The sequence below is a fragment of the Phodopus roborovskii genome, unplaced genomic scaffold, assembly GCF_943737965.1.
Source record: "Phodopus roborovskii unplaced genomic scaffold, PHOROB, whole genome shotgun sequence".
NCBI lineage: Eukaryota > Metazoa > Chordata > Mammalia > Rodentia > Cricetidae > Phodopus > Phodopus roborovskii.
Window position 1 is genome coordinate 15,730,202 of NW_026126413.1, and position 144,179 is coordinate 15,874,380.

Sequence of the window (144,179 nt, forward strand, 5' to 3'; positions counted from 1 at the left end):
CCTGGTTTGGTTTCCAGCACTCTCAGATGGCAGCTCATAACCTCCAGTTCAGGGAACCTCTCCCACCTCCACAGGTCCCTGGCACACACACTGTGAACACGTACACACCCAGGCACACAAACATAGAAAATAAATGAACATATAAATATTTTTAAAGCAAAAGAAAAAAACAGGGTCAGGTGACTCACGATTTCTGATTTCAAAATGACTACAAAACTACGTTAACTGAAAACACGGACAAACATATGGGTCTATGGAAAGCCTAGAATAAACTCTTAAACACTAGATCAAATTATTTTCAAAATGGGTAAATGGATGCTTTCAACAATGGTGCCTGGAAAACTTGAAATTCACATGCCAAAGAATAAAGTTGAAATCCTACCTCTAAACCACATACAAAAATGACCTCAAAACACATGAGAGGGTTGACAAAACATCTCAGAGTAACAGCAAGTGTTCTGTGGCCTGAACCGTGCGTGAGTCTAATTTCTGGAACCCATATACAAGTAGGAGGGAACTAATTTCATAAAGGTGTCCTTCAACTCCAACACACATGCTGTTATACATGCATGCCCTCTGTGTATATCACACATGAAACTCTCACACACGTGCTGTTATACATGCATGCCCTCCGTCTATATCACACATGGTGATTAACAAAGTTTCACAAACGAAAGTGATAAAAGCAGACAACAGTTCATCACCACAAGTCTTCAAGGTTAGTCTGGCCTTCTGGCATGTAAACACCAATGAAACCCAGAAATAGTCACTGACCACACAAATACACACAAGGGTATGTTATCCTTTGTGTGAACAGATACAAAGTTGACAAATACCCACTTGCCTAACTTTACAAACAGAAAGACAACAGCTGAAACAAAGGGGACTGGGAAGGAGCAGGAGGAAGACCGAGCACCTCACAGAGCCAGTCCAGCGCAAAGGGACATTCTCTCTCTCATCACATGGAGACATTTCTAATGTTAAGAGCGGCAGAAAAGCACAGCTCCTACCTATTTCACAACACTTTTGTGTCTAAGGAAAAAAAAAAATGTTCATTTTCGTCTTGTAACTACACAAAACTGGAAAATGGGGCAGGGAATTCCCATATGGATGGAGTAGATGACACATGGGTAGAAGCTGATGGTTTTAAACAATAAGATCTTGTATCAATTCTGAAGAATACAAATACATTAGCCATTCAAAAAACAAAACTTGAATACAGATTAAAGGACGAGTCCTTCTCCATGGCTGCCCTCTTTTGTTTCACCAGATGTGTCCACCTACCCCCTGGGGGATGGAGACCTGGAAGACTTTCTTTTCATGGTCTTTGATGTTCTTGGCGATCTGGAAGAACTCCTGCTCCTCCGACGCCGCCTTTCCCTGAAAGACAAAACATGTCATTTTCTAAAATCAGCATGTGAAATAAAGGGACCCCAATTCAGGACGAGCATCTCTCCAAGACTACTTTGAGTAGTTTATCCTTTTAATGTTTTTCAGACCGTGACAACAGCCTCAGGTTCCTTAGTGCTGACACTGTAGGCTGCATATACCACCAGCTTAGCTTATTTTTACTTTTATCAGGAGAGGGGTTAAAGGGATCCTGGGGATCAAATCTAGGCCCTCCCACATGACAGGCTTTGCCACTGAGCCACTCCCCAACCCCTTAAGAGCCCACTAAACTCTTTTTAAAAGCATGCTTTATAACCTGATTTTAGTGCAGGTCAAATTATGAACCATAAATTGTATCATCGACAAAACCATTATCTGAAATCTCCAAAGAAAATATAGGCCAACCTCCTTTTCATTTGACATACTTTAAATTCTTCAAGTTAGTAAACAAAGTGATGGTTTCACTAGATGGTTCAGACTCTTTCCCATCAGCTCCTCTTTTCCGCCCCACAGCAAAGATTTTCTAATAATGTCTGCCAAAACTGGAAGGCAAGGTATCTTGCTAAAGTAGAGATGTGTTAGAGTAATAAAAAGGCATTCAAAAAAATGTATTGAGAAGCCACTTTCCCCTCTAGCTTGCTATCATTACTATTATCCCAGTAATTGAAAACTAAATGCACAAATTTATACAAGTAAAGTCTGAAATTTAGATAAGGAAATAATTACCAAAAAGAGTAAGATTAGTGATGTTCAATAAAAAAAATTTAAGATCAATATAATACATATCTAAACTACAAGAGTAGTTAAACAAAAGAACTTCATCATCTCCAAGGGATGAGGTATCAGGATATATTTATCAAATGATCAATTAATATAACCAATGATCTTATGTAAGAAGTTCTGATAAGGGCTGAGAAGTTCTGATAAAGTGCTTGTTGCCTAAGCACCCAGGTAAAAGGCCAGGCAGGGTGGCACATACCTGTAATCCAGCACCAGAAGGCAGATACAGGAGGATCTGCGAGACTTGCCAGCCAGCCTGGGCATCAATGAATTTCAAATTCAGTAAGCCTGTGTCTCAAAAAATAAGCTGGAGAGTGACAGACGGAGACATTGACACTGACCTCTAATGGCAACACAAACACACATAGATGCATACACATTCCACAAACACAAAAGAGCAGCAGCTCTGATAACCACTGACCACACAATCAAAATAACAACCCTTCTGAAATGCAGGTTGTCCTTACTATTGCTTTTAGTTTTCTTTCATAAAATTTAAGCACAAAGATTATTAGTTGTATATGTGGTTGTCATTTTAAAGGGCCAAAAAAACCCAAAGACCTGGAGCAATACAAACACTTCTTAAACTGGGTCTACTTTTTCAATTGGAAACAAAGAAAAATCCACAAACAACTCAAGACTTACAGGACTATTTTGGGGCTAGAAGATAACGCCTGTAAAGCATCAGGAACAGAGCCTGGCACACAGCAGGCGCTTGACAGATTTTCTTGACTTGTGGGAAATGGAACACAATGTTGGGGAAATCAAACCCGAAACTACTCACACATAACAGAAAAGCCCTTCCGCCTTTCCTTCCCTTTCTTAACAGTAAATTTCAACATTTGGTTTTGGCTTGTTTTCGTTTGTTTGGGGTTTTTTGTTGTTGTTCTTTTGTTTGTTTGTTTTTTGAGATATGGTTTCTCTGTGTAGCCCCACCTGCTCTGGAACTCACTCTGTAGACCAGGATGACCTCAAACTCAGAGATGGACCCCTGCCTCTGCCTCCCGAGTGCTGGGATTAAAGAAGTGTACCACTATGGCCGGCTGCATCGAACATTATCTAAATAAAAACATTCTCTTTGAGAATACAGATTAGGAGAGAATGTTGACTATAAAAGCATGAATAGACTTTGGAGCAGTGAGAATGCTTCCCATCAATAAACAAACCAGAACATTAGAAAATACGGGACCTTTTAAAAGGTAAGAAACTGCACCTGCTGTTGAACACAGATATTATCACTTACCACAGTTACTAGAGCAACGTGTGCATGCATGCATGCATGCCTGCCTACATACAGCCATTTACTAACCAACTCCTCATAGCCCATCCTTGTCTTTTGGTTTCTAGGTCCCAGGGTTTAAGAGTATGTTCAGGGCTGAATAGGAATCTTTCAGACAGTGGGGGCGCACGGCTTCAATCCCAGCACTGGGGAAGCAGGGGCAAGTGATCTCTCTGAGTGTGAGGCTTGCTGGTCTACAGAGTGAGTTCCAGGACGGCCAGGGCTACATAAAGAGCCTAGCAAAAGGGATTCCCCCAGAAAACAAGCATATATTATTCATTACAAAGGATTCAAACCATGTGGTGCTGTGAAGCAGAGTGTCTGGATGGCAACGACATGAAGAGTGACATGAAGACACCCACAGCATCATCAACAAAATCACTTGCAAACAGGTGCAATCCCAGGCTAAGCTGATCCCCGGGGCAAAGGCCGTCTGTTCCAGTGTTTCTATGTTGAGCCCATTCCTACAGGTACTGCTGCTTTCAACTTCATGGCTCTGCGGCAGTTTTTCAAAAGCAGGTACAAATACTAATTACAAAATCTTCACACTTATTTTTGTTTTTCAAGACAAGGTTTTTCAAAACCAGTCCTGCTTGTCTTGGAACTCACTCTGTAGACCAGGCTGGCCTCAAACTCACAGAGATCTGCCTGCCTCTGCCTCCCAAGTGCTGGGATCAACCGGGAGCATCACCCTTTCTTAAAGGAAACAAGGTACGACACTTCTGCCAGCAGAACACGGGGCAAGGAAAGGCCTGTCTTTACCACGGTGTAATGGTCTCACGAGCTTGCTGGAAGGACTTAATAAGGTGAGACATCAAAGTCAGCGAACAACTAGAACTGGCCTGTTAAACACTGCAATTAGCTTTTATTATCTTTTAATAGGCTAGCATTAAAAAATAAGCTATAAGATAACAATTTTTTAGAAAGAACTTGTTTGCAATGAAAAGCCAACTTTAAAATCTGTTCAAACATTTATTTTTAAGTATTTTTAAAAGACTAAGCTCAATAGAATCAGCTGAAATAAGGGATAAGAGGGTTAAACAACCTTGAGGAAGATTCTCAGTCTGTAGTTGTTACTATAGCAACATGCTGCCACATGGTGGCAGTGTATCTATTAATAAGTGGAAACAACAGTCCTGGGAGGAGAAGCTCTAATCCTTAAAACCAACAAGGAGAATCAGATCTTAAACATCACACACAAAGCCTAATGGAAGTAAAAGTTAACTCACATGACAGAAAGGACTCACACTAGAACTTTAGAAATCACAGGGCATGCTAAGATTTACCAACCATTCTAGAGAAACACCAAAGCTTCAAAGGTCAACTATTACACACAGGAATTTTTAAACATCTTCCCCATTACATGCCATCCTCTAAGAAAAATAATAAGGAATAATTGACCAGACTTAAGTACTGCATGTCCAAATATCTCACCCAGGAGGTTCAATGATATAGGGACCCCATTAACAGTAATGGTTGGTAACAAGCAGAGACACACAGGCGCTCACTGGCCAGCCAGTTTAGCCTACTGTGTCCTGATCAATGAACCAGACCCAAGGTTGCCCTTTGAGCTCCACACACACCACCACAGGCATGGGAGACACACACAGACACACACACACACACAGACACAGACACACATACAGACACATACACACACACATACACACACACAGACATACACACACAGACACAGAGACACACACACACACAGACACACCCCTACCTGCTGGTACTACGGGATCTTCGTGAAGCATTGTAACTTCTGGGTGGTGTTCTGGACTTCTTGTCCTTCTTCCGCTTCTCATCAGCCTCCTTGGATTTGTCTTGTTCCTTCTCCTTGTCTTTGTCTCGCTCCTTTTCATGGTCCTTTTCCTTCTCTCGATCTTTGTCTTTGTTTTTACCCCGTTCCTTGTCTTTTTCACGATCCTTTTCCCTTTCTTTCTCCTTCTCCTTTTCCCTCTCTCTCTCCTTCACTCTTTCCTTTTCCTTCACCTTTTCTCGTGTATCTTTTCTCTTGTCCCTTGAAAAACAAACAGAAATAAATTCTTAGCTAAAATAATTTGATCTCAAAAGAGTCCTCAGTTTCTCTACAACTACCAATACAAAACCATCTGCAGTGACTACAGACATTAGAAATTTCTGTGTAACTTAGGTGTGTACCTCAGGCTGCTAAGTAGAAGAATTACCATGCTGAGCTGACTCACACTGATCATATTTGCATCAGAGGCAATCAGTATTAATCCTAGATACTAAAGCAACAAGAAAAAGAAAGCTTTATTTCTCATGATAAGCCTAAACCACAATTTCAAATGAGTGAAAACAGTGATAAAATCTACATTTTCCTGGTATCTCCAGAACTCACCGTGAACGGGAACGACTCCTTGACTTCCGCCTCTCCCTAGACTTAGAGCGTTTCTTATGTGGACTCTTGGATCTACGTCTATCTTTCTGTCTTGAACGTGACCTGTTATGAGATCTACTCCTAAAGAAAAACAAATTGTAAGGAGATCAAAATTTATTCTTAGAATTTTAACTGCACAAAGTTAGAAATTCTGTTTACCAATATTTTAAATGAGCCTTCTATAATGCTTTAGTTATATAACACAAAAAAATTAAGTTTACTGATTGGAAAATTTAATTATTATGTAATGCACTATAAACATGTGTAAAGTCGTCAAATACATAATACAAAGTATTTCAGCCTGGCAGTGATGGCACACACCTTTAATCGCAGCACTCAGGAGGCAGAGGCAGGTGAACCTCTGAGTTCAAGACCAGCCTGGTCTACAGAGCTAGTGCCAAGACAGGCTCCAAAGCCACACAGAGAAACCCTGTCTTGAAACTCCCCCCCCCGCAAGATTTTTTTAGACTCTATATGGAATATAGTAATGATGATAGTGACAGTGTAACAACAAAGTATGAGTGGTTAAAGCCAGATTCATTGTCTGATTTGTGATGTCTTGATCTTATAACTCTAATTATAATCAGCTATATTAAAAAAAAATTTATCACTCTATTATTCTCCAAGAAAAATAACTGTTATTTCAATTCAGAGGTGGCCCCATTGAAATAACTGGGTATGTTTCAATGTTATTATTCTTATTATTTTTTTTCATAATAAAATATCCCAGGCTTGGTATTGGTGGCTCATGCCTTTAATCCCAGCACTCAGGAGGCAGAGGCAGGCAGATCTCTGTGAGTTCAAGGTCTACAGAGCTAGTTCCAGGACAGGCTCCAAAGCAATACAGAGAAACCCTGTCTAGGAAAAATAAATTAATAATAATAATAATAATAATAATAATAATAATAATAATAATAAATATCCCAGGTACTGTTTTCTAAAATATAACAAAATAGAGCTGCCAATGTAGCTCAGTTTGTAGAATCTGTGATGTCCTGGGTTGGATTCCCTATACTAGAACAAAACAAAAGAATTATTTCCTATAAAGTGTAGCAAAATAGATGGACACTGCTTAAGTAAGGAAGCGATGAGACACAAAGGCTTTGACTCGGTGTGACACCGAAAGGCACCTCTGCCACAGTGGCTGTGAGCTCTGGCTAAGTCCCCGTTCCATACTAATGTCCATGTTTCTCTGCAGTCTGAATCCCATCTACAGAGCCCAAGAATATCATGAGGTCTCAACCAGATGATGCATGCAAAATGCCTTGTAGCTTCTAGCACAGAGTAAATGTTTACATTAGCATACAAGCAAACTTTCAACTTCATCTTTACTTAGTCCAAAAGGAGCCAAGAACAAGTGAACTTTCCACAGTGTGCTTTACAGAACCAAAATTCATCCACATGGTCATGGATGTGCACATGTATGTGAGTGCATAGCAATGTGTGGAGGTCAGATCTCGTCTCCCACCAACTGGGTCCCCAGGACTGAATTCGGGCTGCCCCACTTGGTGGGCATCACCTCTACTTGCTGAGCCATCACATCCGCCCCATTGATAGTCATGTGTTAACAAATCCGAACAAATCCTACAAAAAAAGGGATTAAAACAGAACAAACCATCCTTGAGGTATGCTTTGAGACCAGAAGCATCCCTAGACCTCCCTTCATGTGATGAAATTTATTACATTTCCACTTAGACAAAAGCTGTTTATGTGCAGCTAATTTTTAACTTTCTACTATTAGTAAAATTATTTTTAAATTACATGACAAATAGCAACTTACCATCACATTGCATCAAAGTTCAAGTGTACATCAATTTTTCCCATTAAAACCCTGTGTCACATAGTTCCTATTCTGTGCTGTGAAGTTTCTGTAACCTAAAATACAGCATCTAGAGAACTGCCCTCCTTTTCTAATACTACATCTGTGAACAAAACAAATAACAAACTGTAGACAAATAGAAATATATTCCCCATGTCCTAGCCAAGGGCAGTCACACCTTCCTTCCTCTTACCATCCATCACAAGGAGACTGGAGAGGAGAGAGAGGGATTGGTGGGCACAACTATTATCACCCCTTTTTTAATTAACACATAATAACTGTACCCATTTATGGGGTACAATATGATAACTGCACACATGAATATAGTGCAGTGATCAAAGTCAGTGTGACTCCACACCCTTCAAGCATGTGACATTTCTTTATTAACAGGAACTTTTGACTCTTGTAGTTCTTTCTAAAATATAATAAATTGTTGCAATCATGCTATGTGTTGTAGCACATGAGAACTTACTCTGCCTACTAATTGTCTTTTAGTATCCATTATCCAGCCTCTTCTGCTCCTGGGGAACTGACCAGAAGTCAACTCTCCTTTTAGGAGAGCAAGATTTGAAGCTCTTTCATGGGAACAGTTTTCTGACTGGGGAAAAAAGTCCTAGAAACATCTGACATTATAATCTACAAAATCCTGCTAAGTCAGCTGGGGAGCAAAGGAAACTGTAGGAAGATTCTTTCAAGTCAAAACCTCCAAGTCGTATGCCTTCTAACTAAAGACCCCAAGCCTCTGTTTCAGAGATAACTCATTTTCTTTTGTCTTTAGCCTATGTGTACTTCAACATGCCATGTATGCGGAAGAGCCACTTATTTCCAGTATTAGCCCCAGATATAGCTACAGAGAATTCATTCGTGAATAAAGAACAATTGCCAATTTTAATTTACACATAATAAACAGAACAGTGGTTCTCAACTTTTCTAATACTGTGACCCTTTATTTAATACAGTTCTACAAGTTGTGATGACTCTCAACCACGAAATTATTTCATTGCTATTTCCAAAAAAAAAAAAAAAAAAAAAAACCTGTAATTTTGCTACTATTATGAATTGTAATGTAATATGTGATCCAAGGGGTCAAAATCCACAGGTTGAGAACCACTATCCTAGAGGGAGAAAATAGTAAATTCAAAGACCTTAAAAGTAGCCCTAATTTGTAAAAGCATGTAAAGTTTCACAAATTACGGGAAACTGATGTTAATGAACAAGTTTTAGTTTCTCTCAGCCTAAGAGCTTGTTCTTTATAACCATTCAAAACAAGATTCAGGAAACTAGTTGTGGTTGTTTGGCCCTCATAATCTCAACGGGAATAGCACTATTAGAAGGTGTGGCCTTGTTGGACGAAGTGTGTCATGGTCGGGGTGGGCTTTCAGGTTTCTTATGTTTCAGCCCCCTCCTGTTGCCTGTAAGATGTCAGACTCTCAGCTCCTGCTCCAGCACCGTGTCTGCCTGCATGCTGCCATGTCCCACCATGGTAATAATGGACTGACCCTCTGAGCTGTAAGTAGACTTTCCCAATGAAATGTGTCCTTCCTAAGACTGCGGGGACACGGTGTCTCTTCACAGCAGCGGTCTTTCATTACTCTCCAGCAGCTTCTTACTTCCCCGATCTTTATCCCGTCAACACGAGGCAGTCCGCCATCCATCCTTGTCTCCACACAGCTGTATCTGTTCTTCTACTCTGTCACTTCAACTCTGGTTCTAACTGCACATATTTTCTGGGTGTTTCTGAGACAGTGTCTTGCTGAGCAGGTTTGGCAAATCTGGTATTCACTCACTATGTAGACCACACTGGCTTAGCTCTGAGGTACTTGATTTTGAGCTTGCCTCAATAAGAGCTTGGAGACAGTGAAATCCCCAAAAGAGATTTAGTAAACTTTGTATGTACCATACCATTAAAGGAGCTAGACAGAAGTACACTTTACCAAAGTCAAACAAAGAACACTCTAATTTCCCATCTCATCTTTGACTCAGCAGCAAAGAAGACTCACATTTCAGGCATTGTGGGAGTTTGAATGAAAATGGTCCACAGTCCCGTAAGAGAGCGCACTATATTAGGAGGTGTTGCAGGAAGTGTGTCACTAGGGGTGGGCTTCAGGGTTCAGAAGCTCAAGCCAGGCCTAGAGTCATTCATTCTCTCTTCCTGATGCCTGAGGATCCAGATGTAGAATCTGCTACCTCTCTAGCACCATGTCTGCCTGTATGTACACCACCACGCTTCCCACTCTGATGATGATGGACTAAACTTGTGACCCACATAAGTCAGCCTCAATTAAATGTTTTCCTATGTAAGAATTGCTATGGTCATGGTGTCTCTTCACAGCAACAGAAATCCTAATTAGGACAGGCATGAGTCTCAAACTTCCAATCAAAGTAGGACATGCTGTAATTTGCACTGAGGTACCCTTTGCACCCCACACAAAGCAGCGGGTACACCCCATAGCTACACCATTTTCAGTACAGCATTAGTAAACAGTAAGCACACTAGCAGGTAAGCAAGCACTAATACTCTGACATCTTAACAATTTGAGATACAAAACTGAAAAGCATTAAGCATTGATAATATAGTCTCACCTGTGCTTTGATTGTGATCTCTTCCTTCTAGAATGGGATTTTGAGCTAGACCTGGACTTTGAGCGAGTGTGGGAACGAGATCGACCGCCTTTCCTTTCATTGCTCTTTCCAGACTCTGGGAGGAAAAAACCACTTTGCAGCGTAAGCTCAGAACAATTAAAGATCCCAGTTAATAATTAGGCACAAGTGGAATATACCACATATAGTGCAAGGGGCCTACTCTCTGTACATCCTCCTCCTGTGCAATTATCCTTCAGAAACATCCAAGAAAGTCATTGCATAAACTCGTTGAGTGCAGCCACCCTGCAGCAGTACATATAAACCAGATGATTATAAACAGCTGTTCGTAGTATTTTGTTGCTGCCATAACGTACGATTAAAACATGTCTGCAATTCCTACGACAGTGAGGCTAAGTAAGACCTGCCTGCATTTATTTTGTTAGAATTGAAGCTAAATTCCAAGTGTTAACTCAGGAAACCTAATTAAAGCTAAACCACATAGACATTCTGAGTGGATTTTAAAGTATTTAGCAACACAAAAATTTGAGTAAGTTTTCCTTTAATCTTGCAAAAATGAGTGTGTTTTCTAAATCATGTGCCCTTTCTCTTGTCTTAAAATTAAAACTTTGAGGGAAAGTCAAGCTGCCTATTTTTAGCATTTTACACATGTACTCTTTCCTTTTGAGCCTCACAATAATAATCACACTCTGCTTCGAGCAAACCAACCTCAATACCGACTTGCTGAGCTAAAGTTCAGAATCAGGAAAAGTCGGTTTGTGCTGACTTGTTCTAAGAAATCCACTTACTCTTTCTTGAGTTTCAGTCTTCTTATTTGTACCATGAAGGAACTGAGCAGTGTAACCCTAGAATTCCTTCCAGTTCTAAGAGTCTATGGTCTTTAGGACTATACAACAGCCCCGTGGCCTTACCTGGTTCAATAGCTGCTGAGATAAATGACTGAGCCTCCCGGACTCGCTTCATTACTTCTTCTAACTCCTTAGCTGCAGCCTGAGGTGTCATCTCAGGAGGTTTTACTATTGCATTGTTGGAGTGATTTATTCTAAATTAAAAATATTAGTATATCACAAACACACACCAAAGTTTAGAAAACACGAAACAACTGTTAGTATGATATACACATTTATAAATCTGAGGGTATCTCAGCAGCAGATAAGGACTAAAATAGCTAAATACAGAACAGTCAACAGCAACCTGAGATAAACATGATTAATCTCTCATTCCTGCCTTCCATCATTTCTTGCGAAACAAAGGAAAAAGAAAAACTCAAAAGTCTACCTTACTTATTCAACAATTGAACAGACTATTACAACTGCTTTCTTTTTGAAGACATGGTTTCTCTGTGTACCCCTGGCTGTCCTAGAACTCACTCTGTCGACCAGGCTAGCCTCAATCTCACAGAGACCTGCCTGCCTCTACCTCCTGGGTGCTGGGATTAAAGGCATGCACCACTCTCCCCAGGCATGAACCACTTCTATTCATTAGATTCTGCTAATAATCTGCACACACAGACAGGATGCAGGGGAAGCACTGTCCCATGTCTGAGTCGGACATAGCTTCAGAAAAGCATCTGGTAGCCCTCCCCTAGTAGGGAGGTGGCTTCTGTGACACCCAGACACACCTGCTGTTGCTATCTTCCCCATCCCACACTGAGAAGACTAGGTACCAAATAACAGTGACTCATCATGTAAGAGTAAATCCCAGCAAACTATTAAGAGATCAACCTATAAACTAAAACCCATATTCGCCTTAATAATCTACATGAAATACAATTTCTGGTCTTGAGTATCTGAAAAGAGATGTAGTGTTTACAAACAAGGATGGACATAAGCAGATTAAGTCACAATGCCTGATTTAAATAAAACACTTCTAAGTACCCAACACTACTTTCTTCATAGGATTTGAAATTTACCAAAATTCTTATTACAAAGAGTTCTGTAGTTCAATTACAAGTTGCCCTTAATCTTCAATCATCACAAAACAAACCTGACTTACAGAACTATACAGAAAAATGGCTGAAGCCATTACGCATCATATACAAACAGTTAATGGCCAACTAGATAATAATCAGAAGAGACATCTTCAAAGATAACATGCCACAGTGTCATGCATTTCATTTATACTTAACAGTCTCTTCCTTTCCACAAATTGCCAATAACTTTTTTTAAAGCATTAATTAAATCAAACAGTTTATAACTTTTTCAAAACCATTAAAATTTCTTTGTTGAAGATTTCTTACTTCAGTGGCCTGTCTCCAAACATAACTCCATTAAAAGCAAGGGCCCTTGGTACAGAATTTTGGTCTGCAAATTCCACAAAAGCAAACCGAGTTGGCTGAGTCTCATCACCTGCCATCCGAACAAACTTCACTTCTCCAACTTGTTTAAAAAATTCAAGTAGTTGATCAGCTGTCGTTGTCTGAGGAAGTAGAGTGACACTTTAATACAGCATTTTTTTTTTCTTTTTAAAATTAGGTAAATAAAGCAGTTAATGTTTGCAGGGAGAAGGGAGTACATTTTCTTTAGTGACGGGGCCACTGCCAAGGTTCCCATGTTCCTAGCAATAGCCCCTTACCTATGTGCCTCTAAGATCCTGATTACACTTCCTGGGTCACAAGAAACGCATCAGAGTTCTATAGAAGGGGGACTAGCTGGGAGGAGAGAGGGGGTCATGGGGTGGGGAATCACAAGAGAGTAGTAGGGAAAATGAATACAATCAAAATAATATGCATGCATGAAAACATCATAATGAAACCCATTATATAAAATATGCTAATAAAAATAAATTTTAAAATTATCTAAGTAAATAATACTTTATCAACAGAACTTTTTAAGAAGAATAAGCGGCTACTGCCACTCGGTTTCTTCTTAGTTACCTGCGAATTCAAATTCCCAACATAGACTGTCCTCCTAATCTCATCAATTTTGGAAGGATCCACATTCCCCATAAGTGGTGGCTGTGGGATCTCTCCTAAGGTCGTAATATTGGGGTCGAGTGCTGCTGCTGGTATGGCTCCCAAACTGCTAAGTGAAACACCAAGCTACAAAAGACAAAAGTACGTACACCGTAAGGCACAGTTTTCATTAGGGTCCAATGCGCTGTACTTTAATACTGCTTCCAGTAGACCAACTCCACAAGAATGGGAGGAGTAAAAGGGCTCCTTACTTTAAGCTACATGTATCTGAGTTATTAAGAGTGAGATCACATTATTCTTTAATACCACAACGCTTTTTTAACTACCTTTAAACTGATACTAAAAATGAGTACTAATTTTCAATGTTCAAGATAGTTGCAATCTGTGATTTACATAAACAGTGTTATTAACACTGCAGGACAGAGGTACGGTCAGGTTTCTGAGAGCCTGTAGTCACAACACCCTGTCCATCAAGCATTCAGTACAGAACCACGTGCCTTTCTGTCTGGTGGTCCCTCAGTCAATACATGTTAACACTGCATACTTGGTCAACAAAACAATATGGAAGCTTTTCTACATTTTCATCACAGGAACTGAGCTTTTTAAAAAGTACTGTGTGTGGGGAACTATTTAAGGAGCAAAATCACATACTGAGAAACAAAAAGAACAAAATTTCAAACAATATGGCACTAAACAAATTGGATTAAACTCCTCTGCAGCGGGGGTACTGAAACAAAAGCCCAGTCACGGTTATAAGCATTCTTCTACTAAGAAATCACAAGATACTAATTACTGTTTAATTCTACAGAGAAAAAAAAATTCAGGTTTTTGGTCACAACTTATTTCATCTCCTCAGTCATGCAGGTAACTACTTCTCTGAAATACTTTTTCCCCTGGCTCATGCTCATCTCCCTTCTTAAATGATTCAGTCCTTCCGGTCCTCCTGACCTGGGAAGTGATTAAGCACCTCCAAGTCTGTGCTATCTATATCTAAAGCACCAAGTTTCCGTAACTGATTTTCCTGATAAGTGATCCTATATGGGTTCTGAAATTTGAACAAGTCCCCAACTATTTCAGAGTAATCCCCCAAACAAGCTCAAGTAAGATGACATGGGGTAAATTTTTAAGTATGGACTTTAGATGGTTGCCACCAAAACAAAGTGAAAATAACGTCTCCTCCTTCCTCACCACTTTGCACAGTTTAGCGCTCACCCATCAGGAGGACTTACACTACTCACTGCCGTCAGAGGGCTGGAGGTCGGGATGGGAAGCAATCCTGCACCAGGCACCAGGCTTGTCATGGGTGGGGCAGGAGCCAGCAAAGAAAGGGCTTTGGCCTCCTCTGGGATTTTACCTGCAGAGGCAAGGTCCAAATATTATGCAGAGCAGAGACACCACAGCAACTTTACACTATGATTTTACAATTACCCTTGCACTTAAAAAATAATAATAATAAATGAATCTATCTATCAGATCCATACAAAGAAACAAATAAGAACAAAAGTAGTCTTTCCTTTTATCCTGCTCTATTAGGAAAAATAAAAGTGAGCAAAACTTCAAAGACTAGCAATCTCATTAATGGAACATTATTTTAAAAACTGAATAATGTAGACAATTATTTAACACTTTGAGCTATGGGTCACCTGTACTGGAAACTTAATGTTCATGAACCAAACGATATCAAGCATGGACGCTTTCCCAGGACGCTGTTTTCGCGGTGATCGAAAGTTGTGTTACACATGACAACCGTTCGTGTTGGCTGCGTCACTAATAGCACACAGAACATCAGATACAGAAAAGAAGAACATTTTTTAAAGTTTAATCCCCAGAAATGGCAAATAACCAAATTAGTCAAAAAAAAAGAAAGAAAAAGAAAAAAAAAACCAAATATGTGCGAATTGAAATCTGTTCCATAATGCGTGCCTCTAGTCTGTCACTGAAGCTACCTACTATGTGCAGACAATTCTGACAACCCTCAAGACTCCGCTCAACTGCAGATAAACAGAAGAAAACAGAAAACTAGAACATGCATCAGCTTCAATTTAAAAAGGTCCATACCCATTCATCAATCAGGCACCTCACCAGCATCAGTAATGCCTAGAAAGAATCCAATCCCCAAAACTTCATGGGGCTCAACATTTCCCCAGTCTCAGGAAACTTAAAATACTAACTTTCAGACACAATGTATGTATACTTATGTGAATAATAGTAACTACTACTTAAAAATGCTTTTCTTATGAAGCCTGTAGTTTTCTAACAGGAGTAATACTAAAAATCACTTTAGAAGTGAAGAAAAATGCCTGCGACTTTAAAAAAAAAAAAAATGAAAAATTTACTTTTAAGTTCATGATCTGCCATAATTAGTTTCTGAATTGAAAGCTGACAGACTAAAACTCCTGTTCTCCCCTATCTTTTTGCAAAAAAAGGTATCTTTCTCAAAATTGATTGCATATATAGCCATCCTAGTATTAACTCAGAGAGTCTTAAAACTGTACTTTAAAAAGAAAAATTACAAAAACTGAAATATATGTGGCAAGTTTTCAAAAGCATTCTGCCTGATTTCAGAGGTAAAATCCTATTTAAATCAACCAGATATAAGAAAGAAATCTCCAAACAACTTCTGGAAAGATCTCTAAGCATGGATGAAACTCAAGTTGGAATTTAAAACTTTAAATAATGGTTATAGCTTATCTATTGAAAGAAAATTAGAATTACAGTTTAGTGGCTTTGGCAAATGCATACTTTCTAATTTTACAGCATCTAAATTTAACTAATTTCGAAAACAAAGTTATTACTTTAAATCTGGAGAACAAATTTCTTAACATGCAGAATGATAACAAGGTAGGCCTTAAAGAAGATAGCAAGTAACAATGAACTACTAGTTACCACTATTACTATGTATCTACATATGCCCACTTACATACTATACTATTTATATTAAGTATCACATTCATTTTATCTACTGGAAATATATAGTACTTTTTAAGGTTTAATTAAAACCTGAACAACTCTGATGAGTAACTGCAGTACTGAGATGTGCACTCTATGCTTCAGTACCCTAATTTATGTACCTAAAAGAGTTCCAATCTAGTAACGTGCCAAATTTAATATCGCTTGTCAATAACCAAAACCAGCTACCCATACAGTACAGAGGCTACACAGACAGTAAGGTATTCGACATGGGCCAAGCCCATTACTTAGTACTGTGAAGCCTCAGTTCTACCTTAAATATCATCAGGCTAGCAGATTCTCCCTGCTATTCATGACAATTAACTGTAAAAAAAAAAAAATCAGTAACTATAAGCTCAATATTATTTTGGTCTTATTCAATTAAAGATACCTTAAGAAGAAAGCTTCCATTGTTTTATCTCCAAAATAAAATTTATCATCTAAAACTCAGAGTATAGAAGTATAAAACAAGTAAGCATTTAGCATTTTCCCCAAACTACACTTCAAAGAAAAATGAGGCAAACATCTCTCACTTTGAGTCCTGACTTCAGAATCCACTTAAAAAGCTATTAACCTCTAAAGAATTCTCAACAAAAAAATTCAAGCAAACAAAAACATATGCATGCAAAATAAATAACCAACAGTTTTCTCCAGTATCCATTCCCCATAGAGGCAACAAAAGGCTCCGTAGGACCAAGCTAATGAAAGACAAAGACCTCCCCCTACCTTCAGACTGTCAAAAGAAATGCACTTAATTTTCCTTGATGGTTTTACATGCCTACAGTTTTAGGGGAAGGATAAAAATTAGAAGCCATCAGTTGGTTTTATGAGAGATGTAGACTTGGGGAAAAAAAATAATAAGCACTAAGCCTATCAGAAAATGTTCCTACAATTCTAGTGTTAAGTGTTTTAATGTTTGAAGATCCCGCAAACACCAATTAAAAGGCACTGAGCATCCTCCCAGCACTTCGCTCTAACTTACTGCATGGCAATTTAGTTCATCTCAAGGTTCAGAAGCTCTGTTAATCATTCCCCCATAAATTTGCAACATGTTAGGAATTCTTAATGGAATACCATTTACAAAGAACTGGAAAGCCAGCTCACAAGTTAAAAGTGAGAGATTTAACAAAACAAAAACAAAACAAAACAAAAAAAAAAGGGACAAAATAAAAAGAAATAAAATGAAAGTAAAACAATAAGAACAGAGACAGGGCGTCCATCTTCTGCGGCTCAGACTCCGATCTCATTTCCCCAATGAAGGTTTCACTTGGCGGCAGGTTTAGTGGCATGGCAAACAATGCCTGGCTCAGGCAAGTGTAACAGGTCTGCCTTGGCCAGTCTAGTCATCTAATAATGCACAAATATCACACAGAGAAAACATACAAAACCAAATTAATAGTCAAAATCCATCTACCACAAAATGTGGACATAAAGTTATGACTGATGATTAGGCTCACACCTGCTACGTTGATCTTATTTTTTCTAAGTGTTAACATTTATAAAAAGAAATCTGAAATGCACGCAACAACGAAAAGGGGTCATATTTAGACAAGCATAGTGATTTTAGTCAAAATGGCATGTTTGATTAACAATAGTTCATGCTTGACTGGTATCAACACCACTTTTCCACCCTCTTCTCACATAACTGTCTGAACTAAAACCCAGCAAACTCAAAGACACTGAAAAATCTGGTGAGAGGTTTCCCGTGGCCTCTCTCGTTTGCACCACACGCTGCGTCTCTGTGTGGAGGCACAGCGAGGCAGGTGCACAGGGCGCACAGCACACCTCCTCACTCTCTCCCGACTCCCTCCATTTGCCTCTCACTGCTCTTTCTGAATATAGAATGCAGTACTTCTTTGTTGGCAGTGCATAATCAGGCTTAACAGCTGTGAAGTTCATCAGCTGTCTTTGACAAAACTAATAAAAATGCTTATCAGTGTCTTCCTAATACCATTTATAAATGTGGAAGTACAAAAATGCAGTAAATGTAAGAGTTGCATGTCCAAAAATGGTAAAATTTTTTCACAAAATGATAGCATTAAAAATAACTAAGGAGTTCTAACTGACTGTTTTTTATAAGTTACTACCAAGTTAAAAAAAAAAAAAACTAAAAAAGAGATTTCCATATCGATTGTACGGGATTACAGCAAGGTTCCAATAATGATTTAAAACTTTCCATTCAAAAATCAGAACTGATAAAAGCCTACACTATAACTTTCTGATATCTCCAGGTAAGAAATCTACTGGAATATTTCCTGTGCAGTTTCAGGGCACGAAACTTGGTAGAATTAATACTGCCTCTTCTCCCACCTTACTCCCCAACTTGGGGCTCTCTGTACTTTTAACTGCAGAGTGTCAGGTAAGACTCTACTTGGCAAATTATTTACTTTAATCCATCTTCCCTCTCTACTGTCAACCCCTGGAACATGAGAAATATGCTTTCAAATTTAGCTGGGGGAGAAAAAAGAAACCAGAACTTCCTGTTCCAGGATTGCAAAATTACCAGTCTGGGAGGAGGTGTATCTTATAGCTCTTAACATTTCAAAACTGGAATTCTGAAACAAGCATAAAATTCCCAAAGTGCAACAAATTCCTGATGCACTAGGTAATTTTAATGTTAACCTACTAACTACGAGTTTTTTAAATTACATATAAAAAGCCCATTGAATTGTTTCTAGCATACTTTTATGCTACAAAATAGTTATCAGCTAGCAAAAGAAAAATGTTCATTTCTAAGGACATGTAAATCTAGAAAATAATCAAATTTTAAAATCTACGCGCACACACACACACACACACACACACACACACACACACACACACATATATGTACAAGCCAGTCAGTACTCTAAGTTAATTGCACTCTGAAACAGTCAAAATGACTCTGGAAAAACATAATTTTTAAAAAAATAATAATTAGCTCTTAAAACAATTCAAGACATAAAATGTAACAGATATTGGGACGGCCTTTGGCCTGCTCCCACCTTCGACATCACTCCTTGATGGACGCTTTAAAAGCTTCGCTCCAGTTACCCTCCCCAATAAAAGCCAATCAAAAAAGTTCTAGTGGTATAGCAAAAATTATACTATAAATCCATAGTCTTGCAACAATTGAGAGAAACTACCGTAAGAGGATATTTGAAAGAATAAACTGAGTATTTTTCAAATGAATATAAAAATATCATAACCAATTTGGCTGAATGTGTTTTACTTGGGAAACTCTTAACTGTCCCATGAGTATATATATTTACATATGCATTTTAAATACTTTCCCATTACAACTTAAGTTTTTAAATTTCAAAAGGTTCTTACAATCTGCCAAAAAAAACTATAAACTTCCTAAATGTTCAGTTGTAAAATTTCAAATATCCGTAAAGTAATGAACTAACTATATCCATGTAATTTTCTATCAGGCGTTTTTCTTCTCCAAATTTTATTCTAATTTTCACACACACAAATGTGAGTGTGCACAAACAGACTCACACATAGAGTACTGGCCAATTTCTAGGAAAGCCAAACAGACAGGACAGAAACTAAAACAATAAGGAAAACCGTGAGATACTAACCTTCTGCACAAGGAACTACTATCAGAGCTCTGTCAATAAAAACCGTGTTAGTTAGATGCTGGGCCACACCAACACTCGATGGGTCACGAAACTTAATATAACATACTTTGGAGGAAAAAGCAAGTGGTGTATTGCTGCAAGATAAAAAAGAAAACAAATGGATTAATAAACATTTGCATGGTTTTATAATTTTCATTTGAAATTTCTTTCTTACACCAGACTTAGGTAATTTTCATTGCTAAAGATGATTAACACACAAAACAAACAACATATTGTAGTCATTCAATACTGACTTGTCTGACAAAGCAGAAGCCAATCTAGGGTTGTCTACAAAACCTGGGAAGTGAAATTTAAAATCAGTCAGTCCTGAGTGACATCCGAAAACCATGTTCTCAGGCAAAATTACTTTACAGAAGCTCCAGCTCTCAAGACTTTTCCCAACCCTAACTGAATGATTACCCAACATTTTATACCACTAAAAGCAAAGCGAAAACCATAGCTAGTGGTACCATGGGAAACCCTGGGTTCACTGCCAACAATGAAAAGGAAATCACTGAAAACTTCATAATAATAATACAACCTGTAATATGGAATTATACAAGAAGGTTTCTGCATATGCCAGATGGCTTCAGGGTACAAAGAAATGTGCTTTTTGGGACCAAAACAAAAGGTTTTTACAAACAAATGTTATATAATTTATTTTGCAAAAACATTAGACACTAGTCCATTTGATTCAACTCAATCTAGACAGATCTATGGTAAAAATGAACCAGCATGGAAAAGGTTGTGTCCAATATGATCGTACCTCATTATATTAAAAAACAAAACACACTACCTTCATGGCCACTATGTTATTATCTATACTATTTATCATTAAAACACTGAATAACTGTTTAACTAGTAATTACAAAGTCACCTTTTAAAAAAGATGTATTTATTTTAAGTGTGTGTACACATACGAAAGCTGGTGGCCATCAAGTCCAGAAGAAGGCTGGAATTGGATCACAAGTGAGCCACCCTAGAGGGTGCTGGGAACCCAACACTACTGAGCCATCTTTCCAACCCCATCTACAGTCACTTATTACTAAATTTGTTCTCTGTAATCCTTCACATGTAGCAACAAATCCATCTTTAAAACAATGCTGATAACATTAAACGGTTAAAGTTACAGTTACACTATCAATCTGTGATGGTTAATGCTTCTAGTCAAACTCACTGGATCCACAATCTCAAAAGAGACAGTTCTATGCAATATTACCTACATTAGAGTTGAAGTGGTAACATTCCTTGGGCTAAGGTCCTATAAAACAAAAAGGAGTACTGAGGACCTGCTTCCTTACAGTGGACCTAATGTGACCAGCTGCCTCCCGCTCCTGCTGTCTTATCTTCTCCTCCATGACAGACTGCAATCCTGGAACTATAAGCCGAGCAAGCCCTTCCTTTAAGCAGCCTTGGTCACGGCAAAAAGATATAGATCGACAGACAGACAGACAGCCAAATACTGTAATCAAATTCATTTGGGTTTAGAACTTTAGCCAATGTTATAAATATGTGTTGGGGCCACTTGAGTTGTTCTTTAAAATACTAATTCTTTCCTATTTGACTCAGTTTATTCCCCCACCACACCCCTGCCTAAGGTCACCAATTCAGTAGCCCTCACCAAAAACCCCTCTTCAGCAACTGTCTAAACCAAAGCCTTCTATAGTGTCACATAAGTAAATATAGCCCCACTCAGATTTAAGTCACCACCTTACATTACCAAATATCTAACAACCAGATCTGAGAGCCTGCCTGGTGAATATTAATGTCACTTTGAAGAACCCTTACCTCAGGAAGCTCACACTACCTTCCCTTCTTCCTAGCCCCGCCCTGTAGCCTGTATTTTCTATTTAGTTAAAAGTAACAGTCAATTTCTCTGGTCTGCTGGCTGGCAGTAACTGATACTATTCACCAAAATTTCCAATGTTCCTTCTAAGTGCACAGTAAAATTCCACTTTTCTGCTTCATGAACTCAATTGCATCCAAATAATTTACTTTGGTGAATTAAATATCAACACAACTAACATCTCAATTCTGCAGGAGCTGTGAGAGCCAGTTTAGCCCTTTTCCTCTGCCACAACCACCAGCAACACTCAAGAGACAGAAAGCTGATTGTCAACTTCATCTCAGAGCGTCTGAGTGAGAACTTCCCAGGCGGGTTAAGAAATGATCTCTCTTGTCAAACTAGGACTTGGGTTGCCAACCCTGAGTCACTCCTGATCCCTTGCTCTACCTTCCCTACTTCCTCATCCAAACCATCAATAAACCCTGGGACCATCTCCTAAACACACGGTACACTAAGTATTTCCTCATTCTCACTATTGATGCCTTAGTCCAGGACCTCAGCAATGCTTACCCAGATTATCTTACAGTTTCCTAATCAATCACTCTTTGTCTAACTTTAATCCCTTATTAATGGTCTTCCACAAAAGTGCCAGTGTGATCCTTAAACCCTAAATGCATCACATTCCTTAAGATTAAATTCCCTTTGTGTTCCGGCTTCATTTTATATATACATATGTATATATAAAACCTCCAAAACTCCAGACATACATGTGATTCCTAGAACACATCCTGAAAAAGCATTCTGAACATGCTGCTACCCTCTCTCTCCTTTAAACTAACTCCATTTTCCTTCAAGACTCAGTTTCAAGTCCTCCGTACAACATCCAAAGATCCCACAGGCCACAGGCACAATTTACATGAACCTTCCAACACATCCTCTAAGTTTATCCAGCGACAAATGCTTAGTTACTTGCCACAAGAGTTTATTTCACTGGCAGACCAACACTGCCTAATTTGGGTGGCAGGCTTGACCAAACAAATGAACTCAAAACAATCAGACTCTTTCTGGAAAGTAGCTTGTGTATCCAATAGGCCCACCAAGAAACAAAGAAAACACACAAAAACAAACACAGCCTCTAGAGAGAAAGGGCAGGGTCACTCTGATTGCTGCTACCTTTCTGAGTCCCAGTCCCAGGACCCAGGAGGCCTCAATGCTCTGTGGTCATTACAGCCTTTATTCGTCAACTTAGCAAAGATCTTCATAAATAATGTCAGCACTTGGGTGCGACTGATAACACACTGTCCTTCCCAGCTAAAGCAAGGAATGTCAAGAGGAATAGTTTAGCCCTCTCTCTAATCAAGAGTCTGACAAGATTTCACTAGAGCTACACTTCCTAAGTTGCCAGACCCTTCTGTGAGAAAAATGCAAACCTAAATAGTCACTACTGAAAATAAAAAATACATCCTAGATATCTCTAGTTAAAATCCACTTCTCTTTAAATTTAATATTCATGGACATAATAAACCAATCAAATTTATAAAGAAACTACATGGGAAACGGGAAAACTGATTTATAAATGGTCTATTCTGAAAAGCACTATTATGGTACAAAAATGTAAGGTATGGTTCTTACTCTTCCTAATGCTGAGACCCTTGAGTACAGTTCCTCATGTTGTGCTGACCCCCAACCATTAAATTATTTTTGTTGCTACTTTATAGCTATAATTTTGCTACTGTTATGAGTCATAATGTAAATATCTGTTTTCCAATGGTCTTAAGCAATCCCTGTGAAAATATCATGTGACTCCCTGAAGGGGTAATGACCCACAGGTTGAGAACTACTTATTTAGAGGTTCTATCAAAATCGCAAAATCTAAAGCATTAACAGAGTTTTACGCATGAAATTATTAACCACCACAACATTTATCTAAGGACCCCAATAGTACTCTGAAGGGCACAATTCTAAGCCTTTGCTTATTAACTGCTGACACTGCCTACAGACCTACCTACCACTCACTGCTGACAATCAAACACTTCCAAATGCACAGAGCTGAAGCTCATTCATTTTAATTAAATATTAAAACGAAGACCAACATATGACAGAATTAAAAAAAACACTCAACACAGCATGTGTCTTTAAATGTTACTTTAAAGCCCAGCAATATGCAAAATGCTTACTACAGATTAAGTAAAAGAAGCTTATAATCATAGTGGATGAATCCTTTGATTACACTGTATTCTAATAAGCACATACAGGGAACCAAAAGAGAAAGCATGCTAATGAAGGAGTCTGATGGGGAGATGTTAAGAGCACAGACTTTATTTCTTGTTCTCCATTCTATATAAAATGGTTGCTATGGTTAGGTTATGATGACGCTCCAAAAAGGGCCCCGGTGTGCTAAAGGCTGGGTCCTCAGGTGCTGGTTTTGGTGTTACTGGGTTACACAGGTGAATGAATGCACTATTAGGAGGCCAGGGCTGCCCAGAGCCCCAGGCTGCAGCCTTAAGGAGTTTTATCTTTTCCCTGGCCTTCCTGGGTCTGTCTCCATTTCCTAGCCTCCACCGCTTCTGTGCAGCCATAGGCTAAATCCTCAGAGCCAGCCAGCTGACTGAGACCTCTGAGATCCCCAGCCAAAGTAAAAGTAACTCCTGGCTTGGGGACCTCAGGAGTTTAGCCATGGCAGCAAAAACAACAGACTCAGCACATGTTATTTCTTTAAATTAACTATGTTACTTTAAGTAGTTATAGACTTTTACTTTGGTTCTTTGAACTTTGAAAACCAGAGAAGTAGGAACAAAAGTAAGCAAGAAAAACTGCAGGTGAAAATCTCCCAGGCCAAAAGAATGAACCCTGGGGGGGGGGGTGAGTTTGGGGGTGGGGAGGGGTGAGGTTGGGGGTGGGGAGGGGTGGGGTGTGGTCAACTGAGGGAGGGCAGGGTGGTGGAACTTCCGTGTGCTTGCTACATTGTTGTCTAAACTCTGTAAAACTTCACTGAGCTCATCATGACATTCATTTTTCTGAATGACTATTGTATCACAATGAAAAGTTTACTAGAAAAAGCAATTTGTACAAATAGGTTTTCATGGACTATGAAATTCAACCATTGTGAAAAAAAACTTATACAGTAATTCTGGGTATTTAATTATCTGGCAACACACACATACACACAAATGGACAAAGGATTCTTTACATGAGTATCTGTGCAAGTGGAGCTGTAGAGAGGTCTGAGGACAACTTCCAGGGGCTGAACTCTCTCCTTCCACAGTGGGTCTAAAACTGAACTCAAGTATCAGACTTCAGATGCAGGCTTTTTTACCTGGTGAACTATGTTACTGGCATGTTTACACAAATGTTTAGTGTTTAAAAATTAAAATGAAACTGGCCTGAGGAGGCAGCTCAGTGATGCACTTGCCACACAAGCAAGTGGGATCCTTAAGCTCTGCACTTGCATTAAAGGCAGGGTGTGGTGCTATGCATCTTCCGCCCAGGGAATGGAGACAGCAGATCCCTAGGGTGAGCCAGCTAAGAGCTTCAGGATTAGTGACAGACTATTTTCAAAAATAAGGTGGAGAGCAAAAGAAAAAGAAGATGCCCAAAGTGGACCCATTTTCACATTTCACTGAAAAAACGTTTCTCTAATTTTAAAGCAAATAACTACTCAACTGAGCATTAATCACAAAAATGCGTATATGATGATCAAAACAACTATCATTATCTTTTGACACACATACTAACTGACTGCAATTTACTTCAGCACATCCTTAAGGAGCAGCTAGGGTAACTGTATTATGGAGAGGAAAACCTGCAATAAAGTTTATCAGTATCACTGTAAAACCAGAACTCCTGCACTCAGGTAAAAGTATTTGTCTGGCAACAACTTTGCCAAAGGAATTACATTGTGACATACTGACTTTATTTTAATACAAATTACAAAGTTTTTGTTCCCTTTGACCTTTAAACCCCAAATAACATTTCTCAAGCAGGAAGGAAAGTGGGTTTATTCAGGCCAGCCCTGAAAAAAAGAGAGTAGACTCTTCAAGATGCATCTCCCCAATTGTCAGTTAGTAAAAGGCAGTATCACCAACTAAACCCAAGTCTCAACCATACAAATGGTGTTTCACTGGGAATGAAGAATATTCTGATATGTTTCTTCAGATATTCTACTGTCCCAAAGTTAACTTGCAAGCATTCAAGGGCAGAGTATTTTACTGACTGGCTTCTGACCCTTCCAGAACATGACCCTCCTCTTAACACTAAGAGTGAGTACTTAAAGGACAGCTGAAATGCTAAAAATGCTATAAATATATATATGTATAGCACAAAATTTTAATGTCTTGGTTAAATCAAACCTTATGCTCATGGACTTATTCAGTATTCTTGTCAAAAATACACTGCTTGAATCTCAGCATGATGAAATAACCTGTATAAACCCAGACTACATGTAGTTCTACAAGATAAACCACCTCATAAAATGTCAACTTCATGAAATACTTTATTAAAGTGAGAGAGGGGCCTATCTAGCCTGGAAATAAACTAGTATGTGGTCCTGGAGATACACTATATAAAGTGGTGGAGGAGGACCCACAATTAGAACAAGTGAATTCGCTATTTTTTTGTTGTTGTTATTTGTTGTTTTGTTTTTCAAGACAAGGTTTCCCTGGCTGTCCTGGAACTCACCCTGTACATAAGCTGGCCTTGAACTCAAGAGATCCACCTGTCTCTTGCCTCCCGAGTGCTGAAATTAAGTGAGCCACCACGCCCAGGAAGAACAAATGAAATTTTATTAACTGGTCCAACAAAGCAATGAATGCAAGCAAAGAGAATATTGATGGGCATTCAGTGTATTGTTTCAACTTTTCTGAATGCACAAAATATTTCCAAGAAAGAAAATAGTTATTTTTAAATATCCAAACGCATAAACTACCAATATAAATTGGTTACAATACTTACAAATAGAAGAGAAAAAAATGTTCTACAAGCATCACTATAAGTTGAATTATTTCACTAAAAAAAATCGTGGGTAACAACTTCCCTGTTCCATCAAATGATTTTAGCATAAAGACTAAATTCTGTGATCTTTTTCATAAAGTTTATGCGTGTGAGAATGTTAAGAATCGGAAAACCGTCGAGGTGGTGGTGCACGCCTTTAATCCCAGCACTCGGGAGGTCGGGGCAGATGGATCTCTGTGAGTTCGAGGCCAGCCTGATTTACAGAGCGAGCTCCAGGACAAGCTCCAAAACAATGCAGATAAAGTGTCTCAAAAAAAAAAAAAGAAAAGAAAAGAAAGAAAGAAAGGAAGGAAGGAAGGAAGGAAGGAAGGAAGGGAAAACCATTTCGAATTATCTGATTAGTTAACACTGCATAAGGAAATTCACTTCAAGTACGCTACCTGGGAAGCGATCTCGACATAAAAATGGCGACAATTCTGCACTGACTTATACTTTTTTGAATGGTTTGAGACGGTGTGACCTTCTAGGATGAAAATTCAGGCTGCTGCCCAAAGGACGTATTAACGTGATCTTTAAAGATCGTAGGTATGTGCTCGACTAGAATTTTTTTTTTTTAATGTAGTTAATTTCTATGATCATCACCCCGGGGGACAAAAACAGCCCTGATTCTAAGCCTCTACACAACGAGCACCCCGAGGCTAAAACCTGGAGGTCCAGGCCGTTGCAGGCGTCCTCCACGATTTCTCCCAGTGCAAAAAAAAAAAAAGGACGTTACGAGCTTTTGCCATGAGGGCTGCTGCGGGCCCACCTGCGGCCATCTTAAGTTCGGGGGGTGGGGGAACCTAAGCGCTGGGGGCACCCGGTGCGATGCCCGGTACATCGGCCACAGCCCCGGAGGCTCGAGAGCGGAGGCCACTCGTCAGTCCTCCGCAGGCACCGCGCCTGGAGGTTCATCAACGAAAATACCCCAACCGGGAGAGCCGGGTAACGCGCCCGGTGCCCTCATCAAACATGGCGGCGCGGGCGGCAGGGGCGCGGTCACGTGACGCCCGCGCTCGCCCCAGGCCCGGATGGCGGCGCGCCCCTCCCCCGCACTCACTCTGGGGGGTAGAGCCGCAGCTCCTCGATTTCTCCTAGGAAGGAAAAGAGCGTCCGCATCTGCTCGCTGGTCACCGCCGACGACAGGTTCGTCACCTGAATCACGGCCGTGGGGAAGAGGCCGAAGCCTAAGCCCAGACCGAAGCCGCCGCCGCTGTTCATCCCGGCCCCGCTGCCGCCGCCGCCGCCGCCGCCGCCGCCTTCCCGCTCCCCAACGTCCACGACGCGTCAGCGACGGAGCCTGGGAAGCGCAGGCGCGCGGCCGTGAGCGCGCTCCCGCGGGCTAATTCGCCGCGCCCGGCACGTCTAGCCGCCCCTCCGCGCCACTCGCCTGCTCCGGGGGCTGCGCGCGCCGGCCGGAAGTGTCGCCGTGGCAACGCGGCGGCTCCCGCGGGGGCCCCCGGGCCGCCTCGGCAGTGGGGGCCGTGGGCGCCGAGGCTGCCGCCCGGCTCCGCCGCGTCCTCCGAGGTGTCGGCTGCTGCGGGCCGAGCGGCGGAGCCTGTGCCCTCGCGCTCCACCGCGTCCCTCTGTGATCGTAGGGAGCCCGGCTCTTCCTGGTCGGCTCGGAAAGCGGCAGCGGCGGATTCAAAGCTGCAGAGGGGAAAGGGCGGTAACGTCTGCACGGTGTAAATGAATACCTGACCCAAGTAACGCCTCATGAAACACAGCCTGCTGCTGCCCCTCTTCATCTGCTTTTTGGGTTGTTTGTTTGTTTGCTTTTTTGTGGCACGCATTCTGATTGTGAGAATTCTTGGAAATTTCCACAACGTGTATGGAGGTTCTGGTTGAATTAAAGTAAATGAGTAAATGAAAGGACCTGCTGTCATTGTTTATGACATGCAATTTACTCACTAGCAGGCCTTACTATTCATACTGTTACACAAAGGCACCTGCGGTCCACACAGAATTTGCACCTTAGTAAGACATAACAGTATTCAACCGGGGCAGCTGTATCCAAGGGGCGTGGTTCTGGAGTCATTCCTGTGGGCCCAAATATCAGAACATAAACTATTATTAAGACTTTGTTGCCCCTTGCATGCTAACATTTGTACCGATGGTCTAAAAGCAACAGAGGGCTGAGGGTGTACTTCCATGGGTAAATGATCAACTTGAAAGCCCAGTGTTGAGCCCATAAACTTGAAACTGCCATATATCTGTAATCTCAGCGCTGGGGAGGTGAAGGCAGGGTGTCATCCATCACTACAAAGCAAGTTAAGGCCACATGAGATTCTGCCAATGGATGGATGGATATAATGGTAGGTTAAAGGGCTGACAGCTAATCGGAAGCAAGGCAGTGTTTGTAAACTCAGAGTTCTGTATTTTATATTCCTCACCTCTATCTACTCACACTAATTGCAATTCACTCCCTCCTCCCCCCCAAAAAAAGGTTTCTCTGTGTAGCCTTGGCTGTCCTGGAACTCACTCTGTAGACCAGGCTGGCTTCAAACTCGAGAGACCCTCCTGCCTCTGCCTCCCAAGAGCTGGGATTAAAGGTGTGCACCACCACTGCCTGGCCTAAGTGTAAATTTACAGTAAATTTACACTCCCTTTAAAAGAGTGCAACATTGACTTTATTAAATGCACCATGTATCTTTTTGGTTCCTTTGTTTGTTTTGTTTTGTTTTGTGAGACAGGGTCTCGCTCTGTACTCTTTCTGGCCTAGAACACTATTTATACCAGACTGGCCTAGAATTCGTAGAGATCCACCTGTCTCCCAAGCCCCTGGGATTAAAGGTGTGTGACACCATGGACCTGGCCACACACTGTAATCTTTTTAAATTATCAATGTAAAACAAAGAAAAGCAAGAACTTGCAAATGCCTACAGGTAAAGTAGTTGTCTCCAGCAAAACACTCACTGCATTCCTATTTGTTTTCAAATGACACACAGGGCTACTTGTATAGCCCACTTGGACTTGCAGTTTGCCAGTGTTTACAAGACCAGTGCTCTAACCCCTGAGCTACGGAGCCCTCACTTAGTTTGCCTGTATTTAAACTCAGCAACAGCGACTCGGGTTTTCTGACTCCGCACAGGTCTTGTCACGAAGAAGGTTGTTTGTACCCTCCAGAAGAATGTGTATCCTGCAGTCAGAGTGTCAGGCCACCACCCTAGTTTGCTTTTCCATTGCTATGACAAACACCACGACCAAAAGTAACTTGGGGAGGAAACGGGTTTATTTGACTTGCATCCCTGAAGCAAGTCAGAGCCGGAGTTCAAGCAGGAGCAGACAGGAACCACGTGAACCTGGCTTGCACACAGGCTCATGGCTCAGCTACTTTTCTTACACACCCCAAGCACACCTGCCCAGGGATGGTACCACCCACAGTGGGCAGCAATAAAGAAAACACAGGCATGCCCATAGTTTCAATCTGAGTGCGGTAATTCCTCAATTAAGGCTCCCTCTTCCCAAGTGTGTCATGTTGAGAACCCAAACTAGCCATCCTGACACTTAGGACAAGCTGGTTGATAATATCACTCGGGGCTTGTTTCCTTGTGTGGCGTGCTCTAGACCCTAGACTAAAGACACCACCCATGCTGTTAAAGCGCGGTGGTGTATAACCATGTACACTGCAGCTTCTGTTGAAACCACACATTAAACAAGGAGGCCCAAGTAAGAGCCCACCAGGAGGGGGAGGGGGAGGGGGGTTCTTTCCTGATATATTGATTCTCTAGCACCCTCTATTGACAGTGTTTAATATTGCACCATCAAACATTCATTTTCACAGCGCTGAAAAATCAAGGGTGTGTCTCCCTTACAGTATGTGACCATTAATGTGTCTCTGTAGTTGTTTAAAACTCTTACTTTGGAGGCTGGAGAGATGGCTTAGCTCTTTCAGAAGATCTGAGTTAGATACATAGCACCCTTGTCAGGCACCTCACAACCCTCTTGTAACTCCAGCTGCAGGCCGTCCAACTCCTCAGGTCTCCGTGGGCCTTGGTCTCAGATGCACACACCTACACACATACATGCACTTAAAAATAGTGAATACAAATCTCAAAAAACAAAATTCAAATTTTAATGTGTTCGCTTGCTCCTTGGATTTGCCCCTCTGCCTTTGTGGTCTGGTAATGGACTGAGGAAAAGCGAACACACCTCGAAGCAAGCAGTCGTGTTATTAAGACTGGGGTTTTGGTCTGTTTGTCTGGTTGGTTGGTTGGTTTTGGTTTTTCAAGACAGGGTGTCTCTGTATTGCTTTGGAACTTGTCCTGGAACTCGATCTGTAGATCCGCCTGCCTCTGCCTCCCAAGGCTAAAGCCTTTTAGCTTCACGAAGTCTCATTTGTCAATTGTTGGTCTTAATTCTGGAGGGAACTGAGTCCTATTCAGAAAGTCCTTTCTCACACCTATGTCTTGTGGAGTTACTGCCTATGTTTTCTTCTTGCAGTTTTAGCATTTCACGGTTCAGAGATCTGTGATCCACTTGGAGCTAACGTTTGTGCAAGGTGATACAGATGCAGGACTATTTTCTTTCTTCTGCAAATGGATATGCAGTGTTCGTTCACGGTACCATTTGTGAAGGATGGTGTCTTTTCTCCTTTATATATATTTTTCCTTTTGTCAAATATTAGGTAATAAAACATAAAGAGAGAGCGGAATTGCAGATCCCAGCACTCGGGAGGCAGAGGCAGGTGGATCTCTGTGAGTTCCAGGCCAGCCTGGTCTACAGAGCGAGTGCCAGGACAGTCTCCAAAGCTACACAGAGAAACCCTGTCTCAACAAACAAATGAAAAGAATATTGATGCCAAGATGTCATATGTGGACATGTTTTCATTTTTCTTGTCTAAGTGCCTAGAAGCAGTATTCCTGGGTCATATGACTAACTGAAAATCATTATAACTGGGGGTATACATGAGTGGTAGAATACCCAGCTAGGGTGCACCAGGCCTTTGCCCCAATTCCAATAGCGCGGGAGCGGGGGAGAGGACATGGAGAAGGAATGGTACCGGATGTGGAAGCAGATGGATGGAGGTGAAGATGCCCTGGGCGCCCCTGTGTCTTCCCACTGTTGCTGCAACACAGCTTGACTTGGGAGCCACAGCACTGTTTGTGTATGCAGCTGCATGAACATCTCAAGAACTGTGTGTTCCAGGTTGCTAGGAAACAGGCACAGAGCCCCCTGCTGTTATCAGCATACGTGTAACAGCTGCAGAACGGCTCCACAAATTCTCTGGCAGCAGATTCCAATATGTCTATATACGCATGTATATGACTGTACGTGGGTAGAAGCATATGCATATGTAAATAATGTAACAGTGCCTGCCCATAGCAGCTCTGACATTGACTCACACATAAGACAATGTAATTCCTGAACCATAACCTACAGGGGCAACTTCCAAATCCAATAGCTTACTACCAGTCATGACAGAAACAAAATGTCCTTAAGTAGGTTAATTTTCTAAAAAATGATGTTTTGAGAGCCATTCCAGTGGATTTATCATCTGGCCTTACACAGGTTTTTGAATTTTTTAAAATTTTACTTCCCATGTAGGAGTGTTTTCTTGAATGTATATCTGTGCATCAGAGGCATGCCTGGTGCCCTTAGAAGCCAGAAGAAGGGTGTCAGATCCCCTGGGATGGGAGTTGCATTGTGAGCTGCTATGTGGGTGCTGGGAATTGAACCTGGGCCCTCTGGAGGAGCGGCCAGTGCTCTTAACTGCTGAGCCGCCTCTCCAGCCCCCGTTACTCTGATTTCACAAGCACCAGTGTCTTCTTGCTGAACTCTCTTGAAAACAACTTCAGTAATGCCTTTGTTTTGTGCAGAGTACAAGAGGCTTATTTAGTTCATGGTTTTGGAAGATCAAGAACATGGTACCAGCTCACGTTTCAGCTCTGATGAAGGCCTCATGCTGGTGACCACACATCTGGAACATATGTCAAATGGTAAGACGGAAATCAGGAGAGAAAACTGAGACAGCCCACTCACCTTATACCCACCTGCTCTCGTGTGACTCAATCCACTTCTCAATACTAGCGTTAGTTCCTTTGGGGAAGTGCATGCCCATGGCATAATTATTCTTAATTAGGTCTTCTGCCATCGCAATATTACCACAGCGGGGACCTTCTAGACCTTTAACTTTTGGGGGACACCCTTCACCCATATCCAAACCACGGCAAGTAGTTCATGATATCTAATAATAAACTTATACCGAATACATAATAAAGGTACAGATATCTAAAGGCAAGAGCTCACAGTAGAAAGCAAAGGCCAAGGTTTTTGCACAGGTCAAGGCTGAATTCAGAGCAAGAAGCAAGCAATGCTCTACTGCTCTGTTCTTTATGGACACTCCAGCTTCAAAAATCTTAGAAGATACAGCTTAGAATTTTTAATGTCATTCATTTCCCCCTTATTATTGGTTATTCTACTCTTTTTTCTTTAAAAATGCTGGCACACACCTTGTGCTTGTCATCAACTTAACTTTAAGGAGGGGCTGGTACTGGCTGTGATTTTAACCTATTGTATAAATGGTCCTATTTCTCCATGGGTCTCTCCCATACTTAAAAGTCTTCTAGAGTTCTTCACATGCAAAAGCTATCTTCCTGTAAGGTCACCAGTGTTGAAAAAGCAGTGAGCCAAGAGTCAGACTAAATGCCAGAAAGAGAAACCTCTTTGTTCCTGAAATAAATACATGGTTGCTGCTGTCACATATGGCCCAAGAGAGGGATGAGCAAGATCAATTAGTCACATACAGATCTTAGTTCATTTAAATCATAATGAGGTAACCTAACAGTGTGTTGTTTCCATGGCAATCGAGTTCAGTGCTGCAGGTGCAAACATTTGGTGTCTGTTGTGCATGGGTGAGGAGCCAATGGAGTGAAGCTGCCATCTGTGAAATTGTAAGGGAGTGCCTCTGAGTCAGGATCCCATCCAGGTGGGAAAATGGTTTTCACTGGCCAGATGTAGCAGGACACTGAATCCCAAGGGAATTTCACTTCTGGAGCTATCTATGTACCTGATTGTAGCAGCTGGCCAGAACTTGTTCCATGGACAGAGCCAGATGGGTGACTTTACACCTATAAAATAACGATGGAAAGATGAAGCACAGAAACCATAAAATTGGGTTGGGTTTTCGCAAATGGTTTTTCTAGAGCAAGCATGATTGTACTGCAGGAATGCAAGCGTGGTTTATGATTATTAACCTTTGACTATGCTGTCGGTTCTATTTGCTAGTATTTTTGTTGGCGCTTTTCACATCTGTGTTAATAATGATAGTGATCAATAGTTTTCCTATAATGCCTTTGTCTTTTTAGAATAGACACCAAAAGGTTTTGACAAATGAGGAGTTTCATGGAGCTACCATTCCAACAAGCATGCAAAGTATCTCCATCACCCAAAATATTCTGTCATGCACCCATCTGCAGTTAAACTCTACTTGCCTGTCTAGTCCTTGACATCTCTCATCAGGTTCCCATCTCTGCAGGTGCATCCTAGGGTGTCATGGGAATGGAACCATGTAGTGTGTAGCATGTTGATACTGCTTACAATCTGGTACAATGCATTTGAGACTCACCTATCCTGCTATACATAGCTCAAGTTTGTTTCTTGTGGCTCTGTGGGTTCTTATTTCTGTTTTGTGCCAGTCTTACTATGACGATAACTTTTTAAAAAGCAAGTTTTAGGATTTTTATCTTCAGCTTCAGCTTTTCTGAGTTTCGCTATGATGAGTTTACTTCTGAATTTCTTATTTCTTTTCCTCCATCAGAACTATTGATTTCCTAAATCTGGATATTGGCGTTAGAGCCTCCGAGGACTCAGCCTTTGAGACAAGCGCTCAGACAAATGCAATATGAGTCCCATCTCCTCTCCAACTTCAGGTTCCTGCTTTATTCCTAGACGTTGTTCGTTGTTACTTCCTCTCTCTCTCTCTCTCGTGTGTGTGTCTCTCTCTCTCGTGTGTGTGTGTGTGTGTGTGTGTGTGTGTGTGTGTTCTCTGTGTGTGTGTGTGTTCTCTCTCTCTCTCTTTGTGTGTGTGTGTGTGTAGGAGGGACGAAGGAACAGAGGGACGGAGGGTCTTAGTTATGCACTTATCATTTTTGACGTTTTGCATAGACTTTCCTGGTGTTTGTAACAGGCAGTTTTCAGTTTTCTCATAGTTCCCGGTATTTCCGGTATCTGGAGCCACTTTTCCCTCTTCCTTTACTGTTTGGCTTGCGCTTCCTCCATAACATCAGCCTTTCTCACTCGGCGGCGCCGGCAACTGTAATTGTTTCCTGCCCTCACAGTCTTAGCACTTGGCCGTCTCCCCGCCCGTCTTCCCTTTCCTTCTTTTCCTTTTTCTATCTGTCCCTGTGTTGGCCCACATTTTAGTTGCCCCCCCCCTTTTTTATAAAGATCCATTTATTATGTATACAGTGTTCTGCAGCCAGAAGAGGGCACCAGATCTCATTACAGATGGCTGTGAGCCACCATGTAGTTGCTGGGAATTGAACTCTGGACCTCTGGAAGAGCAGCCAGTGCTCTTAAGCTCTGAGCCATCTCCCCAGCCCTTCTTTTCCTTTTTACCTGCTCCTATTTGTCTTTAATTTTGGCATTTATACCAACACCCCATAATCAACCAGACCTGTACCCCAAGCCAGATTTCAGTACCTACTCACCCCCAAGTCATCTCCTCTAGAGAACCCGTGCTGTTAACACTTAAAACACCCCAAAGAGAGCTACTGTCATTTCCTGTTCCCCACGTGAAGCCTGCTGCCCTTTGCCCTCGCCAGTTCCCAGGTTGATTCTATATCCTTCAGCCCACATCTGCAGAACATTCTATTCTCCAGCCACGTCAGGCTGCTAGCTACTCCAGTGTGCCAGGCTATTAGTCACACTTCTTGTCCAGTGGTGTCTTACTACGTAAGTGTGATAGGAAATATTGTCAACTTGACAGGATCTATTAGACAAGATCCATTAGAAAGGCTTTGGGTCATACCTGAGAGGGATAGTCTAGACTAAACTCTAGAGGGATTTTTGCATCACATTTGCTGAAGGGAAGACTCACCCTGAATATGGGTGGCTCATTTCAGCAGCCTAGATAGCAGCAGGATCAATGGATTGGTTTTTCGTTGTTGTTTTCCTTCTTCTGATTTTGGCCTTCTTGCCTTTGCATCTTGCTGGCCAGCCCACCTACTCTGTTGCTCCCATAAATTGCTGCCACCTCCATTGCTGGTATTGTCCTCTAATGATATCAGATAACAGCTCCTGCCACCTTCTAAGTGCACTGAGGACCAGGGACTCCCCAGGTACCCTCTGGGCCTTCAGTGCCAGACTGGGACTGCTGGGCCATTCCCGGCAATGAGCAGCTACCAGGTACTCAATGTGAAGACAGTCACTATTAGAGCACCCAGACTGCATCCTGGAGGCCAGCCTAATAAATGCCCCTTTAGTATGTACATCCAAGCTATCAGGGTTGCTCCTCTAGAAAACCCTGACTAACACAGTATGAGACCGGAGGCCATCCAAAGCTCATTGTTCCTAACTTATTCCTAGGAGTTAAATTAATACCCGAAGCTATTCAACACAAAGGAAAAGTCTGATATTCCTTGCTTCTGAAGAGAAGGCTATCTGGGGCTGGCGAGTCTTCAATGATACGAATATGGCTTTCAGGCATGAGACATGGTGCTTCTTAGATGCTGGCTTGGTTCCTCGGGCCCTAATCTCTTCCGCTGCAGTGATAACAGGAGGGTGACGCTGGTCTGCTATCCTATCAGGAGGAACACTGTTCCGAGTGTAACTCCCATCCTGGCTTCTGCTCAGGAACTCTCTCCCCAAAAGCTGGCACATGAGAAATAATGCTCTTCTCACATTTTCTCCTATGTCTATGCATAGAACTGGGGAAGTTATTATTGATTTCAATATTTTATTCCAGGGAGACAAGTTTAGAAAATAAAAACTTTCATCTAATTGATTTAGGATGGCCAGGAAGCATTTATTCTTGATTTATGATAATTTTTTAAGACAAAAGCAGAATATTTTTCTGTTTCAATTGGCCTGTCCCCAACTCGTCTGTCAGCTTACAAATATTTGTTTAATTATGTCTGTGTATGCTTCTGCATGCTAGGGTATAATCCACGAAGCGCTTTAGCCTGACAGCTCCAGCTTTTGGTCTTAAGGCTAAGAACTATCTGTAAAGTAAATGTTGATACGCAGGCTGCGGTTCTCCTCGTTCTCTTTGCCGAGGAAGGCAATTATGAAAGGGGCTTCAGTACACAGCCGCTCCTTGTGCTTGGCTTTGCTTTCCCAGCGATGCTCTGTTGGTCTGGGATGCTGTGTATCGGGTTGCTGTAATGAAGGGCTATGAATCACGCAGTTTAAAGGACAGAAATTTGTTGTCTCACAGTTCTGGGGTGTAGAGTATCAGAGCCAAGTGCCAGCCACACCATGCTGCCTGTAATGGCACCAAAGAAGGAACCGTTTCAGGTCTCAAATCTCTCTTCTGGTAATGCCTTGACTTGTGGCAACCTCTGACAGAGCCTCCTATCTTCATACAACAATCTCTCTCTACATATGTGTGTGTGTGTGTGTGTGTGTGTGTATATATATATATATACATATATATGTATGTATGTATATATATATATGTGTGTGTGTATTTGTATGTGTGTACTTATATATGCACGTGTGCATGTTCCTAAATTTTCCCCCTTTTATGAGCTCAAGCAATTACCTGTTCAATGACTTTATTTCCAAATAAGGTCCCACTGTGATATAACAGGGATTAGGAATCCAACATGTAAATTAGGAGAGGCATATAATTTAATCCATTATTTGTTCATCTAGAAACGCCCACTCATTTTCTCCTGGTCCCTGATACCCCAGGATTCGTCATGTTCTCCTTATGGTCTTTGCTTTATGGCCATCGGCTCAGTGCACAGCTTCACGTCTACTGAATTTCCTTAGTAACCTTTTCCTGACAACTTGATGAAAGTTGCTTGCCAGAGAGGCCAGTCCATTTTCTGGGTCACTCATACCCATCAGCGTGTATACATAATTAAATAATAAGTATTTGTAGGTCAGATGTCTGAGTTGGCCACATGCCCATTTAAATATTCCTAAAAGCCCGTTTCAGAAAGAGACACGTGGCATGTTATAGCTATGCTTCGGTTGCTGTGAAGACACACCATGATCAAAGCAGCTTATAAAGAATGCATGTAATTGAGGCTTGCTTACAGTTCCAGAGGATGAGCCAGTGAACTTCATGGTGGGGGAACAGAGCAGAAGGCAGGCAGACATGGTCGCGGAGCCGCACACCTTGTGACAATGACCACCAGGCAGAAACAGATAACCAACTGGGAATGGCATGGGAGTTTGGGACCCCCAAGCCCACTGCCAGTGACACACCTCTGCCACACCTCCTAATCCTTTCCAAACAGTTCCACCAACTGCAGCCAAACATTCAAAAATATATGTGGTAATATGTTATATGTGATTTATTAAAGCTTGCCTGAGGATTCAGAAAGCAAAGCTAGCCTCAAGCTATACAGATCAGCCAGCGGTGATACACATCTTTAATCCCAGGACTCAGGATTAAGAGGTAGAAGGATCCTGTTAGTTCAAGGCCACACTGACTACACAAAATTGATCCAATCCTAAAAGGAACAGCTCACACAAAGGTGATCTCAGCACCTGGGATCACACACCTTTAATCTCAGCACTAGGGAGGTAGAGACGGAAGGAGAAAGGAATATAAGGAGGAAGAGAGAGGAATTCAGAGCCTTTTGGCTCTGAGGATTCACAGAGACAGGATTGCCATTTCAGCTGGGTAGAGGTAAAATCTAATGTCTTGGCTGCTTTGCTTTGTTACATATGAGGGCCATTCTCATTCAAACTAGCATACACCATTTTTCCAATCAGGCTCAGCATTTGGGAGAACTCACCTGGTGATGACATCTGTATCATCTAATATAGTTACTGCCATGCCTGCACGGCCTGGGACCGAGATTGGCGGAGGGTGTCGGGATTGAAACACTTAAAAGACCACCATGAGAAGTTAAGAAGAAGCTGCTGCCACCGTTTATTACGGAGAGTAATGGGCTTATATACCCAAGCCAGAGGATGGGCTAAGCATAGGAAGAAGTCATGCACTATCCACACCTGGGGTCAAGGCACACCTGCACTGCGCACCGGAAAGTTTTGAAATCAACCTTGTTTGCACAGAAGTTCTACCGCTGGGTGGGGAGAAGAGAGCTGTAAGGGACAAGTACTTAAATTTCCCAACAGTTACCACTAGCCACATGTGACTGTTTAAATTCAAACTAATTCTGAATGTAATTAAAATTAATACTGAATATAATTTTAAGTTGTAGTTTCTCACACTAGTCACATTTCCCTTTATTTTTTTTTTTTTTAGATTTATTTATTATGTATACAGTGTTCTGCCTGCAGGCCAGAAGAGGGCACCAGATCTCAGTACAGGTGGCTATGAGCCAACATGTGGTTGCTGGGAATTGAACTCAGGACCTCTGGAAGAGTTGGAAGTGCTCTTAATCTCTGAGCCATCTCTCCATCCTACACTAGTCATATATCAATGTTCAACTGTCACACGCAGCTGCCAGCTGTGGGATTATACAGCACAGACTGGGAACTTGTCCATAATTTCAGTAATTCCTATCAGAGGGTGTCAGGCTACATAGGAATATGCCTTCCAAACTTCTCTGTTCATGCACACATGTGTGTGTGTATCACTTGTGTGCAGGTGCTTAAGGAAGCCTGGATATTGTGTCACATCTCCTAGAGTTGGAGTTACAGCAGTTGTGGGCCACTGATACAGATGCTGGCAACAGAGGCTGGGTCCTCTGCAAGCCCTTAGCTGCGGAGCCATCTCTCCAGCCCCAGAGGCATGGTCTGTGAGGAGATAAACCTTGCTCTAAGACACACCACAACTTAACTATTGTTTAATCCTTTCAAGAATTAATTTGAGAATAGGTTAGTTCTCTGACCTCAAGGAACTCAAATATTAGTAATTTCCCCTTTCGTGCACGTATCTTAACCAATTTCAGTACATTTGTTGGAATATATTTTGTTAAGCAGAAGTTTGTTACATTTGAAGATCATCTACCACAGTGAAAGTAAGAAAAACCCAGAAAAAGCCTTCACAACTATTCCCCAGGAAGTGGTCTCTCTCTCTCTCTCTCTCTCTCTCTCTCTCTCTCTCTCTCTCTCTCTCTCTCTCTCTCTCTTATTCTTGACATGAAATGAAAGTAGGGTCCATGTTCTCTCCATACCTGTGAAGGTCGTGGTTACTGTGCCCAGATGCTGACCCCAGTGTCAACAGACAGAACAGTGCTGAATTTTACCATGACATGAGAGCTGTTAACTTGAGCCTTTCTGGGGTTTAGTACATAATTTGTTATCTGTCTGTGTTATAGATTCTTATGGAAACATGATTAAATCAAACTGAATTACCTTTTTCTATTTAGACGTTTCCCTATAGCATTTTACCCTCAACATCAGATCATTGGGTGTTGGATCTCATGGAAATCAAGGAAGAAACATTTCACACTGACATATGGCAAAACCCCTCAGGCTTCCAATTAGACTGAAGGTCATGTTATGCATCACAGAGTGTGTTTATGCACACATTCAAGATGATCATGTTAAATTCCAGAATAGATATGTGGATTGGCCTGCTAACAAAAGTAAAAACTAAGACTGGCAAAACCAACCGAAACTATTTAGTGTGAAAAATAACTTGCACGTGTAGTGAATTCAGAGGTGTACTTATCGAGTACTTCAATGTTTTCAATCTCATATTTGCTTTTGAGTTATACACAAGGTCTGCATCTAAACTTTCCTGCTGGGGCCAGCAAGATAGCTCAGTGGGTAGAGGCCCCAGCTGTCAGGCTCAACAACCATACTCACAAACCCTATGGTAGAAGGTTGGAAGGAGAGAAATTTCTCTGACCTTTACATGCATGCTGTGGAATGTGTATGTGGTTGCTGGGTGGTGATTATCTGTTATCATATTCAAGAATGGCTGACTTCAGATGACTTCTTTTCCTCAAAATTTAGAAAGCATGGCATTTAGGAAAGTCCCAGAGTCCAGCATGATGGTGCACACTTGTAATCCCAGCATTTAGGAGCCTGAAGCAGGAGGATTAGGAGTTTGAAGCTAGTCTGGAATCTTTAACAAGACCCTGTGGGTGGGTGGGGGGGAGAGGGGAGCAGGGGGAGAGAGCGGAGGAGAGGTGAGGGAAAGAATGAACCACACTGCCTGTGCTTGTATAAAATGATGTTTTTTTGGGCTGGTGAGATTCCTCTGTGGAGAAAGTGCTTGGGACCTGGGCTTGGATCTCCACAGCGCATAGAAAGCTGGCTCAGAAACATGCATCTACAATCCAGCAGCCACTCTGGTGACATGGGAGACAGAAACAAGAGAGTCCTGGGAAGCTAAAGGGCCAGCCAGCCTGAGGCACACAACAAGGAACAGCAAGAGGGGATCTGTCTCCACGGGCATGCTGTGCCATGTACATGCCAGCCCTGAACACAAGCAAAACACATGAAGAATAAACAAACAGAATGCTGTTTCCACTTGGCCTTGGGTGTGTCACAAGCATTGTTCTACACTGCCTTTTGCTTCCCTAATTTCCATTTAGAATTTTATGCATAGATCTCATATCTGGTTTATTTAATTAATTAATCCCATTTTCTATTTGTGAGGGTACCAGTTTGGGAGTTTTTAAAATATAGTACCACCACATAAGACTACAGAACAATTTTTTTTTCTTCTGGTTATCAATTCAAAAGTTCTAGGCTAGGTGTATAGATGGCAGATTGCTTGTTGAGCATATCCTAGGTTCGATCCCCAGACAGAACTGCAAAGTTCAAAAAGAAAACAAACCAAGCTGGCGCGTTGGTGGCGCACGCCGTTAGTCTTAGCACTCCGGAGGCAGAGGCAGGCGGATGTCTGTGAGTTTGAGACCAGGCTGGTTCCAGGACAGCTTCCAAAGCCACAGAGAAACCCTGTCTCAAAAAACAAAAACAAACAAACAAACAAAAAACAAAAGCCAAAATTCTAATGTGTATCTCACCTCATCTTTTTTATACTTAGACAACACTGGATTTAAAACTTGTCTAGTTTTAAATATAGAGAATATTATTTTATAAATCCTTATGATTTTTCAGAATGAAGAGCTCTCTGGTCATTAATGAGATCAAATAAGTACTTAATTTCCCTAATGCTCTAATTCAGTGGAATCCTTCTCTAAGAGTTTCAACAGAAACTGACTTTTCCCAATGTATGTGTGTACATGTGAATATGGAATCCAGGACAATTAGGTATCATTCCTTAGGCTTAGTCTATCTTTTGCAATTCGCCTTTGAGACAGTTTCTCACAGGTCTGCTCCATCCAGGCTACGTTGGCTGACCGGTGAGCCTGGGGGCCTGCCTGTCTCTCCTTCCCTCTTTTTAATTTTTGTTTTTCCCAGCACTGAGACCGGAGGTATCCACCCCTTTGGTAGTTTCAATGTACTTGGCCCCCATAAGCTCACAGGGAATGGCACTATAGGGAGGCGTGGCTTTGGTGAGGTAGCTAGGGCTTGTTGGAGGAAGTGAGTTACTGTGAAGGCAGGCTTTGAGGTCTCATATATGCTCAAGACACACCTACTGTCTCACTTCCTGTTTCCTGCCGATTGCGATGTAGAACTCAGCTCCAGCACCGTACCGTATCTGCTTGTAAGAAAGGATAATGGACTGAGCTTCTAAACTTTAAGTTACCCAATTCAATGTCTTCCTTTGTAAGAGTTGTTGTTATGGTCACGGTCTTCACAGCAATAGAAACCCCAAGCTAGAACCTGGTATCAGGGACTGGTGTATTGTTGTGATAGGCCTGACCATGCGTTTGTTGGAAGGAATTTGGGCTTTGGTACTTTGGGTTAGGAAAGCAGTGGAAGGCTTTAAGCACTGCCCAATGGGCCATACTAGTAGGAGCATGGAAGTCAATGGTGCTGAGAATGATTTGAACTGTGGGGCTGGCTCAAGAGGCTTCAGAGGAGACTCTCAGTATGCTGCCTAGAGACTGTTCTTGTGATACATTGGCAAATGCTTTTTGCCTTTGTCCAAGGAGTCTGCCTTAGGCTAACGTGAAGAGATCTGGATTAATTCCATGGATGGAGGAAATTTCCTAACAGCCAAGTATAGACTTTGTTGTGTGGTTACTGTGTTCATGCTTATGAAGATTTATAATGAAAAGGAGCAATCCAAGGACAAAGGGAACCCCAGGAAGTAGGGCTGAGCTAAACCCTATGTTCAAGGAGATAATCAGATTAAGAAATGGGCTTAATGGAGTGGTGAGCCCAGGGCAAGATCCCACCTGACTAAATTTCCAACTTGTAAAAAGGAATAAAAAAGAAGTTTAGAGACAGGTGTGGTGGTACACACCTTTAGTCTCAGCACTGGGAAGGCAGAGACTGGTAAGTCTGAGTTCAACACCAGTCTAGTCTAGAGCAAATTCCTGAACAACCAGGCTTCAGCAGTGTAGGAAACCATGGAAAATAGCAACATGGCGAAGATGTAATTGAGCAACAGGGCCATATTCCAGCCTCAACAAGCAGGACTTGGCAGCTTTTGCCATGTGGTTCCGGCACTTGAGTCAAGCATAGAAGAAAGGGGCTATAGAACCCCCTCCATGACTAAGTAAAGCCACTGAGGCTGGGCATGTGTCAGAGGTGTCCCCAAATGGAGGCCTAGGGAGGCCATTGTGTGAAGCTGTGAAGGTGAAGCCCGGATTGCCTTGGAGACCCCAAGATGTTGGGGATGCCAGAGCTGTGGGAAACCTGCTGAGGAGAGCTGCTGACAGGGAGAGGAACCAGCTCAAGGGAGAGAAGTGTGCTGCAGTCAACAACGCTGAAAGGAGCTGGAGACCTGAAGAGCGTTTTGACATCAGACATGGAGAGGTAGAGTCTGGAGTGTGCCCAGCTGGCGTTTGTCTTGCTTTGGTCCAGTGTCTCCTCACTACACTCCCTTCCCTGCATGTAATGTATATCCTGTGCCATTATATGTTGGAAGCACATGATTTTGTTTTTGTTTTTTTAAATGGGGGATTACATTTGGGAGATTGCATGAATTTCAGAGGAGACTTTGAATTTTAAAACATTGTTGAGACTGTGACATACTATTGGGACTTTTGAAGTTGGACTAAATCCATTTTGCATTATATGGTTACAAGCTTTTGGGGGCCAGGGTGTGGAATGTATTTGGTTCCCTGGAGTTCAAAGGGAGTGGCATTATTAGGAGGTGTGGCTTTGTTGGAGTAGATCACTCTGGAGATGGGCTTTGAGTTCTCATATATGCTCAAGCCACAACCAGGATCTCAGTTCACTTCCTGTTGCCTGCAAGATACAGAACTCTCAGCTACTTTCCAGCACTGTGTCTGCCTGAACACCAAAATATCTCACCTGAACACTCCATTAAATGTTTCCCTTTGAAAGAGTTACCATGGTCATGGTATCTCTTGACAGCAATAGAAACCCTAAGACAACCACCAATTTTTTTCTTCTTCTTTTTTTTTTTTTTTTGAGACAGGGTTTCTCTGTATTACAGTTCTGGCTGTTTTAAAACTCACTTTGTAGACCAGGCTGGCCTGGAAGTCACAGAGATCCATCTGCCCCTGCCTCCCAAGTACTGGGATTAAAGGCATTGGCTACCACCACCTGACCAATGTATTTTATAATACAAATAACTGCTTGATAAATGAAAGTTTTGGCTTGTTACCAACACATCCAAGGCATACTGCAAATAGTAAGTATAAAAGAGAAGAAATTATAGCTGCATACATTTCTCAGCGTAGGTACCAGGGGCATCAAAAATATTTAGACGGGGGAAGTTCTATGCCCTAACATTCGTGTGGCTGCCTCATTGAACAAACAATGCATGAAAACACAGCCAGTTGAATCCAATTCATTTTAAAATAAAAAGTAGTGTAATTAAAGCAGGGATAGTTTTGCCTTTGTTCCTAAAAATAATGCACATGGTACTGAGTTGTGAGGGAACTGAGGATGTGGAGCAGATGGGATTCTTGGCAGCCATTAGGCAAGCCTGACTGTTGGCAGCGGGAAGTACCTAGTGCTCTAGCATACGGTGCTCAAAATATCTCCAGCAATTAAAGAAGTGCCACCCAGAGCCTGCCAGTCAGGAGACATCTTAACTACTTTTTTTGAAGCCAAAAACAGCTCTTTTGTAACCCATGGGGCCATCCAGCCAGCTTAGGATTCACTCTGATTTGCTCATGCCAGTTTCCAATTTACAAGTTCCTGCCTAGAAATACCATGCTTGTGAGCACATTGCTGTTGCCTGATAGTGTGCTGCCAGCTGAAGAGCACATGCATAAATCATTCATTCATTCACAAATTGTACTGAACGCAGCAGTGAGTACTTTAGCATGTACAGAACAGAACTTGTCTTGAAAGCAACTTAGCATGGGGCGCTGTGAAAGCCCACAGCCCCCCTTTCTGCCCTTCTCCTATGTATCTCTTCCCTTTCCTATTCCAGCCATCCTTACAAGGGCCTAAAGGCCTCCGCTGTATGTCTGCGATGACCTCTCTCCCACCTCTGTCCCGTTCTTCGGCCCTGACTACAGAGGTGAAGTATAAAATCTCTTGGAGGGGAACAGGGTCCTTCAGAGAGCACCAAACACCTAATGCACACCCTGTGCCAGAGTAAACATAAAAGGACTCTAAACATAAAAGGACTCTCCGATACCCTTCTGAGACTAAACAATACACACAGCAATGTAACAATGACACTAGAGCGGTGGCAACTTTAAAAATTCTTACTATGCTTTTTCTCCATGTAACAGCCTGGAATCCATTCACCCTGTAGATTAGGCTGGCCCCAAACTCTGAAGTCTGCCTGCCTCTGCCTCTTGAGTGCTATGATTAACGGCATGCACCACCACTGTTCTGCATAGAATTTAAAAAGCAAAGAATGTGAAAGTTCAGGGTTAAGAAAATGTATGGTAAGAACTGTCTCCTCACATCCAGGTCACAGGCCTGTGACCTATTCTCTGCCCTGTTCCTTCCCGCACCCCCAAGTACCTGGTCAACATACCTACATGTTCCAAACTAAGCAAGCCCAACACACATTTCTTATTCCTGATTTCAATTCACAATACCTCAACCCACCCCTCCCTGCTTGTTTCCCATTACTGTGCACATCTTACCGGACTGGGCTGGGTACAGATCCCCTTCTCCGATCTCCCCATGCTGGTGCATTACCCTTAGATGAACTGCTGCAGCAGCCAAGTTAGGCTTTGTACCCCAGCCACTGGGCTTCCCATCACGTTACATACTGCAGAATCGTCTTTCTGAAGTTCAGCTTACTCACTGATTTACTCAAGAGAAAACAAACCCAAGCAAGAAACTCTTGAACTCTTTGCCTGCTGCCTCTGATCTCTGTTCATCACACACCCTTTCCAGGAGTGTTCTGGATGCAACAGAGTTGACACAGATGTAATTCAAAGGGGGCCTGTTTCCACCCTACCCAGGCAGCAGAACCTGGACACCTCGTTACATGGTTCTGGCTTCACAGTCATGAAGGACTCAGGAGTAAAGAGGTTCTGGAACCTTTCTCTGACGTTAAGGGAAGTGCGCTGCTGAGGCCAGGCATGTGGCAGGAAGTCCCTGAATGGAGGACCAGAGTGGTCATTGTGTGAAGGTGTGAAAATGAAACCTGGATTGTGTTACAGAGCCAGAGCTGTGGGGTATCTGCCAGGGAGAGCTGCACACAGGGAATGGAACCAGTCCTCTCAGCAAAGCTGGAAGAGTAGAGCCGTGCACGGCCTTTGACAGCAGACATGGAGCTACAGCTGGCTGGCTGAGTTTCAACTCCTGCTTTGGTCCAGTATTACCTCATTGTGCCAACTCTCCTCCCTTTTGAAAAGTAACATATATCCTGTGTCACTGTAGGTTGGGAATATGCTTAGAGCTCTTCAGAAGACTTTCTAAGTTGAACTTTTGAAGTTGGATTAAATGAAATGCATTTTAATACATACATACATACATACATACATACATACATCAGCTGCAATCCTATGGGGGTCAGGGGGTGGAACGTGGTGATTAGAGCGAGAATGGCCGGGTGGGCTCAGGTATTTGGGATATTCAGTTGGTAGAACTGTAGGACTGCTTGGGAAGGATTTAGAGGCTCTGGCCTTGTTGGAGGAGGTGTGTAACTAGGGGATGGGTTTTGAGATTTTGAGTATTAAAAGTCCATGCTATTCCAGATTGCCTGCCCCCTGCCCCCACCTTGTGGTAATTTCTAGATATGAAGCCTCGGATAATGCTCAGCACCACGCCTGCCTGCTGCCATGCCCCCAGTGATGGTCATGGCCTCTACCCTCGGAAACTGCGAGCCCCAGTATTTTCTTTCTGAAGTTGCCTTGAGCAGAGTGTTTTGTTATAGCAAGAGGAAAGTAACTGAGACAAACCAGCAGACCTGGGAAGCTTTTCCCCCATAACAGTTTTATCATTTTCACTTACATCAACAGCACACTGTGCTCCAAGGTCTCAAATCTCTTGCAGACGACATATAGTTATATCCCGTTTTAAAAATACAAATTCAACCAACATATGCATTTTACTGGTATTTGATCCATGAGTCAGAGAAGCAGGGAAGGGTGTATCATCAATGTGACATATTGTGAGCTGCCACAGTTTTGCTCTTTTCTGTCTCCTTTGTACTGTCTGTCTATGTGTGATATTGTCATTGCTTTCTTTGTAATTATCATCACGATTGCCTAAAGATCTTGAAATTATAGTAATCTACTTTGAATTAATAACTTCAACCACAAATCCTATCCCTGCACACCCCTGCACTTAAATGTTTTGCCTCAAATTACCTTCCTCAGTTATACGTTAACAATTACTTTAAAACTCTGCCTCACTGGGTGATGGTGGTGCACGCCTTTAACCACAGCACTCAGGAGGCAGGGACAGGCAGACCTCTGTGAGTTCAAGGACAGCCTCCAAAGCTACACAGAGAAACCCTGTCTCAAAAAAAAAAAAAAAATGCCTCTTTTACAAATGATTTACATGCCTATATTATGACACAATTCTGTATTTGCTGTACACTTACCTATACTGAGTTCAGTATTTTAATCTGGTTTTGTGTTGCTGTTTGATTCTTTTGCTCTAAGAACTCTTTTGAACTCTGTTGAACATTTCTTGGAGGATAGGTTTAGTAGTGATACACTTTTACCTTTTATCCGGGGAAATTTTAATTTCAGGGAAATTTTAATTTCTTCATTTTGAAGAGCAGTTTTCCACTGAGGAATCTGATTATTATCTAATAGCAGAAGTCTTGTACATAATGATGGCTTCCCCAGTGCTGAGATTAAGGGTGTGTACCACTGTGCCTGGCTACAATGCTTTATTTTCCTCACCATTATTGACAGAATGTTATATAACCCAGGATGGACTCCCAATCTGCTATGTGACAGAGAATGATGCTCAACTCTGACCCTCATGTGACACCATGCCCAGTACTGGGCACTGAACTCAGCCTCTGCATCCTAAGCAAGCAGTCTGCCAACTGACTTCATATAATTCTTTATTATGGCATGTTTTGGTGCTTTTAGTATTTTTTTTTTCTTTTTAGTTGGGAGTTATTTAGACTTCCTACATTCACATATATAAACTCTTATCCTAAGATTATGGGGAGTTAGTAACACTATTCAATCACTGGGTTATTTAATTAAACAAAATCTGTTAGATGCTGTGATAGATACCAAACTTGAACACTTCCGAGTTTTCTATTACTGATACTATCCACAGGTTTGTCGGCATATTTATAATTCCAGCACTCAGCAACCTAAGACAGGAAGGCTGCTATGAGTGTGAGGCCAGTCTAGGCATCACATTGAGTTCTAGAATGACCTGGGTTAAAAAGAGTCCTTCTCTAAAAAGCAGAATATAAAGTTATTTATAACCAATCACTTCTGTTCTTTCCTGAATGCATAAACCTTAAAAGGATTGTAATGAGTTCCACACTAGCCAGGGTTACACAGCAAGATGGTTTAAAATAACCAAAATAAATAAAGAGCTAATGTATCTTCTCTTTAAATGTTTTTAAGTGATGTCAACATTTTATAGTGGATATGTTTCTCTTATTGGTTGATGAATAAAGCTGTTTTGGACAATGGACAGGCAAGATGTAGCCAGGCAGAAGAATAGGCAGGACTATCAGACTAGGAGACTGTTGGGAAGAAGGGAGAGAGCCACAAGGGAGATGCCATGTAGCTGCAGAAGGAGTAATGTGTTAGAGGAGTATTATGGGTAAGCCACAGCCTCACGGCAATATATAGTTTAATGGAAATGGGTTAATAATTAAGAGAGAGAGCTATCCAATAGATTCCTGGGCTATCAGCCAAACAGTTTATAATTAATATGAGCCTCTGTGTGTTTATTTGGGACTAAAGGGTGGCAGGACAGATCAGGACAGAAAATTCCATCTACAGCGTAATTTAAGGAACTTTGAACATCTACCTCTAAGTTAAGCAACAATACCAAAGGAACTGCTAAGTCTGTCTCTACTCTCATATGGCAACCAAAAAGTGCAGGCATGCCAAAATGACATTTCTAAGATACAAAATAGGTAAAATTCTTAAAAGTTTATTTCAAAATAGTTCTTCCCAGGTTCTTCTTTTCTGTTCCACAACCTAAACATTTTCTCAAGGTAGTAATTTAGGGATAATCATAGGTCATCTGCTCTCTTCCTCCTCCTTAGCATCACTATTCTTTACTGTCTGTCCTATGTTCAGTACTGGAAAAGTCACTATTTTATATTTTGCCTGTCACTTTTAGAAGGATAAACTGGTCATGACTAGAAAAAGAAACATCACAAACTTACCAGGGAAGACAAGACAAAACAGCAAAAACAAGAGCAAAAACTCGTTATTACCCTTAAAGCAGTAAATCTGGCAGTCCCAGACTGTAGGCATCAGTGGCTCCCGAGAACTCACTAGAGATGTAAACTCCTGGGTCCTGTGTAGGTGACTCTGACAGATGCTAAAGCTTAAGGAGAAATGCTGGTATAAAATATTAAGATGCACGCAGGTTTTACATGATACATAAAAGCAAATAATAGAGTAAGTTATTTAGGGAATACAGATAGGTATTCATCATTACAAACTTTGCAACTTTTCTAGGACAATATAAGGCCGATGCTCAGAAAGTTCTGTACATACAGGAACTTGATAGGTGATAACATTTACTTTGAAGATGATAAGAAAAGTAGGCCTGGGGCTGGAGAGATGCGTCGGAGGTTATGAGCACTGGTTACTCTTCCATGGGGCCTGGGTTCAATTCCCAGCATTTACATGGTGGCTCACAGCCATCTCTAACTCTAGTGGCAGGAGCTCCAAAGCCCTGTTCTGTCTCCATGGTCACTGCATACATGTGGAACATAAACATATGTGCAGGAAAACATCAATACACATAAAATTAAATGTTTACAAGTACTCTTGTATAGTTGATGCAGAGAGACTGTGTGGATGCATGTCCTCCACCTGACCCAGTAAGATGGACTAAGGGTCTAGATGGTAAAGGAAACTCTATACCACTAGAAGAAGTAAATGTGGAAAAGAAATCTATGACTTGGGCATGAAGATTTTATTAAGAATAATGAAATCTAAGTACGATTTGATTATATGCATGTTAAATCTTTAAAAACTAAAGAAGCAAGGTACCATCAACAATGGTGACCATATTGCGGACTGGTAGATGTTTATGTCTAAAATAAGAAATTCAGGAATTGAGAGACAAGCCAGTAATGCCAGCACTAGAAAAGCTGAGGCAGGAGGATTCACAGCTCTAGCTACATTCTGATTTTGCAGACTTGCTGGGTTACATAGCAGAACTGTCTCAAGTACTCCCATGCTAAAAGTTAAGAAATCAATCTTTCAAACTTCAGATAGGAAAAAGTGAAAGAAAATGGCCAAAGAGAATAAGAAATTTCCAAAAGGTTAAACCTTAATGGGCGCTGTGACAGACAACTCCCTATTACCAACTTGGCTGGATTCAGAGTGACGAGGGAGGGAAGACACAACCCTAGGGGCGGGGCACCAGCACGGAACAGGGCTCTGTACTGAATAAAAGGTATAAAGTGAACTGAATGATGGCATTCAATTCTCTCTGCTTCGGGACTGCAGAAGCAACGTGATGACTGCCTCAAGCTCCAGCTAAGAATTCTGCAATGACCCTCAAACGTGGAGCAAAAACATGCCCTTATGCTGACTGTCACAACCAGAAGGTAACTAGTAAGGCATCTAGTATGGATACTTTCTAAACATCCCAGTAAGCAGAAGAACCAAGTTTAAATGAGTATCAGAATACAGTGCTGTGCATACATGTTTGAGTATGCTAGTCTGCCTGCACTGTGTGCATGTGTGCTCGAGTTTGCTGTTGGGTGTCTTCAACAGCTCTTCACCTTACATTCATTCATCTTTTATTTTTTGAAGTTCAGATTCTGCTAGACTAGCTGGTCAGGATGCTTCAGGGGGCTTCTGTCTTTGTCTCCTTGGTGCTGGAATTACAGGCATATGCTGCCACGCTTGGGCATTTTATGTGGGTCCGAGACCCACACCTAGGCTCTCATCTCATGTCGAAAGCATCTTTCAGACTAAGTGTCTCCCCAGCTCCTCAAAGATCATCCTGATTGGTACAATTCTCTAACTGGGGTATCGCATTTAAACAGCTACTACAAACAAAAGGTAGCTCTGCTGCCCAGTAGTGGCCAAAGTCAGTTTTGAGCATGACCGTTACTACGATTTAATAAACAGGCTTCTCATTTCTTCACAAGTCACGGATTATTATTCAAACTCTAATTCTCACAAAGAGTATAATTCTAAGTCTCACTCCACCCTCTATAGTCTTTAAGAAAACTTTGGGTATTAGTTTAAATGCAAAATTTTACTATTTTTTTTTAAACTTTTACTCTATACTACATGTTATTCCAAACCTTGACAACAAACTTTCTTATTCACCTTTCAAGAATACTCCAAAATTAAATGGAACGACAGTGGACTAAAACACTAGTACATATACATGTTGGACTCACAATATCTGAGTGAAATATGCACAGTGTATCAGAAGGAAGCCCTGGATCTGTAAAGCGTAATTCCTTTTGCAAAATTATAATCAACAATTCTGGGTTAAAGTAAGATCATTGAGAACTGTGCAATTATATCTACTTTAATTATGCTTAATAAAAGTGACTGAAAATGTGAGGTCAATGTCGACATAAAATAAAATAAAGGGACACTGAGACTTATATTAAAGAAGCTGTTTGTCATTCTTTGTTTTAGAGATTACAACACATACAAGTGAATTTTATCAAAATACAGCACATTTCTTCTACTATATTCATAAAAATCAATTCCTATGTAAATAGTACTGAAAAATCAACTAAAATGAGTTAAAATTTACAAAGAGTTGTTAAAGGGTTTCAATCAAGATTATTAAAACTATACAGTACAATACCCAATTTATAACAGCTTGAAAGAAGTGCAATATTTGAGTTCAAATATTTTTAAAAGTGCTGACTATTCTGACTAGGGATGGAAATGTTTCCAACTCATTTGTAAAAACAATGCAGGTGGTGATTTAGCTAGTCCTCTAAAAATCTCAACTAAGTCAAGGCTGAAGAAAAAAGTATAACATTAAAAATACCCAAATTATGCATCTCAAAAATTAAAAAATGAATTCAGGAACAAAAGTTTTCAGACTAGCCTCGACTAAAAACAGTTGCTGGTCTCCTATGGCACCTTCCTCTGGTCCAGATAACCAAGAATTACTTCTTTACTCCTGCATGTCATTCAAATTTTACTTGATTACATAAAACAAAAGCAAATAAAATTAATGGTTTGGATATAAACAAAATTAATAACCTCCATCATCAAATACTTGTTACAGTAACTGGAAACAAAGGCAATTGGTGGTAAAACACTATTACACCGACACATTTAGAAACCCTTTAACGACTCTGAAGTGTGGAGTTCACATTGAATGTATCTGTAGGAACAGCCCTTTATCTGAACACTTTACACACTAGTAGGCCCCGAGGGCCATCCCTTTGCTCTACAACTCCCCACAGCAATTCTCTGTCACTGTGCCAGTCTCACAGACTTGCTTTGGTTTCCTAGCTCCATGCCCACTCCACATTTCCTTTCACTTTACCAAGGCAATGCCAGGCCGAACAAAATCAAGAGTTTTTCCTGAACCTTCTGACACTTTGTATTATAGGCAACATACACCATCTTAAAACTGGCCTTTTAGTTTCATTTGCTTCTTAAAACAAAAATTATAAATTAGATCATGATGGAGTACTAATTATAAAAATTAGATTGCAAGTACCACCATTTGCTAAAGAAAAAAAAAAAATCAGGGAACTTTGTAGTAAGGGAAATGCATGGACATGCATCTACATTAGAGTTAAAAAACTTCAGTAACTAAAAAAATTAAAAATTGAATCACCAGTAGCAAATGTATATAGTCAACAGCAATGACAAGAATTAATCTTGTAGAGCTCATAAAATGCAATTATTGTCTTTTAAAAAGACACCATGTATTTTATTGCATTATTCTATTAATAAAAATACATTATCAGATAACTTTTTTTCACTGTTAGCCTCAGATTTTATAGGAAATAATGTTTTAAACTGGCCTTGGAAAGTGAACCCTCCAGCACCAACTTCATCTAGCCACTCTTCAGTATGCACATAGCAAAAGCCAACACTTCAAATCTCTTACCCACATGGAAAAAAAGTAGTTCGGCAGAAGAAACATTAATACCAGTTGGATAAAAATAAGGGCACAAAAGCTATGAGATAGATAGCTCTGCCATCTGTCTCTGAGCTACAATCAAGGCTAACTATTGCCTTGTGTACAGTCAGTCATGTGTATGAAATCCAAAAATAAACCTACAATCTATACAAAAACAACATAGTTTTGTTTTTGTAGCCTTGATTTGCTAAGTTTAAAAACCTAACAACAAATTTCATATGATATGAATTCAACAGTCTTTTATCTTCTGTACAGTGGTTCTTCCCTTCTAACCACAAGCTCCATTATTTCAGTAATGTACAAGTTCCAAGCCAACTGTCTGAGTTCTTCTTTATATATAAAAATAAGCAAAGCAAAATAGTCATTTCCCCCACAAGTGTCTTCCAATAAATCTTCCTCTTTTTTTTTTTTTGTCTATAGTGCTTATGAAGAAACTTCTCGTACAATGATGAGTTCTACTGTGTTCTGGAAAGTTTTTAACAAGGACACTGCTTGTCCGTGTTCAATGTTGATAAAACTGTAGCCGTTAGCCTAGAAGAAAGAGGAAAAAACTTTTAGGAAAAATCTTAGAAATACATTTGCATTTCTAGTTGTAAATTTCTGACAACCTGTAAGAAAAAACCAGTCTAGCAATTTAAAACAACACTGGCTGATGCGATGACTTGGAGAGTAAGGCCATTTGACTCCGTGTTGGAAGTCTGAGGACCAACATCACAGAAGGAAGAAACTGACAGCCTCAAGTTGTTCTCAGACCTCTACACTCGTGTGTGTGCATATACATACATAAAGTTAAAAACATACAGATTGATGGAACCTACATTCGTCTCCCTACAGAAATAACCCAGGAACTTGTATTTTGTTCTAGTTATTAGATGATTCTTCATGCTTTGACTGCATGTGTCTGTCTGCCTGGTACCCAAGGAGGCCAGAAGAGGGTGTTCAATGCCCTGGAACTGGAGTTACTGTTGTTTCTGGGAAGCCAGCTGGATCCTCTGGAAGAATAGAAAATACTCTTCATCACTGAACCATCTCTTCAACCCCTCAGGTAATTCTAACACAGTGGTCCAATGTTGGGGAGCACATGCCAAGACAGGATCAGATAGGGTGTTGTGTGTATGTGTCATGGTACACCCAGGCCTACCAAGCTACAAGGGTAACTGAAGGCAGCATCTAGACTTCCCTCACTGGAGCCATTGTTTCAAGGCCACCATATATATGGGCTAATTAGCAATTATGGAGTCCTTTCATTTTTAAAGAGAACACTAGAGATTAAAGACAACACTATAGATTCTTTATCTTATTTCAGAGGATTGAAAATCCAGGAATGTTGGGATAGAAATATAACTCCTTGTCACAAAACTGAAACCATAGATTCTGATATTATTCAGAAAAATATGTCTGTGAGTGTGGGGGATATTTACAGAGGGAAAATAATGTTGTGGAATATTTGTTTAACTAGGCAAAGGTTTGTTACATTTGTTTCCGTTGAGGAATATTACTTTACCTATGTAAAGATGTGTTACATTTTTATTTTGCACTTGTTTAATTATTTAAAGATGTGTTGCTGTTTCGCCTTGCCTGCCTAAGGTACCCTACTGGTGTGATAAAAAGCTGAATGGCCAATAGCCAGACAATAGAGGGATAGATAGGGCTGGTGGGCAGAGAAAATAAGAAGGAAGAGGAACCTAGGCTCCCGGGGAGGGGAAGAGAGAGAGAATGAGGGAAAGAGAGGGAGCCAGCCAGACACAGAGTATGACATACAGAAAGAAAGGTAAAAAGTCCTGAGGCAAAATGTACATGAAGAGAAATAGGTTAAACGAGCCTAAGCTAAATAAAACAGATCATAACTAGTAAGTCTTGGTGTCATGGGTTGGAAGCTGCTTGGCGGCCCAGAAGAAAGCCTGTTATAAAATAAAAGTGAATACTAAAGACAATGTGGCGAGTGTGATCACTTTTGCTGCACAGTTCCTGTGAGTTTTCTGAGTTTGAAATTATTTAAAAATCAAAGCCTTTAAAACTGTGTCATCGTGAATTTGCATGCTATCCTTTGAATCACTGCAATCTCACTGTAGGTACGGCGGCGGCAGGCACTGAGTTAACATTGAAAAGGGCTGAGCAAGGATTCCATCTGGGGTGGTCTGCACTTTCAGCTACTAAACGCTAAGGGCGCTATCATTTTTGGTTTGAAGGTTACTTCTTATTGTTATTTGAACTAACAAGAAAATAGGAAGAAGGAAGTAGACTATCCTTGTGTACAAAGAGAATGCCATACTGCAAGTACTTAAGTAAAGTAAGTTACTGAAGTAACACAGGGAGGGAGCGGAAATACAAAATGAGTTTCTCAGATTCTGAAATTTTACTATTTGATATATAATGACATCTCACCTCTAAATCAGTAAAAATGGAACATTCTGAAATTTAAAACAAAATGATCTATTAAACATATAAGCATGATTTTCAAAGTTTAAAGCAGAAACATAAAACTCTACAACATTACAAAGCACTGTAAAATAAAATTATTGTAAATTAAAAGAAAATTTTAAAAAGGTTGATTTAATTACCTGAATGATTTTATCCCCTGGTTGTAGTAACTTTGATGCTGGTCCTTCAGGCTGTACCCTTGTTACAAATATACCCTTTAATGAACAATCACAAAAAATAATTATTTAAGGCCAAACTACAAATCGATAGCATGACTCGGGAGCAAGGGAAACCTTTTTCAGTACTATGCAAATACTTGAACATGGTGGGAACCGTCTCCTGACTTTTTGGAGTACCACTCTGACAGGCCAATATACTTTCTGCCTCTAGTAATTCTGTCTTTAGCAATGCAATGAAATCACTTCTACAGACTTTTGGAGAAGCGGTACCAAAACTAAAAATCACCTGGTAATATCATCAATATTCACATTTTTTTGGTTAAATTCTTCCCTTCAAACAACATGGAGTAAGCAAAAAAAAAAAACAAAAAACAAAAAAAAAAAACCCAAAAGTAATAAAAGGGATGAGAGTCCTATATATTTACATTACATTTTCACCTAGTAAGTATGGGGTTAATAAATGAAACCTTATGAGTGTTGAAGGATATAAAAGACAAAAACTTACATCATCATCAGGCCTGAAAGGGTTTCCTCTACCCCCGACACCTCCTGATATGCTAAATCCAAGTTCTGGATCCTTCTCTATTCTTACTCGAATCTGATTTAATATAAAAATATAGGAAATATTACTATACCAGAGAAATTACAGAATATCATCCACATTTAAATACTGGTGAATTAATTAAGTTCAAGCAGAATATACAAAGCATCATCAAAACTAAACATTTAGGTAGGTGAGGTGACACAACACAGAACACCATGTTAATGAGTTAGTGAGTTAAATGCACGTGGGATTACACAGTGTGGCTCCCGACTTTACTCATCACTAGTCAATCAACCGACATTGGCCAGCACAGGTTTTAACAGCATTGTGCATACCTTCAGAACATGTACACACACTGCCATCCTTTTCATTTAATTTCCCTTAAATTACATGCAGTCTTTCCCTACTGTCTTGTGTCATAAGATACTTATGGCTTTGGGAAATCAGCCCTTCATTCCTTCTATCTGTGTATATGCTTCAGGGGAGTAAGGGTTTTAAGATCATACACTACTGTAAAATAAGAGACGCAGAAAAGTTTCTTTTCTTGAGACAGAGTCTCACCATGTAAGCCCTGACTGGCCTGGAAACTGCAATGTAGACCAGGCGGGCTTGAACTCAAAAGATCTTCCTGTCTTTAGCTCCTAAGTATTGGCTTGCTTTAAAAAAAAAAAAACAAAAACAAAAAAACAAAACACAGGCTATCACAACTGCCCAGGCTAGCCTGAATTGTCTAGTGCATCCAAGCCTGGCCTTGCATACACCACCCTCCAGACCCAGACTCAGACTTCAAGGTGCTGGCTCAGCAGGTTATAGAAGCTGAATTTCTGTTACAGGATGTTCCTGTTTACCACAGACTTGGTCAAAACAAAATGTGATCAACACTGAGGGCGTAAATGTTATCATTACATAAACATGTAGTGTAGAAATTATGACCTCTATGTCTTAAAGATCAAACTCTCAATGTGGCCTGGAGACTATTAGCTGAATTTCCCAATCTAAAAGCTGAGACCAATGTAGAACAGGACCACTTCATTTTAATGCTCTACTTTTCAGTCTAAAAAGAAAACCTGCTGGAACACTACCAATCCATTTTGGACAAGCAGCTGCCTTAGAATTTAAAAACACCACACCCCCAACACTAAATCCTATGTCACATGATCATAAAAACAAGTTAAAGACTACAAAGTCTTAATTAACACTTTATAGAAAACTAACCTTTATAAATTTAAAACAAAATGGTAAAAGCTACTGTTAAGATTCCATATGAATATATTGCTATTCACCTGTAAGAATATATGGAAAGTTTAGTTTCATATTTCACACAGTCTGATCACTCTTACCTCTTGCTTTGACAGCTCTTGGCCTTGTCTAGGAGAACAATGGGGATGTGTATATGGAGGCTGGTGGGCCACTTTCAGCATCAGATAATCAATGAGTTGTTCTCTAGAGGGATGCCTTGCCACAGATGCCTGAGGGGGGTGATGTATTTGACTATAATTTGCCTGAGGCCTGAGAGGCTGGCCCATCTGTCCATTACTCAAAGGCATCTAAGAAAAACATGAATTATCTTAAAAATGACCAGTAATAATGTCTTTTTATAAGTACCTGTATATTCATCTTGAAGCAATACAAATGCACTAGAGTTTTAATATACAACATTAAATACTGAGTTACTCACTATATTCTTCTAATTTTAAACCTTTCAAAAGAAACAAAGTTATTAATGTCTTAATTATAAACTTGTTTGAATGTTTACTGATTGAATCTATCAGCACCTTCGAATGAAGGGCTCATCTATATTATAATTAATTGCTTTTCTGTTAGATATTAATGTTACACTTACCAATGTTAAAAGTAGGAAACAAGTATATCGAAAAAGTTTAACTACTGGTATACAAAAACAAATTTTTTATGCTAAAAAAAAAAAAAATCAAGCTTATGTTAGCCTATTAGTAGGGTATACTATTCTCATACCAAATTGTAATATACATGCACAAAAGGCATATGTAATTATGTTTTACCTCGAGGGGGGAAAAAAAGGTAATTCAGGAAAGTAGTTTTTTCTAAAATTTAATGTTTTTTTTTAAATTTTATTTCTTCCTTTTCAGAAGTAACAAGTCAATTCAGTTATCTACATAGAAATTAAGTTATTTGTTCTTTATTATGTGTGCATTATCAGTAATTTTCAAGCTCTCTAAGCATTAATTCTATGGAATATTAAAAAATACAAGACTTAAAACAATGATGTTCTACTTCATTTCCCAAACAAACAAACAAACAAACAAACAAAAAAGATCCACTGCAAAGTTTTTGAGATTATTAGTTTGCTAGTAAGGAGCTACCTTTAATATCTCCCATCTATTAAGAAATGGAACCTGAATTTTAGACTCAGGATTAGTTTTGTAGTAAATAGCTTATTCTACTCTATAAAGACTCTAGCTAAAAAGAAGCTACATTCATATAAATGTTCACATATAAAAAGACTTTTATATAGAAGAGGGAATAAATGCTTCCATTATTCAATCATTTAAATTTTGTTATTGGTTAACAGAGAAGAATTTCTGTCCAAAAGGAAATTAGCAAAAAACAAAAATTTCCTTAAAAATTATCCAAAAATAGATGTTTGGCAAAGTTTCAGAACTGTATGCTATGAACTTGCATCTTGCTAAAGACACAATAAGGTTTGGTGTCTTAGGAAGAAAACTATTCTCTAAAAAGTAGGCGCATGCACACCATGACATATGTAAAGATCAGACAGCCACTTTCTGGAGTCTGTTCTCTTTCCACTGTGTAGGCTCCAAAGACTGACCTCATGTTGTCAGACTCAAGGACAACCGCCTTTACCCGCTGAACTATTGTTCTTGCTTCACCCTCCCTGACCTTGAAGCCCATGCTGGCTTCAAACTCTTGATCTTCCAGCTGTGGGTTTTAAGTGCTAGGACAGAGACATATGCTACCACACTGAGCACATCCTATTCTTAAAAGCTGCTGACACCTGTCTATTTGGTTATGTCTAAATCAGTATTAAACATAGAACTATATATATTATGTTATGTTTAGCTGATGCCTTGTGAAATAATAAAGAAGGGTTAAAAACTAAGCTGTAAGGTGCATGTTAAAAAGAAAAAGAAACTGAATGACAGCTTTGAATTGAAAGGAAAGGGATAAAATAAATAAGCATGTATGAGCGTACTTATTAGATGGCTAGATGCCTACCCTCAAGAGCAACTTAGAAGTTGTAGATAACAAATATGACTCATAATTACTATACCTCGTTACATTAGAGGCATGCAATTGGTTAAAACAAAAATAGCTGAGAGAGAGAGAGTAAGAATTACCTCTGGCACTGCCACAAATTAATCTATCTGTAAGTTTTTACCCACAAAATGCTAAAACATACATAGGTCACCTCTTCTACTATATACAAAGGTCTTTCAAAATGATTTCTAATTTTATATTTTCAAATATTTTTAATTAACAGTAAAATATTGTAGGATGTACAATTTAAAATGACAAAGTCATCACCTAACTCTCCAAATAGGTTTATTATGAAGAATGCCAAAAAGTCCTTGATTCAAATGCTAAAATAAGCAAGCAATGTAACTATAAATAGCTTCAATAGTGTGAAAAATCATGGAATAAACTGAGAAGCAGCAGAGTCAAATTCTATCTTGTATTTATGAGTCATTTAAAAATTATCCTAGATAATGAAAGCAAGAAAGGCCTTATAAAATACTTCCAAAGTACACATGAGATTTCAAATTCAATCACAGAAAACCATAGTAAGCTCAGAGACACTGCTTTGTTTACTGGCTGTGAGCACCTACTTTCATCAGGCTGTCTGGAAGATCTCTGTGACTAAGTGCACCTGGTGAGCAGTTCTGCTCTCCTGAAATCAATCTATCATCTTGGCAAGAATCTCCTGGGCTGGATGTCTGGGGATGCTTCAAATGAGGAAGGAAAAAAGTAAACAAATAATATATTTTAAGATGTGAAACAAAACGATGATGATGCACGAAAGAAGATTAAGAAAGAAATACTGCTAGTTGCAGAATGAGGAAGACTCAAGTCAGTTTCTTTAGCTTCCTTCAAAGGTACATGGCAGAACATTTGTTCCTGTAACGTGTAAAACAACTTATAAAGACAGACATTTTATGGGCTTTCCTCTTAGTTTTATTTACACTCATAATTTAATACCTTTAGTCCGTAACTGGAGACAGTGGTTAAAGCTAATTCTCTCCAATTTTAAAAGCAACTAGTATATTATTGTTAAGAACTAGAGAGAGTGGATTTTTTTTTTTTTTTTGATTAAAAGAAAATGAACTGGTATTACTTTGATTTCATACTACCCAGAACATCCCTTGATGACAATCAGACAATCATGTCAATACCAGTAAACCTACTGTATAAAACTAGATGTATTGTAATTCTGTCACATTAATATTGGCTCAATATTTCAAAGGCACTGTTTTAAAGAAACACTTTTAAAATTAACTAATTCAGATTTCCATATGCTAAGTATTTGCTCATTCAGTTTAACTTAATGATAACCTTAGAGGAAAAAGACTAAATGTCATTATTCCTGATTACTTATTATTATAAATATGATGGGAATAAAACATCTATAATTCACCATAAGTTTACTGAAAGCACACCTAATTTAGAAAATAAAGCATTGTGTTTTATTGTTACATTCAATCGGTCAAAACAGTATATGCTTAGCATTAAAACGTAAATTTTATACTGAAAATCAACTCAAAACACGCTCCATTTTAATATACCATGCAACACATACAATTGTAAGGATTTGTAATTTAATCTTAAAAAATAGTATTTGCAATAGAACTATCATGTGTAGTTAGTTGCTAGTTCAAAGTATGGCTTGGCAGTTTTTGGTGTGATTTGATCTAATTTTGTCTACTAACAGTATGTACTTCATTTTTCTTCTCTTCTTGTGATATACATTTAGAATATGTGGCCATCAACACAACTCAGAGCTAGAAACTTAAACTCAAGCCTGACCAGACAACTATGCTTATGCACACTTTAAAAACAGCGAGCATATCAGGAATGAAAAACTAAAATTCAAAGTCTGTATAGACTTTAAGTCTAAGAAAAATAAAGGCAAAATATTACTGTAAAATAAAATTGGGAAGAACAATTGATCTAGACGAGCATGTCAATAAGAGCCACCCATGGTCTGCTGAAAAGACAGGCTGGCTCAGCGGTCATTCTTTTCTTCTTCTAAACTAAGAAGCCCCGTGACATTGCTGCTACACAGCAAAGATACCAAACTAGGAGATAATGGAGAAGAGGCAGGGATGAAGGTAGAATGGGTCTGAGGAACAAATGAAGAGCGTAGGACAACCAAAGAATCAAAATGGAAATAAACTACCAGAAGGTTGTGGAGAAGAAAGGTCTTTTGGGGCAGAAGGGGACATTTATTTAGACCTGTGTGCTGCCACCCTAAGTCCTTCCTGAGCCACAACAGACTTGCTTTGTTCACTCTTAGCGTCCTTGTAACTTACTCTTAAACTTTTACTAGACAGTAAATCTTTCACCACCTATAACCATGATGGAATGTGTTTAACCAAGATTTGGATATTTCCTTTCTGCTGGTACTTTTACAACTTCTCCAGTGTCACATTTAGTCATATTCAGTAAAATATGATTAAACTTTGGTACACACAGTACTTTTTATTAGCTAATTCTTAATTACTGGACTTATAAATTATAACACCTGGCTAAATCATTAACCTGTGACCAAAGAAATTGGAGACAGAAGTTGTAGAACTAAGCCATAAAGAACCCAGAAAATACAGAGTTCTAACTTATAGAACCTTTCCCCCTAGAAATGTGAAAATGCTTAGTTTCTGAATGTTCTCATGTGTGTGCTAAAAGGACTAGCCTACTGAGGTACTCACTCGAAACATGTGCCCACCAGAGCCTCTTCCGTCTGCAACACTCAGGGCAAGGCTGCCCTGGCTGCCATGCAGATCCCTAGAGCTGCCATAGTGAGAGCTGCTTACAGCAGTGAGAGTGGAATTAAAGGACCTTGACAGCACACTCTGAATAAACAAACAGTAGATTGACAGCAGATTAGTGTAGCATGCAAATTCCACAAGACTTGTTATGCACACAGATTTACTTACAAGTAACCCCACCCATACCACGAACAAGCCTCATGCAACAGTGAATTCAGAGCCAGGAAGAAACTGATACATACAGCTACATAACAACATGCATACACATAAAGAACATGTATAATCATATCATAATGTTTAATCACATACTTAAGAACCAAAGAAGTACAGTAGGCATATGTTTATATAAAGGTGTATATAAGCAGATTTCTCGCCTTCAGGTGAATTTACCAACAACCAGTATCTTCAAGTCAAATGAATTTCTAAAGGAACTATTTAATTCAACAGGAATTCTCTTACTAAATAACATCGACATTTAAACATACATGCAAAATGTCTTTGGGATAAATACTTGGTTATCAGTCATTTTCATTCTGTCAAAAACTTATTTTCCACATTTTGAAAAATATCTTAAATTGTAGGATATAACTTTTAAAAACATTGTGTTAAGTTTTGTGTATGTACATGTGTCTGTGCACACCTGTATGAGTGCCCAGTGTGTGAGTGCCGATGGAGCCAGAAGAGGACATCAGGCCACCTGGAGTTATATAAAAGGTTGTGAGCCATTTGTCATGGCCCTGGGGACAAAGCCTGAATCCTCTGTAGAATGTCAGTCATTCTATAACTACCAAGCAATTCTACAAAAACCATGTATCAACAAAAAATTTCCACTCAAATAAATAGCTACTGCATTTTGGAGTGAGAGGTAGCCCAATGCTAGTATCTACTCTTCCACAGTAGGGGATTTCATGAAGACCCCTGTATTTCACCCAAGTACTAAAGATGCACAATGTGGGTTGGGCTTGATGGCTAAAATACAGAAACCACTTTTTAGGCATGGACTGTTACTAAAATAGAGAAATGAAATAACAAGCATTTATATATTACTCTTAGAAAACACATACCTTATCTAGATTTTGAAGTTGATAACTAGTATCAAGAAACAACACAGACTTCCAAGAGGAAAAAAGGTCTATAAAATTACTACTACTCCTTAGTTATTTTGTTGATCCTAAAGTAATGATTTTTAACATGTTAACTGGATTAAATACTAGGCACAATGTCCTAGGCACTGTTGTTCAATACTGCAGATGGTTTTCTACCAGCAAGAAAACAAGGATGAGAACATACTTCAGGGTTAGCCAGACCCTAGAAGACAGGTTCTCAATCCTCCTACTGTTGCGACCCTTTGATACAGGTCCTCATTATTGTGGTGACCCATAACCATAAAATTATTTTCATTGCTACTTCATAGCTGTACTTTTGCTACTGTTATGATTCAACTATGAAAGAAAAAGGGTTGGCTTGCCTTGAACTCACTGAGAGCCACATGCCTCTGCCTCCAGAGTGCTGGGACTAAAGGTGTGCACCACTAGCATTCAACTTAATTTCTTTTCAAATTTCCCTTGTTAGTTTAATTAAATCAGTGGTGAAGTCTTCAAAGTAAAATCTGTTTTATGTGTTTGAATTCCTAGTGCAGTTTTTTTTTTTTTTTTTTTTTTTGTGGATAAAGGGAGGGTTATAACTAAAAGGTCACAAACCCATATGCTTTGATAAACTATTATCTACTGTACAAAGCAGAAAATTCTAACATCTAATTTCCCAAGCTGCCTCCTCATGAACTATACATGTACGCATGTATGTGCACATGTACAAGTGTGTAAGGAAGGGACTGGGTCCTTTTCTAGCCTCCAACATCTTGAACTAATTCTTTTGAGTTTACAGACTAAATCTTGTTGCTACTAAACTAGCTAATTAACAGTGACATTACAAAGTACTTATATTGCCTATATGTATGCTACTATTCTTACATCTAATGAAAAACAGACTACAGCATAAAGTAGTTTCTACAAATAAAAAAGGCAACTTTCAGAATCTTATTTAATCCTTTTAGAACATTCCTGAACACAAGAAAATAAAGTACAACTTTGTTATTATAATAAAGGCTACAAATAATTGCATGCCCTATTATCACATCAAATTCAATTAACTCAAAGCAAAGTAAATTATAGCTTGCCAAACCTCTTTCTCTCTCCTTCCCTCCCTCTCTCTCTTTGTGACATTTAAACATTTTTTTTAAATTACATTAAAGTGTCTTTCAAGTTAATCTCTACAAAAACCCTATTAGGTAAAGGTATGAATCATCAATTCATGCTGAATACATTTGCCTGGTTAATCCTAAAATGCCTCTTTTATCATTATCAATTCATCACAAAAAAAAAAAAAATAGCTGCCTATAATTTACTATACCACACTGAAAATTTCCTCCTGGGCTTTACAAATTACTGCCACATAAAATAGACTATCCTGGGCCAGTTACTTCATTGTCCTGACCCTAAAATTCCTTCATAAATGTGGTGATATAAAGAACTGCAGGCAACTGAGGTGCTCTTCCCTAGGGAAGAGCACACAACTGGTTGTCCAGTACCAAATAGTCAGCCCTGAAAACACACTTACAAGTAACATTATTATGAACTGAGCGGGTTCTATTTAACGAACATGTGTACACATCTATGCTATAGTAACAAGTTAAAAAGGACATAGGTTTGGAAGAGTGGGAAGCGTATATGGGAGAGTTTGAAGGGAGGAACAGGAAGGGAAAATTATCATTGTATATATAATAATCTCAAAAAAAATGTTGTAATGTGGTAGGAGCATCTTAAGGTTGTGTGAAAGTTTAGAACTCTTTTACAGTGATAGCTATACTATGCCTCCAGTACTGTATAAGCAGTAGTAAACTTGTTGGGACATTCTGTTTCTGTAACTCAACCCTATCAGATTTTCTCAAAAATAAATCACTAATTCAGCCAAGGTGAAGGTTTTGTCTTTCCCTGTTCTCAGCCATTTCTACCTGAGAAAAATTGTTCGTTTTTGAGGCAGGGTATCACATAGCTCCAGGCAGACCTTGGAATACTACTGTCTCCACACCACCCTGTACCAGAGAGTACAGAGGGCCACAGCTGGTGAGAAAATTTTCACTATCTCTCCCCTTCCCTCCCTCCATTCAGCCATGGATTTGAATTCAGTCTTCCAGTCTCCTTTCTTACAAGTCTTCCATTTCATTAATCCACTGAATTAATTTCAGGATATAACTATAAAACAACTGCCATATAGTTTTTAAGACAGTGTGTATCAAATTTCTAAATACATATTTTATGCAATAGAAAACAAAAGCTAAAAGGCACCTTCAACAATAAGCTAGAAGCTACTTGCTTCATATTTATGGAAGTCCACACACATCTCTATCAAACAGAATAGTGGGAGAATAATCCACTTATGATATAAACTAAACCAATTAAAAAACCTTCCTCTGTACCAGCAACCCCTCCTTTATCTCCGGTAATAATGGAATTCCCAAGAGCCACTTATGCAAATCACAAACCCTCAAGTTTTGTCCCTTACCCACAGTAACTTGTTACAGGAAAACTCAATTAGAAACAAAATTTGTGGATATCTACTTCACAGGTCTCTTGAATTCATTCCTGTATCTCAGTCCTGTTGATAAACATTTCATTCATTCTCACCCAAGTGTTTGAAATGTCTTCTTTGACATAGCTTTTACTTCTAAGATACACAAGTTTATTATAGAGCCATGTTCCTCCTCATCTCAGCTTAAGAAATTTTCACATGGTTCCTCCTCCCTCTCTTCGAGTGGACTCTGGGAGCTCAGCCCAGTGCTTAGGTGTGGGTCTCTCCATCTGCCTCCATCAGTTACTGGGTGAAAGTTCTATGATGACAATCAGGGTGGTCATTAATCTGACCAGTGCAGGAGGAAGGCCAGTTCAGGTACCCTCTCTACTTTTGCTAGGAGTCTTAGCTGGAGGCATCCTTGTGGATTCCTGGGTATTTCCCTGCACCAGATTTCTCCCTAACCCCATAATGGCTCCCTCTATCAAGACTTCTTTGCTGCCCCTCCCCCAACTCAACCATACTGTTTACTCAAGCTCCTCCTCGTTTGTTATCTAGCTTCTCAAGGGTTATGAACTGTATCCACTTATGAGTGAGTACACAGAATGTTTCTCTTTCTGGGTCTGGGTCACCTCACTCAAGATGTTTTCTTCTAGTTTCATCCATTTGTCTGCAAATTTCAAGAGGTCACTGTATTTTTACCGTTGAGTAATTCTCCACTGTGTAAATGTACCATACTTTCTTTATCCTTTCTTCAGGTGAGGGGCATCTTGGTTGTTTCCAGGTAAACTCACAGACTCTAGACTGATAGCTGGGGAACCTGCAAAGGACCAAACTAGACACTCTGAATGTGGGTGACAGTTCTGTGGCTTGGGCAGTCTGTGGGGCCACTGCCAGTGGGACCAGGATTTATCCCTAGTGCCTGAACTGACTTTCTGGAGCCCATTCATTCCCTATGGACAGATAACTTGCTCAGCCTTGATACAGGGGGAGGGGCTTGGTCCTGCCTCAACTTGTTATGTCAGACTTTGCTGACTCCCCATGGGAGGCCCCACCCTTACTGAGGAGCAGATGGGGAGTTGTCTAGGGGGAAGGGTGGGGGAGAGGAGGAACTGGTTGGTATGTAAAACAAATTTTTAAATAAGTAAAAAAAGACTTGTCCAAATTCCCAACAATATGAACACAAATTCAAACAGTCTCGACAATGTGTTAGAGTTATAGCAAACAGAAAAGATGATGTAGCCACAGCTGACAGATGTTAGCTACAAAACTAACATTACAGGCTGAGATTTAATATACTGAAGAGAAGGTAGTAATCATACTTTGTGCAGTTTTTTTCTTAAAAAATTCAAGGAATTTAGAAACAATGGACTAGATATGTTCAGCTGTATTTAAGATACATTATGTATTTAATAAGGACAGAAATGGTAATTTTTAAAATAAAATCCAGAGAAATGTATGAAGTTGGGTCTTTGGACGGAAGTGGGAAGGGGAAACAAAGTCTTCCTATGTAGTCTAGGCTGGCTTCAAACTGGTGATCTCCTGCAGCCACCTAACTACTGCACTTACAGTTGTGTGACACCACACCTGGCTTAAAGATTCTATTTTATACATTTGGGCCACATTACAATGTACCCTTTCAAAAGACACAGATTTACATACAGGGTTATGAGATAAATACAAGCATTAGTTATTTCACCAAAATTTCCAAGTTGCACCATAGCCACAAAAACACTCACTGAGTTGTTCAAGTACATTAGAAATGCAATCCAGGAAAGTCAAGAGTAAATGCCATGCCAGAGTCATCTGTGTCAGTGACGATGTTAGTTCATTTAATATCGACTGCAGAAAAAGGTTTTTGATGAAATATCTACACTTAGAAATATATTTTGTTATTTTAGTAATTATACAGTAAACTGGTATTTTCCTACAATATTTACATAACCACCTGGTAATGATCCATTCAGAAAACACTGCACATGGCTGTGCATAAGTATTGTATATAGTATGGGTGCACAGGCTAACGAGACACACAGGCATAGAAACTACAGACCACCAGAGACTTCAAGGAGAAGGAAGCTTGCACAACCACTCTCTGTCCCGGCTGAAGTTTAAAATACAGAACTCTGTTTCCAGCAACAGGGAAAAATGCCTCAATTGTAAGTAGATAATAATTCAGACTGTCTTATGAATCATTTCAAAGGAAAATAAAATCATAAAGAATTTGAAACAGAAAAAAACTCACGTTCAATTACCTTTTCTAACTTTTTGGCCTCAATATGTCGAAGTACTTGTTCTCGCCAGTCATGAGGAACTTTACTTTTTCCTGGAGGATCTAATAAAGAATGTTCAGAACCAACCCTTGCATTTGGTCTTTTTGAAGGACTAGTCCGTGAGTAATTGAAATCACTAACTGACATAGTTCTCTCTGGTATTTCACTAACAGAGGGGCGGGCACTCTGAGGCCTGGAAGTATTTGGGCCATCGATGCTGTATGCCCGTGCAGAAAGAGGTCTCTGCGACCCTGACATCACTGGCGTTCTTCCCACTGAATGTAATTCTCTATATGATAAATAATCTCCTTCAGAAATCTGAGTACGCCTCGTGAGACCAGGATCACCAAGATTTATAGAAGCTGTTGAAGACACACTACTCTGTCGCTGAACGGCAGTCCGAGTTCCTGCTGGAACCAGCCGGTCACTCGGGGAGATAGCCCACATTTCTCCGTGTCTGGCTGGAGCAAGTCTCTGATGTAAATGGTATGCAGTATTGGCTCTGACATTGTTATGGTTAGAGAAATTCATGTTGGCAGAATGCTTCATGTAACTGTGATTCTCTGCGCTCTCTGATCTAGGAAGTCGCTGAGGAGGAAAACTGACAGGCTCTATTTGTGAATTCTGTTTAGGGTGCCACCAAGTGTCCTTGGCCCCAGCAGCGCCACTGTGTTGGATATTATATTGCGGAGGACCATATAGCTGAGGTGTGGACTGTGGCCCGGTTACTGTGGGGGCTCTCATTAAATCTGGATCTTCAGGGTTATGATTGGAATCAAACTTGAAAACGGCCTTTGTAGCTGACATTAAGTCAGAAGACGAGGAAGACGCCGGGAAGGCCTGCAGCGGCTGGTCATACAGCAGTGTGGCAGACTTGCTCCTCACTATGTTTTTCCCGTCCACGGCGGGTGCGATTTTAACTGCTGCACTTGGCGGCTGAGGGGCATCATCACCAAGGATGTCATAGATCTTTAAGCCTCCAGTCTCCATGTTAGTTATACTGTAAGATTTCACAACAGATCCGCCTGGACCACTTTTCTGAGGGGAGAGGTCTTCAATGCTTTTAGAAATACCCACGTCAGCAGAAGAACTGGAGTTCTGTGGTTCAATCCTACCAGAAGACTGTGGAAATTCCTCAGAAAGACCATTTATCTTGTTTATGGATTCCAAATTTGGATACTTATTTCCATTTTCTGTATGATGAGCTTCACTTTTAGGATGAATATTTAAAAAGCCTTTTCCAAGCACTATATCCTGTGCCTTTGATCTTTCCATTATTTCTGGCTGGAACATATTATTTGTCACAAGTTTATTAAGATTCATGTTGATATGGTCTAACTGGTGAGATTCATCAGATGTGGCTTTTGAGTCATCTTTTTCAATCAGAACTAATCGCTCTTCAATATTCAAATCATACTCAGGCAACTTAAAATCCTTTTTATCATTAACTTTGAATTTTTCTTCTGGTGAATTGTTTAAAATATCTCCATTTTGTAAAAGGCTGTTAAAATTTTCATCTTCTTGCCTAAAATACAAGAATTTTATGAGAATGTAATAAAGACAAGCTCTCTTGGTAACAGAGAGTCATTAATAACTATTTGATATGTAGCTAACACAAGTTAAAAGAATTGATGGGACTGTAGATGAAGGCCTTAATTATAATATACAAGTATCAAAACATACTATAACCTATTGATATGTACAAGTTTTGTGTTTTTACACCAAAACATCACTATAACCTATTGGTATGTAGAAGTTATCAATAATGTCAAGACCAATGCTGTGAAATAATCCTTTTGTAGAATGTAAAGATTTGTCATTCAAATTGGTCTAATAAAAAGCTGACTGGTCCATTCCCAGGCAGGAAGCACAGGCAGACAGCTAAGCTAAGGGTCCTGGGAGGAAGACGGGTGGTCAGAGGGGACATCAGTGAAAGCACAGGAAGCAGCACGGTTAGCTGAGGACAAGCCATGAGCCGCAGGGCAGAGGGCAGTGAGAGACGGGGTCCATTCAAAATGTAAGAACTAGCTAGAGACAAGCCTGAGTTATTGGTCAAGGATTTTATTAATCAGAATTAACACTGAGTCTTCATGTCGGCTGGAAGCAACTGCCAGGACACAGGAAAACCCTGCCTACAGATTAATTTACATCAATATGCTCAATCTAACTTGTTATAGAATGGGTTATTAGGGCTAAGCTAAGAACAAGAACAGAATAGTGTATCTTCTATGTCATTTCAAAATGTCCTAAAATTTAAATGCTTCAAGGTGGGTAAGTTACACTGAGATTCAGACAGTAACTTGAGTGACTTTATAAGTAAACAGCACAGGACAATTTGCAAGTAATTCTGAAGCTTTACATTAACGGCATCAATAATAGGCTACCATTCTTAATAAATAGTAATTAAATCCAAATATAAACAACTAAGTTAAATTAAAACAAATAACTGCACAAACATATAAGTTTACAAAGGGATCAAAGAGAAACTACATAATCATTACTCTGTGGTACAATGTATTTGGCAAATATTTCATAAATGTGTCATTCTAAAACTACAGAAAATATCTTATTTCTACTTGGTGGTACAGAACAAATATAGCTAGTCCTTGGCACTCACTACACAAAAAATTACAGTTTATTATTTTAAAAGTATATGAAAGGTACTGCTATACTCCTTCGTTCACACCCTTACTTTGTTATACAAAAGGATGATTTATACCACACTACTTTCCAACAATAACATTAGGAAAGTCTTATAATTCAACAAATTAAGCATTTTTAACATATAAGGAATTATAAAATTGGTATTTTACTAAGCCTATAGCATAAAATCAAGAAAACAGATTATGTAATAGCTGAACTTATACTCAGGCAGGAAATTAGTATTCTTTTTACAGTAACAATTTTTGCTTAAATATGTCTGCAACTATACAACGGTGTAACTCTAGTCCTGGGTTAAAATATATGTAAAACCAGCATGTGCTTCAGTCGTGGCCTAAATCCTACCCTCAAGCAGAACTTCTAGCCAACAGACTGAATCTACAGTGGAATGACACTGTCTTGTTTTAATCTTACTCTGACAACCAAGTTTCTTTCCTTCTTCTTTGTTCGTTTTTTTCCCCTTCAAGACAAGGTTTCTCTGTGTAGCTTAGCTCTGTAGACCAGACTGGCCTTGAACTCACAGAGATCCTCCTGGCTTTTAAACTTATATTAAAACCTAGGGTAAAAGACTTTAGTTTTCTCTCAAAAGAGCTTTCCTTCAAAACTGAGGCCAATATATAGTATCAAACAAGAGTATCTGAATGAACCCTCCAATGCCAGCTCTCTAGAATGACCCACCATTCAATGGTGGTCTGAATGAGAAATGCCCCCACAGGCTCATGTATGGGGACACTTGGTCTCTAGTTTATGATGCTTGGGGGGAAACTTTATGGCGTGGGGCTTTGCTGAAAGAAGTCCGTTACTGGGGACTAGCGTTAATAGTTGATGCCTCATTTCCAATGTCCTCTCTGCTTTCTAGCTATGGTTGGGGATACGATCTCTCAGTTGGCTGCTGCCATGACTCCCACCATTAAAATCTCTCCCTTAGAAACCATAAAAATACAAGCAAACTCTTTTTCCCATGCATCAAGTTTGGTCATGGTATTTTATCATAGCAACTGAAAGAAGCTAAGCTGGCACTATGGAGTAGGGTCACTGCTGTAAAGAACATGACCAGGTTGCTTTTGGAGGAATGTGGAGGACTGCTGAAGGTGGTAACTCAAGTGTAAGTAGTAGAAACCTGGAGACGCAGTGCTGACAGTACTGAGGATGGGAGAAGTCCTGCTCAAGAGGCTTGATGGAAGCAAAAACTATCTCAGCAACCGTGCTACAGGTCATTCGTTGAAATGCTGGCAAAGAATGTGGCTGCCTTCTCTGTTTTAAGAACTTGTCTGACGCTAAAGTATATAATACCCAGCTATGTGCACCCTTTATTCCAGTACATGGGAGGCTAGGCAAGTTCAAGGCTAACCAGGGCTATGTGGTGAGACTGTCTAAAAACAAGAAAAAGTAATGCTCTAATTTCTTTGGGGCATAAAATTTCAAGGCAGCATAATGTTGAGTCTTTGGTACAGTTACCATATATTACTCTTTATACAAGCCTATAATGAAAAATGGCAAATAGAACAAAAGATGAAAAATGTACAGTCTAGAGTGGACAGAACACTAAGAATCTTAATATTACAGCCAACACAAGTGCTAGAAAAGGTAATGTAACTAACTGTTCTATAGATGTCACTATTAGGGACAGATGCCACACTCAGGGCAAGGCCACACTCAGCTGATGCAAAGAGCTGATGAACAGAGCCTAGAATTTCCTGCTCTAAGAAAGCAATTGTGTATCCATATAAAAGAAGATGCTAATGTGGGGTGAGGCATCATCTTAAGCTGCAGTTTAACTTGCCAATGTTATCCATGGCATGAAAATGCAAAGATGAGGTGGCCATGGATTCCTCCTACATGGTTTCAGAGAGCCATCGAGGAAAGGCAAAGTCTGGCAAGCTGCTGTGAAAGGGCCTTGAGAGGCCACTGCATGAAACATTGAAAGCAAAGTCTGGGTTGCAGTAGAAACTACAAACTGTTAAGAGACACCAGAGTCATGAGACATCTGCCAAGAGCTGATTACAAAGAGATGTACACAGAGAGATGCATGCACAGGTCACAAACCTAAGTGGGCAGAACTTGACATTGGAGGTGGAGCTGTAGGATTTGGAGTTCGCTCTGCTGGGTGTTGGTCTTGCTTTGGTTCAGTACTCCCTCACTCTGTCCTCATTCCTCCCTTTTGGAATGGCATTATATATTCCATGCCACAGTATGCTGGAAGCATAGTTTTGTTTTTAATCTTGTATTTTGGGATGGTCTCAGAAGAGCCTTCACACTTTTGAACAGTGTTAAGATTGTTAAAGACCATGAGATATTTTAACACTATCTAAATGCTGTGGGCATGACCTATGGGGGGCAGGGAACGGAGCACTGCTCGAGGGAGTGGGCTGGAGAATCTATAGCCTTCACCCCGCTTTCAGTTTGCTTTCTCTGCTTTTTGCACGTGACATGTGGGAGGTGTGTGATCACTCAGCTTCCTCTTCCAGCTGCCTGCTGCCATGCCTTCTCACCATTAAAGACTCTCCCTCTGAAACTGTAAGCCAAATACACCATTTCTTCCATAAGCTTTTGGTCATGGAGTTTTATCAAAGCAACAGAATGTAATTTACATGATTTCTAAGGATAGATAAAAGTAACTCTTTCAATCTGAACTTCTCAAACTGGCTGTTTATATGTTATAACCCAGAAACATTTGTTTGTTCACTTTACCTAGAGATTAAGAATCTACTGTATTTGCTGTTTCTTTTTCAACTAAAAGAGGTATTTTAAAACAGAACTGTATAACCACTACTCAACCAATCAGTTTCAAAATGGAAAAAATATATTGCTTAAACCATTTGTATAGTATTTGTGAAACTGTTTATGTATAGTCCTGTATTTATTATTTGTATTATTATTTCTATTTATTATATAAGTAAAAAATCTTACTAGAATGTTCACAAACCTGATTTTGGAGTTACTATCAATAGGAGCTTGTTTCACTGGAGAACAGAGTGAGGTGTCTTGACTACTGTCAGTATTAAGAGAAACTGAATCAGACATCCGAGATGGAGAAGAGCAATTGCTGTTATTCTGATTGCTATTGTGTGTGACTTCATCTGATAAAGAATCTGTATCCTTCGCATCATCTGAAACAACAATAAATATTTAAGAGCAATAATAAACTCACTAAGAATTTATGCAAGCTTTTGTAATGATTCTATGTACAAGGTGATAGTAGATAAGATAATCAGAGGCATGTCTGAAAATTAAAACAAAAAATTAAAGAATTTTAAAGTTGTGGTATCATTTTTTAAAGCAATCAAAGATAAGGGTACCTAATATTTAATTTAGCTTACTGACAAAATGATGGACAGTTTTCAAAGGCTACCAATTCATTTTGGTGAATGTTCTTTCTATTTTAAAAACTTGTAATAAAAATACACTTAATTGTTCATATCCTTCCTATAGTTTTTCTAATTTAGAAATTATTTCATATACATTTGGAATTTTTTCAATCTATTTTGATAATAAAATTGATCAATGTAATAATACACAAATAAAATCAAGGATTTTCAAAGGTCAGCTCCCTTATTTCTTACAAATGTTTAAAGACTTATTTTTATATGTATGTCTATGTGTGTATGTGCATTTGAGTGAAATGTCTAGAGTGGTCAGAGGTATCATTTCCCTTGGAGCTGAAGTTACAAAGTGAGCCACCCAACGTGAGTACTGGGAACCAACCACGGGTCCTCTACATTTCTCCAATCTCAAAGAACTGCTTATAAAGTGGTAATCTCTTAATATGTGAGGTGGCTCCTTACCTAACAATGGAAAACAAAAACCTGTAGTTACACTCCATTAAAGCAGAAACGTAAAAATTAGTTTTGAATACAATCATAAAAAAAGGCTCTTTTTGAAAAATTCAATTCCAAGCAAATCAAGAAACTAGTATATCCAGACATAGCCATAGAGCAGCATATGGATTAAAGGCAGGTTTACTGTTCTTACTAGCATGGCTCAAATGTCTAGACATCCCAACCTCAAGGTACTTGAGTATTGGTTTCTTAATTAATAAAATTACCATTATATTGCCTCTGGAGTTCTTTTTATGGGCTATTAGGACACCCAACTCTTTAGCACAGTAGTACCTAAGTAACTAAAGTACTCAATAGTTTCTAAATACCATTATAAGCCACCATGGAGTTTCATTATTGTTACCCAGACGTCAACATTCTGGGTAAACATTTGGTAGCGATGATGCAAAGTCAGTCAAGCACTAGCTGTATGAGGTATGTGACAAGACTGGTGTTCGTTACAACTCCATTTCTAAGAATCTAACATTATCCTATGTGAAAATTAGTTGACAAAAACTGGGGAGGAGGGATCAATACCATTCTTTAAAAAAATGGAAATAAGAACAACATTTTGGACAGCAGTTTTAAATTTTGTTTTCAAAAATTTCAATAATGTGACATTCAATAAAATATACTCCCGCGGAACTGACACATGGATTTAGGTAATTTCTACTGTTAATGCTTTCCCCTTCAACATCTAACCTTTTTTGCTATTACTAAGTGCTACAACTTTGGGCTGGTTAATTGAGGATTCAATTAATGGGGGTCGCATCTCTGCCATTTTCATTTCTTCATCAGAAGAAAGTTCTTCAGATTCCTAGTTTAAAGAAAAAGAGGGAAATATGAAAGTTAAATTGTGGACTTTTTAAATGAATAAATATACTATAAAAACATCACAGGGAAAACAGTCTATTACTAAGAACATGTACAAATCTGCTTTATAATAGTTGACAAAATCTGCATGAGTTAACTTTTTCAGTTACAGCAATGAAACTACAGCAGTTACTAACAACATAATAAAATATGTAAATGGTATCATTTTTGGAGCTACATTAGTAGTTACTATGTGCCAGAGCTATACGAGGTTAGAGGTAAACAAAAATGATCAAAACATAGTCCTGTCTTTGAAAAATCCAATTTACAGAGTCTCTCACTAATTGTCAAGTTTAGTCTCTCAAGTAGACTAGGCTTCTAAAATATCTTCTAGAATGGACTGCTATCAATGTGAACTAAAACATGTATACTTATTTTGAAAGCAGGATTGTTACTGTCCATGTTTATTATAACCAATATGCCACAGATTACCTACTACTGAGTAGTGTCAGAAATGATAATGACTTGCCAACTACTATTAACAGGAAGATTTTAATATCACATGGTATGCATATAGTATCAGATTTCATTAGCTAAATCATTCCTAGGGACTAAGATAAAATTAAAGCAAATTCTTTACAAAACTTGTTCCCCTATAAAAGAAAAAATAATACTAAGGAATTTTATGTCTTCATAAATGTCATCATAAAGGTATGAACAATGGAGATGTCTCGGCAATTAAGAGCACTTGTTGCTCTTGCAGAGGACACTGGTTTGTTTCCCAGCACCTACATGGCAGCTCCTGCTGTTGGCACACAAAAATACTGTCTATTTTAATAAAACAGTTTGCCAATTTCTACACATCTTTAAATATGTATTTATTTTATTGTGTATTCTTATGGTGTTTTGGGTTTTTGCCTGTATGTATATCTGTGTACCATGTGTGTGCAATGCCAATGAAAGCCAGAAAAGGGTATTGGAGCTTCTAGAACAGGAGTTAAGAGAAAACCAGAGCCACTATGGAGTTCCAGCTAGGCAAGGTAATTCACACCCATTAATCCAGCATGCAGGAGGCTAATACAGGAGGGATTCCACAAGTTATATTGATGTGGGCTGCACAGTGAGCTCCAAACCATCTGGGGCAACAAACTGAGATCTAGTCTCAAAAAGTCTGGAGTTCCATATATGTTTAGCAATCTCATTTACACCTGAGACATACATTCAATAGATTATTATTCAGCCATAGGAATAATATGTAGTACTTGAGAGATATCAGATAATGAAACTCAAGACAATATGCTAAGTAAAAGAAACTATATAAGACCACATATTAGGCCAGTGAGATGGCTTAGTGGGCACTTGACAGTATTTTAAAAAACGTATTAAGTGTGTGATTTCATTTATACAAAATACCAAGAATAGGCAAACCTGTATAGACAAAGTTGGTATTAGTTGCTTAGAGTTGAGGGAACAAAAAGTATGAGATTACTTTTTCCTGCTGAGGTTATAAAAGTATTCTGCAATTAACTGTGGAATGGTGTTACAACTTTGTAATTGTATAAACTGCTGGATTATATACTTTGATACAGTAAACTGTGTAGGGTTTGAGATATCACTCAATAAAGCCTTTAAAAAAGATCTATAGTTTTTACTTACTCAATATGAGAAATTATAACTGTTCTCAGACACTGAACAAGAGTAACATAGCCAATGATAAATGCTTACATAAGCTAAATGACCGAGTGTAGCCAGCCATTTTCTGTTATTCTGTCTGTCTGTCTGTTTTCTAGGTCAGTGCTCTACCAATCACCTACATCTTTTCATTTGATGTTACAGAAATAAAAGCAAGGTCTGGGGATGCTGAGAGGTAGAACATGGGCCTGTTACCAACAATGAAGTTGAGTTTAATGCCCATCCCCACAAAAAATAAAAAGCAATTTTAATTACTGATTTTATAGAACACATCATAACATCATAATCCAAATTACCTACTAGTAATTTACTCACAAATACAAAAAAATTAAGTTTAAAGTGATGAGTGATATTTTAGCAGAGTGAAAAATTTCAAGGACTGCATATTTTCTGCAATCATACTATTAGACAACAATGAGATACCGAATTGGAAACTCTCATGACTGTCAGAATGAAGTCATACCTCAAAAACATCATCATGGTTAACAATATGCTTCAGGTCCCCAGACACTTTCCTATTCCCAATCACTGGTAAATTACCAGGGTTGGTCTCAGGTTCAGGTTCACTCATCTTCTGTACAGAATTCATGTATTTTTCTCTTTCATCGAGTTGGCTTTTCATTGTAGTACTTTCTGAAATCTAAATAAAAGATAAAGACCTCATATTATATGTTCTGTGTCTGTTTTTTTAATTAAGTATTACATAAAATTTAAGTAATACATCAGTTTTCAATTCTAAATTTCATTAAAGAGACTGTGGCCAAGTGGTGGTGGCACACACCTTTAGCCCCAGCAACCAGGAGGCAGAGGAGGCGGATCTCTGTGCGTTTGGGGCCAGTGAGGGCTGTTTCAGAAACCCTGTCTCGTCTCAAAAAACTAAAGGAAGGAAGGAAGGAAGGAAGGAAGGAAGGAAGGAAGGAAGGAAGGAAGGAAGGAAGGAGGAAGGAAGGAAGGAAGGAAGGAAGGAAGGAAGGAAGGAAGGGAGAAAAGAAACTGTGAACATGTAAAATTAGACTCAAATATAAAATGTTCATTTGGAGGGCAGATGGCCTATAGAAAGCCATGATTATATTAAAATACACAATTTAGGCAAAGTTACTTTCCCTCTAGAAGACTGGTGTCAAGTGAGTTAATAAATAATCATTTTTGCCTGCTATGAAATGCACTGTGACTCTAATGACTAATAAATAATCACTTTTGCCTGCTATGGAATGCACTATGACTCCAATGACACAACTTTTATCTGGTCACAGCAGCACTGAGAAAAGTTTTGAAACATTTCAAGGAAATGTCACATGTCTGCAATAGCAATTAATTGAAAATTAGAATAAAGTGGATCAGTATCATTAAAATAGGAGGGAAGGAGGGAAGAGTATTTTCAGAAGAACTCCCTCCCTGACAATCATTTTATCTTGTTATTTGTTCAGTTAATGACATTTTAAAGGCCATCTTAACACTATCCTGATAAACTGGACATTCTTTAGCCAGAGAACCAAGAGGCTAGCAGCTGGGGAATTCAAAATAAGCCACATGAGAACAAAACTACAAATTAAGTAATATATAATTAAAACCATCCCACTAATTGTCTCAATTTTTAGATAACTTCAAACCCTTTACGTCATTACTTGGAGTTGAGATTCTGACCTTCACACCCATATCCTTATTTACAACTTGCTGATCTTCATGTTTCGTGTCTCTCCCAGACTCCTCATTCCTCTCTTCATCTTTTAATCTATGTACAATGGTTTGAACAGTCTTGACCATATTCTTAAGCTCATCTGGGTATGGTGTTGGGTATCTCTTCAAGTTTCCCTCCTACAGAAATAAGAGAAACATGAAGTATTAGTATTTCTAACGTCAATCTCAGAACTTAATGTATAATCCATCTGAACTTCTGGACACCTGGTCATGTCCAGGTAAAGACAGATGATGGATTTATAAATTTCTGTTCTCTCATTCACACACACACACACACACTTCAAGTCCAGTTGTTTTACTTTTCCCTTTTTCCCAGTGCTGGAGACCAAACTCTGGGCTTTTACATGACAGGGAAGATTTCCACCAGTGAGTTATAGCTCTCCTCAAAATGTTCCTTTTAATGGCACTTTTATACTGCCCTGGAAATATTTTTCACGAGTGAAATAATTTGGTTCAGTAAGTGCTTTGAGGGTATGCAGTGAAGCCCGCGCTCCTGGAGTAAAGACGAGCACTCACCCTGGGGGGTGCCTCCCTCTCATCTTTGTCTTCGTCACATTCGAACGCCACCTGGGCCCGCTGTTTCCTCTGTTCTTCCCACAGTGCAGGGTTAAAGCTTTCATTATCTGATATGAACATAACTAGAAGAAAGTAAAAGGAAAATGACTATATTTTACAATAATCACAGAAAACTGTCAGTTACACCATAACCTGCATTATGTTTTTGGTTGTGAGCCTAGCCTTTAACGGCTGAGCCATCTCTCCAGCCCCCCCTGCATTATAGAATGTCTATGGCAGTGAAAAAGGCAAATGTAGGTGAGTCACTATGAGTTTGAAGAATTCTAGGTCAGCCATGACTACGTTTTGAAACCCTTTCTCCACAAAAAATAATTCCTCAACCTAGGCTGAAGCAAGTGGTTCTACTTAGCTCTAACAGCACCTGTTTCATAGATTGACAAAATCAGAGTAATAAGCACAATGTGAACAATGTGAACCATACTTTCAAATGGCATAAAACTAAAACTGAACAGTAATATTCACTGTCTGATTCATCTACTTCTTAGAAGTACTGGGAGTTTAAAAAAAAGGAGATATTTCCTTGAAGTTCAAAGGAAAGTCATCATCTTGATAATACTACTCTAGCTTTTTTTACACATAAAGGTTGGAGAACGTCTTGCAGAATCAGTTACCTCCTCCCATCGAGAGGATTACAGGGATCACATTTAAGTCATCAGACTTGGGGGCAAGCTCTTCCCTGCTGATTCCACTCTGCACCTCAACTTCCATAGTTTCTAATCTGAGATGTGAGTACATTATATTCATGTACACCTATGGTGAGATACTTTAAGGGCAAATGAACTCCAAGGAAACCCAAGAGTTTTTTGATTAATTCATGCACTACAAATTTCCAATAATATAGCCCTTTCTACCTACAAAAAAAAAAAAAAAAAAAAAAAAAAGGCAAAATAACACCAATCCTGGCATAATACTGCTACTTCTGCTCTTTCTGTCAGAATTTGAACAGCATTTCCTTATCTAGACAATTACCCTTTAAAAGAAGGAATCAGAATAGAAAGTAAGCTCAAACAGAGGCTGGATAAAGGCCAGGTGGATCTAAATCATGAAAATAGGAGACAGCAAAAAGAAGAGATCAAGGCATTTATACCTGTGGTTGCAAACACAGTTTAGACATCTTAGAAAAGGTGCTAGCAGGAACCCTTCAGAAAATGACCGGAGAGGAAATACTCTAAACTTTATGAGCCTGAAGCAAACTGATGACATAATGTGTATAGTGGAAGGCAGTTGTAAATATAAGAAGTTACAGGTATAAATTAACTTTATTCAAAGTCATTCAAACTGCCGATTTTAAGGACAGATTTAAAGAAAAGATTAGAAATAACTAAACAGATCAAAACTTTAACCCATTTAACTTGTATTTCTATAATGTGACAAACAGAACACTATCATCTTTGTAAGAAGTAAGACTTGCTTTGATAAGGTTATTGTTTCATAGGTATTTTTTGAAATACTTATTTACAAATAGCAAATGCTATTCAGGCTCTGTGTTGAAATCTAAGTTAGGTTTTTGATATGTCACATGCAAATAATTCCATTTAAAAGTCTGTAATTAAAGCTCTAAGAATAAACTAAAAAAATATATCTCTTTTCCATGTATTTAAATCTACTTCCAACCATATTATTTACCAAAATGATAAAATGTACAACTATATCCATAACAAAATAGTGTACTTATTTTTAAACTATCAGTACGGAATGAAATATTGTGCTGACTAGTTTTATGTCAACTTGCCACAAGATAGAGTCACTTGGGGAATTTAAAAAATGTCCCCACCAGATAGGATTATGGTGCATTTTTGTTTTTGGTTGATGACTGGTCCCACCCCTGGGCTGGTGGTACTAGATGTTATAAGAAAGCAGGATAAAGAAGCCATCAGGAGGCTAGCCAGTAAGCAACATCCTCCACCACCCCTGCTTTAGCTTCTGCCTCAAGCTCCTGGCCTGAATTTCCTCAGTAATGAAGGGTGAACTGCGTGTAAGCTGAAATAAACCCTTCCCTCATCAAGTTGGTTTTGGCTATCATGTTTTATTACAGCAGTAGAAACTCTACAACACAAGTATATAAAAATTCTGCATGTTAGAAATTAAGTTTAGCCAGGCAGTTGTGTCATAAGCCTTTAATTCCAGCACCGGGGAGGCAGAGGCAGGCAGATCTCTGAGTATGAATGAGGCCAGCCTGATCAACAGAGCTAGTTCCAAGATAGCCAGGGCTACACCGATAAATGGGCAAATACTACTTATAGTACCAAAAAAGCAGTATGGAGAATGATAGCAAATATTTGACTATGTCAACAAAGCATTTGTTTGTCTGCTCTTATTCATCAGAAGTCACCTCAATTGTTCATCTTTCCTTATCTCTGAAGATTTGTGAAAATATGAAATAGTACTAAGAATTGCTCTAAATATGAAATGTCTCCCACAGGCTCACATTCTGAGTAGTTGGTCTCTACGTGGTAGTGTTCTGGGAGTCTGTGAAAATTGTAGGGCTGGGCTTGTGCTGGGGAGAAGGGTATGCCTCTAAGGGTAACACCGGGTACCTAACCTCTTCCTCTGCTTCTGTGACTCCTTGAGGGGAACTGCTCTGGATCTATTCTACCCTCTTAAGATGAAATGAGACCACTAAAGCTATGAACTAAGATAAACCTTTCTTTTCTTTTTTCTCCTGTTCTGCAGTCGTGACAATGTAAAAAGAAGGTGTGATCTCATAACTAATATCAGCTACACAATATGATCAAGTTATAGTACTTAAAAACATTTGCAAGGAAAAACATGAAATGATGTTTTAGTTGAGAGAAGAGAATATTCTCATGTCCTATTCACAGATTGACATACTATTTCAGTATGTCAGGGCTACATAATAAAATATTCCTTTTACTAGCACTCAAGTATAGACTAGAAGTAGTCAGACAGTACTTAAGTAACTGACTGGTTCAAATGGAACTGCTAAAGTAATTTAAAGATGAGGAAATGGAAGCTTATCCACTTAATTTCCCATGGCATATTTGATTTTTATATGTATGTGTTTTCTACCTGCATGTATGTCTGGGTACTACATGTATGCTTGAGGCCCACCGAGTCCAGAAGAGGTTATCAGATACCCTAGAGCTGGAGTTACGGACAATTAAAAGCTGCCAATTGGCTGCTGAAAATAGAACCTGGGTCCTCTGGAAGAACAGAAAACGCTCTTACCCCTGTACACTTTTCCAGCCCCTCATGGAATATTTCATGTGTTAAGACTAACCATAGACTTAAACTTTTAACATTAATTCAGCAGTGACTATAGAGTATAGCTTCACAGATGGCCTTGATCGAGTGTATGGACTCCAAGGGTATCACATGCAATAGAACAAACCATTTCCTGGTGTAGTACTTGTAATCACACAATACTTCACAAGCATTCCTAACGTTTAGTTAAGGGTGATTTGAAGGAATGCTACAATTGACAACATTATCAATGTAACTGATATAGAAAACACAATACATTTTCACACCACTAAATTCAACTCATAGATGTTACTTATCCAACTATTTTCTGAAAACTTTCTGATCAATTTTCCAAACTCCCAATGAAGTAATAAAAAGTTCTGGAGCTAAATATCCTCTTGGCATTTAAATAAGGAGAAGGGGAGAAGTCTTCAATGCCTACCATCTTCTGTCCTGGGTTGCTGAGGGAACATGTAGTTAGTAAGCACCATTTTCTTAGTCTCTGAATCAGTTTCTTTTTGAAGAGGTATCAGGGGTTTGGACTAGGGAAAGAAAATAAATGGTTAATTTTCAATAAACCTAAAGGAAATAGCTATCTAACAACCCCTACAAATAACCACCCACTAATTTTACAAAATATCAAGATTCGGGTTACAAAAACAAAATTGTATATATACAAAATAGCATTTTGAGCATTCATTTGAAACCACACAGGCAAATTTAATATACACTAATTATCACTGAAACGTTTATAAAATATTTCAGTATGCCAAGAACAGCTATAACCTATAAATTATCAACTACACAATGATTTTACTAATAAGATTTTAAACATTTTCCCATTTTATGTTATTTTGATGTCTCTAGTATTTCCTTTAGCAAAAATGCTTTTTAAGGGAAAACCACTTAGAATGTTTAAACTAGTCATCCACATGTTCACTCTAGCAATGCATACGCTAAAACCGCTTCTCTACCATCTCCATCGATGGTGCCAACACAGTACCTGGACTTAATGCTGTCCTCTCCAGTGTCTTCCTTCTAACGGCTTACAAATAGTGTCAACCTCTTTCCTAGTACAACCGACTCTCATTTTCAGGACACTCACCTAAAACTATACCACCAAGAGCCTTAAGTGACTCAGGGTAGGTAGGGATGAACCAGTCTTCTCTACTATATAACCTTTCAGCTCACTCTTGTGAAAACCTAATTCCATCCTGAAATCTTACTCCCAAATATTTAAAAATTTTGTGACCTTCACCTGGTTAAAAACTAAACTGTCCTATACTTTTAAAATATTCTGACAATTTACTTGACTTCCTTAAATAATGGAATTGGTAACCCTACTCTTTCCTAAAGATCTGCTTCCTTGAACTCTCAAACACAGGTTGATTTTTCTTTCATACAGTTTTCTACAAGCAGGACAGAGATGACAGTATTTACAATGTTCTAAAAGCTCACCCTGGTCTATCTTCGAATGTAAATTTCCAAGCCTGCATATCATCCTGCTTTCTAAATTCAACCTCCTTATTTACCCACCAATCCCCTCCACCCCCCATAATGATTATCTCCAGGTGGAGCACAGTTAATTAAAAATTTCAAAATATTCCAGTATCTGAAAACACTGAGCACTGACATGATTGTCACAAGTAGAATAAGGCACATCTGACCTCAAAAGAAAGTTTATGCTAAAAATACAAAAAATTAATTTAAAATGCTACCTGAAATTACTTTCAGGATATGTAAGTAATATATGAAATGTTAATAAAGTTTATAATTAAATTTTGATTCCTAGTTCATTATTTGTGAATATTAAAAGAAAATTCTGGGAGGCAGAGGTAGGTGGATTTCTGTGAGTTTAAGGCCAGACAGATCTACAGAGATAGTTCCAGGACAGCCAGGGCTGTTAGACAGGGAAACCCTATCTTAAAAACCAAACAACAACAACAACAAAATCCAAAAATCTCCAAAATATCTTATCCCAAGTACATCAAATAAGGGATATTCAATCTGCATTCCTTCCTCTCTCATACCAAGTATTTCCACAGTCATAGGTAATCCAACAGATAGAAAATATAAATAGCATATACTTTTGTCCCAGTAGTTTCTTAGTGTGTAAAAAAGCAGCCTCCCTTTAAATGGCAATATCAAAATTATCTAGGACATTTTTAAAAACCAATTTTCTTGAAAGTATTCTGCTTTATCCTTTAAACAATCCACTCCATATGTCAAAACCAACATATTTTGAAATGGGTGAATTAAATGGCACATGAACTATACTTCATAAAAATTATCATCATTACTATTTATAGAGTACATGGACAGAGGAAAAAATAGTTTTTCAAGCTTTTCCCATACCTTGAATGCTTAACTACCGACCTTTAATCATATTTAATTTCAAATACTCATTCAGTTCTCTTGTTATAAGACTCAGGACATCACCTATTAGTATTATTCCTCTGAAATCTAAAATCACTCATTCATCAAATACTTACTAACATTTTATATGGAAGCTCTAAGCTCTGACAGAGCAAAAACCAAGTATCTACACTGACTTCTGGAGTCTGCAGTATGTAAGAGTGATGAAATGCCTAACAAAACCAGCCTCTACAATAAGCGCAATCACAGGCTGACGCATGCGGTGCAGGGTACTAGCGAGCATGCGTGCATTCAGTTACTGCTGCCTCGGACAGACAAGACAGCATTTCTGAGGTTTAAGATGAGGAAAGGAAAAGAAGAGGTAGGTAGGGCAAAGACTGTTATCAACGAGAACTCGTGTGGTGGAAAGAATGAATGTAAGAGGTAATGAGACCTCCAGGCCTGTGGCATGCAGAAAACCCACCAGCATTTCTTTCATGGAGGACAGTGCAGCTTAAGATTGAGAGCCCACGAGGTAACAGCATTGGAGTAATACAGGGCTAAAAGAGCAGGCAGTAACAGGAGGCAGAGACCCAGTACAAAGTTTGTCAACAATCTGAGTCAGCACCCCCAATTTCTCAATTTCTAATTGTGTAGTAGCTATACCTTTTCTTTTCTTTCTTTCTTTCTTTTTTTTTTCTTTTTCTTTTTCTTTTTAAGGCAAAAACAAGGTGTAGTGCTTGGCTAGTACACAGGAGGCTCTGGGTCTGAATCCTAGTATTGGGATGAGGGTTGAAGCTGAGTATGGTAATCGCAGCACTCTACAGACTCAGACGAGATGATTTTGAGTTCAAGGCCAGCCTGAGCTACATAGCAAAACTTTATCTCAGGAACAAAACTGGGGTGAATGGACCTCAAAAGAGATGAAAATAATTTCAATTTAATCTTACTTTAAAATCAAAAATTTTAGCATGAAATCCAAAATAAAAATTATGGATGCAAAATTCACAGTTTTTTTTCAATGATCACACTATGCATCTTTGGATTAACTACGTATGACACTATGGGGTTTTGTACTGTACAGAGCAGGTCTACATGAAACATGAAACACATACACTTGGTGATGTACAGGGTGTTAGAAGTTAGATTATACTCCTGTGTGTCTGTGACTTCATAAAACATTTCTCAGTGAGCTAAGGATCCCAGGAACCATTTGGAACAGAAGATTGTATGCTGTTTTAGAGATAGAGCTTATTATGAGATAGTCAATGTTAGACAGATACTGGGCCATAGGTACGATTCAGGCTAAAGACACTGTTAGAAATAATGAGGGTGTGGAAAGTAACTTGGAGGACAGTTAACAGAGAGTAAAAGTAGATCATCGTCATGTAAGCCACTGAGAGAAGAACCAGACCTGGAAAGCAGCCTGAGAGCCCTCAAGGAAGCACTGGGACCAGGCAGTGACAGCAGGCAACTCTCCAAATCTATCACCTACCCTTCTCCCATGCCTGCTAGTCACCTCAGAGCTGCTCACTTCTTCACATTCAATTCAATGGGCTCCTGTTCTGACTATGTGGTAACATTTAATTTCAAACCACCCTCTTCTCAGCAACCAAGATCTCCTTCCTGTGATATCCTCCTCTTACACCTGGGCATTCAAGGGTTGTATTCAAGGGTCAGGCATAAAGATGCACACCTTTAGTCCCTGCATGTACAAGGCAGAGGCAGAGGGAGGAGGAGCTCAACTAATTAGACATCAGCCTGGCGATATAGCAAGTTCCAGGCCAGCCAAGGCTACATAGTGACCCTTGACTCAAAACTCCAAGTAAAATACAATATTTGTATCAAAAAACTGAGCAAAGCAGTATCACTCCACTTATTTCCTTTTCCTACTACTATTTACTACACTCTTGCTGACTCCCATCACTATAAACTTATAACATTGTTCTCAATACTCCAGATAAGAAACCAGTCTAATGGGGCTGGAAAAACAGCTCAGAAGTTAACAGCTCTTGCACAAGACCTGGGTTTGGTTCCCAGCTCCCACACAGCAGCTTACGACCACCTGTAACTCTAATCCTAGGGGATCCTGAGCCCTCTTCTGACTTTCTCAGGCACCACACACACGTATACATGCAGGCAAAACACTTAAAGACACAAAATACATCAATCTTTAAGAAAGCAGAAATTATCTTGTGTCCACCAGTGAATGATTGGATGAGGATGGTGTAACACATAATGAAATACAAGTGAGCTTTTAAAGAAAAGGGTATCTTGTCATTTAAAACAACATAAATGAATCTGGAATACATTATGCTAACTGAAATAACCCCATACAGAAAGATAACTATCACATGATGTCATGGAAAGAGGAAAACTCTCGGAAAAGAGATTAAAACATTAATTAACTAGGGCTAGGGCTGGGAGTGAATTGGGATACACTGTTTCAAGTGCACAGAACTGATAGGAAGAATAAACTCAAGAGCTCTACTGTGGGCTACAGCATTTTTTAGACAGAAACATTGTAACATTCAAAATTGCCGAGAGAAAAGATTTTATGTGAACTCAAAATAGAAATGACAGTGGTAGTGATACAGTGAAGAAGCCGAGTGAATGGACTGGAGTCTGATTTCCTGATCTATGTATTTCAATGGGCTTGGAAACTTGCTGAAATACACAAAAGTTATTGCTTACTTATATCTGTGTTAAAAACTGCTTCTAAACATGTATTTCTTCATATATACAAAAATATATTTTTACATGCGAACCAAGGTATAACTGCTCTTAAGTGCTACTATAAAAATTAAGGGGTATAATTATACAACACAATTGGAATCCCAGCCAAATACACTAGGTCAGAATGCCTACCTGATTATCTGAGAGCCACATCGCTGTCAACTGTTGTAGCTTTGTAAAGCTAAAAGGCAAATTCTTTAACCTAAATGGAAAAAGACAAACAAAAATTATACTAAAAAATTAGAATATTCCAAATGACTAAAAGATTGCACAGAAGTGCAGCTCAGTGGTGTATAGCATGGACCCTGTCTTACTACCTCCTAGTATCACAAAAATAATGCTACATATTGGTATATGCAGGTAAGATAAAACAAAAAGCAAAGCCAAATGCATACTTTTATGTAGGAGAAAGAACAAAACCATTATCTAGTTTTAAAAACATAATTCTCTGATTTTATTCAGCAGATAAAAAAAGAATAACCTACTAAATAATGATAATTCAAAACAAAACAAAACAAAACAAAACATTATATGTACCAGCCCCAAAGGAGGTTGTATTTCCTGAGGATTCTAAACAATGAAAGACTTGAAAAGTAATCTCTGGGGCTGGAGAGATGGGTCAGAGTTTAAGAGCACTGGCTGCTCTTCCAGAGGTCCTGAGTTCAATTCCCACCACCCACATGGTGGCTGGCAACCACCTGTAATGAGATCTGGTGCCCTCTCCTGGCCTGCAAGGGTACATGCAGGAGTAAGGATGTATACTAATAAATGCATTAAAAAAAAAAAAAAAAAAAAAAAAAAGATATCTCCAATGTTAGTATAAAAACACTCCAGATGTATGACTACTTTATTCCAGGACAGGCACATTTAACCTGTCCAATATGAGTTTTTTACTATGCAGAAAAAGACAAATATGCTAAAAAAAATAAAAAGTGTCCATGCCATAAAGAAAGGCAAGGCCACATTGAGGACTCACAAAATTGTTTTGTTTCTGTATTTAGAGAGAACTAATACTACAGGAAGAGTTTATTTTAAAAATACTGCATTGCTCTGCATTTTAGTGAGCCATTACTATTTTAAGATAATATGTAAAAAAAAAATGGTATAAATGTTTATTAGAGTAGTAAATTAAAATAGGATCCTACTTAAAATAAAATTACTTTATCCTTGCTATCACAGGCCTCCCTTTGAAGACAGCATTTCAGCAATTAGTGCATTCCTTCAGAAAGGAAAAATATGAGAAGAAACACAGTTCTTAATAAAATGCAGCTGTTAGGACACTGTGAACAAGTCAGTCAGAGTACTGTACTTAAAGTCCTGCTTTAAAAACTATGTGAGCCTTGATGGGCCGTGGTGGCACATGCCTTTAATCCCAGCACTAGGCGAGGAAGAGGCAGAAGAAGGATCTCTGTGAGTTCGAGACCAGCCTGGTTTACAGAGCAAGTTCTAGGACAGCTTGCAAAGCCACAGAGAAACCCTGTCTCGAAAAAACAAAAAACAAACAAGCAAAAAAAAAAAAATTATTTGAGCCTCAAATTTCTCCTACTGTACTATTCCAAAGGGATGGTCTTCATATCTAGTACTTTTGTAAAGTACTAGAAAATAAAACATAAAACACCCCACAACTGTTGTTTAAACAGCCCTAGTCTTCCCACCCCAGAAGTCACTATCCCAGTCTAGCAATCCTAGAGGATAATCAATGTGCTCTGCAATTTGTTTTTTGCGGCCCAAGCTGTGTAACCGAATTTCTGCCCAGAAAAATACAAGCAAAGATTAGGTTAAAAAGTTGCAGCACTAAGATGAATTGGGGATGATAGGAATTGAAAGGTTATATAATAACAAGAGAATAAAGGTTGTATAGTTAATGTTGGTTCAAAATGAACCATTACAATCACAATAAGATAAGATCAGATAAAGTTTGTTCATTCTTTCAATTACAAAATTTAAATATGTATATAAAGAAAAATAAACACCAGCCAGCATAGTACATTTCATATCAAACTTTAACTTCATTCAATGTATTCTATAAGCCAAATGAAAATTACAAACCTATTGTCACTTAAATTAATGACTTTTAATTTCTGCATATCTCCCATTTCCTCTGGAAGTGTCTCTAGTTTATTAGAATGGAGAAACAGCACAGTTATATTTTTCCAGTTTCCAATCTGAAAGAGAAACAAACTGGAGATCATAAACCTGATCTATAGGTTAATAAACAAAATAATATTAATATATCTCAAAGTTTGGAAAAATATTCTTTGCATAATACTGTTGTAGAGTAACGTTAACTATTCTTTTTTTTTTTTTTTTTTTTTTTTTTGCTGTTTTGCTTTTCTGTAGACCAGGCTGGCGTTGAACTCAAGAGATCTGACTGCTTCTGCCTCCTGAGTGCTGGGATTAAAGGCATGTGCCGCCACAACCACCCAGCTTTAACTATTCTTTTTAAATTATTAACTTTCCTTTTGAAATAAAAGTGTTTAGGAACATCTTTAACGTTATATAGCCTGTTATAATTCAGATAATACATAAACTGATTAATAAACTTTTAGAAAGAAAAATAAAACCAACATACTTAAAGAATGAATGTTTTAAAAGCAGATAAAAATCTGCAATAAATGTAACATGCTGTACCTCTGGGGGTAACTGCTGTAAGTAATTGTGATCTGCAGCAAATGTTCTTATGTTTGTGAGCTGTCCAATCGATGAAGGCAAAGCTTCAATTTCATTGAAACTGCAATCCAGTTCTTCTATTGACCTTAGCCTATAATCAGAAATGGGAACACATGGTTTTAAAAATTTATACTACACCCAAAATTTAGGAATATAGCACCATGAACTTAAGCAAACAATGAAATTTAACAAAGTTAAATTTTATCAACAACAAATGAGTGTATTTTTATTATAATTATATGCAAATTACTTATTTTAAATGTCTGTGGAATCTGCTTTAGATGTTTTTATGTAAATATTTAAATGTATGTTGAGATCCATGTTGGGTTAAAACTAACATTTCCCTTGTCTGCACATTTACATACAACTCACCCTCCTATTGAGTCTGGTAGATACATTAACTGGTTTTCATCTATTTTAAGAGTTGTGACATTTTTCAACGAACCTATTGAGAAGAAATAATAAATCATTTTTCAGTTTAAATTAGAAAGCAAGTCCATCAATAATCAATGTGAAGCACATTAGAGTCAACATGAATTGGAAAACATTATCAATAACCCTACCTACAAGACACACTACACCCTAACATCATCTACTCTTACTCACCCAGCATGTCTATTTTCACCCACCTCACCTTTGTGCATGTATGTGTCTATGTGTGTGTGTGTGTGTGTGTGTGTGCATGAATGTGTTAGTGTGCAGCTATATGAATGTGCTTGTGGGAGCCCAAGGTAAAACATGGATGTCCTTCCACAGGAACCATCCTCAATTTTAGATGCAGGTCTCATACTAGGATCTGGGGCTCATCTTTTTTGTAGGTTAGGCTGACAGGCTAGGAAGCCCCAGGGACCTGCCTCCTCAAATGCTGGGAACAGAAGTGTACACACCATTAAAGCTGGCTTTTAATGTTAGTGTTTGGAATCAAACTCAAGTCCTTATACTTGGCAAACAAGTCTTCTACTGACTATCTCTCCCGCCCCCAATGCACTGTTTAACTTACCTGAATAATAACTAGTTTACTTCCCAAGTAAAATTTTATCTACATTGTTCCCTTCTGTAACCCTGTTCTTAAAAACAATGTCATGGCATAGAGAATTAACTACAATTTGTTTGTTACATTAATTTAAAAAAGAGCAGTATGAAGGCTGTCACTACATAACAAGATAGTGTATGTAAATAAATACATTTCAATTAAAATATTAAAAATACTGACTAAATTAGAATAGAATCCTAAAATGTAAAATGTACCTTAACTTTAAAACTGGTGTAATTCAATTGAGATGTAAAATAATTTAGTTTTTCTCTACCATCACCTTAGACTTTTCATGAAATTGACCTGTCTCACACTTTATCAAACAAGCAACTTGAAAACAGATTTAGCATGAATTGTAGATATGTCATAAATTTTTATAATTCCTTCTCTGCTTTCCTAACTATCAATCAATAGTGAAGTAACTAAAAACAGTTTCCAAATAAGGGCTAGGAATCTAAGAAAATTAATAGATTAGCTTCTTTGTAAGGAATTTATTAAAGCTATAAAAATAGAATTTCCTTAGGATAGATAAAAATAGTAACAATAGTAAAGTAGTAAATTGTACAATGGAGCACATTGGAAAACTCCAAGTAATTTTGTATGTGCTAGTATAATGAAACATTAATCAGAGGATTCTGAGTTTCTATGAAAGTCCTGGGTAAAAAGGAAGTCTTTAACAATGAAAAAGAACTGGTTTCGAAAGCAACACAGACCAATAGTCTCAGGTAGCTGCTGAAGGGAATTGCTTGATAAGAGGAAGTCTTGGAGGTTCTCACATGCTGAAATTCCTTCTTCAACCATTTCAATATTATTTTTGGAAACATCCAAATATGTGAGCTGTCTCAAGCTACCAATAAACTGTAAGTAAAAGACAGAAATACCATTATTATATCAAGAAATTTTATTTATTTCTCTGTGTAACCCTGGCTTTTCTGGAACTCACTCTGTAGATCAATCAAGCTGACCTTGAATTTAGACATCTGTCTGCTCTGCCTCCTGACCACTGGGATTGAAGGCATACACCATTATGCCCTGGCTCAAATAAATTTTAAAATTTACACAACAAGCATAATATCTAGTTTTAATTAATCAAATGTGAATGTTTTCTAAATGTCACCAGACATATTTAATAATAAAGATATGGATTACTTTTGTCAAGCAGAATGATAGTTTTCTTGGGGAAATATCCATCACTTCATATGTAATAGAGATACTCATGTCTTCTTTAGATATGGAAGCATATACTTTCTTAGTAGATAAAGCAGAAATCATTTTAGTGTAACTATTTCTGGAAAGACTGAATTTAGTACATATCTGATTGATACTACAGAATGCATATGTTCTTCAATAGTACAAAAACTATTTTTAATAAAATTTTATTATGGGAGTTTTCAGATTTCAATCAAGAATGTGTGCATGCTTTCTTTAAACATTGTTTCAAGCTGCTTAATAACAAATTAAGTAAAAATGCACTACTTAAATGATTAAAAATAACTTCTAAATTGCATGTCAAATGCTGAAAAGGAAAGGCAGTAATAAATAAAGAGCCACTGGAATGTTCACATACATACCCCTGGGATGAAAGTCAGTCTATTACCATCCATCCAAAATTCTTTCAATCCACTTAGCTGTTCAAGTACTTCAGGCTGTTTGGACAGAAGGGGAAAAATTCAAATAACTGACATGAATATCTGTATCTGGCTAACGAAGCCCAGGAATTTCCGTGGTACTCTTTAACAGGACATTATACTAGAGAGGTGAGGGACAGCCACCAGTGTGTGCCTTTCTATAAGACATCACTGTTAGCACCAAGAAAACCAAATCCCACAAGAGCAGATTATGCAAGACTTGTTAAAGCTATGGATTACCCAACTGTGTCACATATTTATATAATTATTAAAAAAATAAAATAGGACCCATTGTTTAAAAGTGTATAATAATAAAATATTCTTGTTCATTATCAATAGATACAGCCTTAGAAAATCTTAGAGAAAAGCAAAGGCAATATATGACCGTGTGTGTGTGTGTGTGTGTGTGTGTGTGTGTGTGAGAGAGAGAGAGAGACAGAGAGAGACAGAGAGAGAGAGACAGAGAGACAAAGAAGATGCAGTGAGCTGTCCAATGTAGGTGCTGGGAACCAAACACCAGCCCTCTTGACTGAAAGAGGGACACGACAGGAATATATTATTATGTACACTAGTAGAAAACTGGTATTATGTAATGGGATATTACATATGGTGCTGAAAAGTTAAACTCACTAGCCCCATTATGCTGCTATGAACTTTGGTATTTTGGGACACTTGCCATTGGGAGGGCACTGGGCTCTGGAGCCAAAGGCTAGAATGTCTCCTTGAAGTTGTTATTTCTCTCAGTCCAAAGAACCATGGCAATCAATAAGTACACAGTGGCAAAGAGTACTATCACACCCATCACCCCAAGTCAGACATTCAGATCTATTGTTAATCGGTAAAGGTAAGACTTGTAGGTTTATGGGAAGGGCTAATCCCAGCACTTGGGAAGCAGAGATAGGTGATCTCTGTGAGTTCGAGGCCAGCCTGGTCTACAGAGTGAGTTCCAGGACAGACTCCAAAGCTACACAGAAAATCCCTGTCTCAAAAGACTTCTAGGTGTAACTTGAATTAGGAAAAACTTCCTTTCATAGGTCTCTAGTACTGTAATTCTAGTAGTATAAGTTTTATGGGTTTGTTTGGCTGCTGCTTCATTTTGAGACAGACTGGAGTCCCTTTGTAACAGAGGATGACCTTAAACTGATCCTCCCAGATTTCCACCTCCCAAATGATGAGATTACAGGCATACATCACCTGTCCTGTCGTTTCATTATAGTTTTATTTATTTATTTTGTTTGTTTTGTGGGTTTTTTGTTTTTTTTTTTTTTGGTGCATTTTTTGGAGACAGGGTTTCTCTGTGTAGTTTTTGCCGTCCTAGATCTCTTACTGGAGACCAGGCTGGCCTCGAACTTAAGAGATTTTAACTGCCTCTGCTTCCTGAGTGTTGGGATTAAGGCGTGCACCACCACCACTTGGCCAAGTTTTATTTTTTTATTTTTCTATGTGTAATACTAATACAGAACAAAATGGGAAGAAAAAAGGGATGACTTTGAAAGCTAACATAATTCATAGAACTAGTAAAACACACTGTTATATTAAAGATAATATATTTACAAATAAAAGATAAGGTCTGAAAATAACTTAGGAAGCAAAGCATGTGCTTTTTCACAATAAGTAAAACTTGGCAAATACAGTGAACTTCATCAGAAATCATCTCAAACAAGAATATGAAAAAGGAGGCTGGAGAGATGGATCAGTGGTTAAGAGCACTGGCTGCTATCTCAGAGGACCGAGTTTGATGTCCAGAACGCGCTGGCTCACAACCCTCTGTAACAAATCCCAGGGGACCTTTCTTTCAGCCTTCTCAGCTGAGCACCAGGCACAAAAGTGGCAACCAGACACACATGAAGGCAAAACACCCACACATGTACAATTTAAAAATAAAATTTAAATAGGCAAAAGTACTTTAGAAAAGGTAAAATATCCTCAAATACTACACAATTCTACTGACTAAAGTTGAAATGATCACAACCCACAACAGAAATTCTTATTAACACACTATCATTTGAAAGCTGACACAATTTTGAACAACAGACTTGTAAACATAAATTTTAAATATGATGTTCAGTTAATGAATACCTTCTTTTAAAAATCTGGCTTATTTTCTGAGCTATTTTTGAAAATGTACTTAAATACAAAAACTGCATACTGACCCATTCCTTATAAATTTAGCAATACATTTCACTTAGAATACAGAGAACAAACTCAACTGGCAGGCCTCAATGCAAACTCAAGAATAACCTATTTTGTCAACCATTTGTCCGATTTCCTTTTGGTTAATTTTTCTACTGGGCTGGAAAGTTTAGGTTAAGAATTTTCTTTAAAAGCATGTGCAGTATCTCCTAATTTTTAAGAGAAATACTTCCATTTCCATATCATGTGTCTGAACAAACCAAGAGTAATGGTGTGTGAGGACTTACCACTTCTGTGAACTCATTACTTCCCAAATCCAGTCTTTCCAGCTGTATCAGTCTATTCATGGTTCTGTTGACAATGGAGTAATCAAGAATTTACTACACAAAAACATAAACTGCATGGAAGCTTTCAAATCTCACGGTTTATAACATACATAATGTGTGCAGTTCAGGGGGAGCTACTGCTCTTTTCTGACCTCTGAAGGCACCAAGCTAATACAGTCAAAACACAACACATACACACACACACACACACACACACACACACTAAATAAATACATCTAAAAACAAAATAAACTAGAAAAACACAGATTACACTGCATTTTTTCTTCTACAAGAAAATCTTTAAAAAAAATTGGAATTCATTCATATGTGTATTTATGCTCTTGAATTGCTTACAGACATCTTTTTATAGACAGAGGCACTATCAACTATCCAGAGAAGAAAAACCTCCTTTTCTTGCATATTAAGACTTCCTAGCATAAGACAAAAATAATACAATTTATATGAAGCTACCATATTAGTATAATATATTAAAATGTTATATTGGAAATTAAAGCTCAAAAAACAAAGGGATTTTAAAATTCAGTTAAAGATTATAGAATTTTATCTTTTCTGAATATTCAAATATGTAAAAATGAAAAGTAAAACTCAGCTAAAATGCTTTTCAGCTTTTCAGTAAAAAGATTCACATTATACTGAAAACAATGTTATGGGCCTAAATTGAATAAAGCAGTGTTTGCAATCCATACATCTTAAACTTAACATTCTTTAATTTAATAAACACAACACCTATCTTTATCAAAGTCACCTTAATGTAAGACTTACTGAGTGCCTATCCTCTGCCTTCAGCTCTACTTCCCTTACTCGCGTCTACCTTTGCCTATAAAGCCTGCAAGCTCTAGTTTCCTTTATAAATAGCACAAAGACTTTCCAGGGTCTTTATCAAATGTATAAAATCACATGCTCTGTTACCAAGTTGGTATCTTCAAACTACTACACAAGTGGGGGCTTGAGAAAAGTGAGGAGGGCTGTGAAGAGAGAAAACTGAAAGAACACAGGCATTCTTGTTCTGACACTGTGAAACTAGCAAGATGACAGAAAATCCTTTAGCATCGGGATACATGATAAACAGTAGGGTTGCTTGAAGAAAATGAACCTACTACTTTCAGTCCAGGGTACAAAAATAAAAGAGAGCACTGGAGAAGCTCAATTACAGACCCCGCCCTGGAAAAGGGTTAAAAAGCAGACTTGAGATGGCAAGTAATACAGATGTGTGGCAGAAGGAGGAACCCATTACAAGTAGTCTCCACGTAAATTCTGTTGCTATTACAAACTTTGATTCTATATGCACACTTCAGAAACATCAGGAAAAAGTGCATTAACTACATAAGAACATGCTTCCTAATTCAAGGAGAAATTAGACTGCCCCTCAAAACTTGCCAGTGCCCTTCAGAATCCTTTACACAATATTAAGTTTCACTTAACTGTACAGGAAAAACAAGTTTTCCCACTGTTTAGTCAAAAATAGTCTGGAGTCTGCAAGATGGCTCAGTGGGTAAAGACACTTGCTGCTAAGGGTGGCAGCCTTAGTTCTAGTCCCAGGTCCCAGCTGCCAACACACACCCACACTCACACACACTCACAGACACACACACACACACAGACACACACACTCTCACACACACACTTGCTGCTAAGGGTGACAACCTTAGTTCCAGTCCCAGGTCCCAGCTGCCAACACACACACCCACTCACAAACACTCACACACCCAGACACTCACCCCACACACCCACACTCACACACCCACACTCACGCACACACACACACTGTTTGCTTTCTTTTTCAAAATAGGGTTTCTCTGTGTAGCCCTGGCTGTCCTGGAACTCACTCTGTAGACCAGGCTAGCCTCAAAATCATAGAGCTCCACCTGCCTCTGCCTCTGGATGTTGAGATTAAAGGCACAAACCACCAGGTTCAGCATTTAAATTTTCAAGCCTGGTCACATAATCTAAATATACATCAATATCTTAATATTTAATACTATGTATTTACAGCTTATAAAGTTACAAAGACTTTAATCATATGGATTCAAAAATTAAAAAAAAAAAGAAATATATTTACAAACTCAGTTATATAACCTGACTGAATTACCTATGGAATCAGATGGTCCATAGACTACAGCTTGCATCTTCTATGTCCCCTACAGACCCCTATGTTGCAGGCTTGGTCCCTAGCATGTAGTATACTCAGAGTGGTGGAACCCTTAGACAAGGGGTCTAATGGAAGGAAGGTAGATGGGTGGGGAGCAAAGAAGTCGTCACAGGGACTCTGCCACTCGACTCCTGTTTTTCTCTTTACTTCCAAAGTGTCACAATGTAAGCACATTTTTTTCTACCTTGTACTCCTCACCAAAGTGTGCTGCTTTTCCACAAGACCCAAAGCCAGGGACCAATCAACTACAAGAAACGTAGGACACTATGGGGTAAATAAACCCTTCCTAAAAGTTTGTATCAGGGGAACAAGATGGTTCAGCAGGTGGACACTCGCCACCAAGCCTGACGATTGGAGATTGACTCCCAGGGCCCACATGGTAGGAGAAGAGAACAGGCTATGCTGAGTCATCCTCTGACTTCCACAGTCAAGCAATGGCATGAGTGAACACACCCCCCCCCCCCCCCGTGTGTATCCTCAGTCCAGAAAGAGAAAGAGAGAGGGAGGGGGAGAGAGAGGGAGGGACAGAGGGGGGAGAGAGGGAGGGGGGGGGGGGGGGGGGGGGGGGGGGGGGGGGGGGGGGGGGGGGGGGGGGGGGGGAATAATAAATAGAAACTGCACAACTGTTTTCTGTCAAAGTTTTTGGGAGGAAAGTGTCTATATTAGTTATTTTTTTTCATTATTGTGATAAAATACTTGAACGAAGAAAGTAACTTCTTATCAGGCATTTTGTCACAGTGACAAAATTACTTATTATACTTATTTATACTTATTTATAAGTATATATATATATATACTTATATAATAATATACTTATTATACTTATTTAGCCTTTTAACATTTCTTCATACCCAGTAAAGCTTTGAACTAAACCAGTAACAAACACTAATCCATACCTCATAAAATCATAATACGATTCTCTAATTTACACTTATTATCAACACCACAAACTTCATTCACATAATAAAACCAACCACTAGGCTTAACAGTCACTTGTAATGAAAATCAAATAGCCTCTCTGTCTTCACACATATAATCGTGTTTGTGTCTGTGTGTGTGTGGGGGGGGATACATGCATGATGTTTACATGTTAACCAGGGAAGGGTATAATAGAAAATAAGGACACATTAAAATTAGTTATTATCCACCATAAACCAGAGAAAATTTAATGATTGTGAATATGTTCCACTGAAATTTTACTTCTAAATATGGACACTAGATCACATTTAACCATAGGCTAACTACTAAACTATATAGTGATGCATTCATGGTTCTATATTTCTTCAGTAAACAACCAAAGACTACAGTCTATTTTGAATGAGAAGTTTTGTCTTCTAAATACTCTTAAATTACCATTTATTCCTAAGAAGCCATTTCTTCTTGGTGTTAGCTTATAGTAGAGAATAAATCACTCGTTTCTAGTTTTACAACAGACTATAAAGCCATACAATAATGTTCTGTAGTTATAAAAACATGAAGAGCTCACAGCCACCCTGAATGATGGGTATGAGCTCTGTCTCTCACATAGGATCTCTTCATCTGAGACTCAGAGTTACTTACCTCTGTGTCACATATAAGATGTGGTTCAAAGAAAAGATGAAACCAGTGTTATCATACAACCTTAATGAAAGCCAACAACAGATCCATACATTTTTATAATTAATACCTACCAAGAATTACATCAAAACATGTCTTTCAAAATAAGGTAAGCTCATATTTTAAATAAACTCAGTTTTAGGGACTAAGGATTACAATTCTAAACTGGGTTTAAAAAGAACAGCATACTGACTTACTTAGGCAACATTTTCAACTGGTTTTCTCTAAGTTCTAGTATCTGGAGTTTAGTTAATCTGTAAAACAAAGAACAAATCAAGACAAAAGAATCAAATATAAGGAACTGCATTAACTTTATCTACATAGTTACTACATGTAGAGTAATGTCAAATGTGAAAGAAGAAAAAGAATTTTAATTGAGCTAGGCATGGTAGTGCAGCCTTTCATTCCAGAACCCTGGAGATAGAGGCTGGATCTCTGTGAGTTAAAGGTCAGCCTTGTCTACATAGAAAGTTCCAGGGAAGCAGGGTTTATACAGTAGCATCTTGATTAAAACAAAACAAACAAACAAGAACAAATAAAATATACTTTGTTCCTCAAATCCAAGACAGAAAAAGATTAAGCACAATTTAAAAACAGTTTATTTATTACTTATGTACATTCTGTGTATGTGTGTTCATGTGCCTCAGCACACACGCAAAGGTCAAAGAACAACTTTATATAGTCAGTGCTTTCTGTTTACTTTATATAGGTTTCAGGGGTCCAGCACAGAATGCAGGGCTGAGCCTTCTCTCTGGTCCCCAAGTAAGCTACTTTAATACATTTTTAAAGGGACACAGTGATTATCCATGATTTTTCAATTCTGGAACAATTCTATGACTTTAATGAAAATACCTACAAAACTGCTTACGGCTCCAGGGTTATAGGTCAATAATGCATATGTATAAGAATAAATAAATAAATAAACACTAAAGACCATGAAAGAGAAACACTCTTGATACTTGAGGGTGGGCACAGTCCTCAGAAACAGATCCCCCCTTTTGCATCTACTGTTTATTTAGGACAATAAATCTAAGGGGAAACAATACAACAGAACTACAAGAATTGTAATGCATGGAAATAATTGCAAAAGAAAAGCTTATGAAATGTAATTAATAAGTATTACTAAAGTACTTTGCAGCTGTGTGAACTTTACAGAAGCTAACAATATAAATGTCTTTACAATAATCCATATTACCTGCCAAAATTAGCTGGTAAGAATTCAAGGAAAGCATCATTTAGATATAACTGGGTCAAGTTTAGCAGCTGAGAAAACCCATCAGGGAGTCTATATAAAATGTAAAAGAATTAAATTAAGTACATATTTAAAATTTCAGTCTCTTACCAAAAATTTCACTCAAGAATATGTATAATAAAGATAACTTCTCAACAAATAATAGTTACCTCTTAACTTTTATTAGTGATCTTTAATTAAGCCTTTGCCTGTTATAAAATTAGTAACTACATGTTTTTGTACAAAGGAAGATAAAATCTGTCTTAGTATCACAAAATGATACATTTAGAATGAGCCACCAACACAGAATTATATGTAGGATATAACTATGAATCTTCAAGGTACTTTTTAAATATATATTGTCCAACATAAACTAAAACAAAGATATAAAGAATTTCTAAGCACTAATAATGTAGCAAAATGAATGAATCTTTGTTGTGAGGATTGATCCTGTAGGTCATCATCAGGTACAGGTACACACACATATACACACTAACATGCCCATTGTGAAAACCATAATCTCCAAAAACGCCAACAGTTAAAGAGCCAGCAGTTAAAAACCACTGGGTTTATATTATTTTCAGTTCCAATTTTTGGTCCATAAATAATTAAGGATGTAGAGCTTTATAATAATCAAAGGTGAAACTGAACAGGTGAATGACAGATTAAGGCCAGATAAGAATTCATGTTCTTTACACTTCTATTCTCCTATGCTTACAAAACAAATTACCATGTACAACTTGATGCTAGAAAAAAAATATTTTCAAATGAGTATCTATTTCATCTTTAGCTATTTGTCCTGCATTGTTACAAGTATAAAATCCCACGTTGTAAGACATGTCAGACTTTGACGTGTTAATTCTTCCTTTACCTTACAACATCCCCCACCTTCAATACCAAGTATCTTTGGTAAAACTTGCCACGGAATAAGTGTTCTGGTTACACTTTCAACAGAATGGTTATTCTAAGCTGTGCTTCATTCTATTTACCTTTAGCAACACTAACATTTCACTTTTGCAAAATTAACAGCTTTGGTACAAGAAAACTTTGTTTCCAGACATTACTATTATAAAAGAACATATAATCAACTGTATTTTTCTTCAGTTTTCTTTTTGAAAGTTCTCCATCTGATTACATGCCATGAGCATATAGTAGTCTCACTTTTAACTTTGATTATGAGATCTAGAGCACTCATATTCTTTGAGATATCAAATTTATAGTGCATGGGTTAGAAAGATTATTAGAAGCTGTCTAAAACTGAATCTCCACGGGGCAGGAGAGATGACTTAAGAGTTTAAGAGCACTGTCTGCCCTTTCAGAGAATCCAGTTTTATTCCCAGAACCTAACAGTGGCTCACAACCATCTGTTAGTTCAGTTCCAGGGGATTCGAGGCCTCTTCTGGGCTCCTCAGGTGCCAGGCACACATGTGGTACATAGACCATGAAGGCAAAACACTCTTCCTCTCTGACACACACGTGGGACACAGACATACATTCAGGTAAAGCACACAATAAACAAACAAACAAACAAACCCTGAATCTCGGTATAACTAAGATTAATACATTTTTCTTAAAGTAGCCAAGTAAACAATCTCCACTCTAACATTGCTCTATAATTATTATAGACAAGGAGCACCTTCAAGGTCATCTGAAAGACTTACTTAGAAATAGGGTTTACACTGGCCTCCACAATTGTCAGAACTTTACAATTTTTAATATTTTCTGGAAATTCTTGGATTCCTAGAAAACAAACAACCAAATTAATAGCATATATTACAGATATGTCAGTCTTGGGGAAGAGGGCTATTACAAAGGCCAAAATAATAATAATAGTAGTAGCAGTAGCAGTAGTAGTAGTAGTAGCAGTAGTAGTAAAAACATTGTGGAGATTGAGAAACTAATTATCAACTAAGGAGCTCAGGAACTGACATGTAATGCTAATCAGGCCATTTCGACAACAATCTCTTTCCCCCTTTTAACTTTCTTCACCTGCCTCTTTATAACTGCCTTTTCCCAGCACTTCAACCAGTTAAGACCAAAGACAGAAGTGCAGAACGCTTGATGTTACGCTGCTTCTAGCATGGTGGGTTGCAGATTGGGCAGGTCCCTATGTATATAAAGGACACAGCTGCAAACAAGCCTGCAGGGGGAAGGGACAGAAAATAGGAATGAGTTGCCCCCTACAGTGAGACCTAAGGCAGCGCTGTCCACTCTTAAACACTTTCCCGTACCTTCCCATGCTTTTAGTCCCCTCTTTTTTCAGCCTTCTTACTTCACATAACCCAGTGATACACTTACACTATAACTAAGTGCTACGGTGATGTCTGGTTTCTACATGTTCTTCAGACCAAATGAAGTAAAAGATTTCTTTTTCATTTCCAATCTGTTATAGACCTCTATATTTGCAATAGACCTTTAAATTATCGTGATGATATCAAATTTTGCTAAAAGATTCAAAGCACATACTCATTTCCTAACTTATATAATTTGTGAACCTGCAGCAGGACCACAGACCAATTTTAAGTACTAGCATCACTGTACTCTAAATAAACACTAACTAGAAACTTTTGAAAAGCATCCCCTAAAGGAATGTTATATAGCCTCCTTTAGTAACATAATGATTATCCAATAGAGTTGTCACTTTAGGGTTATTTAAGATCATACCATTTCATCACAAGAAGATTCTATGTAAGGAAAAAACCTGAAACACTAAGTGCATAGTTCCACATGATAAAACGAATGATGAAAAATCCACAACTAGCATATTATTCTGGTCAAAACTCACCAGTGAACTGGGTGTGGTAGAATGTATGCAAGTTCCTGGGATTAATCTCCAGCATTATCAAAGAAAACACCACCCACAGATGACAAAATTAGTAGTTTAAAAAAGTATATTAGTGATATTGTGAAAGATTCCTCTTATAAGATACTTACAGAAGAACAAAGAATAACTAAATCTGATGTGTACCTCCTAAACGAAATGGTTTAGAATTGTTAGCAGTTACTAGTTAGCCTCATCATATGGCAACTGAGAAAAAAATGCAAAGACATACAACTTGAATTTAATGATGGGAAGCAACAAAACAAAACTCTCCTATTAAGGGAACTGTTAAAATGCTGGTGTGATAAAAATTATCAAGAAGGAAAGGAAGGGCCAGCAAATGGTGACACACGCCTTTAATCCCAGCACTTGGGAGGCAGAGTCAGGTAGATTCTGTGAGTTTGAAGCTTGCCTGGTCTACTGAATTCCAGGACAAGCTCCACAGCTACAGAGAAACCCTGTGTGTGTGTGTGTGTGTGTGTGTGTGTGTGTGTGTGTGAGAGAGAGAGAGAGAGAGAGAGAGAGAGAGAGAGAGAGAGAGAGAGAGAGAGAGAAGAAAGCCTGAAGAACAAGGAGGAGGAATCTATCTTGAGAGACCTGACTAAATGTAAGTAATAAATTCCTACGTGGATTCTGAGAATGTTTACTGCTGGTAAGAACACGTAACCAACTGTGGAATAATTTGGTGGTTCTTCAAAATGTTACATATAGAAATACAAATGACCCAGTAATTCCACTACTAAGTAAAACATAGGTTCAAAAAAATGTTGTGCATGAATACTCATATTATTTAGAAGAGCCCAGATGCCCACCAATAACAAATATATAAGCACAATGAACAGAATATATAGTATGTTCACACTATGAATATCAATATTTGGTACAATAAGGCTAAGTCCTGAAGATATGCTAACGGAAGGAAGCCAGACACAAAATATCATATAGTTTTATGTATTTGAAAAATTCACAATAAGCAAATCTTTGCAGAAACAAAGTAGGTATGAGGTTACCTGGTGTTGTGTAGCTATTTCCTCCAAACTGAAACTTTCAGCTGAACTTCATAGACTTAGAAGGCTCACCAAACTTTAGGAGAGTCATATAGCCTCTGCCCAAGATTACATATGAACGGTAAGCAGTCTTGGGAAGAGGAGACTGCAGTGGAGTGTCCCTACAAGCTGGGCAGGACACCAGCTGATGAGTCTTGCATGAGCCGGTACCAGATGCCCAAGAAGCACCCACACTTCCGTAAGCAACCCCAGTAAACTCATGGGCTCAGAATGCAAGGCCTTGGAATAATCTTTAGTTTGTCCTTGGCCATATCTCCATAGGAAAAAGTCACATAACACCAGAGCTTAGGAGATGCTAGGCAAGGGAACAGGAATTTTTATAGGATGATGAAAATATTCTATACAGGTACTGGTAATGCTGAAATAAAATAGAAAATGTGCCAAATTCTACCAAAATGTATAATGTAAGAGAGCTTTTAGTTTTTAAATTATAGTAGCTATTATTCCTACTCTTGTAAGAAATTTACCTAACACTTAAATACTTGATGGATTTTGGTCAGGCATCTCAAATTATCTTTATTTTATTATTCAGCAAATATGTTCCAAATACAAAGTGGAAGAAGATATGAACTACAAATACTAGGACTTTATCAAGAGTTAAGATGTAGTAAGTGGGCTGGGGAGATGGCTCAGTCAGTAACATGCTGGCAGTACAAGAATTTGGAAGTGAATCTGGATCTCAAGTTCTCATGTGTGAGAGCTGGGCATGGAACCACATGCCTGTAATCCCCGCTCTGGGAAGGTGAGACCAGGAAGAATCCAAGGGCTCGGTCAGTTCCAAGCTCAACCCAAGAGCTTGTCCCAAAAGAACTAAGGTGGTGAGCACTAAGAAGGATACCTGACTCCAACCTATGACCTCCACATGAGCACACGTGTACACAGACAAGACAGGACAGGCAGGCAGGCACTCACGTTTCCACACACACACACACACACACCAATGTAGTAAAGAAAATTATTTTATCATACTGCTTACTTCCTACCCTAGTAAAGTTCTTTCTCACTATCTTTTGTCCTTTTTCTACTCTTCCAGATCTCTTAAAGTTGTAAGGAATAACCAGTTCTTCAGGGATTTTTCCCTAGGCTAATAATGACCTTAGTAAATGCACCTAATCTTAGTCATTACATATCACTGATATGGTGACAACTTTCCAATGTATAGCTCTAGAACTGTTTTTATGACTTAATTCTATATTCTTACAAATAACTGCATGAAGCCAGTAGATGGTGGTGCACTTTTAATCCCAGCACTCAGGAGACAGAGGGAGGTGGATCTCTATGAGTTCAAGGCCAGCGTGGCCTACAAGAGCTAGTTCCAGGATAACTAGGCTACACAGAGAGACCCTGCCTTGAAAAACCAAAAACCAGAACTAACAAGTAACTGGATGAGACACTGGTGTCTCAAACAAGAAAGCAAGCAAGCCAGCAAACAAATAAACAAAAAGCCTGAGACTCCTAAGACAGCGGAGGAAAATCTTTGTCAGTCATACTTCAGACAAGGGTTTAATATCTAGAATACATAACAAATTGTAAAAATTAAACACATATACACAAACCTGAAATCAGAAAAGTCAATGAACTGAACAGACAGTTCTCAAAGGAAATACAAATAGCCACCAAAGAATGTAAAACTACCTTGAGAGTTGCCTCATTCCAATCAGAATGACTATAGTAAAGAAAAATAAGTGTGGGTGAGGATATGGGGAAAGAGGAATAATAAATTTATTCACTGCAGTCACTACAGAAATCAGTGTGGAGGCTTCTCCAGACACTGAACACAATTACCATACAACCTGGCTGCACACTCCACAGCATATACCCAAAGGGCTATATCACACTCAGAGATACTTGCATATCCATACTTACCACCGATCTTTTAACAATAGTTAGGAAACAGAATCAGCCCAGATGTCCACCAGCAAATGGATGAGTGGATAATGACAACATGAGATATAAACTCAAAAGAATTTTATTCAGACACAGACAGAGAGGCAGGCAGGCAGGAAGGCACGCGTGCACGCAGGCACATGCACACACGTGTACACACACACACACACACACACACGCACGCACGCACATGCACGTGAAGACGGCAGGGAATGGGAAGAATCAGATGTGATGTAACTCAGGCTCAGGAAGACAAGCACCATATTCAAGTGCCAGCTTTAATTGTCCTTATTTTACGTGTGTGTGTGTGTGTGTGTGTGTGTGTGTGTGTGTGTGTGTGTGTGTGTGTTGCTTTCTCCTGCGAGTATATCTGTATACCACATGCATGCCTAGTGTCTAGAGGCCAGAGGAGAGCATCAAATTCCCTGAGAAGGCAGTTAAAGTAGTTGTAAGCACTGGTCCAGGTCCTCTGGAAGAGCAGCCAATACTTTTAACCAGAGTCTCTCTCTCCGGCCCCAAATGGCCCAGGCTGCCCTCTAACTCATGAGCCTCCAGCTTCCTCCTCTTCAGCATATGTTAGCAGTATGAGCTGCTACCACCTGCCAAGTTCTACCTTCTAGCCGTTAACCCTGTGCACCTAGGGGAAGTAAATATGGCCGTAGGGCAAGAAACTAGAAAAGGGCCCTACAAAGGGAGAAGACAGTAGAAACATGGGGTATTAGTGTGGACAACAGAATACAAGCAGGGAAAAGGAGGGGCGAGGACATGGAAGGGTATCTCAGAAGCAGGGGGAATCAACCAAAACAAACCTGTTATTTCACTATTTAACTGAAAACAATTCCTGAGCTGCCCGCTGAAATCACAGTGCCTACAATTCCTCCATCTCAGCTGACAGCAATCGTCTTTCCAGTAGCATGATAAAAATCAATAAGGTCATTTGTAACTCATCTCACAATCACATACAATCACTGATTCTACCTTCAAGGCTATTCATAGTCTGCCCACACCTATCTCTACCACTATTATATCCAAGAACTAAAACCACATTTCAATTGGCTGTTTTTCCGCCTGTATACTCACAGACTCTTCATATACATAGCTAAGCCTAAATCTCAATGTCCATACAAATGCCGATAATGCCCTACGTTATCTGCTTCTCCAAATCCCAACCTCTGTCTTTATTCCTAATATAATCTGTTTTTACTGCCCTGTCCCTGTGTTTATCACACATGCTATGGATACTAGAACCTTATAAAAGTTAATGCTATTTCCCTTTCTGGTGCACTTGATTCAGATACCTACATGGCAAACTTCCGTGCTTTCTCAAGTCATAATCCCAAACAGACTTACCCTCAACGTACAAGTGTTATCTAGTCTGAGGCAGAAGAGAAAGACACGGAAAATTAAGCAAACCACGGAAAGGAACCCCAAACTACTCAAAATGCCAAACATCCCTTTCTCAATGATTTTATTTACCCTTTTCTCTACTTTTACTTTGCTGTAGTCTGGCATTCCTATCGACAAGACTTAGATAACCAGTCTAGAGTCAAACGCTCCAACAAAATTATGCTGTAATGGTTACCTACATAGTCAATATTCCTTTTATAAAGACATTTCAAGTAAGAATATTAAAATACCAATGTGCCGTGCCTAAGGCCCAAACATGTATATAAATAACCAAGTATGGCCTTTGTCCTTTCATAGCTATAATCCTAAAAAGAAACTTGTAATCACACAAGAAACTCCATTTACATAGTAAAAGATATGTCCTTTCTGTTGTGTGTTGTTTGTTTTTAAGTAATGGTCTCACTCTGTAGGCGAATCTGTCCTGGACTCGCTGTGCAGCCCAAACTGGCTTAGAAACCATGCAAACCATGCATGGCGGTGGTGGCCCACTTTTAATCCCAGCACTCGGGAGGCAGAGGCAGACGGGTCTCTGTGAGTTCGAGGCCAGCCTGATCTACAGGACAGCCTCCAAAGCCACAGAGAAACCCTGTCTCAAAAAACCAAAAGGAAAAGAAAAAGAAACCATGTGATCGATCCTCCCTCGTGTGACATCTTTCCAAATGCTGGGACTACAGGTACTAGAGACCATATCCACTTAAAAGACTGTCCCATAGTTTTATCTAGATTATTCTACCCAAAGCACTTCAGAAACCACCCAGAGATCTCACATACCAAAGGGGATGGGGTGGGGAAAGATGGGTCATTAGCCACCGAAGTATGAAGTCCTGAGTTCAGATCCTCAAAACATACATACATACATACATACATACATACATACACACACACACACACACACACATTCTGTACATTGCCAAGAGGTGGAGGCACATGCCTTTAATCCCAGAACTTGGGGGGCAGAGGCAGGCAGATCTCTCTGAGTTCAAGGCCAGTCTGGTCTACAGAGCAAGTTCTGGGATGGCCAGGGCTACACAGAGAAACCCTGTGTTGGGAAAAACAAAAGTACAAAGACTTCTAATACTATGCTGGGGAAGAGGAGATAAGAGGGTTGGCCAGCCAGTCTAGACAAATCAGTAACCTCCAGGTTCAGTTAGAAACGGTCTCTCAAAAAAGAAGAAAGACAGAGCCCAAGTGTGGTATGCATACCTTTACTCCCAAGAGGCAGAGGGCAGAGGGCAGAGGGCAGAGGCAGGCAGATCTTTGAGTTCCAGGCTAGCCTGGTCTACATAATGAATTCCAAGGTGGCCAAGGATCCTGTCTCAATAAAATAATCTGACATCTCTATTATACATGCACATGAACATACATACATACACAAATACACAAAAGAGTAAGGGGGGAAGTTTCCTTAGCAACCTTTTTGGGTAAAACTTGAGACGCCACTGAAATATATATGACAAAAGCTAATACAGTTAAGTGTGACTCTATTTGGAGAAGCCCATATCCATACTTGGGTCTATTCTATCCTGAGTGCTTCTCTTTCTATTAATCAGGATGCTTAAACCTGTGTTAAAAATCTATCTTAATGAACTCCGCTTTATTTTAGCTTGTTCTGAATGAAGTTCCTTTGTGGGGTACAATGAAGAACCGTGGTTTCACAAGAGCAGGGGTCTTGTGTAGAATTCCTGAGCTGCTCAGGCATGCCCCACTGCCAATGGCACACAGAGTCAGCTTACTCTGTTTTTATAAATGCAAAATAATTGAAATTTTGTTACAGCCTGTTTGATTCTGTGATAGTTTAGCCATCAACAGATGACTGGTCCTAATAAAACTAGTCAGGCATTCAGAAGGGGAAATTAATGTTCTGCTGAACTACTTCCCAGGACATCAGTATCACGCTGGATCACTCTGTAACCATGACATATCAAGACAGAAGTCAAAACAACAACAAATACAGACACACAAAAACAGGCAAAAAAAATGATTTTTCTCTAGTTAATACATGATTACTGTATCTTAGCTAATGACAGCTTTAGCCTTGTTACAGTCTGTCCTACAATAAGGTTTAAGACAAAGTTTAAGATAGCCAATCATAGAATTACTTCTGATAGCATTTCAATTGTAGAAACTCTCTTAAAAGTTTTGCAACACAAATTAATAAAAACACCCAGAGACTGATATTGGGGTTCAAATTTCAAGCTGAAGAACAGAAAAGCAAAGTATCTGGCCACTAGCTCTCACCACTACCTCAGGCTGAGTGGGCTGATCCTGCTGTCTCTCCCCAGTGTGGCTGGAAAATGGATGTCTAATACTGACTCTGTTCCTGTCTCAAATACCTCTCATGAGTCCTGGGATTAAAGGAATGAGCTCTGTTACTCTTTTAGACTGATTCAATCTCGTGTAAATCTGGGTGGCCTTGAACTCAGAGAGATCCATATGCCTTTGTCTCCTGAGTCCTGTAATTAAAGGTGTGTACGATCCACCGCCTGATCAGTATTGCTTGTTGCTGACTTTGCTTTCTGAATCCTCAGGCAAGCTTTATTAAATCATAAATAATATACCACTACAGAGTTTTGTCTCTTTTTTAAGTTTAAGAAAACTTAAACCTTCCCTAAAATTCCCAGGTAAACTGAAATCTAAAACCCAATTCCTGTAAGTCTTAATATACTGAGATTTGATTAAACTCTCAAGTACAGGGTTTTGCTTGCTGAAAGCCCAAGTGATTCCATTATGTGAGTTCCTACTAGTTTAAATGTGTTCTGTTCAAACTGACAGTTCTCCTGTGTGCAGAGCAAGCATTTTCCCAACCACACTCCCAAGTACCTTAAACATAAACCATGCTACCTGACTGACTGAAGACACAGAAGACCTACGTAAAAGATCGACAATTAAGACAATACATGTCCAATTCTTTTGGTTGAATGAGTTGAATGAATGAATAAATGAATGAATGACTGAAACTTGCTGGAGCTATTAGTAATAAAGTACCCAAAATGTTTCCTGAATCCTAAGAGCTAACAATCTCAAATTGGTACCTGATGTTAAGATATTCAAATATTAAGCTTAACTAATATAAAAGCCTAAAAGAACACTATATCTTAGATATAAAAGTTTAGAGCTTCTTACTCAAGATTAATGTAATCAAATGTTAACAGAAAAACTCTTTTCAGAACATAAAACATATCTATATCTACCATGGTGGTCAAGTAAACACTAAACAACATTTTAGTTGCTGTAAGATAAAATAATACCATATTCACTTCACCTGATAATGTATTTGTTAGTATTTATCAACTAAAGTCATCTGGGAAGAGGACCCTCACAACTGACATACTGCCTCCAATATTGACTGGCCTACTGGCACATCTGTGGGGCATTTCTTGATAATGACTGACATAAGAGGGCCTAACCTACTGTGGGAAGTGCCACCCCTGCACAGGTAGTCCTGGGTTGTGTAAGACAGCACGCTGAGTGAAGCTGAGTGAGTCATGGGGAGCAAGCCAATAAACAGCCATCTCCCCAGGCTTTGCTTCAACTCCTGTCTCCAGGTTCCCGAGTTCCTGCACTGGTTTCTTTCAATGATGGGCTCTAACTGTAAGCTAAAAGAAGCCACTTCCTCCCCAAGCTGCTGTTCCAAGCAAACAAACTAGGATACATACTAACCTTTCATTTACATACAATGTCATGCAATCAAAAATCCAAGGAACAAAATTCAAACGTCTCACCGCTAACCACATTAGTTTACCCCAAATGCATGTTTTATCATCTCTTTAATAAAGCGACTTATAAAGACATATACGTCAGGGTTAAACATTACAGGCTTATCAAAATCACCTCCACTCCCTGTATGTAAAATTGGTTAATTACAATGATAAGCACAAGAAATTAAAAAGACTAGAATTTATTAAGCAAGGTAACAACTCTGCCATTACCATCTTCTTCAGCTTTATTTACCAACAGTCAACTAGAGCTTCATTCAAGCATCAGTTAAAGATAAAAGGGAGAGGGCTGGGAATGGTGCCAGACACCTGTGACCCTGGCCTCATAAGGAAGAGGTAGGACTGCCACATGCTTGAAGTCATGTTGGTCTACATGGTCAGCTCCAGGTCAGTCTGGGCTATACAAGACCCTGACTCAAAATAAACACACAAATAAAAATACATTTTAAAACTGAAGTGAAAGAGAAAAATATAAAGAATGAGTAAAAGGCAAGGAAATTCAAGTCATCAAATAGAAAAGAAAGAAGGGGTCGATTAAGTATTTTTATTTAACATAACCTGTAGGAGTATTGTCAGTATTAATGTCAATTCTCAAGGAAAAAATTTTAAACACTTACCCTAATATTTTAATTACTTGAAATGTTTTTCTAAATCTTCAAAAATACTCATGGCTCTAAGAATTATTTAATCAAGTGTTTGCTTTTAGTAAAAAGAAACTCTACAACTGCTAAGACAGACTTTCTACAGGCTACATTACTATATCGGCCTTTGTGAAGTTGTATCAAAGTCGAGGACACTAGCTGAATGATGCTTCAGTGCCTAACACACCCACTGTATTGAGTGCTGAGGATCTAGCCCATGCTAAGGGAGTGCTCTGTAACTGAGCTGCATCCCCAGAGCAGCTGTGTGATGGAAGTACAGTTTGTGACTTACAAAAATCAAACTGTCCAATGGTTTGGTTTGAATTACCTACCAACATATGCTAAGATGTGACAGGGACAAATGAAGTTCATTTACTCTGGAACTTACCAAGCAATACTTGGCTTTATAAGAACCAGGAAACAAAAATTTCCCCATATCATTTTTTAAAAGTTTCACATACCAGTCATTTATTTAACCTAGATAAATAGGGGACCATCACAAATTAAAAACAAAACAAAACAAAAACCAAAAACAACTGTTCAGAGCTATTCAAAAGATTTTAAAAGACTAATGAGACACAGCTACTAAGTATTATGTGTGATCTTTAATTTGACAGAGAGGACAAAAAGAAAAGGGCTAAAGAAGTAAAAGGGGGCAATATGAAAAGTATGAGGTCAACTTTTTGACAGTGATGCTGATTTTATAGCTTGAGTATTTCTTCAAGAGCAGCAAGTGTTCTTAACTGTTGTACTATTGTTCCAGCCCCTGGGTATGAAATTTTAAAGCAAAGAAAAAAACAAAACAAAAACGACAAAAAAAAAAAAAAAAAGGCAAGGTATCCTATGAATGAATCCAACGAAAACTGTAAATCAATCAATGTAAGACACGATTTTTTAAAAGATGGAACATTAAGTTTGGGCAATAATGTTAAACAATTCTATTGCGAAAATTAAAATAGTCCCAACTCTGAGTGTGGATATAGCTGTGGGCTGTCTTTGTCTTCTTTTGCGTGTGTGTGTGTGTGTGTGTGTGTGTGTGTGTGTGTGTTTGCTCTTCTGGAACCTGGAGCTTGCCACTAGGTATGCTAGCCAGTGAGCACCATGACCCATGTCTCTACCTCTCCAGTGTTGAGACTGCATGCTCCCATCACAATGCCAGGTTTGTTTACAGAGGTGCTGGGGATGGAGTTCAGGTCTTCATGTTTGTGTAGCAAGCGCTTTACTGACTGAGCTATTCCTCAGCACAAAGCATTATCTTCACAGCCTGTAGTGGTTTGAATGCAAATGGCTCACATAGGCACATCATAAGTTTGAATGATTGGTCCCCAGTTAGTAGAAGGATTAGAAGGTGAGGTCTTTTTTGAGGAGTTGGGTCACTGCGGGTGGGCTTTGTGGTTTCAAACACACACCCCTTGCAGGCTCAGGGTTGCTCTCTCTGCCTGCTACCTGAAGAACAGGAGGTAAAATCTCAGCTCCTGCTCCAGAGCCCTGCCTGCCTACATGTCTCCAAGTCTACCACCATGATCATCATGGACTCACACTCTACTCTGTAAGGTAACCCCAATTAAAGGCTTTCTTTTGTAAGCCACTTTGGTCATGGTGTCTCGCACAGCAACACAACAGTGAGATAAGCTGAGATCTACTGGCTACACTGCAGGGTACTAACCACTAGAAACTCCACCTAACCCTAAGACAAATGAATAAATCAAAGCCTCTTTAAAACAATGTAACTGACAGCATCAAGGTAATCATTTTTGCTATAACATACAACCTAAATGCTTAATATGGACTGTCCATATAGACTGCTTTATACAGCTTACATTTACTAAACATATGCATTTTTTTTTTAACTTTAAGGGTTTTTTTTTGGGGGGGGGTTAGTTAAATACTTTGTTACTAATTTGACAAAGTTAACTGTAATTTGTAAATACAAATACAAATACCATGACTATTCTAATTCCTTCTAAAATGAGGCACAGTAAATTCTGAAATGTATGAGAATCAATACAAAGAAAGTCTACATTGACATGAACATATCAAAATATGCTCATCTTGGACCCAAGGCAATAGGATGTGATTACTGTCACTGTCTGAGGGTGATGCTGTACTGATTTGGTAGGATTTTTTTCTAAATTTCCCCCAAACATTGAAAAGAAGTATATTTAAAAACTATTTCTTATTTAGTGCTTATTGAAAGTTGTGTTTTAGGGTAGGGCACTAAAAAGTTATCCCCATGCTATTCATTCTTTTTGTAATTATAAAATGTATGTTCATTTAAAATTTTTAAAGAGTTCACTATTTCTTCTCTCCCTGTCTCTCTGAAAGATTTAAAATTCCAGATATCTTCTATGCTAGGTACAGCAAGCTAAGAAAATTCCTTATTTGTTAATAATTCATTATTCAGGAATCTATGTATACCTCAGTAGAATGCGGAAGGAAAATCTTTCAAATGCAAAAAAATTAACATCTTTTAATAACTTTTTAAAAAGTCACAAATTAGGAATAGTTTTATTTCTCCACATAATAAAGACCTAATACAAATTCACAAACATCATATTCAACAACTAAAAATTCAAAGCTTTCTGTCTATAGTCGGGAACAAGACAAAAATTCCCAGGGTCGCTATGTCTATTCATCACAGTGTAGTCATGCACCACAAAATGTTCCAGTCAACTATCAACCACACAAGCAACAGCTCTATTAAAATGCAGCTGAAAAATCTATACTGTCAAATGCTGCAATAGGCTCCAGTGTCCAAGTACAATATATTACTCATGAATGTGTGGTGATACTGGCATAAACAAACCTGTCCCGTCAGTCAGATAAAACCCTAGCCTGACAGTTGTAAACAGCCTATATAATGCCAGATTAACGTTACTGGCTTATACATTTACTGTTATAAACTATTCTTTTTTCATAATTTTAAAGATGCTTGTTATGATTTGGGTCTTAAATATTTCCAGAAGTTTTAGGACAGCCTCTGGGTTGTTAGAAGATAGTGGGGCCTTCAGCTAGGTAGTCAAGAGTGGGGGCACGGTTTGAAGGACATAAATACTCTTAACACCCGTCCTCCGTTCTGTTCCTGCTACGATGCACTGGGCCACCAGCTGAGAACAATGAAGCAATAAACCATGCACACCTCCAACTGCAGGGCTATCAGTCATGAAAGTCTTTACTCCTTACAACATTATTTTGTATATTCGGGTATCTTGTCAGAGCAATACAAGAACCCAGCCACATCCTTATGCACCCCATGCCTACCTGTCACTGCTTGATTAGATCGAGACCACGTAAGCAGCCAGCATGGCAGCTGACCCCAAGGGTCCAGAGGTACTGCAGTGGCCCTCGCATCTTGGTGGCATTGACGCTCACTGGATTTATAACCCACTCAACAGGAGGGAGATCATCCTGATAATGGGAAGCCAGCCACCTACCCACAGCTAGTCAAGTCATGGATCTCGAAGGAGAGCCTGTCACTTTAATAAACCAGCATGATCTCAAACCACATTCTAAATATCTGTCCTTATGCCCACAGATAAGTACAGTCCTCACCTCTCATAAAAGCAGCTTCTCTTTGCAACAGAGACCATTGCAGCAAAACACACCCAGTCAAAATACAGAGATGCCCGGTACTGACTGATACATCTACAACACAACTCCTGCACCTGAGGCTCATGGGACATTGCAGGAGAGGGGGCAGAGTGACTGTCAGGGCCAGAGGGACACTGAGTTTACTGTGAGATTCTGACTCCTACGAACGCCAGAGAAGCTACACACCCAGTCTCCTCAACATGGCTGCCTAAACAAGACCACCACCAACAGACCTCAGCCCAGACAAAGAACTACAGGGATATGGTGTGATAGACAGCACAGGCCTTTCATCCCACACTTGGGAGGCAGAGGCAGACAGACCTCTGTAAGTCTGGTCTCATAATAACCAGTCTGCTGTACATACTAAGTTCAGGACAATCAAGGCTATGTATGTAAAGTAAACCTTTCTCAACACTACCTCCCCTAACACTAACACACACACACACACACACACACACACACACACACACACACACACACACAAAGCCTATGGGCAACAAAGGAATATGGAGAGTGAGAGAGAGAGAGTCTTCCCCAGGGAAGAGCATCCCAAATTGGTTATCCAATACTAAATGATCAGCCCTGAAGTGATACACATACAAAAAACATGCAGGCTATATTTATAATTTGGTAAGAACAATTAAGAAAAAGAGGCCATGAATTTGAAGGGAGGGTTACATGGGAGGAAGCTGGAGGGGGAAGTATTCAAAACATAAAAGATGATTTTAAAAATCTATAATGTTTACCAAAACAAAACTATCTGTGATGTATTTCTCAGAGAAACTTGTAATATATGGTCATTAAGCTATGTATAGATGTATTAAGTCCTAACCAGAGCAATTAGGCAACAGAAAGAAATGACAAGGATCAACATTTAAATGGAACATATAGAAGTCAGTGTCATGTCTATATGCTAACAATAATCTATCCAAAATTTTTCTTTTAAAGCAAAAGTCATATTTATAATAGCTAACAATAGCAAAAAAAGGAACTTCACTGAAAACAAAGCTCTGATGAAACAAACTAGAACTGTAAGTAAATGGGAAGAAAGACATCTCACATTTCCAGATTAGAAGGCAAAGAACTGTTAAAATGTCAAAGCCACCCAGAGTCCTGTTGATCCAATGACCTATCAAAATTCTAATGACCTTTTTCACAAAAACAGAAGAAAATGACCCTAACAAAGAATCACAAAAGATTCTGAAGCAGAGGTACTCTTGAGTAAAAAGAACAAAGCTACGGGTCTTACATCAGTTAACTTCAAAATCCACCTACAAGCTCTAAAATGAAAGAATATGGTGCTGGTGTAACAGAAAAATGTCAATGGACCAGAACAGAGGGCCAGAAATAAATCACATGTGTATAGTCAATTGATTTCAACAAAAGTACTAAGAACACATCTATGGCAAAATATCTGATTACACTGCGTAAAGATATGTCACTGTGATTGGTTTAATAAAAAGCTGAATGGCCAATGATAGCTGAGCAGGAGGTATAGCAGGGACTTCTGGACAGAGAGCTCTGGGAAGAAGGAAGGTGGCGATGCCACCCAGACACAGAATAACCAGGCTATGTATAATGGAGAAGAGTGTGTGGAAGACCATGGGGGGGGGGGTTGGAAGAGCAGGAGAAGAAGGAGGGGGAACTGGGACTGGAATATTTTAAAAAATTAATTTTAAAAAATGGGTTAATTTAAGTAATAGGAGCTAATTAGAAACAAGCCTAAGCTAAGGCTGAGCTTTCATAATTATTAAGTTTCTGTGTCATTTTTTGTGAGCTGGCAACATAAGAGAAACCCACCTACAAGCATCACAGGAAAAGGAGGGTCTCTTCAGTGGGGCTTGGGAATGCAGAGGTCCCTGTGTAGAACGAAGGGGTCAAAGAACGACACCAGATACTGTAAAACTGCTTCTTAAGACGCAGCAGCAGTGGGGTGAGGGGATGGCCCAGAGATTAAGAGCACTGATTGCTCTTCCAGAGGACCTGGGTTCAATTCCCAGCACCCACATAGCAGCTCACAACTCTCCGTAACTCCAGCGACACTCTCACACAGACATACATGCAAGCCGAACACCAATGCACATAAAACAAAAACAAAAAATAAGAAGCCACCTACACAATGGTTTTCTAAAAGTATGATACCAAAAAGACAACAAACACAAAAATAAACCAGTTACATAAAACTAGAAAGTTGTGTACAAACAATAAGTCAGGGATACAATGAAAATACAACTTCTGAGGGACAAGAGAAGGGTCTAGGCTTCTACACTCACTCAAGTATTATTCCCAATAGCTAAGATGTGTACTCAACCTAAGCTTCCAGGAACAAATGACTCAATAAAGGAAACACTGTATGTATGTATGTATGTATGTATGTACAGTGAAACACTCTTTGGTCATTAAAAAGGGAGACCTAGTCGCTTGTAATAGGAAGTATGAACCTAAAGGACATGGTGTTAAGTAAATCAGGAATAAAAAGACAACCCATGATCTCCAACACTGGATATTAAAAGGGCAAGCTCACAGAAGCGGAGAGTCAGACGGCAGTTAGCAGACACAAAGCACGGAGAGGGGAGAAGGGGGATTAAGACGGTGACCTGAGTAAAAGCTTTCAGTTAGATGGCATACATTTGAGAGGCCCATTGTACAACACGGACTTCAAAATCTACTTATTTTCCAGCTGTTTTGAGGTATCATAGCTTTTTATATTTAAAAACAATTCTAGCCAAGATTATGACATTAAATTTTATTGCATTTGAGATAAAACAGGTTATACATTTTTTTGTTTTTATATTTATGTAAAATAGATTCTAGATGAAGCTAATATACTTTTAAACATTTAGAAAACAGAAATCCTAACAATGAAATGGAGAACTTACCATTTTTGCTGACATCCAGTTCCCTGAGATTAATGAGATTTGCAATGGATGCTGGTAATGTTGTTAAATCATTGTCAGGCAAACTTAGTTTATGTAGACACTGACAGTTAAAAAGTTGCTAGGGAAAAAAGAAAGGACTTTGATTATCTTTTACATTTCTTTAGGTATTCTATGAACTAATTTTTATATGATAAATATACATATTAAAGCTAACTGTGTTAGGCCTACATTATCACTAGGAAAGGCCTCACGTTGTTCTGTTATTATGGATCTGAATAAATCTGAATCACTTAGAATGACTTAAACTTCTAACCTGTACCCAGTGAGAACCAATATATAAAACATATATTGCTATAGTCTCTGTTGAAGCTGCCAGAGGGTGAGTGGCTGTTAACACATTTTAAGTCCTAGAGCTTGTCTTTCAATCAAGCTTATTCCAAAAAGAAAGCCACGCTGAAGACCATCCCTTGAAAACTGTCAAAGTGCTAGGTCTGGGGTGGGTACATGTTCAATTACTTGCTCTGTTACAGCCAGCATCTCTTTTGTATATGCCTCTGCATTGAGACTCTAATCTGTCACTAACCTAGGTTTTCCCCATTCTGTCAGAGAACGAGCCAAGGATAGGAATGGATCTGTTGGAGCACACAATAATGATGAACAATAAATTACAAAGGACACTACAATCACAGCATAGCTGTGATTCACAATTCACCTTTAACATTTTTTCACAGCTGTTAAAGACTTCTCCACAAAATTATCAAGGAAATATTGGGCTTAGTAGCTCAAGCCTATAATCCCCAGATCTGGGAAGCTGAGGCAGGAAGATTGCTGTGAAGTTTGAAGCTAGCCTAGACTACAAAGCCAGATTCCGTCTCAGTAAAACATTTTAAATGTTAATTACCTAGGATAGCATTGGCTTCCAAAAGCTTTTAATATTGGTCATCACAACGAAGAGCCTTTGTATACTGTCATCCAGGATGTTCACAAAACATACAAATAATATAAAACAACTACTTCATGAAACAAGGTCTATATGCAACATACTTTATTTTCTGTTATATTACAGTTAGGGTGGCTGGATTAAATTTCTGTAGTTATACTAAAATTTTAATTTTAGATAAATTATTTTAGTATAACTATATCCTACATACTGCATACTTACACTAATTATTTCTTGTTCATCAGAAATTCTTATTTAACTAAGTCACCGGTAATTTTATTTTCTAAATCTCAGTCCGAATTACAGTGTATTTTTCAGAATTCTGAGAACACATACTAAACTGCTTGGTTGCTGCGACTGGCTGGTTTGGAAACAAGGTCTCACTACACATATGATCCAGGCCAAGGCAGAGCTCACTCACTGTGTAGCTCAAACTGGCCTTGAACTGCAGGTCTTCCTCCCTAAGGCACCACCATGCTCAGGTCTAACCAGTTTTTAAGCCACCAACTTCAAGTCTCCATTCATAGGGAACTGGATGCACACCTTCAATACGGGCCTCGGAAAGTACGGGCAGGTAGGTCTCTGAGTTGAGGACAGTCTAGTCTACAAGGTGATAATGCAGCTTTTTTTTTTTTTTTAATAAAACATGAAAACAAATACAGCTAATAAAAGGAAAGTAAGAGTATACTAAAAAAAATTCAGTAAAGTGGTGATCTTAGAAAGAAATTCACAGCAATCTCCCCCTCCACTTGTTACTAGTTTCAGAGATGCATGTTGTCCAAATCAATTCCACACAAAATGCAGGTAAGCAGAATTCCACCTCAAAAATTTATAGAACCATAAAAGCATGATATGGTAGTTGAAATGACAATTAGTCCCAATTATAACGCTGCACGTAAAGGGCTTATAGAATTTATATAATACAGTAAAATTTAGTTCTTTGTCTAGTTAAATCTAATGGCTCCAGAATTTGAATAGATGCATTATCTATTTTGATGGTTGTAAAATGCTTCAAGTAAAAATAAAATTTTAAGTTATTCACACAAGTACATAAATAACTTGAACAGACGCTTAAAAATCTATATCATTTTGAATTGTGCTTACAGCAAGACTAAGCCAGTGAATGGAAAAACTTGTGTACAACAATATTAGGAATGTAAACGTCTATGAATAGACATGATCTAATGTAACTGGAAAGTATTAATGTACCTTGGGAAGCTCTTCAATCTGATTAGCATCTAAATAGAGCTCCTCTAAAGTTTTTTCAAAGGTGAAAATCTCTTTGGGAACTTGTTCCAAGCTGCAATGAGAATAATCTAGAGTAGTGACCGTTTCCTCTTCTCCTCGCAGACAGCGACATGGCACCAACCGCACAAACAAACTTCGCTTTGTAGTCATCTTTTAAACGCTGCAGCATGTAGATAAAAACAAGTCAAATTGTATACAATATAATAAACAACTTTCCCAACAAATTACCATCCATTTAGCATAACTCAATGCATCACAGGCAAAGTTCCTCCTCACCACCCCACACACACCCCATGGCACCTATTTAAGAGTGCTTTAAATCAAACTCAAGCCCTCCAGTACTTTACAAAATAATCTAAGTAACCATTCATGATTTTAAAACATCTATTAGTGACCAACCATCATTCAACTTTACTGTGTGGGGGTTTGAAAGAAAATGGCCCCCAAAGGGGTGGCTTATTAGGAGGTGTGGCCTTATTGGAGGAAGTGTGTCACTGTGGGGGCGGGCTTTGAGTTCTCTTTCGCTCAAGCTTCCCTCGGCATGACTGCCAGTTGACTTCCTGTTGCCTGGAAAATGTAGCTCTCTCAGCTCCAGCACCAGGTCTGCCTGCCCACTGTCGTGCTCCCAATCATGATCATCAGGGCCTGAACCTATGAAACTGTAAGTGAGCCATGAAAATAGTTTCTTTATAGAGTTGCCATGGCCATGACATCTCTTCACAGCAATGAAAACCCAAACTAAGACACTATGATTCTCCTACATGGAAATCCCCATCTACTGCAAGTATAATTTTGGGTCAATCAAATTCTAGCCTATAGTTTTTGAAAGAGCTTGAAAATTCTAAACTAGTTAAGATCATATGTGAGTCAACTCACTTAAAATACAGTCTTTCAGTTAACCGAGAGAAAAGGCCAGTTTTGAATTGGTAAAAATTCATAAGGCCAATTTTATTAAGAACTTGTGTATAAAGGCTAACATTAAACTAACAGAGTAATAATTTAATAAAATGAGGAGGACTACCAACTGGTAAGTAACTCATTGCCTTAGGCACAGAAACAAGTACCAAGATCTCAGGCACAAAAAAATATAAGTATAAAAACTCAGAAAGTACCTTAAATATTTTAATTGCTAAAAAATTACCTATCAATAAAACACCCACGTTTAAGTAAAGGCACAACCAGTCTCAGTGTGGCTCAGCAAGGCACCGCACTAACAGCGCTACTCCCACTCGTGGGACTTGAGTGTCTGACCACAGACGGGGCTAAGTATTCCCCTTGCAGTCATTCTCACTCTGACTCTACTCAGCCACCTGGCACATACTGACACTCTTTGGATAAAGTGTACAAATATTTTCTTTGTCGCCATTACAATTTTCTAGGGAATGTCCTATTGTTTCCATCAAGAAGCAGAATTTCTTGACTAGGAAACAGCCAGAAATTAAAGAAATATCTTTAACACAGTAGTTAGTGTTTCTTTGTTTAGAACTACACAGACTTGTAAAATAGACTTTTGTAAAAGCATGTAATATACATTTGAACTAGATCCTCAAAACCCACTATCAATAGTTCTGTTTACAAACGGCTTTAAAAGATTTTTGAGAAAACCCAGTAGGTCCAGCATCAGATTTTCACCTGCGGCTGAAGATGCAGTGCAATGATAAAGTGCTTGCACTGTATCAACTGTGCAAGGCTCACCCTGATTTAGAGCCCCAGCATCACACACCCAGAACGTTCACGTCTAAAATCTTTGTCTAAAAAGAAATAGACAAAAAAGAAGCATACTGAATTCTTACTAACAATTCTATGTTTATAGATATGTACATTTTACCAACAGGAACAACAATTCATTCAATAAAGAACTTAACTGCTAAGAGGGAATTAAACATACAGTTATAAACTAATAAGATAAATGTAAAATCCTGGCTGGTGGAAGTCTTCCACAGGCCAGCCTGGGCCCTCAAGGCCTAGGCTGGCTGAAGACATTTCCCGGCCCCCTGGCACCTTGTGGTACTGGGCAGGAGGGTACCATCATAAGCAGGCCTGTGGTGGGGAGACGGGAGGGAAAGTATGTGGAATGGTTCCTCTGTTGTGGAAAGAGGTAGAACGGTCCAAGCAAAGGTGGTGAGGAACAGGATGATATGGGTGGCCTGCTTGCTACCCAGGGCCATGTCTGGGCCATGGTCCTACTGCAGGCGGGGTCTGTGTTGACATCTGTGGCTCATGTTGCCATCAAAGGACGGCCAGTGGCCTACTACCTGTGGCCATGCAGGTGTCAAGGTGTTGTGCCACCACAGAGGCCTTACCAATCAGAGTGGCCTGCATTGCCACCATCCAGGGCCAAGTGGCCATGTCTAGGTTTATTGACTACTATAGCCAGCCAGGGTCTGGAGTGATGTCCTTGGCTCCTATTGCCACCAAAGTCTATGTGGATGCCCATGGGTCTGGGTCACCATCTGGGGCCATGTTGATGTCCAAGGACCATGTCTGGGTCTATGTCCCTATAGCAGCTAGAGTCTGTGTTGATATCTGTGACCTCTGTTACCACAGAGGGCCATTAACAATCATGTATGATGAAATCCTAGGGCCATGCTGAGCAAGCCCTACCCTTCGCTGGTCTGCCCCTCACAGAGGTCTAGAACCAGTGAACATCTGCAAGTAGAGCTGATAGAACAAAAAACACACTGAATGACACACTGCAGCTGTGATGCCACTAGGGTGAATAGAGGTGTTGGAGAGGTGGGAAAAACAGAGCAGCGAAGTGTGCGGGGCCCTGCATGGACCCCAGAGGCACCTTGAGCAAGCCTGAAGCTGTGAGCTGCAACTCCTTGCCCCAAAGCTGTTGTTGGTTCTCTTCCCATTTTGATAACACACACCTTGTAGGGAGCTAAGCTTAAAATTCCTGTAATTTTCCACTGTGCTGTAAGTCAGTATTTAAGCCCGTTCCATCTCCTCAATAAACGGCATTTGGCGTTCCAACATTGCCATTGAACGAATGACCCGCTGTCTTTATTTCAATCTCTAAGCCTTCGCCCAATTCGTGGAAGAGATCATAGTGTGGGTACTACAAAGTAAGTTTTTATTTGTTTTGAAATTTTTAAAAATTTTCTTGAGGGGGGGTAATGCTGCAAGTCTGAAGGGCAGATATGGAGAGACTAGGAAATGAGTGGAATTGGAGTACATGATGTGAAATTCCCAAAGAATTAACAAAGAAACAGATATAAAATACAAATGTAAAATACAAAATAGATATAAAATCTCTCACTTAAATTGATACTAAGGCCATTTAAGATCCTGCTGCTATCTGTTCTGTCCAGTATGGTAGCCAGTAGATACATGTGCCATTTAAATTTAATATTATATCAAATAAAATTGAAAAGGCCATCTCCTTATCCCACTCAACTGCCACATCATACTAAGGATACCAAAGTGGAATAAACAGTTACAAAAAGCTTCTACCAATACAGAAAGTTCAACTGCATATATCTACTTCATAGTAGTGACTCAAATTATGATTCTCACAAACCTTATATTAACAGATATATATGGACATATAATTTGACAGTGTGCAAGACCTTGAATGACATGACTTTTAAAAATTCATTTCCTACCAACCATTCTAGATTTAGGAATATAATGAATGAAGGGCATGGACTGTTATTATCTAATGAATATAATTTGAAAGACAGCATATTTATTTTGGATATGTTTTAGGGCACTTGAGGTACAAGGTAATTTAGAGTAAAGTAACTGTTAAACTGAAAAGTCCCCCTTACCAACTCTCATGGACTCATGTCACAGCATGGAATGAAAGCTACTAACTGATTTACAAGACTAAAGGGACCTTAATCCTTGAGAGGAGGGTATAAAGGGAAAGGAGGGGTAAAATTACCTAAAGATCTTCCCATACATAATAATGCAAGACAGTTACCCACAAGGAGACAACCAAGCCAGTCTGAACAGAAAGTGATACACAATCAAATTGCTAATTAGAATTTTAGGAAAAGCTACTACATAAACCACGGTGACACTGGGGTTAAGAATCTTCTAATCACAATGGAAGAAAAGTAGTCAACTGAGAAAAGGAGCATAATACACTGACAACTTTCTAACAAAAATTACATCTAGCCAACCATGGTGGTTCATGCCTTTAATCCCAGCACAAGCAGAAAGGTCTCTGTGAGGCCAGTCTGGTTTACATAGTGAGTTTCAGGCCAGATTGGGGGGGGGAGGCGGAGAGGGGAGTGAGGATTCAAAATTCAAATCAAACAAAAAATTAAATCTACTTACCACTGGGTTGAATTTATCTCCCTGATGTTTCTTAATTGAGCCAACATTCTATGAAAAGCAAAAGAAAACAAAAAATTAACAATAATATACCTTTAAAGCTAAGGAACATCTCTCCTAATTCCTAATTTACAAGAAAAGCTAAAGTGAAATTTTAAAATACTGACCACTATAAACTGAAAACCAAAACCAAACCAACACATCAAATGTAGTGGACTGGGCAGTCTTCCCAAAGAGGGGCCCACACCAGACCCGCCGCTCTCTTTTTACTGACAGCACGCCTCCTATTCCTTAAGACCACAACAGGCAATCATTCAAGCTTTGGCCAGCCAAAAAGAAGTCTCAGAACATGACCGGGCTACTGGCACACACTAAGTGGCCGTATCTAAGTACATCTCCTATCTTGACTCTCCTCTTGCCTCCTGGGACTTTATAAAACTCAAGATTTTCTGCTCCCATGATACAAGAGAAAAAGTATTTCCTTCTGCCAGGCCTACTGCTCTGTTTTTCTTTATACAGCTCAAAGAGTATTCCTAGAACTAACTCACTAATTAAAATAACTGCACTAGCCCAAGAACTTTTAATCTATGAATTCATTTCAATTTATTTGCAGCAGCTGTACTTCAAAACCTGTATTAGATTTGCTGACCACTATTCAAAGTGGAACTATATCAAACTAAATAAGACTCCTGCTTTTATACCAATAAATCTAGACATACACAACAAAATCTCCAAAACATCATCAAATGTGCAAGTGGTTTTAAGGAACCAGGAACAAAAGGAGGCTATGGTGGTCTTTCAAAGTCAATGGTTATACTTGTCCTAGATGCTTAACCTTCTAGGGCCACGGGCAGTCATCTTACTTTTGGTCCCTGCATTTTAACCTGTTGTCAAGCTTGTATCATCGAGAGCTAAGAGTTACAGCTCCAGGTGATGCTTAGAGACAAGACTTCACTCCCAGTCATAGGAGGAAGTTCCCTTCTCAAATGCCTCCAGCACCAAGAGACTGCTTGCTCCAGTTTCTTAAAAATACACAGGCATACCTGCATACACAAATTTGCTTATTTCTAAATAAATACTAGTGTCTGAAATAAAATTGTTCATACATTTGTAAACTACTGAGAGCCTTCTATCAAAATCAAATGCCTAGGTGATATGGCACATGCCTAATCCCAGCTTTCAGGCAGAAGAGGCAGGTAGGTTGAGGCCAGCATTTGGTCTACATAGTGAGTTCCAGGTCAGCCAAGGATACAGAATACAGAACCCTTGTCTCAAAACACCAAAACAAAGCAAGTATCTTTTCACTAAAATGTCATTTGAGCTTACTGAAAAATAACACATTTTCTCCATGCAAATAAATTCCAATTGCCAACCATATTTCAATTCAGCAGTTTTGAGGTTCTATGTGATGGGTGCTGTTTAACTGCTTAAAAGATTTACTCCTGCTTATAGGAATCTTTACTATTCAGAACGCTAATGGGTTGAGCTGTCTAGACAGACAGAGGTGGACAAGCAAAGAGAAGACAAGTAAAATCAGTGACTTAAACAGTCCTCAGGGATCTACTTTGTGGTAAACAAGTTTTAGTTCTTCATTTTCTATTCTTGAACCACTACATGGTGACCAGTGTTGCAAACATCATCTCGGTACCACAAGTCAATGAATATGAGGAATAAAATCTGTTAATAAATAAGTCTTATCAATCAGAAAAACAAAATGAGCTGAGTAGCTAAATTAATAGCATTTCTAGGTTTCTCATATATCATGAAACTATTTGCTTAAACAAATGTCAGATTCCAAACACAGCCAAACATGACTAGGTAAGATAATCTCAGTCTCCAACACTACATGTTTTCTTTCACCTACAGAATTTAGTATTAAAACAAACAAACAAACAAAAACATAAAATGCCTAGGTGATATGGCACACGCCTTTAGTCCCAGCAGGCGGATCTCTGTGAGTTCAAGGCCAGCCTGGTCTGTAAAGCGAGTTCTACGACAGGCTCCAAAGCTACGCAGAAAAACCCTGTCTTGAAAACAAACAAACCAAAAAAAAAAAACCATAAAAGTACAAAGGGAAGCTAAGCATGATGATTCAAGCCTATAATTCCCAGATTCAGGGGGCAGAGAAAGAAAGTCCCAAATTCGATTCCATCCTGGTCTACACAGCAAGGTCCAGGTGGTCAGCTATAACCATAGAGCAAAACACTCTCAAATAAGTAAGGGGGCGGGGGAATGGCTTGATGGGTAAAAGACTTCGCAGCAAGAACCCGACACTGAGAGTTCAGACCCCTGGAACCCATGTTAAGACCGTGCAGTAGCAAAGTGGCTGTGCTACCCACACCGTGGGGGAGAGGGGAGGCAGAAGTGGAGCATTCCCACGAGCTCCCCAGCCACCGAGCCTGTACAAGCAGCCACAGGGAGACCCTATTTTCAAACAAGGTAGAAAGCCAAGGAGGACCAATACACAAGGTTGTCCTCGGACCTCTGCATGTGCACTGAACCACACAACCCCTCCCCCTGAAAACAAAAAGAAAAGAAAAAAGAAAACTAGACAAGAACAGGAAGAGAACCAAAGAGAGCGGGAAGTAGGAACCAAAGGTCTTTCGAGAGTACAACAGAAAATGTTTACTACAAAAGGAAAAGAAAAAGACCAACAGAAGGTATCCACAGTATGTTTCATAATTTTACAATTACTCTAATAAAGCTACTGATCTCTGTGCAAATGGTTTAGGACTGATCTACTTAACCTTCATATAGTGCCTTTGTGTATACCTTTGTGTATATAGCTAACAAAGATGGTCGCTAAATCTTGTCATTCAGGGTTTGCCCAGATGTGACAATACAATCTGGTAGACTGGAGGTGCCTGTAATCTAAAATGGTGAAGACCAATCGATCTTTGGATGTAAGAGGGATGAGATAACTTGTGTTTAGAAATCCCAGCCTGGCCGGGTGGTGGTGGCACACGCCTTTAGTCCCAGCACTCGGGAGGCAGAGGCAGGTGGATCTCTGTGAGTTGGAGTCCAGCCTGGTCTACAGAGTAAGTTCTAGAACAGCTTCCAAAGCCACATAGAAGTCCTTTACCCTGCTCCCATCTACAGCACAATCCCTTACACCAGTTGTCCACCTTTATTGTCTTCATTCATTCTCCTGCTATACTTTTTTAAAAGATTTACTTTTTAAGTGTGTGTGTGTGTGTGTATGTGTGTGTGTGTGTGTGTATGTATGTGCGTGCGCGAGAGTACATGTGCACGTGCATTCCTGTAGAGGCCCAAAGAGGGTATTGGATCCCCTGTAGCTGGAATTACAGGCAGTTGTGAGCCACTCAATGCAGATGCTGGGAACTGAACAACAGGAAGCACTCTCTGCCACTGAGCCATCTCTAGTCCCCAATTGCTCTTAATCCAACCTCAAATCACATTTTGTCCTGCCACTTCAATTAAGCTATCTACACACCCTAGTTCTGTCATGACACCTGAGCATGCAAAGTCTCATTTGCTTGTTGACCTTCTTTAAACCAACCTCTTAACACATAACACAAATCTTAGTCCTGTTACATACACTCAAACCTATCCCAAATAGTCACTCAATTTCAATCTTTGAAGTATTATCTATTTTCCAAATATTAGGTACTCATGAAGCTAGAAGAAATATTCTTTAATATGTACAACTCTGTTTTTGTATACAAGTAAAAAGTAATTTAACTGAAAAATTTCAAAACCTAATAAATACAAGTATTAAGTGATGCTGTCACTGTTTGGGTTCCAACTTGTCCCTCAAATTGGCTGAAGCTAGAACATGATTAAAGATAGGTGTTTGAGAAATTAGCTGGAGGAACAAGAAAATTAACAGGGATAGAGCAAATCCCAATATAAGAAATGATATATCATCAAAGTCTTCCATATGATGGAACAGGCTTGCTTGTTCCCCTTTAACCTGCTGAGAAAACCACAAAAGGCTGCTCAGAACCCTCTACCTATGGGACCAACGAGATGCTTTTATCCACTGCTCCTCTTGGTGGGAGACAGGAGCAGAACTGCTTCTGTAAGTGTTAACTGCCTCACTACCACCCTCTTGCTGTCTATTCTAGGCCTCCCACAGCTAAGAAGTCAAAGGAAGACTGTCTGAGACAGGAAGTCCAGCCTCAGGTAAGCCTTGCTTTATACCTATGACTGAAGCTGAAAGTCAAGGGTGAGCTAAGAGAGTACAATGCAGACCGCAAGCAATGCCAGTTGCACTAAAGTGAGTCCTTTTCTAAACTTAAGCTTGTACATCTAACTCTCTACCCAATAGCCTCATGTAATAAGGGGACTAAAATGATTAAGACTAAGAGTACTAGGCACAGGCTTCGGTGCTCAGTAAAGAGAAACAGGAAGAACCCAAGTTCAAGACCTGCCTGGGCTTACAAAACAAGTATGGGGTCAAGATGTAAGTGAGCAGTACTACCTAAAGCAAAAGTTGAAAAAAGTTCCAAGAACATAGCTTAGAGTACTTGCCTAGCATATGTGAAGCCCCACATTCAATTCCCAGTGCTGCTAGACAGAGAGAAGAAGGGAGAGAGGAGCAAAAGAGGGGAAAGAGGAGATGGGCGGTGGTGGCGCACACCTTTGATCCCAGCACTGAGGAGACACAGGCAGGTGGAACTCTGTGAGTTCGAGACCAGCCTAATCTACAGAGTGAGTTCCAGGACAGCCTCCAAAACAATGCAGAGAAATCCTATCTCGGAAAAACAAAGGGGGGTGGGGGGGGGAGAGAGTAAACAAACTTAGTGAATGATTCTGTTTCCATGGGAGAATATAAACAGTAAGGCTAGAAGGGGAACTCTGGAGAGTTTCAGTAGGTACAGCACAAGCATGAGGTCCTGCATCCTGAGGCCAGCACCCACATACAAAGAAAGACCAGTGGCCATGCACCCTAACCCTGGTGCTGCCTCGGGTCAGGAAACACCAGGGTCACTGAGGCTCTAAGCTCAGCTGAAGACTCAATAAGGCAGAGTGATCCTCATCTTCCTCTGGTCTCATGAATAACTCTTCCTCCCCTCCCCCACACAAGCACAGACACCATGCTCACAAAGGTAAAATTTTAAAAAATAGTGTGAGAGAGAGGTATAGGATATTTGATCACATTATGAACCCCAAGACTGCAATGTTTACTGGAAAAACCTGTTTCCAGTTGTGGTGTGGCTCAGCTCTAGCACACACCTTGAATCCAAGAGCTTCCTGCTTCAATATTGTAAAAGGATTAAATGAGGTCAACCATAGGTCAAAGGGCAGAGCAATCAACCAGATGACAGGAAGTGAACACAAGATTATTAAGAAAAATCCACAGAGTGTGAGGAAATCAGGAGGATGGAGACAGACGCACAAAAACCGAACGAGGGACATTCAGTTTGAGGAGTTTTGTTTGAGAAAGCAGAGAAGGGGGGAGGGGGGGTTTCTGGGCTGTCAGTGGAGAAGGAAGGCCTGCTGGGTGCTTTCTCGACCTCTCTGAGCCAGCAGGTTTTTACCCCAGCATCTGGCTTCCTAGACTTTATTGGTAAAATCAAACCATTGACATTTTGCTAAGCACAAAATATATATAGTATTTCTAATTATTATAATTAATTATATATACATGTATATGCACATGCATACATACATACAGAGAGAGAGAGAGAGAGAGAGAGAGAGAGAGAGGAGCTAGTGGAGTAAGTCGGGAGGAGGATGCTTACTCTGGCAACACACATGCACACAGACACTTTTTTGGGATGAGCTGGGGCAAGAGGTGGTAGCATGTACCTGTAACCCCGGGAAGGCCAAAGCAGGAAAATTTTGAGTTTGAGCCAGCTTGGGATATCTTGCAAATTCAAAAGATAATTTCTCAGAAGACTCAAAGACACAAAATGTGAAAACAGAAATGAGAATGGACATGTAGCAGTACAGATAAATAAAAACTTTAAAACTGCTAAATCACATAATGGTTATGTTTTAAAATATGCTAGCTTTTTATAAAAATGTTATACAAATAAATGCTTCCCAATTCATTATAAGTTCACTATAACTTTAATACTGGTATCTTCAAAGTTAGCAGACTCAAGAATACTTAAAAAAAAAAAAAAAAAGAGGTTGAGGCAGGAGGATGTCAAGTTCAAAGCCAACCAGGATTATTCAGGGAGGTCTTGCATTAATAAACAAACAAATACATTAGAGCCTGCTCTGATAATACATCCCAGCTCTCAAGAGACACAGCCAGAGGACCATCTGAGGCCAGATGATCAAAGTCAGTCTGAGCAATATAGGAAGAACCTATAAGTTATCATTACTTGCCTTTTGTTATAAATAAACCTGTGGTAGTTTGAATATAATTGGTTCCCATAATCTCATTAGGGGTGTCATTATAGGAGGTGTGGCTTTGTTGGAGGACGTGTGTCACTGTGGGGGCAGGCTTTGAGGTTTGCTATGCTCGGGAACTGCACAGAGTCACAGATCATTTTCCGTTTATTGTCTGCAAGAAGTAGGATCTCAGCTACTTTGCCAGCACTGGACTTGGTGTTTTTTGTTATTATTGTTTTGTTTTTGTTTGGGTTTTTTTTTTTTAACTCTTTGCTCTTTGGGGGCCCACCACCAGGCTCCCAAATAAATACTCAGAGACAGATTCTTATTTATGAATGTCTGGTCTCAGCTTGGCTTGTTTCTAGCCAACTCTCTTAACCTCAATTACCCTGTCTACCTTTGTCTCTGGGCTTTTACCTTTCTCTATTCTATGTGTCTGTCTTACTCCATTGCCGCTATGTGTCTTGGGGAGTTGACCCCTGGAATCTTCCTCTCCTTTTCCTGTTCTTGATCCTCCCTCTCCTCGTTCTTTTGTTTACTCTCTGTCTGGCAGCCCTGCCTATTTCTCTCTCCTGCCTGGCTATTGGCCATTCAGCTCTTTATTAGACCAATCAGGTATTTTAGGCAGGCAAAGTAACACAGCCTCACTGGTTTAAACAAATGCAACATAAAATACAACACAGCTTTGCATCATTAAACAAATGTAACACATCTTCAACTAAAATTCCACAACAGCACCGTGTCTGCCTGCATGTCACCATGTTCCCTGACATGATGGTAACAGACTGGACTTCTGAGCTGTAAGCTGCCACCTCAATTCAATGTTTCCTTTGTAAGAGTTGCTGTGGTCATGGTGTCTCTTCACAGCAACAGAAACCCTAACTAAGACAAAACCCTACATTATATGAAACAATAGTAAAATATAACTAAGGAATGAATACCAAGATGAATGAAAAAATGTTATCTGCAGATCACAAAATCAGATACAAAAGAAGGAAAATGAACTTTCTCCTTAAACATCAAATCACATCTACATAGACAAAGCCAACATTCATTCTTGACAAAAATGTTAGTAAATTAGAAACAGGACTATATCTTCAGTTAAGAAACTAACTTAACCATTAGTGTCACCTCCAAGAATAAAACAAACACAAGAAACACTGTCAATAATTTAAAAGATTATTATTACTACAAGAAAGTTGAAATATACTCCACAGAATTGAAGTAATTCTTCTAAATGATATAGCTGACAGTGGATTTGTATCTATATTAAAAGAACTCTTAAAAGGCTACAAGTACTCACAATATGGGCAGAGATACAGCTCTATTAATAAAATACTTGTCTAGAATAAAGCCCCTGTTTTAATTCTCAACACAACATAAACTGAACATGGTGGCACATGCCTGTGATCCTATTTGGGAAGTGGAAGTAGATGGATTAGAAATTCAAGGTAATCCTTGTCTACAAAAGGATATTGACCAGTAGTTAGAACTGGAAAGAAGGGAGGGAGGGAGGGAGGGAGGGAGGGAGGGAGGGAGGGAGAAGGAGGAAGAAGGGAGGGAGGGAGGGAGGAAGATTTAACAGGTTTTTCTCCAAAAGTAAACAAAAACCCAAAGCACATAAATATACTAGCATGTTTAATCATTAGGAAAAATGCAAATCAAAACCCTCAGTAACTCAACATTATGCAAATACAGGGATTACCATCAAGACAGGAATAAATGTTAAGGAGGATGGGGAGAAACTAGAACGCTTGTAATTTACTGAGTGTAATATAAAAACAGTACAGCCACTTTGTAAAACACACAGTTACTCTCTGGCATAGTGGACATGATGTCCATACAATGAAGTATCAGCTATTTTAATATGAGATAATGTACCAGCTTATAATTCAGCAGGGATAAACCATGGAAACACCACTCTGTGTTTAAGAGAACACACCAGGCCTCGTTAGAACAGCTTCCTGCTCCACTGTGATTTCTCCTTTCTTTAAAAACAGACACCACAAATCCTTACCATGCCTCTGTGAAAACATTAAGGCAGAGTGCAGTGGTTTGAGAAGTAGGTGTGTGTAACAAGCGGAGCGGCCTGCCTTCAAGCCGCTTCTCCCATCTGACAGCTTCCCATATCCACCTCCTAGCGCCAGGTAACAGCAACACTGTTACAGAGAAGCTAATCACCACCTTCTATCTCTATAACATGTTAGGACCAGAAAACAGTTCCCTCAGAAGGTGCTGCACAGAATCAAACACTATCATTAAAGAAAAATAGAAGACACAGATGCACCTGAATTCCTGAACGCTATCTAATTATTTATTCTAATGCCTTCCTGAAACTACCGCCTTCTAGGCCTTGAGTGCCTACAAGACCAATTACATCTTCATACAATCCTATTTTTCTAGTTACTGCTTATTTCTTATAAAGCATCAGACACACTGATAGCTCTATACCAAAGCTTCTGAATTTAAATTTAAAAAATTCAAATACATGAAAAATCCAATATAAATATCATCAAAATACTTTGTAGATCACTGTCTCTATCCTTCCATCCACAATGAAGAAGGATTCTACACCCTAACCTTTGTATCAGAACCCCTGTGAATGTCAAGTGGGTGTAGTAGCCTGCTTGTAATTTCAATGCTCAGAAAGTACAGACAGGAGATCCCTGGAGTGAGCTGGCTATCTAGCCAAACCTTACTGTTCAGCTCAATGAATAAGGTGGGAAGTGATCAAGTTAAACTACATGCACACGCACCTATGTACACCTTCAAACATGCAAATGCATATACATGCACACATTTCACAAAATTGAACATATAAAAAAAATCACAAAGAGTTAGAGAGCACAGCTGGCTCAGCAGTTAGAGTGCCCACTGTGCACACCATACCAGAGCTTAGTCTACCACCTACGCTCCTGGAAAATATGAGCTCCAGACCCAGGGAAGACCTGCTTCAAAGGGACAGGGAGAGAGTCACAGAAGGCTCTTCTAACTTCACATGTGCATCAAAGGACACACCTGGACACACACACACACACACACACCCCACATAAAAAGAACTGTTTTAGGCTGTCCTTTACAGAATCACAATAATTTTAATACTGATCCATCCCAATAAGTTATATTTTTCCAATATTCTAAAATAGTCTCTTTCTAAAATCCACCACCCTACCCCACCCCCCGTGTGTGGGCAGTACATGCAATGGCACGTCTGTGGGGTCAGAGTACATGAATGGCAGGCCCGCGGGGGTCAGAGTAACTTTCAAGAGCTGGTTCTGTCCTTCACCGTGGGTTCCAAATACCAAACTCCGGCCATCAAGTCTGCTTTAATCTGCTGAGCCATCTTACTGGCCCTGAAATAGTTTTCAATATGCACTGACTGTCATTACTAAAAAACTTTATTAACTGAGTAGTATTAACATAGGCATCTCTGAAGTAGGAATCGACTGAGAAAATGGAAGTTGCCACCATTTCTACAGTTTAATCAAAAGCTTTAAAAATATCTTTTGCATGAAATTCTTAAGAAAAAAACATATTACGTTACTTACAGGTGAATAGTGTTTATGTTAAACTGTATTTAGTAACACAATTTCAAAGCAGATATATCTGATTTACTTTTAAAACACATTTTTGGCAGAACTCTTTCAAAAAAGATTACTGTTTATCTTCTTAATCTCAGTATGAATTATTTTTGAAGAAAATTATAGAATTTGATGAAAACTACTAAAGCAGAAAATAAGAGTATGGTCAGTAGTACAGTGCTTAGCTGGGATGCATGAGCCCTAGTTATATCGGCTAATATAAATTCTTAAAACAGGAGAAAAGGAACTTACAGTATTAAATTTAAAACTATGAGTATGAAACACCTTCATTCAGAAAATGCTTACATATAAATATACCTTCATGTAGTATGCTACATTAAAGTTATAGAAGCTTAAGCAGAATTAAAGTAAGCAAATGTACTGTTTCCTACATCATATTAAGTTCTAATATGTGCTTTAAGTTGTCCACAAACAAACGACCCACAATAGAAACACACAAATATAACTGTATTTTAAACTCTGAAGTTTTACATTTGACATGTTTTTTTCCTAGTAGCTTAATTTCTCCACTCTCCCAATAAGATTCTCCTCCAAGTAGTAATTAAACAGAAAACAGAATTTATCCTCTAATTGAACAAATTTTATACAAGTGAGGAAATCACTCATTTTTCATTCAAAAGGAAGATCAACTGAGTTTCTTCAGTATCATTTCTGAGATATTATACATTTACAAAATAGTTAACTGTTCTTCCCTCCACATGACTTTAAAAAGTGACCTGGTCTCAGGACTTTAGTAATTTCTCTAGGATTTTATTGATGTTTTAGTTTAAATTTGTATAACTTACAAACTGTCTTTCTTTAAATGTGAGATCATTAGTTTTCTACAACACAATAAAACACTGATACTCAGACCTCACCACTCATCTGCATTACCTCTCCTGATACCAAATTGGCTGGATCCTCTCAATATCAACACATATCCCTGGGCTCTGGGGTTAAAGGGCAATGGCTACTCGTCAGAGGACCAATTTTAGTTCCCAGCACTGTCATCTAGTGGTCCACAACTCCAGCTCCAAGAACTGTGACACCCTCTTCTGCACCCTGTGGGCACCTGCACTAACATGTGCTCATACCTCTACACCAACCAGTGGTTCTCAACCCTTTGGAGTCAGATGACCCTTTCATGGGGTCACTTAAGACCATCAGAAAACACAGATACTGACATTATAGTTCACAACCACAGCAAAATTATAGTCATGAAGCAGCGATGAAAATAATAAATTTATGGTTAGGGTCCACAACATGCAGAACTGTATTGAAGGGTCACAGCATTAGGAAAGTGGAGAAACTACAGACAATTTTAAAAGGTTTAAAGTGCCCTCCCCAGCAAAGATACCTAAACTTCATCTTTACACATTACTAAACTCAAACGGAAGAGTACACTTCCTTACAGAATAAGGAACTGACACAGTAATTAACACCAAATCTGACAGTGGTTCTCACAGACATGATAGTAAATGCATTAGTCAGAGGCCAGGGATGACTGATGTTCTATAATGAAGGCATCAATACAATGCTTGTATTTGGAGTGGGCAGATTGTTTTGCTTTCTGCACAATGTTTTAATAAGTTGTAAATATCCTGTAAATTAAGAGAACATCAAGATTTATTTTGTTTTAAAATTTTAAACTTTAAAATTTTAAAACAAAGTTTTTGTCATCAAATCTTATCACAAACAGCAATGTCTCTTCTAACTGTAGTTTAGTTGACAATATCCCATATTTGTGTCAATCTCTACAAATGTAGCATGATGGGGGTGTCCTGTCTGTATGCTGTGAATATATGTTTCTCTTACTGGTTGATGAATAAAGGTGCTCTGGCCTATAGACAGGCAGGATCTAGCCAGGCAGGAAATACAGGACTAGGAGAATGCTGGGAAGAGGGAGGCAGAGAGGAGCTGCCAGGGAGATGCCATGTAGCTACCAGGTAGATAGGACAGACGCTGGGGATTCTCTGGTAAGCCAAGGTAAGCCAAGACCACGTGCAAATACATATTTTAGTAGAAATGGGTTAATAATTCTAACACTTCAGCCAAGCAGTTTATAATTAATGTAAATCTCTGTGTATTTATTTTGGAACGAAATGGCTGGAGCACCAGGTGGAACAGAAACTTCTGTCTATAATAGTAGCAAGTGCACTCGTGATGGGACTGCATCTAATGGCAAGTTATCTGTAACCAATGATTCTTATAACTGAACCCAGTCCTTTCTTTCTTTCTTTAATTGTTTTTTTGAGACAGAGTTACTCTGTATGGCCCTAGCTGTCCTGGAACTCAACTCTGTACATCAGACTTGTTGTAGAATATTAGTTAAAGATGTGTTACATTTGTTTAAGCCATGGAACATTTGTTTAATGATGCAAAGCTGTGTTGCATTTGTTTAACTCTGTGAGGCTGTGTTACTTTGCCTTTCTAAAACACGTGATTGGGCTAATAAAGAGCTGGACAGCCAATAGCCAGGCAGGAGAGGGGTAGGCGAGGCTGCCAGGCAAAGAGTAAACAGAAGAATGAGGAGAAGGGAGGATTGAGAAAAGGAGGAGAGGGCTCCAGGGGTCAACCCCCAGCGAGCCATGGAATAAGAAGAAAGGTTTGCTTTTGGTTGGTTGGTTGGTTGGTTGGTTGGTTGGTTGGTTGGTTGGTTGGTTGGTTGGTTGGTTGGTTGGTGAAGCTGCTATACAATGAAATGAACAAACCTTAGAGTTATAGTCAGTTATATTGGGGTTTCAGGACATTTTTACTACCTAAAGTTTCCTTATACCCTCCATCCAGTAACACCCCTAACATCCAGAGACAATCGTTCTTCACATTTAATGTTAGAGCTGGGGTTGTTTGTTTGTTTCAATGGTTATAATAGACATTTACAGAACAGAGGCATCTACAGAACAAAGAACTCTTAAATTGTGATTCAAGTTGAAACAACTTCTTAAAATATGCTGAGACCAGGCACAACCACAGATCTCAACTACAAGATAGCTTCTTCAACCATTCTTTCTCTTTCCTTTCCAAAATAACCTCTTTCTGATAGGGTTCAAGGAATTTGTCCTCATATTTCTCCTTAGGTAAGATCTGATGCCTCGTGGTCAGGTTCAGGGCTCTCTTAATTGGAAACATCCTGTCATTATAAAGATTCCCAGGAAGCCTTCTTATGGCTTCTTTGACATCTTCAGCCTCATACATTGTGTCATCTCTCATTAAACCCAGCTTGTTGAATCCTGCAGCACTATAATACCATTTTCAAAAACTCTCCAGCTCTTGCTTGATGCTGCAACAGCAGGTCTACCCGCCATTTTGGCCTCTAAAGCTGGGTTTTAACATTTCCTAATAAACAGAATCATACAATATATACTATGGTGCCTGGCTTCTTTCATTAAACAATGTTTTTGAGATTCATCTGTGTTTAGCCAATAACTCACTCTTTCTAACTGCTGAGTGGCAACTCCTCCAGTCTGTTTATCCATCTTTGAATTCCATCACCTGAGGACCACACAGCTGCTCTGACACATTTCAAATGCATGCTTTCAGTTCTCTTGGGCAGACCGGAGTGGAACTGCTGCAGGCATATATTTAATTTCAGAGAGTGGGCACCAATTTTTTCAAGTTCTCTACAGAATACTAATGTGCACCTTTAAAATACTTAGTGACAACCAGCAATGGTGGTGCAGCCTTTTATCCCAGCACTAGGAGGCAGAGGCAGGTGCATCTCTAAGGTCAAGGCCAAGCCTGGTCTACAGGGTGAGTTCCAGGACAGCCAGAGGAACACAGAGAAAACATGTCTAGACACCATCACCCGTCACCCCAAAAGCTTAATGACATTTTCTAAATGTGATCATGGCAAAGTATATGGTTATAACGATAGTACTGCTGTCTATTCTATGTTCTAGCTAATAGGTTACTCACCTGCCCCCTTTTTAACTTTTCATGTGGTTTGGAAGATTAAACTACCTACAACTTCATTTCAAATAAATAAAGTATATTAGTTAATATTCCACTGCTACCAAATATCTATGATTGGTGCTTTTTAATGAAAAGTGATTTACTTAGCTCAAAGATAGGGTTGTCTGGCATGGCACTGTGTGTGTGTGTATGATTATGTGAGAGAGGGGAGGGACGGACGGACGGATGGACAGACATAGACAGAGAGCAAGCAGGAGAGGCACATTATGCAGCTGAGAAGCAGACAAGAGACAGAGAAATTTTCATCACTATGTAACCCAGATAGTGTCAAACTTGCAACACTTCTGTCTCAGCCTCTTGAATGCTGAGATTATAAGGGTTCTACTACTGGAACACATGGCTCAGCTCAGAGTTTTGAATGCTGAAATCCAAGTGATACACATAAGTAGAAAAGATATAAATAAATGCAGATTCACAACTACAAATTACATCTATGGTGATATGTCATCTAAAGTTTATAACAGGAGAATTATCACAAGGCATGGAACAGCACGTGTGTACGCCACACAACCATAATGAAATCTCCACCTACTGGGCTGGCAAAATGGCTCAGGAGGTAAAGGCACTTGAGGCCAAGCCTGATAAACTGAGTTCAATCCCCAGAACCCAAAACCCACCGATTGTGCTTTGAACTTCACATACACTCAGTAGTACACACACACACACCTGAAGGAAAAAAAATAACTAGAAATATTTAACTAGAAAGGTGGAGGAGAGTTCAGTCAGGGAAGTGCAAGCCTGCAGGGATAGGGTCTCAGTTAGATTCCCAGAACCCACACAAAAAGCCAGACATGGTAACGCACGCTTATATTCTCAGTAATGAGGAAATAGATAGGATCCCTGGAGCCTACTGGCCAGCCAGTTAGCCATATCAAAGAGCCTATAATATGGTCCCAGTAAGAGACCTGTCCCAGCAAACTGGAGAAAAGCTTGGACTACATGAACAGCCAGTTTAAAAACAAAAAAAGAAAAAAGACTCAGATTACATAAATCAGACAAACTTTAAAAGTTTAAACTGACCAAATTTGACTTCTTTTGCTAACACATACGTTTTTGGATTAATGATATAAGCCTTCCTTGCTATGCCAGTCTCTTTTACATGCCAACTATTTAAGTGGTCCTAGAGGAAAAGAAAAACATTACTATGGTAACATATTGGACAAACCTTTATGATGAAGTATCTCCAAGTATTCAAACATCTGTTTCTGAACACTTAGTTCTCTTCAAGAGGTCCAACTTATTTGGTCCAATTTCCCTTCTGAAGGTGGGCTGCTTTTGTTTTTGTTTTTGTCTTTTGAGACAAGGTTTCTCTGTGAAACAGTCCTGGCTGTCCTGGAACTCACTTTGTAGACCAACCTGGCCTTGAACTCACTGAGATCTGCCTCCAGAGTGCTGGAGTTAAAGGCATGTGCCACCACCAACCAGCTTAGGGGGTCTGTTTCTAATAATTATAGAAAGGAAAAAATAATATTCTCACAATGGAGAAACTTGACAAATACTACCATAACCAAGTAATCAAAGTTACAACATGGTAATATTGTGTATCTTTCCTAATATGTTAAGAGCACTCCCCTTGTTTAATTCCCAAAACCTCATTCATTTTTTTTCCTCTTTTTTTTTTTTTTTTTTTTTTTTTAATTTTACATGTCGATCCCAGTTCCCTCTCCCTCTCTCCCTCCCTTTTACCCTCTCTCCCCTCTCACATGGACCCTGACCACCCTCCCCTCCCATCCCCCCTTACCCCCATTCCATATGCAGGGGAATGCCATCCAGGTGGGGTCATGTAAATCTGTCAAGTCATTTGAAGTAGGGACTAGGACTTCTCTCCTGTCTCTAGGTTAAGGAGTATCCCTCCATGGGGAATGTGCCCACAAAGTCTTTTTGTGCACCAGGAATACATCCTGGTTCCACTGTATGAGGATCCTTAGACTACCCAGGCCTTCTAGCTGAGACCCATGTTCAGGGGGTCTGAGTCAGTCCCATGCTGGATTCCCAGCTATCAGTCTGGGGGCCTGTTAGCTCCTCCTTGTTCAGGTCAGCTGTCTCTATGTATAAAACCTTATTCTAATGGGGTAGGGGGATTAGAGAACTCAATTTAGGATCACTACAAAAATACCTAAGCAAAACTCTGAAACACACACACACACACACACACACACACACACACACAGAGCATCAGAAAGCAAACAAGACATGGATGGTTCTAGAGAGTTAAGAGTCCATCATGGCAGAAGGCATGGCAACATACAGCAAGCAGGAAAAGAAAACTGAGCTCACATCCTCAACCACAACAGCACTCAATGGGTGAACTAGAAATGACACTAACTGGGGACAAGTGTTCACATGCCCAAGAATGGGGGGAGGGGGGCTGCATCCTCATGCAAACCATCATCAGGTTTCTCACTGCCTGGTACTGTGGTTCTTGTTAGATAGTTTATGGTTCTGGGAGGGAGCATTGCTACCCAAGTGGAATGACTTCATTTAAAACACACACACTCTTATATGTATTACATATAATTTTAGGTAAGTGTAAGATGATTACTTACGTCTTTTTCAAACATCCTTAGGGTTTTGTCCCTCCTTCCCTTTTTCCTTCTGTATGGACCTCCCTCCTCCTTCCTAATACTTCCCCCACACCCTGGTTTCCCCATCTCCTCCTTCATATAATCTGTGCTCTGCTATTCCCCTCTCGGCACCGCCCATTATCTCCCATGATCTCTTTTTACTTCCCTGGTTTCCGTGCTTACTCCAGGTTCTGTATTCACACATGACAGTTTCGAGATAAGAAGTACAGATGAGAACAGGCAGCATTTGCCTTTCTTGGCCTGGGTTATCTCACTCAATGTAATATTTCTAGCTCCACCCATTTACATGTAAATTTCATGGTTTTATTTTTTTATAGCTGAGTCACATTCCATTGTTATTATGTATCACATTTTATCATCTATTCATTAGTTGACAGACATAGGTTGTTTCCATTTTCTAGCTATTGTAAACAGAGTGACAATGAACATGGCTGAGCAGGTACCAGTCTGCAATTCCAATGATAGTAAATGAGGTTTCCCCTCCCCCCAAACCCTTCCCCACATTTTTTTTTGGGGGGGGGTCATGGCCATTCTGACTTGGGTAAAATGAAATCTAAGTTGTTTTATTAAGTTCTCTAATTACCATGGCTATTGAGAAACATTGCTTACTGCCTTGCTCAGTTTGCTTTTTTTATATATAGCCCAGAACCACCTGCCTGCCTACAGGCAATTTGATGAAGACATAGTCTTAAATGAGTTTCTTCTTCCCACATGACCTTAGCTTGTGTCAAGTTGACAACAAAAACAAAACAAATAAAAACAACAACTAATCAGCACAAACCATAAGTCTGAATAAATTCTTTCTTCTATAAATTGCCTTGGTCATGGTCAAGGAAATTCTAGTATTTCTAGTATCAGGCATAGTGTAGAAAAACCTTAAGGATATTATCCTAAAATACATATCACATAATCAAAAATAACACAGATAAAAAGTAAAAGAGAAGTTGTTAGGGACTGAGTGAGAGCAAAGTTACTTTTCATAAGAAGTTTCATTCAATTTTTTAAGACAAGAATTATCAGAAATGGATGGATGGTGAAGACACGTATACAACATGTACGTAATGCTAAAACTGTAAACGCTAAAATGACAAAGCCCGGAGTGACGGTGAATGCCTGTAATCCCAGCACATGAGAGTTGGAGGCAGGAAGACCAGGAATTCAAAGTCAGTCCTCAGGTACACAGCAAATCCAAAGACAGCCTTAGCTACATTAGACTTCCTCAAAAAGCCAGATCAGCCCTTTAGTACCTTCACTAACATGGCCAGCTGTCAACCCTGACAAAGTGTTCCTTTCTAATCTGCACTACTGATTAGATAAAGTTTCCTTTTTACCCTTGGGGAGTGGAAGATCAAAGTGGATTTTATGTATATTTTACCACACTAAGAAAACTGAAGAGGAAAATCCTGGAGAGTTGGGGGCTCTGTAAATATTGGGAAGATGTGTCAGTGAATTTATTTAAAGTTGACAGCAGTTGTAGTTAAAGAAACTGAGCTTCACAGAAGTGCTTCAGGCCCTAAGCCTAAAATCTCAGCACCCAGGATCATGAGTCCAGCTTCAACTACTTAGTGAGACTTATTTCAATGATCAACTGATAAAGTTTTAAATGGATTTTTCACTTTATCTGTAATCATTTTCCTACTTCTCAGAAATAAAACAAGCTATTGTTTAATTTCAACTTTGCAGATACAAATTACCAAATGTTTATTTTACTTCTTCAAACTACGATAACTTTCACATTGCTATTCATTATTCACATATAAGAGTTAGTGAATGACAACTGGATCTCAGGTAAAATGACTGTCTTAACAACAGAGTATTAGCATTCCTCACTGCCACCCCTAATATCAATGCTGCCATTGCTTTCATTTAAGCCACATCACTGAATACATTATTGCTCTTAGCAGTAATGACAGATCAAGTTGTCATACATTTGTCAAAAACCTCAGTATGAACACACAGAGCAAAGTTTAAAATAAACTATGAACTCTGGTAAGTAACAATGTATCAGTATTAGCTCATCAATTGCAAGAAATATGCCACGTAAATGTAAGATTCTAATAATATAGGAAATGGAAAGATAAAGTACTTCATCTAAGGGCATGTTTCTGCAAACCTAAAACAACACACAGAGCATATGTGTATTTGGAAAAACAAAAATCTGCAGTGGAATTTACTGGCTCAAATATTAATACTAACATTTCTTGTAAATTGAACTGTGTTCCAGTTATTGCTAAATTTTAAAAACTATAATCTATGATAAATTGCCATTTGCCAAAAAGGGGGGTTAATGCTAATCCAGAATTCCCCGACTTATGTGAACCTCAACAGTTTTTCTCTAACACTAGTTTAAATCTTTAGTGAATAGTATCATTCAAAAGAAAGCAGGATTTGTCAAACATACTTAAAAGAAATACTAATATAAGTGTGAAAGCAACAGAGTTGGGATGACTGCATTTCTATTTCTAATCTTAATTATTAATGTTAGATAAACTTCACTTCCTCCACTGAGCTGACAGCTTCCTTTTTGTTAATCAAAAGAAATAGCAGTTCAAGGAAATGTTTATAGACAGTTGGTGTGGCTTTGTTTTGTTTGTTTGTTTGTTTGTTTGTTTTG

At 39.1% G+C, this 144,179-nt stretch overlaps 2 protein-coding genes across 10 annotated transcripts in view; both read right to left on the bottom strand.

Moving 5' to 3' along the window:
• The window catches only part of Srek1 (splicing regulatory glutamic acid and lysine rich protein 1), a 33,688-nt gene extending 5,919 nt beyond the window's left edge, over positions 1-27,769 (bottom strand). Inside the window, exons 1-10 of one of the 3 annotated variants that reach the window (XM_051182864.1) lie at positions 27,576-27,769; positions 19,702-19,835; positions 14,416-14,540; positions 13,148-13,312; positions 12,512-12,690; positions 11,184-11,314; positions 10,255-10,369; positions 5,814-5,933; positions 5,175-5,471; positions 1,303-1,380 (exon numbers count right to left, since the gene is read on the bottom strand). In XM_051182864.1, the coding sequence (XP_051038821.1) occupies positions 1,303-1,380; positions 5,175-5,471; positions 5,814-5,933; positions 10,255-10,369; positions 11,184-11,314; positions 12,512-12,690; positions 13,148-13,312; positions 14,416-14,540; positions 19,702-19,835; positions 27,576-27,736 (1,505 nt within the window). In that variant the 5' untranslated portion in view covers positions 27,737-27,769. Of the gene's footprint in view, positions 1-1,284; positions 1,381-5,174; positions 5,472-5,813; positions 5,934-10,254; positions 10,370-11,183; positions 11,315-12,511; positions 12,691-13,147; positions 13,313-14,415; positions 14,541-14,829; positions 15,452-19,701; positions 19,836-27,575 lie in introns of those variants that run through there. The other 2 variants (XM_051182863.1, XM_051182865.1) reach the window with 2 other exon arrangements.
• Positions 27,770-51,815: 24,046 nt separating this feature from the next.
• Erbin (erbb2 interacting protein) lies at positions 51,816-120,989 on the bottom strand. 7 transcript variants are annotated; one of them, XM_051182866.1, is made up of 25 exons: positions 120,796-120,989; positions 118,647-118,764; positions 102,299-102,377; positions 100,602-100,691; positions 99,604-99,660; positions 95,602-95,665; positions 93,125-93,199; positions 92,267-92,411; positions 90,893-90,965; positions 90,482-90,611; positions 89,900-90,015; positions 87,983-88,052; positions 83,202-83,301; positions 79,496-79,617; positions 78,926-79,096; positions 77,745-77,921; positions 75,479-75,593; positions 73,885-74,068; positions 68,280-69,822; positions 62,398-62,541; positions 60,301-60,417; positions 57,814-58,020; positions 56,435-56,527; positions 55,891-55,965; positions 51,816-53,860 (listed from the first exon to the last, which is right to left on the bottom strand). In XM_051182866.1, exons 1-25 carry the CDS (start codon positions 120,982-120,984, stop codon positions 53,753-53,755), a joined length of 4,362 nt encoding a protein of 1,453 aa, XP_051038823.1. In that variant the 5' UTR covers positions 120,985-120,989; the 3' UTR covers positions 51,816-53,752. The 7 variants fall into 7 exon arrangements, with proteins under 7 accessions (XP_051038823.1, XP_051038826.1, XP_051038825.1 ...); XM_051182869.1 differs by lacking the exon at positions 62,398-62,541; XM_051182868.1 differs by lacking the exon at positions 60,301-60,417.
• Between the last annotated feature and the right edge of the window lie 23,190 nt (positions 120,990-144,179).

Bases quoted from the DNA above. Each gene is read 5' to 3' on its own strand.
- Erbin (XM_051182866.1), bottom strand. From the start codon at position 120,984: ATGACTACAAAGCGAAGTTTGTTTGTGCGGTTGGTGCCATGTCGCTGT. The intron at 75,594-77,744 runs GTATGACTTCAT...TCTTTAAACTAG, and splicing joins ACCATGATGATGTTTTTGAG to GAATCTGAAGAACTTTCTTC. The intron at 58,021-60,300 runs GTAGGTGCTCAC...TGTTTTTCTTAG, and splicing joins TTCCAGACAGCCTGATGAAA to ATGCCTTTGAGTAATGGACA.